This window comes from Odocoileus virginianus, chromosome 14 (assembly GCF_023699985.2).
Source record: "Odocoileus virginianus isolate 20LAN1187 ecotype Illinois chromosome 14, Ovbor_1.2, whole genome shotgun sequence".
NCBI lineage: Eukaryota > Metazoa > Chordata > Mammalia > Artiodactyla > Cervidae > Odocoileus > Odocoileus virginianus.
The window spans coordinates 62,973,002-63,099,380 of record NC_069687.1 but is presented as its reverse complement, the minus strand read 5'-3'; the positions used below and the strand labels follow the sequence as shown (position 1 = coordinate 63,099,380).

Genomic DNA, 126,379 nt, shown 5'->3' with positions numbered 1-126,379 from the left:
GGGTGTGGTTACAGGGCCTTGAACTTTCCCTTCCTCACTTACCCACACCCAAGCCTCTTCCCATCTCTGAGGTCTGGGACCCTTCTGCAACTGCTTCCCACCCCCCACCCCCCAGTTTTTTGCATCCTTGTTATCAGTCCTATTGCTAATGATAATAGCTAGCATCTATGTAGCAGTTGCATAAGCAAGATGTTCTAAGTGCTTCACATATGTTAATGAATTTAATACCCACAATAACCCAGCTAGATAAATACCCCGATTATCCCTATTTTACAGATGAAAACATTGAGGCACAAGGCCACAAACTACTACTTAGAGGTAATGGGATTTAATCCCAGAGGCGTCTGGTGGCAGGGTTCCGGCCTGCCACTGAGTGTCCGTGGCATTTTGTCCCAGGGTAAATTTCTTTATGTGACCTCCTTGAGGCCTTGCAGTCTTAGTTTCTTCACCATGGTTTGTTTCTACATCACCTGTGGTAAAAGAACAGCCCTCACCCACACCTGAGTGTCCAAGGGAGGGGGCACACAGCCTGCTCTTTGCTGACATTTCTGAAAAGCAGGGGCAGAAGTGGTGTTTTCAGGCATGACGTCTCGTGTGCACCAGAGTGCCGGTCTGGGCAAAGCATCGTCCCCTCTGACTTCCCTCTGCCTGGAACATCTAGCTCCCTTTAATCCCAGTGTGCTCACCCTGGAGTCAGCCCCTCTTGGAGTGCTCTCCTCCCTAAATTGTGGCCACTTGGTGTCCGCAGCAACTGTGGCTGACTCCTGTCATCACAGCTGTTATAATTTACGGGTGTCCCCCCAAGGCCCCCAGGCTGCAGAAGCTTTGCTGGGCAGGATCTCTAGCGTGTTCAAATGTTTGATCTCTATGAGCTTGCTCAGTAAGAATCCCATGGGCAGCCAACTTTCAAATGCATTTTTTGTAAGTTCCATTCTTGAGATACTGCATTTGCTTAAAGCAAAGGTACAGCTAGGGCTGTACCTCCAACCTAGGGCTCTGAGGTCTTGGTGAGCTAGCTGGGTGGCTGTGGGACTGCAGTCATGCCATGTTATGCGGAGAAGGGTCCTGCACTTGGCTCACTGCTGTGCTCTCGTCGTCATGAAATTCTTAATTTTTGATCAAGGGGTCGCTACATTCTCATTTTGCACTTGGACCTGCAAATTGAGCAACTGCTCTATTGGTTGGAGTAGTGTCCCTCTGACCTCAAGGGGTCCTAATCAGAGTATTACACAAATAGCTGCATATCCCCTGAAATCACCAGCAAAATTAGATTGTGTATACTTGGGTGAGTTTTTCTGGGGAGCAAGTCTGGCTTTCATCAGAGCCTCAGAAAAGTTCAGAGCCATTGTTACTAATAATAACAACAATAACTAACCTTCACTTAGGTTTGTAAGGACCTTACTGTGTTGCCTTACACCTCACCCGAGTGTGACTCGGTTGGGGCAAGGCAAAAAGCAGTATAGTACATTTCCTTCTTTTCTAATACTTACTCCCTACTTCTCTGTTCCCCAACCAGAAGAGAGAAGAAAACCACTGACCTGGTCCTCTCTTCTCCTGTGGAGTTGGCAGGAGCCTGAATCTTTTTATTACTTCCTTTGCTAGGAGGAAAGAGGAACTGCCCCAGACTTCGTCCTGATCCCCATTTGGCTTCATCTGCTGCTCCCAAGTTCCCCAAAGGCGACTTCTGCTTTTGTCAAACTGGGAAGAGGTGATGGGGCAACATGGGCAAGAGGCGTCCTTCTGTTGAGGTGACTGGTTGTCGGGGCACCAGGAGCAGTGGGAGCCAGCTCTCCAGGACTCCTGCAGTCAGAGCCCGGGCTGAGTCCTGGCCTGAGTGACGGCTGCACCACCGAGGTTGCGGGGAACCCCAGTGCTCTGAGGGTCTGTATGGACAGGCAGGCCGCCCTGCAGGCGCCTAGACGGGCACTGAGTTATGGGGGTAGATTAATGGCACTGCCCCCTGACACAGGACAGAGCCCACAGCTGGCATTCAGGTGTGTTAATGTGCTCTGTGCTCGGTGTGACTCGAGTGTGAATGCAGGTACACTGCACCCATTTATCTTGTGCACCCACTCTTGCCTGGACTTCGTGAAAATAGGCTGAAAACTAAACACTGATGGCACCATCCCTGATTTTGCTGTGTCATGAAGGACGTTGTGAATTTATGCCTGCGTGCGTGTTCAATCGTGTCCAACTCTTCGCAACCCCACAGACTGTAGCCTGCCAGGCTCCTCTGTCCATGGGATTCTCCAGGCAAGAATACTGGAGTGGGTTGCTATGCCCTCCTTCAGGGGATCTTCCCTACCCAGGGATCGAACTCAGGTCTCTTACACGGGTTCTTTACCACTAGTGCCACCTGGGAAGCCCTGTGAATTTGTAGGGGGAAAAAAAACTTGGATACACAGGACCCCCTAAATTCACCCTCAATTCTCTGAACTTTTTATTACTTTTTTTTAGCGACCTCTCTGGACTGTTTACTTCCTGTGTTTCAAATCCAGCTTCAGTTTTACGCCCAATTGGACCTTTTGGAATGCGATTCTATTTGTAGTTCAGCAAACTGCTATCTGGCTACAGGTCTTGGTTCCTGCTTCTTATCAGTCTGTTCCTCCGCTTTGTTTTTATCCTCCTACTTCTGGCCTCCCCAACAAGAAGGTCTTATTGTACCTGGCCTTTGGGAGTCTTTCCTACAACAAATGCTAGATTGTTCTCATTCCCTCGCTTCCTGGTTTGCTATCAGTAACAGTGGCTGATACTAACTGTATGTTCAGTACAAAAAAAAACAAAAAGCAAAAAAACAAGAACCCCACAGGAATTATTAAATGTCCTAGAAATTTTCAGTCTTAGTGAAACAGACAAAACAATTTTGACGGAAATGCTGCCACGGAAGATAATGGTGTCCCCAAACAGTCTGAGTTGCTTGCTGCCCTCTCTAGCCCTGCCACTTTCTTTCACTTCTCTGCTGCTGCTTCTCTGCCAAGAGACTTCCAGTCATATTTCTCCCTGGAAGGTGGAGGAGGAGGAAACCAATACTGTTGAGTACCTGTGAGACATCAGGCCCCGCATTTCATCCTCAAAATCAACCTGTAAGCCGATGATGACAGCAACCAAGGCATAGATAGATTAGGAACTTGCCCAAGTCATTTAACAAGCAAGTGGCCCTGAAACACTTATGTATCATGTTCTTAACAACCAGGTCAGGGCATCCCCTCTTATAAACTCTACTGAATTGTCAGCTTCCCAAGTCAAATCTTCACCACTTTCTGAGTTCCTCCAGGGTAGACACTGTGTCTTCCTGAACACCTCAGGCACTCAACAAATGTCAGGTTTTTTGTTTTTTTGTTTTTACTTTCTCTTCCTTTATCCATCACTAAGCAAGCTTGAATCTGCTAAGGATGTGCCTTGCATTCTCCATAATTCAAGGATGTATTAGTGTTTATGCCGTTGATTTAATAGAATAACATCAACAGATGTATTACAAATAATGCAAAGCAGTTGAGTATATTAAATTATCAGTTGGGTGGTAGAGGAAGGAGATTAATGAAGGCCAAAATAGATATGGTAGGGACTTCCCTGGCGGCCCAGTGGGTAGGCCTTCATCTTCCAGTGCAGCTCTCCCTGATCGGGGAGCTGCAATCGCACATGCCAGAAGCGGTATTTTAACAAATTCAAGAAAGACTTTTAAAATGGTTCACATTAAAAAAAAAACTCATTTTTTTTTAAAAATAGGGAGATATGATAGAAACAGACTTCATAAAAGATGTGGGATCTTAAGGCATGGAGGTTGAATAGAATTTGGAGATTAATTTGTGCCTTCTGACCACAAGCTCCTATCCTTTGGCAGATGTGTTCTGGGATTTGGAGAATGAGAAATCAGGGGAAACAAGTAAATGGTCAACTTATGGAAGTGCATTTGGGGCTGAACTTTTGTGCTTTCTCAGAGAAGTAAGAACTGTAAAGAAGCTCGGAACTGTAAAGAACACTGCATTCTATTAAGAGGCTGAGGCAATGGGAAGAACTGATCTTTCCTCTTTCCCCAAAGAATATTTTTTAGGAGGGATGAAAGAGGAATGGGTGTCAATTCCCAAGCATCAATTAGTATCTCTTTTAGATTCTCCCTCAGCAACACTCCAGCTTTCTCAGGAAGAAAATCAGTTTTCAAAAGTGTCTGAAGGACACAGCTTTTCCTGGAGATCTTCCAGTGTTGAGTTAATTAATCCCACTTCCGAAGGTGCGAAATCTTAACATATCACACAGGTCTGGAGGGGTCTGGAAAGAAAACACAGATTCAAAAGGATAACACTCATTTAGAAAATGTGTGCATGATCAGCAGGCCGGGCTCAGTTTGTGCTTAATGAAAAATTAGAGTGCAAACTTTAGATCAAAAGGAGAGTTAGGACCTATAGCAGTTATTTTAACTCTTTAGGAGGACTGAGAGAAGGACCATAAAGAACATCTGGTTCTAAGCCAGTTCCTCCTGGTGAAGAAATTAGAACCCAGAGAGATCGAGCCCCTCACTCTGGGTCTCATAGTTGGTGGTAGAGCTCCAACTGGGGTCTTGGCACCAAGAATAGTGGTTCAAATACATCAAGGTGTAAAGTGGATGAAACATCTGCATTCACAGTGTCTCTGGAAGGATATGGAGAGTGTGGGTTAACTGTGGTTGGTTCTGAGAAGGAGACTTGAGGGGCCAGGGAACAGGGGTGGGAGAGAGATTTAACATTCACTAAATACTTTTTGTACCTTTTGAATTTAGTATGATGTATATATGTTACCTAATCACAAAATAAAAATTATTTTTAAGAATTCAGTGGAGTCTTAAGTATTCCTTTTTTACCTCATTGTCTCATATTTGGGTAAAACCTATTTTTCTGATTCAGGCTATACCAGCATAAAACGGTTCTGCCAGTATCAAGGTCAAGCATGTTGGAGGTGGTGGCCTCTGGTTGCCACTTTGTGACTAGAACAAGAGGAGCCTTCTGAAACTCAGGGCAATGCCATTCCAGAGTCTTGCCTCCCTGCCAGCTTTGACTGTGGCACAATCTGGCAGGGTAAAACTCAGAGAAACAAATCAATTAGGAGTCAGTGATTTCATTCACTTCATAGCAGGATACAGTCATTAATAAACCTTGATGGAAAGGTCTCTGTTAGCCAAAAGTCTGTCCTTTCCAAGACAACAGAAGATGCAAAGGCGGGAATACAATGTAATTCACTAGTAAGAGCTTTCAAAGGGCAGAGCCTCCTGCTGTGAAAAGACTCTGGGTGCTCCTTGAGCCCAAGAAACTGCTGCCCAGGAGAGGAGGTGAAAATACCTATATTCAAAGGGCAGTAACAGTGGAAGAGCTAACCATCTGCTGCAGTTTTTCCAAACATGGTATTATGAGTGAGGATCGTCTGCAATGTATTCCATGGAGATTTAATGCATGAATCTCATGAATGAGTGAGAGGAACCTGGCTCATACTTCGCAAGCTAGTTTTTCTATTGGGGTTTTGTTTTTAAACTCCAGTTAATACGGAAAATTAGAAGGTGGTATCTTAGCCTTGGGGCTTCCCCAGGGACTTGGTAAAGAATCCATCTGCCAGTGCAAGAGACTTGGGTTTGATCCCTGGATCGGGAAGATCTCCTGGAGAAGGAAATGGCAACCCACTCCACTATTCTCGCCTGGGAAATCCCATAAACAGAGGAGCCTGATGGGGTCGCAAAGAGTTGGACATGATTCAGTGACTAAATAAGAACAAAGTGCTGGCCTCAAGAAAATAATTATTATCCTGCTACCAGTGGTGCTAGTGGTAAAGAATCTGCCTGCCAATGCAGGAGAATGAGACACCAGTTCAATCCCTGGGTGGGGAAGATCCCCTGGAGAAGGGCATGGCAACCCACTCCAGTATTCTTGCCTGGAGAATCCCCATGGACAGAGGAGCCTGATGGGCTACAGCCCATAGGGTTGCACAGAGTCAGACACAACTGAAGCGACTTAGCATGCATGCACACATTTCCTGTGCAGTAGGGAAAGTATTCATTCCCTCACTTCATTTCGAAGGATACAGAGGGACGATTTACTTTCACTTTCCTCTTTGGTACCTACATATCCTTACCTATTGTGTACAGAAGTATTTTAGTACTGCTAGACTACTAAAAGTAAGCCTAGAGCTATCTTTACTTGCTATTTAGTCTGCTATGGATCTTCTAAATGATGTACTTGAAACAATCTAATCATACTGTCATTCATTAAGTGCTCACTTTATGTGAAACACTATGGTAAGTGCTTTATATGAATTTTTTCACTCAGTTCTTATATCAACCCCGTGAGGTACTTACAGAGGAGCCACACAGAAGTTAAATAATTTGTCCTGGTTCACACACAGTAGAACAAGGTTTCAAACCCAGGTTGCTATTCAACCAGTACTTAATGACCATGTGCCAGGCATGAAAGGTAGAAGATGAACAATATAGGCTGGCCTTTGTCCTCTTGAAGCTTATGGTCTATGAAAGTCTGATTCAAAAGTGTGGTTTTGACACTGATGTTATTACTTCCCTACATGTGTGCAAAGAGAAGCCACCTTTTTTTCAAAGACAATTACTCCTAAGAGAAAAGTGGCATCCTAAAGGAATCTGGCCAAGGATTTCTGTTCCCACATCCTCCTTTCCTTTTGCTTACTAAAATCAGATTTCTGTACTGTGCTTAGAAGACGGATTCTGGGTTCTTAAGAAACATAAAGAGCAGCCTGGAAACACAGGCTGTGATGACAGGACTGGGTTCTAGTCTCAGCTGGGTCATTTACAAGCTGCCTGACCTTGTGCAAGTAACAACTTTTCTGAACCTTAATTTCCCCGTCTAGAAATTGGTATATTACCACTGAGTGTTATTATGAACAGATTTAGGGAACATACACACACATACATAAACACTCAGGTCAAAGTGTTATATAGGCTTGTTTGTCTAGGCGCTTCTAGTAGCATTCTGTATGTACGGTTGTGTACGTAACGCCGTTTTAAAGATGCACGAAATCCAGTGTCTGGAGCAAACGTGCGCAATAAGTTTAAAGAATGAACGAACAGCTGCAGGCAAGGTCAATTTCCCACTGAATTAAGTGGTTCAGCTGGGGTTGTTGTGGACATTCATAAAACAGTGGAGGCAATCAATCCCTCTCCTAAATTAATGCCGTTTTCGTAGCTTCCCTCAAGTTTCAGTGAACTTAAACTATAAAATGGGCATACGGGCACTTCAGGCCTCGCCGCGTAGTTGTAACATTAGATATAATGCCGGACGTGAAAGGATGAAAACGAACATCCCTGACAAACGCGAATGCACCTAGCTATTAGAGACGGCCCACGCCCACGCTGCAGCGACAGGCTTAGCCCCCGCTCCGCCCCCTCTTCCTGGTTTTTCCCGGCAACCCGCCCCTCCCGCGTCATGTGATAGGGGTACTCTGCCGGCCCGAGGTCCTGATTGGCCGAGCTGCAGGGCGCTTCGCGATTGGCCCGAGGCCGGCGGGCCCCCGCCTCTCTCCTCCTCCTCGCCGCGGCCCACGTGAGGGGGGCGAGTCACGCGATTTCCGGGAACCCGTCAGGAAGGACATAAACAAAACAAACCCGAGGCAGCATGGAGAGGGGCCGCGGCCCCTGCAGTGGAACCAGACCCAGCGCCTGAGCCGCCCCCACACCCGCAGGTGAGGCCCGCTGCCCTCCGCCTGGGGCCCGCAGGCGCCTGGGCTGGGGGACGAGCCGGGCGGGGGGCAGAGGAGGGCCGCTGGCCTAGGAGGCGGTGGCGCCGAGGCTCCAGGCCGGGTCGGCACGGGGCGGGGGCCGGGACCAGGACAGAGTCTGGGGGCGCGCGGGCTGCGGGCTGCCGCCTGCCGGTCACGGGGACTCCGGCTCCCCTCCCCCACCCCCGGCCCGGGACGGTTATATAAAAGCCCGGGGCAGCGGGAGAGGGACCTGCGGGCGGGCGGCAGGCTAGGCCAGGGGTGGGCAGTGCCGAGCGTCCACCCTGCCAGGCCGCCTGGCCCTTTACCGCTGCCTCGGAGCCCGGGGCCGTGGCTGCCGGCAACCGGCCTGTCAGAGAAGCGAGCGGGTGGGAGGGGCCGGGGAAGGGAGGGGAGGCGAGGCTGGCGGGGGAGGAGGAGAGAGAGGGGCGTGTGAGGAAGGGCCGGGGCCACGAAGGTTGGAACCGGGCTGGCAGGAGACGAGGAGGCGCGGGCTGCGGTTGGGGGGGGTCCAGGCAGGGGTGTCTCGGGGGTAGCCGCTCCCCCTTCCCGTCCCCGCCCCAGTGACTGCTGAGAGGGGCCTCCCTCCCGGGATTTGTTTATATGTCTTCTCAAAGCAGCTTGAAGCGGCTTGGAGGCGGAGCTTTCGGCGCAGAGTGGCAGACGCTGCCATCCAATGGAGCGGGCAGACGGAGGCTGACGCGCCAATGGGCTTGGGGGAGGCGGTGTGATGGGACCCCCCCCCCCATTTGTTAGGCTGTGTCGGGGGTGGGCCAGGTGGGGCGGCCATGTTAGATGGGAGGGGACCGGTGGCGGTGGGTCACTGAGAGGGGAGGAGACGGGGCAAAGGGCAAGGGAGCCGGGCCGGGGGCGTTTCGGGTGTCCGAAGGCGAGTCCGATGGGACGATGAAGTAGCTCAGGGGAGCCTGACCCCGACCCACCGCTCTCCCCACCCGAGCAGAGGAGGCAGGGAAGTACCGAGGGCAGTCTAGCCGCCCCTTGGGGATGGTTCCTGGGAGTAGATGAACTCAGTTTCTGGGTTCTCCCTCTTTCTCGGCTTTAAGCTTCCTGACAAACCCGGCCGCCAAACCCTGTAATTGCCCTCCGTTAACCCAAGATGGCAAACCTTTTTGCTGTTTCTGAGCGAGCTTGAGCCTTAAGACTGCCTTAAGAAGGTACTTGAATAACTAGCGGTCTGAATTTGTGCACCAGGCCCGGGATAGAAGGAGGCAGTGAGGAGGAAGTTCTGTTTTTTTTGGATTTTGCCCGGAGGATACCAGGACTAGAAAAGCCGAGAAAGTTAAGGGCTGGGCGGGGTCTCCATTTTTTTCATCAGGATACCTTCTAAAGATCAGGCCCTTCGTGCTTTCCCTGGTCCTGGTAGTAATTTGCCCCTTCTGCTTACATAAATTGATAGCCCTTAAGTATACTTTCATGAGAAAACTGAGTCTTGAGAGAATTATTTAGGTTTGAAGGTTCTTTAGGACTCTTGTCTTGCGAATACCCTGCAGGTGAGAAATAGGATCAAGATCTGACTGACTTCTTTTAAAAAAGCGAAAAATGAGACTTCTATGTAAATCTTGTGGTTTATGGTAAATTGATTGTCACTTGGTTGTACTTTTAAATATTTTTTTTCCCATTTTCTTGTGATCCAAAATAGCTAGGAGAAACACCAAAGATGAAAGAGTAAATGGTATGAGTAATTAGAAAATCACTTATTTTACTTTGTTTTATAGTTAATTTGGCATCACGTCGGCCGTATTAGATGCTTAATTTAGTTCCATGTTAACATCACCTTACAACCTGTGACTCTTGGTATTCTCAAGGGTACCAGGCTGTTGATGCATCTTTGGTTAAGCACTTAAACGGTCAGGAACATGCCTTAGGTATATCGTGAGGGGCTATTCAAGAGTTGACTGTATGTATTTAGGAATTTGCAGTTATCTCCTATTTTGTTAACTGGAGAAAAATGATTGGTAAATAAATGATTTATCAATTTCTGTATTTGATATGATTGACTCACGGTTCTGTTAAGGATGATATATAAAAATATAAATCCTGATTATTTGATAGACTTCGAGTTCTTAAATATAATTTTTATGGCAAATGAAAGTATTTGCTCACCTTTTTTGTCTTATTCTAAGAATGGCAATAGATTCAACAAGACTTATTTGGATGTAACTCTTTTATGTGATTAATAAAGCATCTTTGGAATTTTTAGACTAATAAGCATAGAAGAGGCTAAATATATCTAGAAGAAGAGACTACTTCCACTTACCATCCCATTCTCTGTCGTGACGGGGAAACAGACTTTTACAAAAACTATGTCTTGGTTTACTAGTTTAATGTGTGTAGTTTCTTGGATGCAAGTATAAGTAATAAAGGAATAATTAGTATGTCTCCTGGTGGTGGTGAGCTAAATACAAGTGACAATGAAAGTACAGTGAGTTTTCATGTTGATTCTATTATTGTAGCAAAGTTTTACAAGATTGTGAACTACATTCACTGTTTGCCTTTATTTTTTCACCGTTTGATTTTTTTTTTCACCGTTTGCTTTTAAAGTTTAATTTTTAGTATAGATTGACAACTACATGACTTTCAGTGATTCAGCAGAGGTTTTTTTCCGTGTGGGTTTGTACTTGGATGTTTTGGGGACAAATCCTCTTTTACTGTATTCAGTAGTTCAACTTTCAGGGTAGATGAACTCTTAGATTGGATATAAATTTGTCAGATCATTGATTCTAATGATTCTAAGATGGGGTAACCCATGCAGATTTTCTGTATAGGATGGAGTAGTAAATATTTATGCTTTGTAGGACATGTAGTGTCTGTCACACCTACTCAGGTCTGCAGATTGTAGCATGAAAACAGCAATAGACCGTATGTTTGGGGATATAATCCAATAAAACTTTATGTATAAGAGCAGGCTATATTTGAAGACTGTGGTTTATTTGTCAACCCATGTTCCAAGACATCAGTCTCTGGGTTTTAAGTACTTGGGTGTTAAGTTATTGCAACATATATAAACACGAACTTTGGGTAATTTTGAGCATTTGCAGAATGTATGTATCTCATGCCTTGAAGAATTTTTAGCGTAAGACCACATGTCTATGTTTTATTCTACATTTTTATTTGCAAGTAGATGTCTTCCTGAAAAACTGTTTAAAGCAAATGTTGGAACATCAAGTCTTATTTATTTTAGAGATGCATTCTAATTGAAAAAAATTTGACTTCAAAATGTATCTAAGAACCTTAGTGTGTTAACTGTTTGGAGAGAAGTTGGTCGAGTGAATAGATAACACACATAGATCTTATATATATCATACATGTAATTTGGGAGCCACATTGTTTATGTTTTTGCCTCAGCTCTTTGTAGAATTACCTAAATAGGATAGGGTGCCTTTTCAAACCAATTCCCAAAATGTTGGTTGCTGCCCCTCCCCTTCCTTGGAAAATATCAGGTAGTGTTAAGTGGCCACTGAAGTGGAGGTGCCATAACTAAAAATGCTACACAGGCAAGTACTTTTTTCATGTGTAGCTTTCCATTTTGTTTTTATGTAGTATTTCACCAGTCTTGTTGATTCAAACTGGATTTCAGGGTGAGCTTGAAAATTTAGGAAAGATAATATATTGACGTCTTAAAACCAAAAAGCATCCTGTGACCTGCAATCTTGTTTCTAGTTCTGGTTAACCTATGTTTGCCGGGGTGACTATGAGTGATTCAGTTTATTAATTTGTTTAATGGTAAGGATTAGTGATTTTTTCTGTTTCACAGAGGGCTATTGGGAAATCGTGAATTATTCTCAAACTCTTGTACTTTGAATATGCCAATACTTTGGGGTTGCTTGAAACTGCCTAGCAAATCTATTCAGTTTTCTTTCTCTTAGTGATTGCCTCTCCGTTTCTCTTTTATTAGGACTTTCTGTACAGTATTTCTCTACCTACTTAACAGCGAGCAGTTTGAGGTCAGAGTCTTCCTCTTCTGTATTGCCAGTGCCTAACACCTTTTAGTGTTTTTGAATTGCTTAAATAAATGAGTAGATAACTAAAAACTGCTTATCTAGAAGGCAGTGAAGTCAGTCTACTATTAGTAGAGACCTTGGGTTTTTCTTAGTTGGAAGGGACTAATTAGTCCCTACCTGCTCATCAAACAAAAAGTCTACATGTTAAAATTGACCCTTTTTTGTAAGAAAAGCTGTTTCAACGATTTCTTTAAAATCCCTTTTTTTTTGTTGTTGTTAGGTACATTCCATTAGTTAGACTCAAATATTCCTTCCAGATAAACAGCAACCAAAACCCTTGTTCTTTGTCTTGTGAATTTGTCATTAGCTCTTGGCATACTTGGTCTCTGGATGTTTGGCAAATGTGAGCAGAATTTCTTACTTCTTAGATGTTTGGGATAATGATCCATCTATATAGCAAGGGTCCTTTTAGGGAGAAATATGTAAAATCATTCTTGCTAATAAGTCTGTTTTATCCCAATGAGTTGGGTTAGATGTGGAGAGAGTTTGATGCAGGGGACTGCAGTGGGTTTCCCAGATGGCACAGTGGTAAGGAACCTGCCTGCCAATGCAGGAGACACAAGAGACAAGGGTTTGATCCCTGGTTGGGAAGATCCCTTGGAGGAGGGCATGGAAGTTCACTCCAGTAGTCTTGCTTAGAGAATCCCATAGACAAAGGAGCCTGGGGGACTATATAGTTCATAGGGTAACAGAGTCAGAGAGAACTGAAGTGACTTAGCACACACGCACTGGTACTTTGTGAATGCAATACCATCTCATTCCATTGCTAGCAAAGCCTTGTAAGCCTTTACAGCAGTTCATGACATTTCTTCCAAAATCCGTGTTGAAAGTCTTCACCCCCAGCAGCCTTCTGAACTACTTATCTCCTCACTAATTTCCAGCAACTCTGATCATCCTGTCATTCTGTCCTTTTGACATATTTACATGTTTTGTTACAAAGTCATTTTTTCACTTACTTATCTTTGGGTATTGTTGATGTTGACAAGTTTCTTGTGAGAGCATCATGAGCTTGCTGATTTTTTGTCCTCCTTCAGTTTCCTTCACATTCCTTGTGGAACACTTATCACTTTCTTCCAAATAATGTTTTGTTTTGGCAAATTGAAGCCCCCCTGTTTATTTTGTAGATAAATTTTCTACTTTGACTGCTATACGCCATTCCTGGTATAATTTTCCTTCTGTTTTATATTTGCCATTCACTGAGAAATGAAAACAAAACTTAAAAATGCCCTTTGACCATATAGGGAGACACTGGTGATAAGGTAAATACACTCTTGTTTGAAAGATACACTGTATTCCTTTTTTTTTTTTGGCTGTATTGTGTGGCTTGTAGGATCTTAGTTCCCTGACCACAGATTGTACCGGGGCCGTTGGCAGTGAAAGCACCAAGTCCTAACTCCTGGAACACCAGGGGATTCCCTCGCTGTACCCTTTAAACAGAAAAGCTTCAAGCATCCTGCTTTAAGACTTGTTGTGGAAGACTTAGTTTAACCACAAAGTTGTGTCCTACTCTTTGTGACCCTGTGGACTGTAGCCTGCCAGGCTCCTCTGTCCATGGAATTCTCCAGGCAAGACTACTGGAGTGGGTTGCCATTTTCTTCTCCAGGGGATCTTCCCGACCCAGGGATCATACCTGCATCTCCTGCTTGGCAGGCAGATTCTTTACCACTGAGCCACCTGGGAATCGTAGAAGACTAGATGGACTTTATAGTTTTTCAGACTGCTCTTTAGTAAAGGTTTTCATCCTCACTACTGAATCCTCTGCTGGAGTTGCCCATAGACTAGTAGAGGAGACAGATACTACAGTTCAACATAACGGTATTTAGAACAACGTGGATTCTGCCTGGAAAAGTTGGAAAAGCTTCCCAGACAAGATGGCATTTAAACTGGGATTTGAAGACTAGTGAAAGAAATCAGAGAAGTCTGAAGGGTGTACAAGATGTAAGGGGTGGTGTTGGGTGTGAGGAGACTTCAGCTGAGGCAGAGGCAGAGATAGAGGAGGAAGGGGCTACTTGGTGAGATTCAGGGAGAGAGAGCTTTTCTGCTTTCCCTTGTCCTCTAATTCTTCTGGGTCTGCTTTGCACTGTCGGGCCTCTGTTCTCTTTTTCTCTTCCGCTCTGACGTTGGTTGGTCTCCTTTCCCCTAGTTTTTAGTTTTCCTTTTAGCGCCTCATCAAGGTCTGACATGCCTGCCTTTTTCTGTTTTCTCCCCTGTGGGCCGCAGGCACCTTTGATTCTGACGCGGTATCCCCGTCCCTTCACTTCATCTTCTTGCCTCCCTCCCTTCCTTTACTCTCTTTAGGTTTCTTTTCCTTTGCTAGAGTCTTCCTTTTCTTTTCGCTTTGTTTGAAAAGAAAACAAAAGTTCTTTCAGCAATAAATATCTTGAGTTGATTCCCTCTTGGGAAATCTTGTGTGATCAACTTGCCTTTGATACTTACCTAGGTACTAATTATTCATTTCTGTGAATTTCCTTTTTTGAAGCATTTTTTCCTTTGTATTCAGAGATGCCTCTTATAGGCTACAGTGCAGAATATTACTACTTTTATTTTGTGTTTTTTACTTTTTATGTGCCTTAAGCTTGTTCTTTGACGAGATCTAATTTAAATTTCACCTTTCCTGAAATTTTCCCAAACTTTCCCGGGTAGAGATAGTAGTACTCTTCTCTCTAGTTTTATAGTATTTTTTGAATGCCTCTCTTTAGAACTAGCTTTATTGAGGTACAGGTTTTATAAAGTCACTCAGTTTTTGGTTTTGACAAATGTGTGCAGTTATTTATCCTCCTCTCCAGTCATGATGTGGAATATTTCTATCACCACAGGAAGTTCCCTCATGCCCCTCTTCAGTCCGGCCGCAATTACTATTTACTTGCTGTCACTACAGTTTTTTCTTTTTTGTAATTTCATATAAGTACAGTCATAGAGTCTGTTGTCTTATGAGTCTGACTGCTTTTACTTAATGCTTTTGAGATTTATTCATGTTGTTTCAAGTATCAGCTGAGTACTTGTTATCATATGGATGTAGCACAGTCTATCCACTTACCAGTTGATGGATATTTTGGCTGCTTTCAGATTTTAGGTTATTGTGAATAAAGATGCTTTTGACATTCCTATATAATTCTTTTAAATACCTGTTTTCACATTACCTTTCACCTGGACGTAGGGTTGTGAAATGATTAAGAATGAAAGTCCTGGAGTTAACTATACTCAGCAAACAAGCTTTTTGCCAGCTGTGGTTTAGAGGGGTTTCCCAGGTGGCACCTAGTGTTAAAGAACCTGCCTGTCAGTGCAGGAGACTTTAGAGATGTGGGTTCGATCCGTGGGCCAGGAAGATCCCCCGGAGGGGGACATGGCATCCCACTCTAGTATTCTTGGCTGGAGTATCCCCATGGACAGCAGAGTCTGGCAGGCTACAGTCCATGGGGTCCCTTATAGTTGGATATGACTGAAGCAGCATAGCATGCATGCATGTTGTTTTGAGAATCTTGAAGATTTGCCACCTGTAAAATAGGACTGGATGGTGACTGGAGCGAGCTAGGAAGCACAGGCCGTTGTCAGGTGATGGCTCTCGATGCCAGTTCCGGTGATCCTGCTGGGAGTATGTACCCAGTGTTGTCAGGTCTGTTTTCTCCCCCTCGAGAGAGTGGGATTTGATAACAGGATACAGAAATTTTATATGAAATTTCCAATTTAAGTTCTGACAGTTAAAATTTAAGTTTTTATAAACACTACTGTGTTGGCTGAACAAAATCCATAGGTAGGCACTGATTTATGGCTGCAATTCAGTTTGAGAACTTTGCTTTAAATTTTCAGCTTTTTGGGAATTCCCCAGTAGTCCAATGGTTAGGTCTCGGTACTTTCACTGTCAACATCCAGGTTCAGTCCCTGGTTGGGGAACTAAGAACCTACCAGCCACACAGCCAAACAAAAATGACCAAAGAAGGAAACAGCTTCAGTTTTTGTCTCTTGTTTTAAATTGTACATATTCTTAGTAGAGTGAACTTACTAGGCTCTTGTTACCTTGTTTTATACTTTAGCACAATAACTTGCTGGTTTCCCAAACTCCCAAGTTAAAAACTATTAAGTTACTGTAAATGAATTTTATTCTTTACTCTCCTTGGAGGAATGTAAGAATTATGAGTGTCTAATGGAAGAATGGGACCAGGTTCTGGTTACTCTTTGTATTTCTCTTCTGTTAGCTGCTGATTCTATTCGAAGCTATGTTTTCTCAGCAGTTGGGATAGTCTACCTCCTTTGTTTTGATTTATTGTGAGCCTTGTTGAGACAAGTATAGTGTAGATTAAACTGCGTGTGTATGTGTGTGTATTCTTCAGAAACTGTGTAGGTCTTTTAAGTACAAAGATAAGTTTTGTATAAATCTATTTCCTCGAGTTACTCAGACTTTTTGATGAAGCCAGTATAAGTGACTATAAAAAGAGGTAAATTGTATGTGATTTTTTGAAGAATAAGAGCAATAATCTCTCAGAAGAAGCCCTTTTCCTTGTAATTTTTTCTCCAGTTCTTTATTGTGTGCAGAGATGACTGCTTTGCAACTTTATGAACTACTTTGTGAATCCAAAGATTGTTTTGCTGATTAAACCAGCATAATGAACATTTCACCCTCATAAAGCTGGAGTGAGGGTGTTAAATGACCTGTGTTGCCTGCATATCCTCTCTTCACCCTAGTTTCAGGCAGTTGGGTTTGTGATAATTAAGTTTGGAATTCAGACAGTCTAGGATTCCATGTTGAATTTAGGTGTGTATATTCAGTAACAGCCACATCCGAGGAACATCTTATACTAAGGAAGGAATCAGAAAACAAAAACCAGCCACCATTTATTGAGTGTCTGTTTTGTGCCAGGGCTAGATTCTTTCCATATTATCATGAATCACAATGTCCCTGGGGGGTTCTTGTATTTACAGATAAGACAGGTGAGAATGTGGAACAAAATCCCAAATACTCAGTTTTAAAGCAGAATTTTGTATCTTGAATCTAGAGTTTGCTTCTCATTTTGTTGTGATTATTTAGTCACTCACTCGTGTTGGACTCTTTTGCAACTCCATGAACTGTAGCCCGCCAGGCTCCTGTGTCCAAGGGATTTCCCAGGCAAGAATACTGGAATGGGTTGCCATTTCCTTCTCCAGGGAATCTTCCCAGGGATTAAACCCGCATCTCTTGCTTGGCAAGTAGATTCTTCACTGCTGAGCTACCAGGGAAGCCCTTTTAGGAGTAGTGGAGCCAAAGAGGCAGCCACCGTTTCTCAATGTAGAGACAAAGACTGCAAAACTGTATTCACAACCTCTGTAGCCCTTGGGCCATAACCTCTGTACCTTTATAGTCGTGAGCCAGTGGCATATAATAGCCCATTTCACACTAGGAAGGAATTGGAAGGGAATTTAAAAATTGCCTCCAGTATATTTACATTCATGCTAATTTTGAAAAGCATGAATACTCTGAGAAAGGGTGAGGAGACAATCGATTTGAGGAAGAGGGCAGATCTCTGATGACGAGAGCACTGCGGCAGGGTCACCCTTAGTGGAGGTCTCCCTGAAACACCGCCGGGTGGCTCTGGTGTTCTCTTACCGGCACTGCTGTTTTTGTGCTGCTGCCTGTAATGGTATTGTTCCTTTTTATGTTTTGTAGATTTTTGCAGAACAGCTCAGAAAGTGAAAAGATTCTTTAAAACTCCAGTGTTGAACCTGAATAAAATATTTGTCTTAGTTAAAAGTGTGTGTGTGAGAGAGAGAGAAAGCAAAGGAGAGAGAATAGTGCAACATGTATTAGTCTAGTGTCTGGATTCAGTTGGTTTAAATAAGTTTTAATCTTACTCTTTCCTCTATCCTCTCCTCCCTAGACAAAAATTATTTAATATATTTAAAATTGACTGAAATTTGAACAGTACTCTTCCTGGAAATTAAAAAAAAATTCAGGAGTGGTTCAAGACTCAAATTAACAAGCTTGTAGAAGCTTGTACAAGATACTTTGGAGCGCATGAAAGATGCTTAATAAATATATATTGAATGACTTCTTTGTAACGTCCTCTTTCTGTATGAAGAATGACATACCTTTGACTCCTTATCTAGAATGACCTATCGTCTTAGGAGATTTCCTATTCATGGAGCTCTTGTCTGGATGCTTGTGGTGGGCAAAGCATTGCTCTTGACACTGCAGTAATATACATGAATTACAATAGTCATTCTTGAAGATTTTACAATCTCTGATAGAAAAGGCAAGCGTTTGGGAGGAGAAAGAGAAAAAACATTATAAGCAAAGGCGTGAAAAGCCAGAGATTCACTGCTGGAGATCCTTAGTGAAGTGGGATTGTAAGTGAAGACTTGGGGGAGATTTTAAGATTAACCTGATACTAATGTTATATTTATCAGAGAGGGATGGAAGTTGGGGTATTGAAATATAGTTTCCTTGTGTCTGAGTATTTTGAACATTATCAAGGAGATAATGTTAGTTGCTGAAAACTTACGAGCACAGTGCTAATATGATGTGGTAGTTTAGGGAGAATAATTTGATAATGGAGCATAAGAAGTGGAGAGAGGGAAAGGTTGGAAGCAAAGAGATCTGTAGGGCAATTATTGGGTCAATAAATAGAAAACGATAAGGTTCCAAGCAGGGGTTGAGAAAGTGGGAAAGGCAGAGTCAGACAGGTGCATGCATTCTCTGTAAAAGGTTAAATCGTTGGTGTATTTTTAATAAAGAGCCTGACGTCATTTAAAACACAGCAAGTGGGGAGGAGAAAGAAGAGAGTCAAGGCTGAGATCAGTGTTACACGCCTGAATGTCTGATAATGGTGGTACTATTGACAGAATAAACGTTTGAGTGGGGAGGTGGCGTGTTGTGTCTGAGGTCATGGGCTGTAAGTGATCCAGGAAAATACCTGGGATGGTATAGTAGGGATGGTTCACTGGTGTGTTTAGGATGAAGACATAGATTTGGGATTCCTCTGGAGATGACCTTTGAGGCATTGACAATAGAGACAGTCTGATAGATTTGCACAGAGGCATCCATTTACTGAATGACCTTGGACAACTCTCATCCTTGGTGAATTTTTCAAATTAAAGTCCAGTGGTTGGACAGAGGGTGAGGGTGCTAATAATGCTAATACTAACCCTAATTACTTCACCAAGTTGTATTAAGTGACAGGTATAATAGTGTGCTTTGTAATCTGTGAACAGTAACACCAAATAGAAACAGTGTTTGTCACGAATTGTCAAGGGTGGCTGTGGTTAGAAATGCATTCTTTGGTTCTGTCTAAAACCATCCCACGTTTTATTCTTGTGGTCCAAACAACTTAATTGGCAGGTATTAAGACTACGGAAAGACCCTAGTAAATTTTATAGTTGATGGTTTTCAGAAATAAAAACTGCCCATTCGACTCACACTGAAAGAAACCTGCCTTAATAGTCTTATTGGTTATGAAAGTGGTTTAAATAAGCTCTTGTGTGTTGTCTCTGGTTAATGTTGAACCAGGGTTTGGGGAGTGACAGGATGAGATGGTTGGATGGCATCACTGACTCAGTGGCCATGAGTCTGAGCAAACTCTGGGAGATAGGGAAGGACAGGGAAGCCTGGTGTGCTGCAGTTCATGGGATTGCAAAGAGTCAGACATGACTTAGCAACTGAACAACAAGAAAGGTTTTGGAAAGGAATAGAATTCTCTGAGAGGGCTTGTGTCTTTCTCTGAGACAGCATTCCAAGGAGAGATCACTTTTGAGATTTAGTATATTTTCTTAGCTCCTCAGGATTCTCAGGAAAACGTGGTTTTAACTGTTTTACAAAGTGTTGTGACCAACCCGATTTACCTCCTTATTTTTAGAATTCTGAGTGTGAGGATACAAGGAGACTATTGGGCTGACCCAGGGATGAGGAGTTCACAAGGTGTTATGACAGGAGGATCACATCCCGACTGGATTAACATCTATTTAGGATAATCATCTAGTTTGAAATTTACTTGCTTGTTTCCCAAATGCTGGACTCTAGAGAGCTGCTGTTGACAGGTAGAAAGGAGTGGTTCACAGGATTCACATGGCGTGATGAAGGGAGAACACAGCCCCCACGTTTTCTATGATGAATCCCGGCTCCCGGCATAGTCAGCCTCTGCGTCCTCAGTGGTTTGGTGACTGGTAAAGCAGCTTGGTTTAGTAAGCCTCTGCAGGTCTGTTTTGTTCAACTCTTGCTAAGTAGCTTTCAAAAGGAAAAGAATTGTTGAGTGGGGCATTTGAAGTAGAGCAGTTTGGATGAAATGTGTGGCGATCTTTCCTTCCTTCCTCTCCCCCTTCCCTTTCTTTCATCTTAGGGATTAAATCGCAGGGGAAATGGTTTATTTAAATTAGGGGTCAGGTTTGTTACCACCTACAAAGAGAGAACCCAAGAACTCTGCCACATGAAAGAAATGATGAACATAAACTAGCAGCATTTAGGAACCATCAAAATAAACCATGATATATAAATTATATAACAATATAAATGTGATGGCCTTTCTTACCACAAACGTTGTGTAAAAAATTTTCCCAGTGGGGAATTCCCTGGAAGTCCAGTCCTTAGGACTCTGCTTCCACTGCAGGAAGCACAGGTTCAATCCCTGGTCAGGGAACAAAGATCACGTAAGCTGTGTGTGGCAAGTCAGAATAATAATAATCATAAAATTTTGCCTTGTGGTAAAATACATTAATTTTACCATTTAAACCATATTGTGTATAATTCAGTGGCACTAAGTGCATTGACAATTTTGTGTAACCATCACCACTGTTCTGAAATATCTAGAATATTTTCATCACCCCAAACAAATTCTTTACCCAGTAAATAATAACTCTCCCAGCCTCTGGTAACCTCTCTTCTTTCTGTCTCCATGAATTTGCCTGTTCTGGTACTTCATATGAGTGGAATTGTACAATACTTGTCTTGTGTGTCTGATTTATCTCACTTAGCATACTGTTTGCAGAGTTCATCCATGTTGTAGCATGTATCAGAATTGCACTCCTTTTGTGACTGAATGATTTTCCAGTGTGTGCACATACCACATTTCGTTCATCCTTTTATCTGTTAATGACCACTGGGGCTTTTCTTCCCTTTGGCTCCTGTGAATAGTGCTGCTGTGACTATATGGGTGTACACGTATCTGTTTGAGTTCTTGCTTTCGATTTCTTTGGGTATGTATTCAGATGTGGAATTGCCAGATCAGATAGTAATTCTGTGTTTAACTTTTTGAGGAATTACTAAACTGTTTCTCAGCTGTACTGTTTTACATTCCCATCAGCAGTGCACAACATTTCTGATTTTTCCATATCCTCACCAACACTTGTTATTTTCCATTATTTGGCTGTTAACCATCCTGGAAGGGTGTGTCAAAATTTTTTAACATCTACTCTGATGATTCAGACATGCTGCTTACCATTGGGAGGAACTAGTTTCTTCAAGATAATAAAAAAAAGCCATGGCCTAAGATGGTGCCGTATAGAAGGGGCCCTCTAGGGACCCTAACCATCATATACAATATCAGCCTGTTCATAGGTATTTTCATTTAGAAAGCAATTTTTATTTCTCTTGCCTGGAGAAGGAAATGGCAACCCTCTCCATTATTCTTGCCTGGGAAATCCTGTGGACAGAGTAGCCTGGTGGGCTACTGTCCATGGGATTACAAAGAGCCGGATGTGACTTAGTGACTAAACAATATTTTTCTTGATGTCAACTTTTTTAAAATATACAGACTCTTAGGAATTAGCTGGAACCCTCAGGTTCGGAAGGGGCACAATTGAGGAGCTCTTGGATATGTGTGAGCTGCCTGGGTCACACTAGTCAGCTCTTACAGTTTGGTGTGAGCAGTCTGGAGGATGAATCTTTACACGAAGTCCTTTGACCTGTCCTATCGTCCTGCTTGACCTTTTACTTTGCCTAATGTGCATAGTAAGCCTCAACGTATATTCAAACGGAGAACCAGAAAAACTTAGGGTAGGATCTGGTGGGGAGGGCTATGAAAGTGATTGAAGCTGTGACTGTCTTCAAGAAATACTGTTGCTGCTTATAAATAAATCATTTGGCCCATCTCATTGCTTTAGAGAAGTCAGCTCACTTGCCCAGTCGTGTCAGACTCTTTGGGACCCCATGGACTGCAGCATGCCAGACTTCCCTGTCCATCACCAACTCCCAGAGCTTGCTCAAACTCATGTCCATTGAGTCGGTGATGCCATCCAACCATCTCATCCTCTGTCATCCCCTTCTCCTCCTGCCTTTGATCTTTCGCAGCATCAGAGTCTTTTCCAATGAGTCAGTTCTTTGTACCAGGTGGCTAAAATACTGGAGCTTCAGCTTCAGCATCAGTCCTTCCAATGAATTTTCAGGACTCATTTCTTTTAGGATTGACTGATTGTATCTCCTTGCAGTCCAAGAGACTCTGGAGAGTCTTCTCCAACACCACAGTTCAGAAGCATCAATTCTTTGGTGCTTAGCTTTCTTTTTGGTCCAACTCACATCCATACATGATTACTGGAAAAAACCATAGCTTTGACTAGATGAACCTCTGTTGGCAAAGTAATGTCTTTGCTTTTTAATATGCTGTCTATGTTGGTCATAGCTTTTCTTCCAGGGAGCAAGTGTCTTTTAATTTCATGGCTGCAGTCACAATCTGCAGTGATTTTGGAGCCAAAAAAATAGTCTGTTACTGTTTCCATTGTTTCCCCATCTGTTTGCCATGAAGTGATGGGACCAGATGCCATGATCTTAGTGTTTTGAATGTTGAGTTTTAAGCCAGTTTTTTCTCTCTTCCACTTTCATCACGAGATCTTCACTTCCTCTTCGCTTTCTGCCATAAGGGTGGTCATCTGCATGTCTGAGGTTATTGATATTCCTCCCGGCAGTCTTGATTCCAGCTTGTGCTTCATCCAGCCCGGTATTTCGCGTGATGCGCTCCGCACAGAAGTTCAGTAAGCAGGGTGGCAGTACAGCCTTGACGTGCTCCTTTCCCCATCTGGAACCCGTGTTGTTCCATGTCAGGTTCGCACTGTTGCTTCTTCACCTGCATGCACAGTTCTCAGGAGGCAGGTCAGGGGGTCTGGTATTCCCATCTCTTAGAGAATTTTCCACAGTTTGTTGTGATCCACACAGTCAAAGGCTTTGGTGTAGTCAATAAAACAGAAGTAGATGTTTCTCTGGAACTTTCTTGCTTTTTGGATGATCCAGTGGATGTTGGCAACTTGATCTCTGGTTCCTCTGCATTTTCTAAATCCAGCTTGAACATCTGGAAGTTCTTGATTCACGTACTGTTGAAAGCCTCGTTTGGAGAATTATGAGCATTACTTTGCTAGCATGTGAGATGAGTGGAATGGTGTGGTAATTGAACATTCTTTGGCATTGCTTTTCCTTGGGATTGGAATGAAAACTGACCTTTTCCAGTCCTGTGGCCATTGCTGAGTTTTCCAAATTTGCTGACATTGAGTGCAGCACTTTCACAGCATCATTTTTTAGGATGATGCTTTAGAGAAGTAGTTCTCTGTTACTGAAGTATCTTCCTGCACCTAGGAACTCGTTGAATAGTCTTGAATGAGCCCAAGTACAGAAAATCTGTTGGTAAATATTATTTCTGATGGACCACAGTCCTCTCTCTTGAAAGACTCATAAAACTCTATTGGGGACTAGTAAGCTAGAGCTGTGAATGAGGAAGTAATAACTAGAGGAATTAATTTAGCCTTTCCCCTAGCTGTCACTGTTGGGTTTTTGTTTCTTTCTGGCGTAACCACCAGTCCTTCAGGTCAGCTTGAGGGCAGGGTGGAGGATTTTATGATCAAATAAGTTTGAGAAATGAGATCTGCTCTTTTCACCTATTGGTGATTTATAATGCACATTAGAACCTAGCATCTTAAAGTTTCCAAGAGATTCTGCATAAAGGCAGTATAACAGCTTTAACATATTTTCCTAACCTCACAACACTTCAGTTGAGTAACTGTTTAAAATTCTTAAGAACAAATATTCCCCAGGTCAAACATTTGGAAATGACCATGATCTTTTTACATATCAAAAACTTTGAGTAAAATATGGGTATTCTTAAGCCCACAGAAGTGTGAAGGCTTCCCCCAGAAGCATGTTACTACACCTTCCTGCTCAGTGTTGCTTGGCCATCTGATGTGCCTTTTGTATATGACTCCCTGGGATAGGAGATAGTTTTGGAGCAGTGTGTCATTACGGAAGATTCTGTTTAATGGAAACTGCTGTAGAAGCCCTTATTCTTTTTTTTCTCTTGCAGTTTTGGGGGGCGGAATTTGTCTCTTCTTGGTTGTTTCATAATAAAAGTTTGGAACAGTACCAAGCATTTCTGTGAAATGAGTGCAAAATGTTGGAGATGAGAATGGTTGGTATTGTGAGCTTGAGCCGTCAGTTTCAGAGGTTGGGTGAGTTTATTGTCACTGTAAAGGTCCTACTGCTTGGGGTAGAAACACCCACGTCTCATCCTGTTTGCTGCTGCCTAAGAGACTAGGAGAAGCAACTAAAGACCTTTATCCCGGGAGAACGAGCTCCATTCTCTGCATAGTGGATACCCTGTCTTTGGGAACTGGTGTCTTTAAAATATACAGCCTTGTTGCTAACAGCTGTCACAGATACTGTTTCTGAGCTGGACTAGCTGTGGGAGAAAATAATGCATTGGCAAAATATACCTATTGATGATAATTACCTTTCAGATCTATTTCATTACTACATCTTAATATACCATTTAATTCTCATAACATCTCTATTACATAATTAAGAGAGAATAATTGTAATTCCTCAGTCTGGGAGATAAGAAATAGCAACTTTATTCCAATTCAAATATAGTTAATGTATAGTACTGTATTAGTTTCAAGTGTACAGCAAAGAGATTCAGTTATACACACATGTGTATGTATATACACACACATATATACATGTATTCCTTTTCAGGTTCTCTCCCCTTATAGGTTATGGTGAATGCTGAGCATGTTTCCCTGTGGTCTTCAGTAGGTCCTTGTTAGTTATCTACTTTACATATAATAGTGTATATGTTAATCACAGACTGCTAATTCATCTCCCCCACCTCCCTCTGGTGACCAAAAACTTATTTTCTGTGTCTGTGAGTTCGTTTCTGTTTTGTAAATAAGCTCATTTGTGTAATTTTTTTAGATTCCAGAAATAAGCTATATCATACAGTTTTTCTTTCTCTATCTGGCATACTTCACTTTATATGATGATCTCTAAGTCTGTTGATGTTGCTGCAGGTGTCATCATTTCTTTCTTTTTTATGGCTGAGTAATATTCCATTGTATACCACATCTTCTTTATCCATTCCTCTTGTCAGTGGACATTTAGGTTGCCTTCATGTCTTGACTACTGTAAATAGTCATGCAATGAATGTTGTGGTGCATGTATATTTCAAATTAGTTTTCTCCAGATATGTGCCCAAGAATGGGATTGTAGGATCATATGATTACTCTGTTTTTAGTTTTTTAAGGAACCTCCATGCCAGTCACCATAATGGTTACACCAGTTTACATTCCCACCAGCAATATATGAGAGTTCCTTTTTCTCCGTACCCTTGCTGGTATTTATTGTTTGTAGATTTCTTTAATGATGATCATTCTGACTGGCATGAAGTGATACTTAATTGTAGTTTTGATACGCATTTCTTTAATAATTAGCAACATTGAGCATCTTTCATGTGCATCTTGGCTAGCCATATGTTTTCTTTGGAGAAATGTCCATTTAGATCTTCTGCCTATTTTTTGATTGGGTTGTTTGTTTTTTGATAGTGAGCTGTATGAACTGTTTATGTATTTTGGAAATGAATCCTTTGTTGATAGCATTGTTTCCAAATGTTCTCTCCCAGCTCCTCTGTTGTCTTTTTTGTCTATGGTTTCCTTTGCTGGGCAGAAGCTTTTAAGCTTAGTTGTGTGTGTGCCCTCAGTTGTACAGTCGTGTTTGAGTCTTTGTGACCTCATGGACTGTAGCCCGCCAGGCTCCTCTCTGTCCATGGGATTTCCCAGGCAGGAATACTGGAGTGGGTTGCCATTTCCTTTTCCAGGGGGTCTTCCCAACCCAAGTATTGAACCAGAGGCTCTTCCACAGCTCCTTCATCGACAGGCAGATTCTGTTTTTATTTCCATTACTCTAGGAGATGAATCCCCCCCCAAAATCACTGTGATTTATGTCAGAGTGTTCTGCCTATGTTTTCCTCTAGGGAGTTTATAATATCTGGTCTTAACATTTAGGTCTTTAATCCATTTTGAGTTTTATTTTGTATGTGGTGTTAGAGAATGTTCTAATTTCATTCTTTTACATGAAGTGTACAGTTCTCACAGCATCGCTTGGAGACTGTCTTTTCTTCATTGTATGTCCTTTCCTCGTTTGTCATAGAGTAACTGACCATAAGTGTGTGGGTTTATTTCTGGGCCTTCTATCCTGTTCCATTGATCTGTGTGTCTGTTTTTGTGTCAGTGCCATCCTGTTCTGATTTCTGTGACTTTAAAGTAGAATAGTATGAAGAGTCTGAAGAGTATGATTCCTCCAGCTCCATTCATCTTTCTCAAGATTATTTTGGCTACTCAGGGTCTTTTGTGTTTCCATACTGATTAAAAAAAATTTTTTTGTTCCAGTTCTGTGAATTTGATAGGGATTTCTTTGAATTCTCTAGATTGCCTTTGGTAGTATGGTCATTTAAATAATACTGATTTTTCCAGTCCAAGAACATGGCATATATGTCTTTTTCATCTGTGTCATCTTCAGTTTCTTTCATTAACATTTTATAGTTTTTGGAGTACTGGTGTTTCGTCTCCTTATGTAAGCTTATTCCTAGGTATTTAATTCTTTTTGACATGGTTGTAAATGGGATTATTTCCTTGATTTCTCTTTCTGATATTTCTTTGTTAGTATTCAGAAATGGAACAGATTTCTGTATATTAATTTGGTGTCCAGCAACTTTACCAAATTCATGGGTGAGCTCTAGTAGTTTTCTACTATTAGATTGCCGGGAGAAATAGCAGCAACCTCAGATATGCAGATGATACCACCCTTATGGCAGAAAGTAAAGAGGAACTAAAGAACCTCTTGATGAAGGTGAAAGAGGAGAGTGAAAAAGCTGGCTTAAAACTCAACATTCAAAAAACTAAGATCCTGGCATCTGGTCCCATCACTTCATGTCGAATAGATGGGGAAACAATGGACAGATTTTATTTTCTTGGGCTCCAAAATCACTGCAGATGGTGACTGCAGCCATGAAATAAAAAGACACTTGCTCCTTGGAAGAAAAGCTATTACAAACCTATACAGCATATTAAAAATCTGAGACATTACTTTGCTGACAAAGGTCCGTCTAGTCAAAGCTATGGTTTTTCCAGAAGTCATGTATGGATGTGAAAGTTGGACCATAAAGAAAGCTGAGCACCAGTTCTTTGAATTGGTGTTTTTGAACTGTGGTGTTGAAGTTTTTGAACTGTGGTGTTGGAGTAGACTCTTGAGAAGTCCCTTGGACTGCAAGGAGGTCAAACCAGTCAATCCTAAAGGAAGTCAGTCCTAAATACTCGTTGGAAGGACTGATGCTGAAGTTCCAATACTTTGGCCACCTGATGCGAAGAACTGACTCATTGGAAAAGACCCTGATGCTGGGGAAGACGGAAGGCCAGAGGAGAAGAGGATGACAGAGGGTGAGATGGTTGAATGGCATCACTGACTCAATGGACATGAGTTTGAGCAAGCTCCAGGAGTTGGTGATGGACAGGGAAGCCTGGCATGCTACAGTCCATGGGGTGGCAAAGAGTTGGACGTGGCTGAGCGACTGAACAACAATAACAGCAATGCATCCTTTAAGAGTGAATTCTGTATTTCCCTGGGAAGCTTCTACAATTAAACTCTGCTGGCCTTCAAAGCTAAGTGCACTAGTCACTCCTCTACCTGGTGCCAGATCCCAAGGCTGGGGTCCCTGATGTGGGGCTTAGAACTCTCACTCCTGTGGGGGAGTCTCTGTAATGTAGCCATTCTCCAGTCTGTGGTTTGCCAACCTCAGGGATATGGAATTTGATTATATTGCAAGTCTGCTCCTTGTACTGATCTCATTGTGGCTTTCTGTCTTTATGTCTTTAGCTGCTGAGGATTTTTCTGGTAGATTTCAGTCTTTTTCAACAGTGTTTGTTTTGCAGATTGTTGTGATTTTGGTGTGCTTATGAGAGATGGTGGATTTAGGTTCCTTCTACTCCGCCATCTTGGTCACTCTCCTATTTAATTATGGAATCAAAACTGGAATCCAAGCCTCTTGTCTCCCAAACCAGTGCTCTTTTTGCTAACTGCATTGACAAATTTGTTCTGTTGCCATGTGTTTAAAATAACATTTTAAACGAATATTTGTATTCACATGGAAGTTTTATAGCTCCTCTGGTGGCTCAGATGGCAAAAGAGCCCAACAAATGGTGGCTCAGGTGGTTTAAAAAAAAAAAAAGGAATTTTTATGGCTTAGAAAATTTGGTAGCCAGGAATAATATTACTTACTTTCTAGAGGTGAGGAAAATGAAGTTTAGAAAGATTGATCTACCCAGTGTTATAGAGTTTTCAAGTGAGAGCTGTGACTGGAACTTAGCCTTTTTTTGTCCAGTGTTTCCACGCTCTTGGTACATGATGTCTGTAGTAAATGCCAAACCACACTGTTGGTACATAGTGTTTATCGTAGATGCCAGTAAATATATCTTGATGAGAACTGAACATCTTCGTGAGCCTTCAACCCTGTTGCTAGAAAGGGTAACTTTGAGGTTTTAGAGGAGTATCAAACTTTCCTCCCAGACCCAGCTTATAGACCAGGATTTGGTAAAGAATTTGCCTTCAGTGCAGGAGACCTAGGTTTGATCCCTGGATCAGGAAGATTCCCTGGAGAAGGGGATGGCAACCCACTCCAGTATTCTTGCGTGGAGAATTCCATGGACAGAGGAGACTGGCAGACTATAGTTCATGGGGTCACAAAAGAGTTGGACACGACTGAGCAGCTAACACACACACACACACACACACACACACACACACAAGTCCACCTTGTTGAATGCGTCACTTGAATGCTTTGTGTTTTTTGGGGGAGGGGGATCTGAGTAATAGATCTGGAAAAGACAGCTGACCTTGTTTCACACAGGAGTCAGGGGAAGAGTTAGAACTGAGACTGTGTATCAGCAGTAGGTTCAAGGCATGAAGCCACTTAAAGGGCATTTGGGCCAGAACTGGCCTTTGGTGCGAGCTGACATCGGTCCATTTAAACTGTAGCACTGGCTTGAGATGCATAGTTAATGCTGTTTCTAGGCCCAGATTGAGCACTTGAAGGTATTTCCTAGGCCAGAACAGTGCACTGGGAATGACAGCCAACTGGAGAGAAGAGCCCAACAAAGATCTCGGAAATGCAGATGATAGTCAATTTAAATACCAGTGCAACTGAGTAGAACAGTTATTGAGTCGTCGTTGACTCTCACTTATTTGTTCAGTAAGAGGTCTCTGAAGTTGATGTTTACCATTGTAAAGCTCTAGGCCAGAAAATGTATTAACTACAGAGGGCAGCATAGCTTAAATTGGCACTCTGCATCAAAGAAATGATACTGCATCTAGACTGAAGGAGAGCAAGGGATTCAGTTTAAAACAGAGGTTCTCACATTTTCGGGAGGAGCAGAATCATCCTGAGGGCTTGTTGAAACACTTTCCTGGGCTCTACCCTCACAGTTTCTGCCTTAGTGGATCTGGGCTAAAGCCCAAGAATTGCACTTCTAACAAATTTCCAGGTGAATGGATACTGATGCTACTGGTTCTGGGATCATACTTAGAGCACCACTTATCCAGGAAGAGATGATGAATTAGGTGTAGCTGTTTAGTTCTTGATTAAAGCCTTCACAGAGGAGGGAAGAGGGAACTAACCTGTCAGGTTCTACCACATTCAAGACCCTTTGCCAGGTGATTTGAAGTCATTTAGTTTAACCCTTGAAACCACTCTGCAAAGTAGTACTTATTCCTGTTTCCCCTCTCAACATACACATATTCAAAACTTGAATAATCTTCAAGGACAGCTTTCACTTATAACTCAAAGAATAATTTGCATATGCCTTTATGAATGTGATTTTATTTAATGTAGTGTGTGTGCATGTGTACTCTTTTATGTCCAACTCTGTGACTATAGCCCGCCATGCTCCCCCATCCATGGGATTTTCCAGGCAAGAATACTGGTGTGGTTGCCATTTCCTACTCCAGGGGATCTTCCCCACCCAGGGATTGAATCTGTGTCTCCTGTGGCAGGCGGATTCTTCACCAATGAGCCACATGGGAAACCCCTATTTAATGTAGAGGATATGTTAAATTCTGGATTATGTATCCATTGTTCTAGTAGATTTATGAGGGATATAAAATATAGATTCACTTAGTATTGATTATACAATAGATGGAGTTGTTGATACATTATGTTTTCTTATATAAAGCATAAAGTGAATGGGGGTTTTATTTTAACATTAAGTAAAATGCATTTCTAGATCACAGGAAAAATGGGCCTATGTTAATTTTGTTAATATTTGTTTTTTCTTATTTTAACGGTGCCAATTGGTTATTGACCAATCCTGTTACAAAAACAAAGGGGCGAATGTTGAATTTCAGTATAGTTGGTACTAAAAACAGCCACATTCTTAATATTAAAATTACAAAGCTGATTTCTTTAAAGTGTTCTTTGTTAATGTCTTTTTTGAAAGGTCAACTTGTTTTTTAGTGGCGTTTTCAGTGAAGATACTTTGTGGTGTTTGACAGATTCGCACAGAATTATTAAGAAAAAAAACAAGTGATCCAAGGAGTTGAATTGAAGGCATCCTGGGAAACCTGCTGTTTATTGTGAACATCATCTTTGGTCTTGAAATAAAAGTAAAGCTGGAAAGGAATTTACAAACGAGAAAAAAAAGAAGTTTGGGATCAGACTCACAGGATCTGGGCTTGGAAATGCCTCAGGTAAATCATACAGAGTAGGTGCAAAGTTTTATGTTTTCCCACTGCAGGCAGTTCTGTAAGTTCTCTGAATCTTAATACAACTCTGTACTATTTTTTAGACATTTTGCTTCTGCTTTCAGCTGGTTTTGAATATATATCCTTCCTCTGCCACAGCTTTGAAATTTAATGAGCTTGACACATGGAGCAATGTGAATGAAAAATTGGTTAAAGGGTGACAGAAGTGCTGACTTTTATGGGGGCTAAACCAACTCCCTAGAAAATTAATCTGCCACAGAAAGCCCATTTCATTCCCCTGTATCTTCTTATTTCCCATTGTTCCTGTCCCTTCATGCCCATTGGATTCAATTAGGAGGAAATGGTGAGGGACTGCAATGTCTCTTTAACACATACACACACCTACCCCTATATTATATATATATATATATCTCCCAGATACACACACACACACACACACACACACACACACACACACATACACACACACACACACACACACACACACACACACATACACACATATATACCTCCCACAAAACATGTCTAAGAATGACCATGTTATGGTAATTACTGGTTTGAGGCAATCACTGAAAGAATAAATGAAGTCCTCGTATTCCCTGCTCTGCATGTCCAAATGTCCTCCCTTCCCCCCTCCAGTGGTTAGCTCTTATCCTTTCCCTTTTTGTGCTGGTGAAAAACCTAGAGATAATGAGAGGGCAGGGACTGTAAGGTGACTTTATGTGAGGCCAGGCAGAACTGTGCCTTGAGCACAGGAAATCAACAACTTTCTGAGATGGTCCAGTAGGCAGTGAAGGAAGAAAGAGGATTTGTGGCCCAGTGGCCTATCTCCACCCCAAGCACTAGACCAAGTGGACTACAGATACCTGTTTGGAGTTCTTTCTCATTCACAGTTTCATTTGCTGTTTATTGAATACTTGAAGTTAGGTCCATAAAACACTTATTTTGAGCTTGCAGTCCAACAGGTTGCAGAAAATTAGAAACAAAAGAATGGGATGGGAAGTTGTTTAGTTGCTAAGTTGTGTCTGATTCTTTACGACACTGTAGATTGTAGCCCAGGAGGCTCTTCTGTCCATGGGATTTCCCATGCAAGGATACTGGAGTGGGTTACCATTTCCTTCTCCAGGGAATCTTCCTAACCCTAGGATCAAACCCACATCTCCTGCATTGGTAGGCGGATTCTCTACAGCTGAGCCGCCAGGGAAGCCCTTGGGATGAGACATACCCATAAAGAAAAACATGATGAAAAAGTGTGTAAAAATGGGTCAGTCAGTGTTAGGTAGAAAGTATATGTATATAAATAGAGAAATATCAGCAAGTAGACTATAAATTTATATATATATATATATAAATTTTATATATAAATTTAAAAGTTTTGACAGTAACTTGGAAAAGAACAAAAAGGTAAAGAGGGAATTTTTATTCTTTCCCATCTTCTTCCTTTATCCAAGTTAGATTTCAAAGTAAGGACTTTGACTTGTTTGGGCCACTTTTTAGGAGTGTTAGCCTGAACTTCACACTGGAGTGATTTGTATAGATACTGAAATGGGAAAGGTGGGATGGAGAGAAAAGAAGGAGTGTTAACTCTGGATGCTGAGTCCTTTTTTTCTCCCTTTCTTATTTGCCATAGAAATTGTACCCTTCTTAGGGATCAGGATTAAGGCTACGGAGTTCATGTCCCAGTTACTGGCCTGACTCAGCAGATGTTTTGATATTTGGCTCATCCTATCTCCATCACATTCCTGGAGGCATTTTTGGACTAGAGATGCCCAAATGGTCTTCTGCCTATTTGGGGAAATAAGATACTGAATTCATTGAGGAGTGTAGAGTGAGACTGTCTTGCTGCCTCTGCTGACTCCAGGAAATGGCAGGGGATCCTTCACTTTGTGGAGTTAGAACATCTAGTGTTGTTAGAGGTGGATTTGAAGAAATGTTATATAGCTAATAAATAAAAGTACTCATTAGGGTACTGTGTGCTGACTCTGGGGGTGGCTGTTGCTGCTGCTAAGTCGCTTCAGTTGTGTCCGACTCTGTGTGACCCCATAGACAGCAGCCCACCAGGCTACCCCGTTCCTGGGATTCTCCAGGCAGGAACACTGAAGTGGGTTGCCATTTCCTTCTCCAGTGCATGAAAATGAAAAGTGAAAGTGAAGTAGCTCAGTCGTTTCCAACTCGTAATGACCCCGTGGACCGCAGCCCACCAGGCTCCTCCATCCATGGGATTTTCCAGGCTAGAGTACTGGAGTGGGGTTTCCATTGCCTTCTCCGGACTCCAGGGGCTAAATAAACTTTAACTTTTAGAAATTAGGTACTATTAACAGTTGCCACTCTGTTCCTTTTCTTATGTTTAATGCATTTTAGTGTAATTTTAATGTTAAGCAGGAAAAAAATACAAAATTGTTCTGAAAATAATTACTTAGTAGGTATAGTGGTGGGTCTTGTATGTAATAAATTGGGCTTGAAGTAGTCATTAACTTTGCAAAATGAAAATCACTCTGTTGTAGCCTAGTGTAAGCGGAATGGATCCGCCTTTTGGGGATGCCTTTCGAAGCCACACCTTTTCAGAACAGACTCTGATGAGCACAGATCTCTTAGCAAACAGTTCAGATCCAGATTTCATGTATGAACTGGTAAGTAACATTTTCTTGGATTCTGCTTTAATCAATTTGGGGTAAAGGTATTGTATAGTTTTTTATTTATAAAGGCCTAAAAAGAAAAGAATGTGATTAGGCCAAACTTAATGCTTTTTAGTATCAGTCCTAGTATTTTAGCAGGATGTATGAACCCATTGAAAATAGTAGGAGGAAAGATTATCTAAACATCCTTAGATCTAGTTTTTGACAATGAGGATGAGAAGACATCTTTTAGCCTAACAGTTAAAAGACTTTTCAGCTGGGATATTTAGGAATGATAACATTGAGCAAGGCATGTACTACAGAGAATGTAAGGCAAAAATAGCAATTCCAAACAATATCTGAATATACTTATCATTTATTCTTGAGGTAAATAGACACTTTAAAATAATTTAAATTACATGCAACTTAAGCAGCATAGGTATATAAAAACTGGAAAGCCGACACAAATCTGTTAATTTACTAAAAACTATTGAGTTGTACAGTTTGTAGAGGTGAATTTTGTGGTATGTAAACTCTATGTCGGTAAAACTGGTAAAACACACAGAGACACACATGCAAGCAAAAGGAAAAAACAAAGCAGACAAATGGAAAAATTGATACAGAACAAAAACTTAGAGTGGAAAACTGAAAATTTCCTCATTTTCTTACTGAGCCTCCACCCACCAAACCTTCTCCCTAAAGGTAATTAAGACCACCAGAGTTTTTCTATGCATGTGTAATTAATAATAAATTAATATATGAATATTTTAAATTGTACATATCATTAATAGAGTGTTCTGAACTTAACTCTTTCTAACATAACATGTGATAAGTGGCCTTTCCTCTTAATACATTAGAGCTTACGTGCATTCTTGTTAATGGCTGCATAGTACATATTGTACTGTGTACATAGTATGTACATATGTACATAGTATATAAAATGTCATATTGACATTTTAAAAATCATATCTCTACTCATAAGAAGTACAGTAGTCATGAGAGTAGTATTTTATTCCCCAAGCCCAAGAGTTGTTACAAGTTCTTTCCAAAGATTTTATCTTTCTGTGGCTGAGTTTCAACTCTCTCTGGATTGCTCTTCACTCTGTGTATAAGTTCTGACTTAGGAGGACAGATTCTTCTATGATGAAGGAAAGGCCTTTATTGTTTGCTTTATAAACGAAGATTGTTTCTAAGAAGATCCCCAAATCCTTTCTGAGTTAAAGATCAGGAAGTGTACACTTTCTCAGAAGGAGTGTTTGTAGTGAAGTTCAAGAGCCCTTGACCAGTACATAAGTTTCTCAGGGGACATAGTTTCCCTCTGTGTTTTTTTTCCTTGCCCGAGGAAAAGATACCAAATGGATTGGTAGACTGACATGTAAGTAGTCTTTACCTTAAAACTGACCAAAGGTTGAGTACTGTTTACCTGATGTAGGAAAGTGAGGCTATAGTTTATTAATTTTTTCCTTAAATATGGTATGTGATTTTTTTTTTAAACCTTTCTCAGGATAGAGAGATGAACTACCAACAGAATCCTAGAGACAACTTCCTTTCTTTGGAGGACTGCAAAGACATTGAAAATCTGGAGTCTTTCACAGATGTCCTGGATAATGAGGGTGCTTTAACCTCAAACTGGGAACAGTGGGATACATACTGTGAAGACTTAACGAAGTACACCAAACTAACCAGCTGTGACATCTGGGGAACAAAAGAAGTGGATTACTTGGGTCTTGATGACTTTTCTAGCCCTTACCAAGATGAAGAGGTCATAAGTAAAACTCCAACTCTGGCCCAACTTAATAGTGAGGACTCGCAGTCTGTTTCTGATTCCCTTTATTACCCTGATTCACTTTTCAGTGTCAAACAAAATCCCTTGGCCTCTTCATTCCCTGGTAAAAAGATCACAAGCAGAGCAGCTGCCCCTGTGTGTTCTTCTAAGACTCTTCAGGCTGAGGTCCCTTTGTCAGACTGTGTCCAAAAAGCAAGTAAACCCACTTCAAGCACACAAATCATGATGAAGACCAACATGTATCATAATGAAAAAGTGAACTTTCATGTTGAATGTAAAGACTATGTAAAGAAGGCAAAGGTAAAGATCAGCCCAGTGCAGCAGAGCCGGCCTCTGTTGAGCCAGGTTCACGCAGACGCCGCAAAGGAGAACACCTGCTACTGTGGTGCGGTAGCCAAGAGACCAGAGAAGAAAGGGGCGGAGCCTCTGCAGGGCCATGCCACTCCAGCTTTGCCTTTTAAAGAGACCCAGGAGCTTTTACTCAGTCCCCTGCCTCAGGAGGGGCCTGGGGCACTTGCAGCAGGAGAGAGCAGCAGCCTTTCTGCCAGCACATCGGTCTCAGATTCATCCCAGAAAAAAGAAGAGCACAATTATTCCCTTTTTGTCTCTGACAACTTGGGTGAACAGCCAACCAAATGCAGTCCTGAAGAAGATGAGGAGGAGGAGGAGGATGTTGATGATGAGGACCATGATGAAGGATTTGGCAGCGAGCATGAACTTTCTGAAAACGAGGAAGAGGAAGAAGAGGAAGAGGATTATGAAGATGACAAGGATGATGACATTAGTGACACTTTCTCTGAACCAGGTATTATATTATTTGGAGGCTTACCAAACTGTTTCCTACTCTGTTGAAATACAAAGTTTTGCTGTGGGCTTTCTTTGTCTGAGTTTGGAGATTAAATGACTTAGTATCTTGGTTTGGATATATAATTATTTTTATCTATTCAAACAGTTTTAAAATAATCATACTTGCTCATGTGTGGTTCATATACTAGTCCCTTGAGGGCTCCTTCTTAATTAGTTTTCCTGCCAAAAGTCACTCTTTTAGCAGCTGTGCAAAGATGCCAAACTTGGTTGGTTTAAAAATATTCCTATTTCTGCCTTTGTCCCTCTGTTAGACTTAAGGTAAGTTTGAAATCCCAAGAATGGTGAATCAAGTGATGATGGTTTATATTACTCATGCCTAATAACCAACAAAGCCTGTCTAATGAATAATGTAAAAGACAGCTTTTTCTTTGTGTCTGCTGCATCTTTCATTTGCACAGTATTTTTCCATTGAAGAAAAATACATGCTTTAATTTAATGAGCATGAAGGAATCTCTGCTCTGTTTATATACAGCACATTATAAATAAAAGGGAAAAAGAAAATGAAACCTGTGGGGAACTGGTTCACTTCAGCATGTACATGGTTAGGCTCTTGTCACTGTTGGCTCATGCAGTTTTTATTTATGAAAATGGTATTGCCAAGTGGCACAGAGTTAAAAATTCACAAAGAGGTGAAGATCTTCACATTTAAATGAAAGTTATTCTTCAAAAATAATGTTGATACTATAACTTCTACATAAAAGACCAAGTTATTTAAAACTTTATGAATTGTCAAAGTGAGCCCCTTTGTTGTTGGAATTTTGGGTAATATAAGCATTGATGTTTAATCTTCAGAAAGGTTTTTTAGCCATAGAAGGTGCAGCAGTAGCTATATTGTGGCCAGTGAAGCATATTATTGCTGAGAGACTTTCCTTTTAGTGAAATTTTTCTGTTGCATAAATGCTTAGATTTATGCATTTGATACAACTAAATTGTTTGGCTTGGGTGTAGTTTAAAGTAAGGAAAAGGTACTTTGCTGTGGAGGAACCGGGTTTATGCGTTTCCTTTGGTTTACTTTAGAACCCCGTATAGTCTCGATAGAACCAGGTCCTTTCTACTTAGCAAGAAAACTTTTCTGTCAGCCAGTTATTGAATCTGCTTTGAGTTGTTTGAAGGAGAGTTGTCTTTGCAGTTAGTGGTAAGTTATGTAGCGCCCTCCCATGGGGAGACCAGAGTGCTGTTAGTGGTCCTTACAGCCTGACAGATCAGCCCTGTTGTTTTGAATCTCATATTTAGAATTAGGGTAGGAGGGAGGGGAAGGATAGAGACAAGGAGTAATAACTGAGAAATGGAAAGTGTAGAGAAGAAAAATTTCTTTACCAGTTGACACTATAAGGAATATATAAATATTCCTTATAAATATTTAAATATTCCTGAGGGAGTAAATTCTGCCATCACCAGTCAAGACGGGCAAGGACTATGCTGTTTATCCCACTTGTGGCTTTAGGTTTGCTTTTCTTTGACCTTTTTTTTTTTTTTTTTGGATGGGATCTTAGTTCCCTGACCAGGGATGGAACCTGGGCCCTTGACAGTGAGAGCATGGAGTCCTAACCACTGGACCACTAGGGAATTCCCATTTTTCTTTGACTTTTAACTCCAGTTTAAGTTCATCCTTGATCTTTTGACTTGTTTTCACCTGGATAAATGTGTTGAGAGATGAGTAGGTCCATGAAGAGAAACCACTTCATAACTTGACCTGCGTGTCCATTTTCTCAGTCTTTTGACTCTTGTAGGGAGGGGTAAACCTTGTTACAGCTGGTGTTTTTCTGTCCTGCCATATTCTCTTGCCCTGACCTGGTAGGAGAACCCTGATTTTGTGAGTTTGTTGGTGTTAAGCAGCCAACACTGCTTTAAAACAGAGATGCATTAGCTGGCACTTGGCAAGGTGAAGCCTTCCTCTTGGTGCTATTTAACAATGCTAAATGTTTGGATGGCATTTAATTCACTCACTTCCAGTTGACTTGAAGTAAAACCTCTTTGGTTAGGATTACTTGGACGTTTCTCACAAATGTAAACAAATGAAATGCTTTAACCTCAAATCAGTGATACTTTGTGGTATTTTGGGGATTTATTCACATTTGCTAATGAAAATTTCCCTTCTTGGAAAAAAGAGCTAAACAGGCAACTTTAAGAATACAAATGTGAATTGGTGAGAAGCAAGAAGAAATTCTTTGAAGCAGAAAAGTGGGATGGTTATAGTTTCTTCAGAGTGCTAGTTTTAGAGTGGGTTGATTGGTTTAATTTGCAGCAGACAGTGTACAAAGGCCCTTTTGTGATGACTGGCTCCCTTGATGCTGTGTCTTGGCAGTTGGCTACAACAGTGCCTGAGTCTGCAAAGCTCCAGGAAAGGTGTAAAATGGAGTTTCAGTCCCTACTCTGGACTTGCTCCTAAGTCTTAATAGAGCCTATCCTGAGGACAGGCAACAACTGTTTGGGGTCATGGAATTACATGGTTGTAAAGCTAGGATTTAGGCCCCCAGAATGAGAATTTTAATTTGTAATTCCTATTAAACATTTTCATGATTGGCTTTACCAGCTTAATGGCAGTAACCTGCACTAATCAAAGATGTGTGATCAGGATTTTAGGCATCTATGTATGTCACCTTTTTGACTGCCTTTTGGTAATTGTGTCAGGAAGGAATGAATTAGATCAATATGGTGATCCATCAAATGAAAAAAAAATAGAAAAATCTCCATGGGAAATGTACATTTGTACATTAAACAAATCACTGATTTGTTTAAAAAAAGGGGGGGGAATAATACCTATCTTGTGTTAGACACTGTGTATGCTAGATTATTGGCTGTGCAGAGGTAAACAGAATTGACATGATTCTTGTCTTTGTGTAACTTAGAGTTTAGTGGGTTTATTTACTGTTATGATTTCTTGGTCTTCTGATCTTATGTGTACTGTGACTTGGCAAGAGAGAGAAGCAAGATGAGTGTTTCTTAAAATTTATTTGACCACAGAACTCACTTGGGATTGAGGGCATATTTTATAGTAATAGTGTTCCTAAGAACACACTTTGAGAAATTAAATTTAATCATCTTAAATGCAAGACCAGTGATCTAGGAATATATTGAATAACTTTTCTGCATGCTACTTGATCACAGTAGTCTTTAAATTGAAAGACTTGAACAAATCCTTTGTGTGTATGTAATGTGTGTGCACACACATTATTGTGAATTTATGCTTTAGAAGATTTTAGATTAAAGAAAACGGATGCCCTTAAACACTTTTTTGGAAAAAGGCTGAACATGTGAATTAAGCAAAACTGATAACTAATTTGGGTAGGAGAGAAGAAGTCCAAATCCTAATGACTGGATTTAACATGGAATGTATATGGGAAAAAATTCTGTTCAGACCATTCAAGTGGATAGACACAGGAAAGTAGGAAGCCATATTGGAGCCGGAGTCATGGGGCCTGAGCCAGTCCCAGCTTTGCCAAATCACTTAAACCTCCATGAGCATGTTTGTGTAAATAGGGTTAATAACCTCTTCCTACGAGGTTCTTAGAAGCCCCAGATGAAATACCTGTGAGTACTCACAAAATATGTGAGTACATTAAGAGAGAGACAGTGTTTTGCCAGAAATCTAGGCCACCTGAGGAGTGTATCAAATAAAGTGCCAGGGAGATGGGTTGCCTGAGAAAGTTACATGTGAAAATGTTTCCTTTATACATTGGACTGGGGTGGACTTAAATATGGGACACCAGTTTTTGACACTGTTGGGAGTGTTTCAGTTGGTGCATCTATCTGCCTGTGTTGAGGTATAGTCAAAGCTATGGTTTTTCCAGTAGTCATGTATGGATGTGAGAACTGTACCATAAAGAAGGCTGAGTGCCAAAGAATTGATGTTTTCAAATTGTGGTGCTAGAGAAGACTTGAGAGTCCTTTGAACTGCAAGGAGATCAAACCAGTCAATCCTAAAGGAAACTAACCCTGAATATTCACTGGAAGGACTGTTGCTGCAGCTCTAATACTTTGGCCACGTGATGGTGAAGAGTGGACTTGTTGAAAAAGACCCTAATGCTGAGAAAGATTGAAGACAAAAGGAGACGGGGATAGCAGAGGATGAGATGGTTAGATAGCATCACCAACTCAGTGAACATGAATTTGAACTAACTCTGGGAGATGGTGGAGGTCAGAGGAGCTTGGTGTGCTGTATACAGTCCATGAGGTCGCAGAGTCGGACGTGACTTAGCAAACAACATATTCTGTGCACAGCCCTTTTGTACTTCTAAGATGGACGTGCTCTGAGGGTATTTTAGTTTTACAGATCATCCTGTATTGGGTCAAACCAGTAGTTCCAGTGCCCCAGAATTAATTATTTTCTGAACCTTCCTATTAGTAGGGAAAATAGCTTCTTAAAAAGTGAAGTAAATTCAAATTGCTTTTGATAAAATATTAGAATAGGCATATGTTTTGTGTGAGAACTGTCATTCTTGTACTTTTACAGAAAGGATAGGGTGGGAAGTAGGAAGAAAACCACTATTGCCTTACAGAATTCTGCCTGGTAGGTTACCATCCGAGAAATCCAACAGCTTTCTGTCTGGGAATATTTCAAATGCATAAATATTAGACAGAAGACATAAAAAAAAATTGTATGGTCTCTAAGTACCATCGTTAACCCATTAGTTATATATATATACCATTATACTTTGACATTCCTGTGACTGTATTTCCTTTTTTAAAAATTGAAGCATAGTTGATTTATGCAGTGTTGTGTTAGTTTCTGGTATGCAGCTAAATGATTAAGTTATGTATACATAAAATCTTTTTCATATTCTTTTCATTATAGGTTATTATGAGATATTGTATATAGTCCCCTACTGTGCAGTAGTATGTTGTTGTTTATATATATATAGTAGTTTCTGTCCACAAATTCCAAACTCTTAATTTATTCCTCCCCCCACTTTCCTCTTTTGGTAATCAGATTTATTTTCTGAGTCTGTTTTGTAAAATAAGTTCATTTGTATCATATTTTAGATTCCATATATAAGTGATATATGGTATTTATTTTTCTTTGTATGACTTCACTTAATATGATAATCTCTATTTCTGTCCATGTTGTTGCAAATGGCGTGATTTAATTCTTTTTTATGGCTGAGTAGTATTCTATCTTCTTTACCCATTCAACTGTCAGTGGACATTTAGGTTGCTTCCAAGTTTTGGCTATTATAAATAGTGCTGCTGTAAACATTGCGGTGCATGTATCTTCTTGAACTAGAGTTTTTCTTTGGATATATGCCTGGAAGTAGAATTGCTGAATCCTGTGGCAACTCTAGTTTTTGAAGGATCCTTCATACTATATTCCATAGTGACTCTACCAACTTACATTCCCATCAACATGCACGTCCTCTCCACCATTTATTGCTTTTGGACTTTTTAATGATGGCCATTCTAACTGGTGAGAGGTGTTACCCATTGTGGTTTTGATTTGTGTTTCTTTGACAATTAGCGATATTGAGCATCTTTTTCATGTGCCTGTTGGCCATCTGTATGTCAACTTTGGGGAAATGTCTATTTAGGTGTCTGCCCATTTTTAGATTGAGTTGTCTTCCTGCGGCTGGATTTCATTATTCTCTCAATCTTATGTGATGATACAAAAAAAGTGTCATATACTAACCAAAGAGAAACCTAAGGAAGATACACAGTGTAGTTATTTCTGTTTATTAATCTCTGAATATTTTACGAGTTAGAAGTATCTATATTAAATGTTATTTTTACAAATTTGGTTTATTATCTTTGACATGCTGATGATGTTTTCAGGTGAAATGTGTCAAGTAGTAAATAGAAGGAATCTTTTTGTTTTTCTTGATTGGTTTATTAAAATTTGTGGAACTTAAGAAATGTTGGGGGGTGGGCATTTTCTTTTTTTAAGGCTATGAAAATGATTCTGTGGAAGACTTGAAGGAGATGACTTCAATTACCTCTCGGAAAAGAGGTAAAAGAAGGTACTTCTGGGAGTACAGTGAACAACTCACACCATCACAGCAAGAGAGGATGCTGAGGCCATCTGAATGGAACCGAGAGACCTTGCCAAGTAACATGTATCAGAAAAATGGCTTACACCATGGTAAGAGATTTTGATCATACATGTTGTGCGTGTCCCTCCCTCCCGTCCCTCTTTCCTTCCTTTTTCTTTCTTTATTTCTTCTTATTTTTAACATATAGTTGACTTTCAACATTACATTATTGTAATTTCAGGTATATTATGTAGTGACGTTTGCATGTACCATGAACACCACAAGGGCTTCCCTTGTGACTCAGCTGGTTAAGAATCCGCCTGCCATGCGGGAGACTTGGGTTCCATCCCTGGGTTGGGAAGATCCCCTGGAGAATGGAAAGGCTACCCATTCCAGTATTCTGGCCTGGAGAATTCCATGGACTGTATAGTCCATGGGGTTGCAAAGAGTCAGACAGGACTGAGTGGCTTTCAGTTCATTTCATGATCACCATGATAATAAGTCTCAGTAACCATCTGTCCCTAATATTTTAAGTCGCTTTTAAATAGAGATAGTAAACCGCAATACTTAATCATTAAACATTATACATAGGTTCAACCCCTCCTAACAAATGGGAAAGTAGAGCAATAGAGTTGCTGTATTATATGCTATGATTGCTCTTCATTAGTGAATAGCTTTTTTCAGTTTTAACAGCCATCACCTAAACAAGGAGGAAAGCTTGTGTAAAAATGATTTCTAGTCACTTCTTAGTCTACCTGTCCTACCCAGGCAATGACCAGGAGCCTGCTGATTGCTGACATGTTGCAGCTGCTGTTAGCAAGAAAGGAGGATTAGGGAGGAAGAGAATGGGCTCTAGCCCCTCTGTCTTTCATTCTTATTTAGTCTCCAGGCCTAAATGTAAACAGGGAGATTGGAATCAAAATTGTGGTGGGAGAAGAGAGGATGGAAAGGAAAAGAAAGGAAGAATAATTGTGGAGAGAAGGAATGGAGTAGGAGAAACTAAACAGTAGGAATCAGGAGAAGCTTATGGTCTTAGGCCAGATTTCGACTATGAACCCAAGAGGGTGTAATTGAGTAGAATTTCTTCTGCACAAATTTTATTTTTGCCTTAATCCAAAGTCTGTACTGAGAAGGTGGGGGGCACCAGTAGGTCTAAAGCTCAATAAACAAGTTTAATAGTCGCTCATGCTACAGATTTAAGTTGCTAAGCATTTTTGACACAGATGTTGTATCAGAAGTATATTCCTACCTCATTTTCCCTTTCCATAGCACTCAGCTCTGTATTCTCCTATCTTTCAGTGAATGAAAGACTTAGTTTTTGACTTGGGATCAGTTTTCTGCCAGAAATGAAAAGACAGGTCCAACAAACAGGTCCAGGTAGCATGTAATGAGTTCTAGGAAAGTTGTTCAGGGTATTGCCATTGGAGGACAGAGCCATCCCTGTTGCCTGCAGTGGTAGCAAAGGTCTTTCTGACGCTTCTGTGCTGTTGTTTATCAAACTGACTGAAGACAGAGTTTCTGAAAAGGCAATCCTTATTTGCTGGACTTACAAGTTCAACACGAGAATATATATGTCTGACAAATTTTCAGTTATAGCGGTATAAATGTCTTGGTTTGGGTAAAATTTCCAGATTTGTTCCTGACCATATACTATATCCTAGCCCTGATTTTTATGTGCAGATGAGCTTGCATTATAGTCCTGAGGTTTGATTATTACTTCCATGCAGATAATTAAGAATCTGTCATAGTGGGGCTGCAAACCTTAAGATGGAGAAGGGTTGGGAAAAGGATAGAGTTGTGCCATATTACCTCCATTTCTTGCTGTCACAAGGTGGGAAGGAGAGGAGTCCAGCCCTCCTTCCGTAGATTGTTCATATGCTGAAAAAGAAAAGGGAAGAGAGAGATGGATTTTTAAATGTCTATAGAAAATGTATCTCTTGTTAAATAAAATGATCTCACTTAAACTTCTCTTAAATCATCTATAGGAAAATATGCAGTAAAGAAGTCTCGGAGAACAGATGTGGAAGACCTGACTCCAAATCCTAAAAAACTACTCCAGATAGGTAATGAACTGCGGAAACTGAATAAAGTGATCAGTGATCTGACACCAGTCAGTGAGCTTCCCTTAACAGCCCGGCCAAGGTCAAGGAAGGAGAAAAATAAGCTGGCTTCCAGGTAAATGCTAATCATGTTCACTCATGGAGGTGAGGTTAGACTTAAGTGAGCTTTCATATAGAGTAGATGGCCTTCAGCCATTTTTTCAGAAATATACTTTTTATAAATAGTACAATGAGAGTATTATAATTTTTACTTTGAAAATAAATGATGGTACTTATGCTTCATGGAATAAGTTTTTAAAGGGGAGAAGTGAATGAACTCAAGGGCCTTATAGTATAAAAATGAAAAATTTTATCATAGCTTTATTTTTTATTTGTTTTGCAACAACTCCAGGTTTTTTTAATTGAGGTATAATTTACTTGTCTTCCCTTTTAGTGTATTCTTCTGTGAGTTTTGGACAAACACATCCAATTATGTAACCACAACCATAATCAAGATACTGAACATTTTTATCACCTTAAAAGATTTCCTTTGCCTCTTTGTAGAACTGAACTCCTCCTCTTACCCTGACTCCTCCCAACCACCGATCTGTTTTATGTTCCTACAAGTTGTGCCTTTTCTCGAATACAGATGGAATCATTCTCTGCAGCCTTTGAGTCTGACTTTGATTTCACACAGGATGAAATTGAGATTCATCCATGATGTGTGGAGTAATAGTTTGATACTCTTTATTGATGGTAATAGTCCTTTGAAGTGATATATTAATACTCCAGTGTATCTGTTCCCCAGATGAAGGGTAGTTGAGTGGTTTCTAATTTTTGGCAGTTATGAATAAAGTCACCATAAACATTTACTTGAGTTTCTCAGGTGGCTTAGTGGTAAAGAATCTGCTTGCTAGTGCAGGAGATGCGGGTTCAATCCCTAGATTTGAAAGACGCCCAGGAGGAGGAAATGGCAGCCTACTCTGGTATTCTTGCCTGAAAAATCCCATGGACAGAGGATCCTGGTGGGCTGCAGTCCATGGGGTCTCAAAGAGTTGGACACAACAGAGCAACTGAGCACATAACACACATTTACTTAACAGGTGTTTATGTGAACATAAGTTTTCATTTCTCTTGGGTAAATACCTAGTGTGTTTATAAGAAAATGCCAAAGTAGCTGTTTCCAAAGTAATGAAGTAAATTAAAAAAATATTTACTATTTTCCAAAGTAGCTGTATGTACTGTTCCACATTCCCTCAAGCAACATATGAAGGTTCCACTTACTTCACATCTTCTACAACACTTGATTGTCACTTTTTGTTTATTTTGGTATATTAGCCATAGTTTTATTTTTTGAATGGTGAAATTTTAAGAAATAAGTTTGGATAAATGATTATATTGTATGTTTTGGGTAATTGAGGCCCTTGATATAAACATCAGTAGACAGTGATTTTTTTTGGTTGCTATTAGAAAATGACAGCAGCAAAAAGGATATTCTGAATGTTCACTTTAAAAAAACAAGTGAAGTAATTGCTCCTTCCTTTCCCAGGGCTTGTCGGTTAAAGAAAAAAGCACAGTATGAAGCTAATAAAGTGAAATTATGGGGCCTCAACACAGAATATGGTAAGCCTACACTTAGATGAATTTGATTAATTTCCATTTACCTTGCTGACTGCTCTCTGTTTATTATTTTTGGTTTTGTTATTTGCTTTCCCTGTATTCTGCCCAGCTTTCAGCCAGCCTGTTGGATTTAATGCTTTGTTTTTGGTAGCACTGGGTGTTGGTTGCTGCCGCGGGCTTTCTTTTGTTACGGAGCTTGGGCTCTAGGTGCACGGGCTTCTGTAGTTGCAGCCTGTGGGCTCTGTAGTTGAGACTCGCAGCCTCCGGAGCTTGGGCTCAGTAGTTGTGCACGGGCTTCAGTTGCCCTGCGGCATATGGAATCTCCCTGCACCAGAGATCAAACCCGTGTCCCCTGTACCAGCAGGTGGATTCGTGTCTACTGTGCCTCCAGGGAAGTCCAGGCCAGCCTATTTTTTCGTTCATTCATTCAGTAAGCTATACTGTTATTTATTCATGTTCTTCTCTTAGTGTCTATTGGTGGCTCACCAAGCCAGATCTCCTCTTGTGATCATGGTAATCTCTGACTTCAATTTTACAGTTGTGTGTGAAGTTAACCAGTTTTATTGACCAATGTATATTTTAACCTTTGAGTGGATAGTTTGGAAATGTGTTTTACAAATGTGATTGCTCATTAGCATCATCTGTGTGTACATATTAAGCTACAGATTTCTAGACTTCTCCCCAGATTCTCTGAACTACAACCTATGCAAGTAGAACCCAGAAATCCATATTTTTAATGTTACCCCAGATGACTCTTATGCAGCCATTCTAGTACTTATTTGGGATCTGTTGGTTTAGATCAGTGCTGATCGTTCACATCCTGGCACATGCAGAAAACTGTCATCTCTAAGGCATCCTGGAGTATAACGGAGTAGGCTGCTCATGGGAGGAGCCCCTGTGAGTTGACAATGAAAGTGAAAATCATTCAGTCGTGTCCAACTCTTTGCAACCCCGTGGACTGTATAGTCCATGGAATTCTCCAGGCCAGAATACTGGAGTGGGTAGCTATTCCCTTCTCCAGGGGATCTTCCTAACCTAGGGATCGAACCCAGGTCTCCTGCATTGCAGGCGGATTTTTTTTTTTTTCCCCATTTATTTTTATTAGTTGGAGGCTAATTGCTTTACATCATTGCAGTGGTTTTTGTCATACATTGAAATGAATTAGCCATGGATTTACATGTATTCCCCATCCCGGTCCCCCCTCCCACCTCCCTCTCCACCTGATCCCTCTGGGTCTTCCCAGTGCACCAGGCCCGAGCACTTGTCTCATGCACCCAACCTGGGCTGGTGATCTGTTTCACCCTAGATAATATACATGTTTCGATGCTGTTCTCTTGAAACATCCCACCCTCGTGCAGGCGGATTCTTTACCAGCTGAGCCACCAGGGAAAGCGAATCATCATCTCACACACTTGGAACCTTTTTATAGTGAACTAGAGGGTGGGGCGGAGAAGGCCGTGGCACCTTACTCCAGTACTCTTGCCTGGAAAATCCCATGGATGGAAGAGCCTGGTGGGCTGCAGCTCATGGGGTCGCTCAGAGTCGGACACGACTGAGCGACTTTACTTTCACTTTTCACTTTCATGCATTGGAGAAGGAAATGGCAACCCACTCCAGTGTTCTTGCCTGGAGAATCCCAGGGCTGGGGGAGCCTGGTGGGCTTGCGTCTATGGGGTCGCACAGAGTCGGATACGAGTGAAGTGAGTTAGCAGCAGCAGCAGCAGAGGGTGGGGAAGCTCTGCTTTTGATCTTCTATAATAAGGACCACCCCTCCCTCCCCCTTGCTTGGTTACTCTTCCTTATGCCTTGTGTCATAAGAGCTCATATGTTCCTTTGCCTCTAAAATTGTCCTCTTCACTGTCAGTTAGCTGTTGGGCTAAGCTGTATCTGAAAGTGGAACAGTGGCTAAATGATTGATTATTATTTGTTTCCAGAGATTTTCTTAACTCCAGCATGATGTCTGGCACATAATGCTCAATAAGTGTTGTGCACGCGCGTGTGCTCGGTCACTATGTTGTGTTCAGCTCTTTGCGACTCCGCAGACTGTAACTCCCCAGGCTCCTCTGTGCTTGTGATTCTGCAGGCAAGGATACTGGAGTGGGTTGCCATTTCCTTCTCTAGGAGACCTTTCTGATCGAGGGATTGAACCCGGGTCTCCTGCCTTGGCAAGTGGATTCTTTACCACTGAGCCACTTGGGAAATCCAAGTGTTGTGCAGTTTTTATTAATCCACTGCCTTGATTATCTTGTTTCCATTTGTGAGGATAGAAAGAGGATTCCCAACCATGATGTTTACAACTTGTGAAAAGAACTCATGGTTTTATTTATTAACGGCCACACAGGCGCTCTAATCAAGGTAAACAGATTAGGTAAAACAATAGTTAGTTGTTGGAATAAAGATCTATCCATTTTCCTATTTTTCTATTCTTGCTTTTTAAAGCATTTTGACTTTGGACCCTGTAAGTGTGTGTACACACACACTTAAGGCTCAACATTCAGAAAACAAAGATCATGGCATCCAGTCCCATCACTTCATGACAAATAGATGGAGAAACAGTGGAAACAGTGGCAGACTTTATTTTGGGGGTCTCCAAAATCACTGCAGATGGTGACTGCAGTCATGAAATTAAAAGACGCTTACTCCTTGGAAGAAAAGTTAGACCAACCCAGACAGCATTTTAAAAAGCAGAGACATTATTTTGCCAACAAGGTCCATCTAGTCAAGGCAATGGTTTTTCCAGCAGTCATGTGTGAATGTGAGAGTTGGACTATAAAGAAAGCTGAGCACCAAAGAATTGATGCTTTTGAACTGTGGTGTTGGAGAAGACTCTTGAGAGTCCCTTGGACCGCAAGGAGATCCAACCAGTCCATCCTAAAGGAAATCAGTCCTGAATATTCGTTGGAAGGACTGATACTGAAGCTGAGACTCCAGTACTTTGGCCACCTGATGTGAAGAGCTGACTCATTGGAAAAGACCCTGATGCTGGGAAAGATTGAAGGCAAGAGGAGAAGGGGACGACAAAGGATGAGATGGTTGGACGGTATCACTGACTCAATGGACATGAGTTTGAGTAAACTCCGAGAGTTGGTGATGGACAGGGATGCCTGGCATGCTGCAGTCCATGGGGTCACAGAGAGTTGGACACGACTGAGCGACTGAACTGAACTGAAGTATATTTATAATGATTGCAATGTCACGGGCATTCATATTTCATTTTATAATAGAACCTGGCTGACTCACAATGCAGGGAGATGTGGTAGGTCACTGGAACCCTTCTAGGTCTCTTTTTCTCTGGATGCATGTAGGCATATAACTGTGTCATTCAGTTAATAAATTTATCCATAATCATGTACATCTGTATGGCCATATATTTTTGTGCTTGTGTATATGTATGTGCAGGCCCACGGACACATATTTTCTGTGTTCTGGGGTGGGGAACAATTGGATAATTGGTTAAGGGCCAGGAATATGTGTATTTCTGAATGTGTTCCTCTATTTCAAATTGAGTTTTTGATGGCCTTTAATTTTTCTTATTTCCAAAGCTAACTTAAAGCCTGTAGATACATTCATGTAGGAAAAAAACTTATCTCTAGGTGCATTTTCTTCTCAATTAGCACAGGGGAAAAGGACATTCTCATTCATTTTTCTCTTCCACATCTGTCTTACATGCTTCTCTTTTCCAGTCTTGAGAAGAGCAGCCTTGAGTTGGTTTAGAAGACATGTCAGAAGCAATGTAGTAGTTGCTACTTCTGTGTAGTTTGCCACATGTATATATTTTTTATAATTAAATTTATTTTTAATTGAAGGATAATAGCTTTACAATATTGTGTTGGTTTTTGTCAGATTACATGTGATTTGCAAGTTCTTCCCATCGAACATACATATATCTCTCAAGGGAATGGTGCCCCCGAGTCCTCTAAATATTGGGAGTCACTGCTTTGTGGAACACTTTTATCCATTACCTATTGACCTGGTGGTTTCTAGAATTAGTGACATTGGAAACAAATTTTGGGACTTGGGAACCATAGGGCTGCCAACTTTATATTTTGCCACATGAGGACATTAAAATGAATATCATCTACAATTACTGTCATTTCATGCAGGGAGGAATATTTTAGTGTTAGAAAATTAAGACAGGCATAATCTCAGACTAAAGTTAGATTTATGAAAAATATACTATATTGTTCTTGTCCATTTTAATTTGTCATCAGCTAGCACTGTTGCAAGGACTAGCTTCAGGGCCCACTACTGTCGTCCTCATCCTGTCCTTTGCTACCAAACCTCTTCCTCCTCTTGATTCCTTCTGCCAAAGCTCACAGGAGCTCTGTGAGTCAAATGTAGATTTGTTGACTCAGAATGAGAGGAAAGCTACTAAGAGGACTGGACCTTCATCCTGATTAACATAGTTTATCCCCAAACAAGCTATGTAAGGTTAAAATTTTGGAAAATTCTTGGATGATCACGAAATCGGAACAGGAGGGATCTCTTAAGAGACTTCGGGTTTTTCCCTGGTGGCTCAGACGGTAAAGAATTTGCCTGCAATACAGGAGACCCAGGTTCTATCTCTGGGTTGGGAAGATCCTCTGGAGAAGGGAATACTGAAGAGATCCTTCAGTATTCTTGCCTGAAGAATTCCAAGGACAGAGCAGCCTGGCGGGCTACAGTTCATGGAGTCATGAGAGAGTCTGACACAACTGAGTGATCTGAATAACTTAGAAATTTAAGGTTGGTCCTCATTTTCTGAGCCAGATGCTTTTATCTCCTTACCTAGAAGTTTTTGATGGTAGAACCCTTCACCTCTGCCCTCCCTGCCCCAGTGTTCTGGCATGGACACTGCCCAGGTTGAGAAGAGCTGTTCTGCTGTTTCAGTTTTTAGTGCTCTTTTCACTTTTAAAGAAGTGAGCTGATTTACTTTACCTATTGAGGATGGGGAAACCTTTTTGCTTCTCATAAGTCCAGCCTGCATGTAAATGTCCTTATTTATATTTGAGTTAGTGGTTTTCTCTCTCGTGTATTTGAGAAACAAGCATAAATTTCTTGTTTCAGTTAGCCTCCAACTAATAAAAATAAATGGGAAAAAAATTTTCTTGTTTCATGTGGTTTCAGGAGTCAGCTGTGCTTTCCTTGTTTAGTGACACATTTTTTAATATATTGTCGCTGCATGTAGTTTTAAATTACTTCTCCTCCCCCTGCCAGTTATTTCTGATTTTCCTCTTCAGTATTAGTCTAGATTGGTTTCTTCTAAGTATTACAAGATAAGGAATAACAAATCATTGATTTCAAAGCAATGTCTGAAGTAGTAGAGATTTATTTCAGACTACAGGACTTCCATGTGTTGAAACTAGAGGTGTGTTCCCCCCACCACCACCCTGCAACTTTATTGAGGTAAAGAGTATTATATGGTTACTTTGGACATATGTACATACATGTGAAATCAGTCAGGATAGGGAACGTTTTGATCACTTCCAAAAGTTTCCTAGTGCCCCTGGTGCAAGCTGGTCCTCTCTTTTCCTGTCTCTGAGTAACCACAGTCTGCTTTCTGTCACTGTAAATTAGTGTACATTTTCTAAAATTTTATATTAATGGAATCCTACCATACATTCTTCTTTTTTGCCTGGCTACTTTCACTCTGCATATTTATTTAAACATTTATCTATATCAATAGTTAAATGGTTTTCAGTGTTGAGTAGTATTCCATTGTATTAGATATGCTTCAGTTTGTTTATCCATTCACGTGTTGGTGAATATTTAAGATTGTTTGCTATTGCCATAACTGCTATAGACATGTGTCTATAGAGCTGCTATGAATATTCCTGTGGAGGTGTTTGGGTGGAAATATGTTTTAATCTCTCTTGGTTAAATATCTGTGAGTAACTTTATAAACAACTGCCAAGCTGTTTTCCAAAGTGGCTATACCATTTTACATTCTCAAAAACAGTATAGGAGGGTTCTAGTTGGTCCATATTCTCGCTAACACTTGGTAAGGTCAGTCTTCTTACTTTTAACCAACCTAATGGATATGTGGCAAGATACCATTATGGTCTTAATTTGTATTTCATTAATTTATGATGTTGAACATCTTTGCTTATTGACTGTTTATATATTTTGTGTGTATGTGGGTGAAGTGTCTTAAAATGTTTTGCCATTTAAAATTTTTTTCTTCTAAAAGTTCTTTATTGTAATACAGGTTCTCAGATATATCTTATCTGATATATATGTTGAAAATATTTTATACTAATCTTTTGATTGCCTTTTTGTTCTCTCACTGGCATCTTCCAAAGAGCAAAAATTTTTCATTTTGATGAAGTCTGATGTGTTAGTCTTTCATTTTATATTTTTGTGTGTTCTAATTAGAAAGTTTGCCAACTTTCAAAACTGTATTTTTGTGTATATTTTCTCCTAGGATTTATATAGTTTTAGATTTTACAGTCAGTTTTTTTTTTCCCCCCACAAACAAATACCCAGTTGATCAAGCACCATTCTTTGAAAGGACTTCTTTTTCCATTGATTTTTTTTTTTTTTACCTTCATTAAATCAGTTGATCCTATATATATGGATCTACCTCTGGACTCTGTATTCTGTTCCATTGAGCTGTTTGTCTATCTTTATGTGAATATGCAGTATCTTACTTTAGTTTTATAGTAGATCATTAAAGTCTTGGTAGTGTTCGTCCTTGTTGGTCTTCCAATTTTGTTCTTCTCTTTCTAAGTTGTTTTGACTCTTCTAGGTCCTTTGCATGACCATTATCAATTTTGGAGTCACTTTATCACTTTTTATGAAAGAAGTCTTCTGAAATTTTGATTGGAATTGCTTTAATCTGTAGATCAATTTGGAGAGAATTATCATCTTAACAAAATGGAGGCTTCCAATCCATGAACTTTGGATCTCTTTCCATCTGGTTGTCTTCTTTAATTTCTCTCTGACTTGTTTTATAGTTTTCAATGTACAGTGCTTGAACATCTTTTCTTAGATTTGTTCCTGGATCTTTTATATTTCTGATGTTATTGTAAATGGACTCATTGAAATTTCAAATTCTTTGTTGCTGATATGTAAACTGAAATTTTGTTTCATGCCTGTTTTAGCACTTATTTTTTTGGCTGCTCTGGATCTTCATTGCTGTGCCAGGGCTTTTCTCTAGCTGTGGTGAGCGGGGGCTTCTCCCTGCAGCGGCTTCTCTCGTTGCAGACCACGGGTTCTAGGGCACTCAGGTTTCAGCAGCTGCAACGTGTGGGCTCAGTAGTTGTAGCCCTTGTGCTTAGTTGCCCTGAGGCCTATGGGATCACCCTGGACGAGGGATCAAACGCGTATACCCTGCATTGGCAGGCAAATTCTTAACCACTGGGCCACTGAAGAATTCCATATATTACTCCTGCCATATTTTCTTGCTTAATTTATTAGTTCCAATAGTAGGTAGGTGTGTAGATGCCCTGGAATTTTCTATGTAAGTAGTTGTCACCTGCAAATAGAAATGGCTTTATTTACTCCTTTTGATTTCTGTGTCTTTTAATTTCTGTTCTTTGCCTTGTTGCAATGTTTAGGACATTTGAATAGAAGTGGTGACTGCCTTGTTTGCAAGGGAAACTTTGACTTTTAATTTGATGTTGGCTGTAAGTTTTTTGGTAGTCGAGATGCCCTCAATTGTTTTAAGTTTCCTTCTTTTCCTAGTTTCATTTTTCATGAATAGATAGGGAATACAGTCATTTCTTTCATTTTAAAATTGCATTTATTGGAGCAATCATTGTTCTCCTTTATTCTGGTAACATATCACATATTCCCCTGTAAATATGGTGAATGATATTAACTAATTTTTTATTAAACCAACCTTACATTCTTAGAATAAACTGTATTTGGTTATGATGTATTTTCTTTTTTACTTAGAGTCTATTGCAAATATTTTGCAAGATTCTAGTCTGATGTTTTAAGTTGGAGTCTGTTGCTAATATTTTGTCAAGGATTCTTAGGTCTATATTCAAAAGGGATATTGGTCTGTTGATTTTCTTTTTTTGTAATGTTTTTGTCTGGCTTTGGTATTTGAGGGCACTACCTTATAGAATGAATTCAGTTGTTATCTTTTTTGCTCTTTTTTGGAAAAGCCTGATAAGATTGCTTTTATTTCTTCATTGTATATTTGATAGAATTTTACATTAAAACCCTCTGAGTTTTCTTTTGGGAGTATTTTTGGATAAATTCAATTCCTTTGTTAGAAATGGGCTCTTCAGATATTCCTTTTCTTCATGTTAAGTAACATTTTCAGTAAATTTGTCCATTTCATCCAAGTTTTTCCACTTGTTAGCATAGCATTTTCTTATTATCCTTTTAATGGCTCTGTTTTAAAGTGATAACCCCTTTTTCATTCTAGCTATAGATGTTGGAGCAGTCTAACTAGGGATGGGGATTAAGGTGGGAGTAAATACCAATTTTGTTGATATTTTTAAAGAACCAGCTTTAGACTTTGTTAACGTTCTCTATTGTGTGTTTGTGTTCTGTTTTATTGATTTCTCTTCTTATCTTTATTATTTTCCTCATTTATTTTTGGTTAACTTTGCTCTTTTATTTTAAAGCTTCTTAAAGGCAGAGAATTTTGTTTTTAAAGCTTTGTCTTTAAAGAGCTATGATTTATTTAGTAAACATTTACTAAAACTCAGTCAGTATCTGACACTGTCATAGGTCTTGAAGCTGTGAAGACAAGGAGGACACATTGCTTACAGAATAGTGAAGACTGATACATGTCTGCAGCCTGTTATCAAAAGCTGCTCATCATTTGAAATTAATCTCTTTGGATAAGAAAGCTTGCAACCATCACTGCCTAATGTTTTCTTATATGTTCTTCATTTTTAATTATCTGTTATTACATAATTAAAAGTAAATTTTTCCATGTTAGTGACATGTTCCAAGTGTCCTGTTCTGTCTTACAGATAATTTATTGTTTGTAATCAACTCCATCAAGCAAGAGATTGTAAACCGAGTACAGAATCCGAGAGAGGAGAGAGGACCCAACATGGGACAGAAGCTTGAAATCCTCATTAAAGATACTCTTGGTAAGAAGAATACTGGATAAATTAATAACAAATAATAACATGCAGTGTAAGGTATATGATTCAAGGGAATAGTAAAAATTCTTTTAAGGGAAAACTCAAGTGCTTTCATTGTAGTTACTTTCCTTTATGAGAAGATTTAGCATTCATAAACATGTCCTGCTGGTTACCACAACTTATTATTTAGACTTCATCACTGAACTATTTTAACACTTGGGAGGGATAAACTTCTAGCAACTTTAACCTTTTTTGGGGAAAATAAAGGTCCTTAACCTTGTCAGGCCTGCAGTATATACTTTAGTAGAGGTTCTTACCTACTTGTTTTATTCTTTCACAGGATTGTAACAAACTTGCTTATCTGGTTTTCCATCCCTGAACAGATTGTGCCACATAGGGAGGAACAGAGGTGGCTAAACAGAAGTCAGGCAGAGTGATCCCTGACAGGGAGGGTAGAGGTAGCCGAAGTAGACATAGCCATTTGAACCTTAGAGAACCAAGAGTTTAGCTGCCATAGGAGCAAATCAGATCAGCCTATGAGCAGTAGCATCCCAAGGGCATTACAGCATAACACAATCTGTGAAAACCCTGAAGCATCGTAAAATTGGTTCTTTGTTTAACAGTGTTTTTTCTAAGATTGTCTCTTAAAAACTAGTTCTTACATCGTCGTTCTGTAAATTTCACTTACCTGAAAATTTTCTTCTAGTTCATTTTCCCCCAGAATGCTGACTGTATACTGAATCAGTTTACTTGAAAGAATTAGAGCTTACTTTTCAATTATTTATTCATTACCTGAATTTTAGAGTGCCAAACATTGTTATTAAAAAAAATTTGATTGTAAATATCTTAGAATTTAAGACAGCTTTTCTGATACCCAGTATTATAAATTCACTCATTCCACAAAATTTTTTGAATGCCTTACTATGTGCCAGATGTTGGGGAACACAGAGATTAAGCAAAGACTTTGTTGCTACTCTTCTCAAGAAGCTTGCAGTCTAAAAGTGGAGCATAAAGAATAAACAGAAAACAAAAACAAAACAAAAAAAAAAAGAATGAACAGAAAACCAGAAATAATAGTAATATTGTGATAATTGCTATGAAGAAATTAAGATTCTTAGATGGAGTGGAGTAAGCAAGAATATTTTATTTCTGTTTATACAGAAATATTCCTATATACCAAATCTGCTGCTAAAATAATTGTATTTTCTTTCATTGAGAATAAATGCACATTGAATGCTTCCATGTACTTAGTAAGTTTCTCATGGTTTTTGAAATGACTTATTAGTTTCTCTTGTCAGCATTGTGTTCATATAATGTAAAATGTAAAATATACTAGTGTTTCTGAAGGGCAATTGGGAATCATTAGGAAAATTAGCACTGCATATAGATTTTAACCTAAAGATTTCATGAAATTTGCAACTTTCATGTTTGAAGGCCAATGGAGAAGATACGAAAGATTTAAGAGACAAGAAAAAGGAATTTGTTAGTCTAGAAAGGGGTAAACAGCTCGCATTTGTCTAGTACTTACTGTGATCCAGGATCTGACTATTAAGGTTGTTTAGTCATTTACTTCCACAGTTCTGTGAAGGAGGTATTATTATCCTGGTTTTACGAATCAGGAATTGGAAGCCCAACAAGGTAGTAAGTAACTTGCCACAAGTCCTATAGCCAACAAGTGAGGGGACTAGGAGTGGAAGTAAGTTCTGCTAGTTGCAAGGGCTTGCACTATACCCATGTGTCATCACTTGGCCTTGTCATCTGACACTCATCTCTAGATAGTTTCTGGCCTGTATAATTCACAAGTGGCCCGCTAAGTGCCTTGTCCAGTAGACTTACTTGAGGATTTATTTTTCTTCACATTCTTTTTTTTTTTTTTTAAGCACAATCTACTAAGGAAATCTTTTTTTTTTTTTTTTTTCAGTTTTTTCTTCACATTCTATGTAACATTTGATTACACTGAACATTTATCTTCATTCTTGAAACATTTTTATTATTTTAAGATACTTTAGGTTCTGCATGCCTTGTTCCCTGTCTTTTTACACACAAAAAAATGCTAGTGGTTTCTCTTTGGCTCTAGCAATATCCACTGGCCATATGCAGAAATTAAAATATGTTTTAAAAACACAAAAGCTCATTTAGCATAATGGTTAAGATGAGAGTATTTGAAATCAGTTCTAGATTCAAGTCCTGACCCTGCCACTTATTACCTGAGGACTATGGGGAAGTAACTTCACTTCCCTCAACCTAATTTTATTCATCTATAAAATGTGGACAGTTGTGTGGATTAAATGGAAAGAGTACGTGTAAAAGCAGTTAGCATACTGCTGAACACAAATTCTCAATGTTCAGTAAATATTAGTTGTTGATAATTACCATATTACATAGTAAACATTTGAGTTTTTTTCCATAAAAGATTTTTATTTCTACATAGTCTTCCTATGTTAGGTAGAGAGAGGAATTTAATGTTTTGTAAGAAAAAAATTCTTCCTGCCTTTTTATTTTCTAATTTAAAGGTTTATATGTTGGTAAGTTTGTGCTTTTCTCTTTATACCTGATTATCAATTTTACCAGATACAGTCCTTTACTCACATTTTCCTGCCTTGAATATTTTAAATATGTTTCTCCATTTTTATTCTGGCATAAAGTATTGCTTTTGAAAAGCTAATAATTGCCTGATTTTTTTCCCCTTATGTCATTTGCTGTTTTTGCCCAGATGTCAGCAGGATTTGTTTTTCTTGTTATTTAAATCTTAGTAACTTTACTAAACTGTGTCTTGGACTTGGTCATTTTAGGTCGGTAGTCTGATATACGCTGTGTGCTCTTTCAGTAAATAACTTCAGATCTTTCGGTATTTAGTTTGTTCCCTTGCTATGCTTTTCTTCTTTGGGGACACTTACTGTTTGTGGATTGGATCTTCTTTGCCTATCTTCAGTATTTTCTGAGGTATATTCACTTTCTCTCAAATTTAAGAAGATCTCTTCATTTCTAATTTTAAAATTCTTTCCTTTTTCACTGCTGTTCTCTTAAATTCGTATCTGTTATATTTATTTGCGACTCTTACATTCCTTTTAGTTTTTTGTTTTTTTTTTTTTTCCTTTTAGTTTTAACTTCAGGAATTAATTTTGTCATTTGCTTCTAATTTTTTGAGGTGTGATTGACATTTTATGTTTCAGGTGTATAATGTACTGGTTTGATATTGGTATATATTACAAAATGATCACCACAATAAGTCCAGTTAACATCCATCAGTATGCATAGTTAACAAAACATTTTTTTCTTGTGATGAGACCTTTTAAGATCCTTTCTCCTACCTACTTTCAAATATGCAGGACAGTATTATTAACTATGGTCACCATGCTGTACGTTACATCCACTTCATTATAGATGACTTTTTCATCAAGAACATACATGTTTTGGTTTTGTTTACAGCTTTTTTCCTGAATTCAATCTTGTCTGATATTACAGTCGTGAATACAACTTTGTTATTTTTATATTTTCTTGGTAACCCTTTGCCCACCCCCTTTTTTTTTTGGTAAGATTTTATTGAGGAGATCAACTTATAATTTGTTCTTGGATTAGGACAAGACAAAGGAAAAATAGAACTTCATATGGAACAATGACGTAAACATACCAAGATATCCAGAAATTTACCTGTGTAGAAGAGTTTTTAAACCTCCACATTAGTTGTTTTTAATTGGAAGAGAATTGATTTACAATGTTGTGTTGGTTTCTGCCATATATCAACATGAATCAACCATAGGTGTACATATGTCCACTACTTCTTGAACCTCCCTTGCATCCCCCACCCCACCCCATCATTCTAGGTTGTCACAGAGCTGGGTTAAGCTCCCTGCAGCTACAACACATTGGCACTGGCTGGCTGTTGTGCGTATGGTAACATATGTCTCCACGCTGCTTTCTCAGCTCATCCCACCCTCTCCTCCCCCTGCTGTGTCCACGGGTCTGTTCTCTATATCTGCATCTTTATTGCTGAGCTGCAAATAGGTTTATCAGTACTGTTTTTCTGGATTCCATATATTATTATATGCATTAATACATGATGTTGTCTTTCTCTTTTTGACTTCACTCTGTATAACAGGCTCTAGGTTCTTTCACCTTCCCAGAACTGACTCAAATTTTTTATGGCTGAGTAATATTCCATTGTATATATGTACCATTACTTCTTTATCCATTCATCTGTCAGTGGACATCTAGGAGTCTTTTAGAATTGTGGTTTTCTCAGGGTATATGCCCAGTATTGAGATTGCTGGGTCATATGGCAGTTTTATTCCTAGTTTTTCAAGAAATTGCCACACTGTTCTCCATAGTGGCTGTATCAGTTTACATTCCCACCAGCAGTGCAAGAAAATTCCTTTTTCTCCACATCCTTTCCAGCATTTATTGTTTGTAGATTTTTTGATGATGCCCATTCTGATTGGTGTGAGGTGATACCTCATTGTAGTTTTGATTTGCATTTCTCTAACAAACAGGTGAGGTTGAGCATTTTTTCATCTGTTTATTAGCTGTCTAGTCTTCTTTGGAGATATGTCTGTTTAGGTCTTCTGCCCATTTTTTGATTGGTTTGTTTTTCTGATCTTAAGCTACATCAGCTGCTTATATATTTTGGAGATTAATCCTTTGTCAGTTGCTTCATTTATAATTACTTTCTCTCATTTTGAGAATTGTCTTTTTTGCCTACCCTTTAATTGTCAGTCATTCTGTATTGCCTTATATGAGATCTCTTTTTATAAGGTCTTAACTAGATTAAAATGTGAACTTCATTTTGATTTTAATACCATAAATTCAGTCCTAGATTTTTATATATAACTTACAGTTTGGCTTTTCTTTGTTAATCAGTCTAGGAGTTTTTCCTTTCTGTTTTAAATATTTATTTATTTATTTTTGGCTGCATTGGGTCTGCATTGCAATGCATAAGCTCTTCATTGTTGTGCATGGGCTTTCTCTCTAGTTGCGGCAAGTGGGGGCTGCTTTCAGGTTGTGGTGTGTGGGCCTCTCACTGTGGTGACTTCTCTTGTTGCGGAGCGTGGTTTCCAGGCCTGGGCTTCAGTACGTGCAGTGCGCAGGCCCTGGAGCACAGCTCGGCAGCTGTGGGGCATGGGCACGCCCCGTGGTACGTGGGGTCCTAGTTTCTGGATGAGGGATCAGACCCATGTCCCCTGCGTCACAAGGCGGATTCTTAACACGTGACTGCCAAGGGAGTCCCCAGGAGCTTGTCTTTAATGGATGTGTTTCGCTCATTTTTATCTATTGATACATGTTTGGTTTTAACTTCTGTCATCAAAAGATCTGTTAGGATTGTTCATATGACTTTCTTGCTTCCTTTGTCATTCATACTATTCATATTCTGTTGTCATCCATATTATTATAGTTCCATTTTGTATGTCTTCTCTGATTATTTTCTACTTATGCATTTTTGTCTTGCAAGCTCACTTTTAAATTATAATGTGTACTTAATTTTTTTCCTCAACTTTTCATTTAAAATATCAGTCCTACAAGAAAAGTAGAAATAAATAGTCCAGTAAACATTTGCATGTCATTCAGCTAGATTAACCAATGTTAATATTTTTGCTGCATTTGCTTTAGTTCTGCCTCCATCTACATTTTTCCCTAAATATTTGAAGGTAACTTAAAAACATGATTATTCATCCAAAACTACTACTTCAACATGTGTTCTTCAAGAATAGAGACACTTTCTTACTTAGACACGATACTGTTGTCACTTTCTGGTTCAACATCACTATAACATCTATGTGGAGTTCGTATTTAAATTTCCCCAGTTGTCTCAATAATGTCCTTTATAACTTTTTTGTTGTTTTTGATCCGATTAAGGATCATGAGTTGCATTTAGTTTTTTGTTGTTGTTGTTCTCCTTTAATCTAAATCAGTCTCCTAGTCTTTTTTTCTTTCCATTAAAAAAAAAAAATCCAGGTAGTTAATCTTGTAAAATGTCCCAACACCTGAATTCATCTGTTTCCCCATGATCAGATACAGTTAAGTTTTCTTGGCAAGAATACATTATAGGTTATGTCCTTCTCATTTTGTCAATCAAGAAACATAGATGGTCCCATGGTTAAGACTTGGCCTTCCAATGCACTTGGTGTGGGTTCTATCCCTGGTCCAGTTCGGGAGCTAAAAATGGTCCACATCAAAAAAAAGAGTCTTGAAGCAACACACAGTATCAGTTTGTCCAGTTATTGGTCCCAATGAATTTGATCACATGGTTAAAATGGTGTCAATACTCTTTTACAGTATATTGAATTCTTATAAGCAGTTACTAAATAGATTTTTCTGCTTCCATCTCCTTTTAATTGCTTATTTTTTATTACATTTTAAAACACATATACTTCTGTTACTGAAAATCAATAAATCAGATATCTTCAACCTCAGTCATAGAGGATGAGGAAGATGAAAAAAATCAACAATACATGCAGTATTCTCCCACCTTTCTTTCCTCTTCCAAGTTTGTTTTTTTAATCCACTTACCTTTAAAATGAAGAAAAATGCACATTAAATTGATCGAATCCTTATAAAAAATGAAAACATCCTGTAGATACGTTTTTTCGGTCACATGGGTGAAGCCCTTCCATGAGATGTAGTGAAGTTGAAGTAGGTGAAAGAGACTGGCTGTGAGAGAACAGGAAAAAGACATGTTGGTAGGCTTTAGGAAACAGTGTCTGTTGGCAGGCTTGGGGTTTGGGTTTGGACTGTTCTTGGTTTGACCCTGCTAGTCTTGTGGGCACTAGTTACTGTGGGTAGAATTATTTTCTGGGCTGCAGTAGCAAGCAGCAAGCACTCATCTAGGACTCGTATCAAGCTGAGGGCCACCCCTGACCCTCAGATTTTCCTGTTCCTTATCTTCAGATATATCTAAGTGTGCCTTTTACTCTTTTCTTCAGGTCTCCCAGTTGCTGGGCAAACCTCAGAATTTGTTAACCAAGTGTTAGAGAAGACTGCAGAAGGCAATCCCACTGGAGGCCTTGTAGGACTAAGGATACCAACATCAAAAGTGTAATCAGCTTCATTGGACCACTGGTCAGAAATGTCTGTGTTTGTCACGTTATTCATTGTAAATTTTCATTCTGTTTTGCATGTCAGTTTAGCATTATGTAAACATTTACAATTAGGTTACATTGTTTTAAGAACTAAGTAGCATAAGTGAAGCATGATCCAAAATACTTGATTATTGCATTTTTCAGAGCATAAACCATGGTTAAAACTGCTACTGGCATCAGAGTTGAAAACCATACATTTAAATAGATGTTTAGGTACAGATTACAAAATCTGTTAAAGCAAGACACTTTGAAAGAGTGAAGATAATAGTAAATGCCAAATATTGTGGCAGGTTTATGCTCTGAACCACACACAAAAAAATTGAGGAAGCATTTTTTTAAACAGTCAGTTTTGATTGTTTTTAGAATTACTGCTTTTTGTTCTAACTTTCCACAACTGTTACTCTCACTTGTACATGGCACAACCCAGCACTCATGCCCATGTGCCATATTAGATGTTCATTTTCCGAGCTCTATATGGTATATATAAATATATATATAAATATATATATATAATGTCTGTGCAAGTAAGAAAAAAAAGCATATTCTTTGTGCCTTGTATTTTGGGGAAACTATAAAACTGGTAATATTTTGTATGATGAAAACCCTAATGAGGAAAAAAAAAACAAGATATATAGGTGGAAAAATTATGGGGTTTAAATGTTTTTTTGTTCCAACTCTTTTTCAAAATTTTTGAATGTATATAGGACTATGTTGAAATGTAGATATATGCCACAGAGTCTGTGTATTGTATAAAAAACAAAACAAAAAACAAAAAAAAAGATGGCTCTAGAAAACTCATATTTCGGTACTTGACCGGAAGAAGACAAATACTTGCACATTATTGCGATTGTTTTATTTTTTGTACCAAAGACAAATGCAACTGATATGGCAAACTGCCAGTCTAAGTAAAGTTTTGCACAGCTTACATGATACTGTATGAATGTATGAAAAAAAAGGAGAAAAAAAAAGAAAAATGAAAAGGTCAGGGTTAGGGATCTTACTGAACTGTGAATTTTATTTCTGTTTGGGTCCAATTATCTACAGAAGGAGCATCCACACACACAGATATTATTTTGCTGTTCCTCTAGTTCGCTTCCATAGTAGATAAGTTGGTGGCCATTTAGGTGTCTAAGTCTTTTTATTTCTGCACTTATTGTAGGAAATTTTAATATATTTCATTTTAGTAAGCTATTGGTAAAATAGTTTTTGACCTTGAAAATTAAAAAGTTTATTTAGCTTGTTGTAGTATACTTCCACCAAACAACCAAAATACAGATTATTTTTATTGTATTATGTATATATATGTAAAGAAAGAAAAAAGCTAAAAATATCTAATTCTTTAGTTGCCACTTTTCCAATTGATGTATTATTGTGCATGTAATATTTTCAAAGATCAACACAAGCTTAAAACAAAAACAAAAAAATTTATAGATTTTTATATTTTTGTACAGGTATTTTCAAACTAGCTTCTTCAAACTTAACATGTGACTTATTCTTCTTCTATAGTTTCTAGAACTGAGAAATATTAACACATTTAGTTTTTAGGTGCTCTTTTTGTTCACACAAAACAGCTTCATTAGTCAATGTTTTAACTATGTTAAAGCTTTACCTCTTGATGAGAAATTTCTTATGTCAAGGCAGCGTTATAAACCTTCCCTACAAATCTTTCCATCCCGTCTCTCTCACTGTTTTATTTTCAGATTTTGTGTTTTGAACTCTGAAAACTGGTAACTTAAAAATTCTATCTTTTAAAAAAAAATCCTATTTAACCAGAAAAAAATACCAAAAATTTCAGACCTAGCTGCTGGGAAAATATCTATTTCTCCAACTACTTCTCCATACCCCTTGGAGAATTTATTTTTAATTATATTTTGTCTATGCAGTGTGTTTCCTTTTACTTTCTTCCTGCCCACCACCCTCTCCTGTTTGTAAGTGATAGCACATGAAGCTGTAGCTTATAAAGGTTTGGTCCTAAAATGCACAGCGAGAACCGAGCAGTGTGCTTTCATGCTTCTTTGACATTGTGAAGAAGAACCTCCAGGAAGGACTGTCTTAACACCGTAGCTGAACTGTGATGCACAAAGTTACCCTGTGTGCTTGGTGGGAATGGACGTGGCAGTGCGTTCACACTAAACAGATAAGCTCAGATCTGATGGTTTAATAGAATGTAAGTTTATTGGTCAATGTTTTTCATTTTTAGGTGGGAGAAGGCAAAGCACAGGTTTGTATCTTGGAGGTATATGAAGTTTTGACAGAGTGTGTCTGGGAAATTGAAATATGTTCCAAAATATGGCAGTTTTGCAATCAGGTGAAAATCACTTCATGGTAGAGACTCAGCTGATGAGGTTTATAAAATTGCCCCTTTCTAGCTGCTCTGTTAGGAATTCTGGTTTTTTATACCTTTTTCTTGTCTGCGAACCAGAATTTGATTTTTTGGTCTTGCATTTCAAAAAAAAGACTTTGAATCTGTTTAGTAGATTCCATATCCTTGCATTTCAGTGTTTTATATGTACTACTTAAGTTAAATAGTTAAAAGCTTTTAAATAGTTGAGCTTTTTAATGTTGACACTTTATTTTGTACCTACCTATTTATATATGTATGTAAATCTTAGAAAAAGCACTTTGTTAAAAAAAAATGCATTTTATATGATTCCTGCCATTTGCTGCTAAATCTGGGCTGGTCAGAATGCTGCAGCGATACTTGATCTAAATAAAAACCTGGCAGTAAAATGTAGAGTGAAAGTTAAATCCTCTTGCTGTTTTAACTTTATCATAAAGATGACATAGGCAAGCTGTGCAGCTTTACATTTTAACCAGGGGACTCTGTGGCATTTAAAACCGTCTAGAAATGGTTGTACTTTAATGCCAGTAATAATCTGCTTCCTCTATTGTCATTAAAATATATACGTTTAGTGTATCACACAAACAAATCTTATAAGGGTAACGTAAAAACCCCAACAATTGTACATGTTCTGTTTTTGAAAATTGTGGCATGTATTTTTGGGTGAAGATCATTAGAGAAGAGCTCTCTAAAGGTTTTCTGTGTTCATTCATGGTATACAGATAGCTCATAATGAAGTCCAGAATCTTACGTTAAGTGAAGGCATTGTGAATTCACCTCAAATAAACCCATTGTTCCCAACGCAATTATAAACTTTGACTCTAGTACTACTATGATTTAAAAAAACAAAAAATGTTCTTCCTCGTTTCAGATACACTGGATTCTTTATAGAGTTTGTCTCCATATGAAAGCATGCTGTCCAGTTCTTGTTAAGATCTTGTCTGAGTTTTGAATTGGGTGCCACACTTTTTCAGTCAATATGATTGCTTGTTCTACTGTACCATGTACGATTCTTGTCCTTTCCTATATCCTTCATGACAGATTATGATGTGGCTTTATATTGTGCCTTACTTGTACATTTAAAACAAAACATCTTCATTCCCTTTCACTTCCTAAATCTTTCACTTTGAACTTTTTGGTAAGAGAATCAGAGCTATTATAAAAACATCATGAAGGATTTCAGATGAGTATGGTTTTAAATTCCCTCTCTTTATTGTTATTTTATATTTGTATGAAAGACCAGTTTTGAATGGTCTTTGAATATGAGGGGGAAAGATTAGCAGTAATTTCACTACATCCCTTTTTCCTAACTTTCATGAATTTGTCATACATCTTCTTTCTGATGCTTGACTTTATTTGCTTCTTAGCAATAGTCTGCATTTAAAGAAAGGTGTGTTCAGTTCATCAGCTTGAAATTGACCATTTCATTTTTCCAGAATTTTTTAGGAAAAGAGTACTCATTTTGTTTGTTTTATAAAACAGATGACAAGTCTCTTTAAAAGAAACAGAAGTACAGTACTTTTGAAATACAATGCTGTTAGTTTGGATTTCTTTTTTATATATAATATTCATACAATTATCTGATGTTTGCCTTCATTAATAAAGCTGTTAGTTTATTCACCAAAATGTCAAGAATGGATGTGCTTTTCTTTATTCCATACGTTTAAAAATATTTTAGCTGCTAAGATTTAGTTAACTTTCTAAGAAACGAATTCAAGTTGCCTTCAGCAGGAATTAACACAAACTTATGTTCCCTTTCTTTATATAGTCTTCCTAAAATTCTGTTCAAGTATTTTCTAGTTAATTATGTAACAGAATGTTAGCATCTCTCCAAATCTTAAAACTTGAATTTTGAGAATGCATTGAATTATGCTTTCAGTGTTAAAGGTTTCAATTATCCTTCTAGTGAAGTCTGTTGTGGAATACCATTTCCCATGGAACTGAGGCCATTTCCACAACTTTGCACAGAACTGCAGTCTTGTTCTTCCCTCAGATCATGACAAATAAGTCTCACACAGTGCCGTAATACTTGTGGATTCTTTTGTAATCTTTGTAATCTTAATAAGGGCATTATGAGAAGATGACTCCATGTTTTTTTAATATTTCAAACACATTGGGATGTAACCATGAATGTCAACTGTAGGAATGGTTGTTTCGTTTTAAGGAATAAGCATGTTGGGGAAGATGATGACAATGTACTACTGACAGTTTTACACTTCCGTAGGCAAGTGGGGTTATGTGTTGAAGCATAGTCCGCGTGCTGAGTAAGCTGACTGAGATCATAGAAACTACACCTAGGAACTGAATTATGCCAAATTGCCATTTTCCTTTAGAAAAGAGAGATTTGGGGGTAGTGGTGAGGGAGCAAAACCTTAAAACTACTTCTGAATAGTATTTTGGAATTGATGACCTGGTGGCTAGTGAGGAGCATCGGAGTTGGGTATTTCAATGTGCCAAGTTTGGGTGAACTAGGTTTGCCTCTTTCATAACAATGTAAACACAATTGTGTAGTTAATTAAATCCTGGGTGGATGTGAGCGGGACTGATTACTGTGTCTTGCCCTTCGCCCTTTGTTTTTTTCAGAACCAAATAACAGAAATGTGTATGTGTGTACTGTATCTGCCTTTTCACCCCATTTTTATGACACTGTATTCCACTGCCTGCTTTTTTTTTTTTTTAACATTCTTTCCCTAGGATTTGTCCTATAACTTAGCATTTGTGGTTAACAGTGATACTAGGGCTGACCGCACATAAGAAGTCACAAGAGAAGAGTGGAAGGGCAAGAATTCAAAGCATTTGTTCATACAATGTGGCGACCTCTTTGGCATAGCGCGTAGGATCCTGTTTGTAATGCTATCATGAATATTCTGTAGTTTTGTTTCCCTCCCCGCCAACTGGAGCTATGAAACTTTTTATTGGATTCAGTCTTGTCTGTTGTCTAGAAAGAATTTTATCTTGTTGACGCATGAGCTGTTTAAAAATTATTCTATTAAATGTTGGTTAATAGTGTGCAGTTTTTCTTTTCAGAAGAAAAGGCAATACAATCATTGCCTTTGTTTTCTGTCACCTTCCAGCCCCTCAGCACTTCTAGTCAGATACAGATTCATCAGTGTATGCAACATCCTTTGTAATTTAAAATAAAAAAAAGCTGAAAAGAAAAGGTTTTCAATTGTTTGCCTCGTGTTTTCGTCCTTCCTTTTCCCACTGCTTTTCTGTTGCTGTCTGAGGTGACCGTCTACCCTTCAAAGTAAGCCACTGCAGGAAAATTCTGAACTAGAGACAGCAGTGAACTCTTGGTAGCACTGCCCCTCTCTTGGTGTAGTGTACAAAGAGCTAACATTTTTTAACACTTAGAGCTGATTTTTCAACATGCTAGTTAAGTTTTGCTACTACGTACTATTATTTATTGACAGAAACATTTATAGTTTAGAACATACTTTACTTTATCCTTATTTCTTCTCCTTGATTCTTTGGCCAGGTGAGTTCTCTGAGGGAAATAAAGTCTTTTGAGTCCTGCCTGACTTAAGCTTTTGTATGCGTGTTTCATAATTCTCAGTAAATCTCTAAGCTTGGCGGGGCATGTACATAGAACCACTAAATCAGTGGACCTGAGTGAACCTCACTGCAGCAATGTTTCTTTGGCCAACAAATGTTCGTTTAGCAGTTACTCTGTGAAGACTTGTGCTAGGTACTGGCCGGGAGGAAATTAAAGAGACCTCCAGGAATATTCAGTTTGCCGAGGGAGGCCACATGGTCTGAACAGGACTGCAGAACAACACAGGAGCTTTACACACGCAGAGGGTTCTAGGCATCTCACTAGAGGCCATTGCTGCAAGGACACTGGTACCACATCCAGTGGGAGATGTTAAGAGAACTGACAGGCTGTGTTCATGGTATCCCTGGCCCCTTGAAGACTTTTTGCTTCATTTGAGTGATAGTGAGGCAGTCAGGAAGCAGAGTGGACATAGCCTCTCATGGACTGGTTCTGCTTGAGGACTTAACCTCACAGGAGCCTCTGCCGAGGTCTGGGCATTGGAAGGAGCTGGGTGAGGTGAGCCCTTCAATAGAGCTCTTAGGAAACTGAACCTTCTGTGGGTAGCGTGCAGTGAAATGGGTGATTCAGTTGTCCCTCCTTGCCGACACTGATTTCAGAACCAGGAGAACACCTTAGCCAGAGAAAAAACAGTAGTTCAGAATTACCTTTATGTTCCAGCTGAAAGGTTCAGAATAGGAAGAAAGCATTAGAAAGCCCTGGAAGGCTAGGGTGGCATTTGTTAAGCCCCTGCTAGGTGCTTTTACATCAGAGAAGTCACCTGCTGCTTTCTGTGACCCAGTTAGGTAGATGATCATGTCCATTTTACAGAAGAGTCAGTCTAGACCCAGACTAGACTGCTGTGGAGTCACCCCAGACCCAACTTCAGCGGTAAGAACACTAATTCAAATGGCAGTTTGCCTGCAGCACTCAAGAGGCCATGCATACTCTTCTGTAAGTGACCAGGCCAAGTCACAGGCAATATTTGGATGGTTTTCTATGTAGGAGGGAAACAGTGGGCTTAAGATTTGAAAACCAGAAAGAATTAAAGCCCAAACCTAGTAGATGTAGTAGCTAAAAGCTAGTGTCAGGATCAGTAGGTAACGGTGATGAGAGCAAAGCAGCATTGGCAGTAGTCAGTGACGGGGCGTGCAGGCCACAAAATTGTATACGTGTCCTTTAGAGATGGTCTCTAGCTAAAGGGCTTAAAATTGAGTCTTTTTTATTAGAAGGGAGTATGTTGGAGCATGGAGAAAAGAGCTATGTTTCCTTCTGTAACTGCCTCATGGAGATGCAGTTGGCCACCGTTGGTTGCAGAGGAATTTCCAGCAAGAAGCATGATGGGAAAGGGGCCCAAGATCACGTGGGCCCATCTACTATGTGCAGACTAGGTTTCTTCACTGTCTTGAATAGGGAGCTTCTACTTGAGAATCCAGAACATCTGAGTGACTTGAAAAACATCAACCTCAGTTTCTTTTAAGGGTTTTAATCTTAAGATGTTGCCAAGAATGAACCTAACAGAAAATGTTCAAGCTCTATGGAAAACATTAAAATACTACGAACAACACAGAAGAATTGAACAAATGGAAAGATAGACCAAGTTGTTGAACAGGAGCAGTTAGTGGCATAAAGCTGTCAGTCTTCCTAAGTTAAAGTAACAATTTAGTGCTATCCCAGTGAAACATACCAATACAATTAAAACTAAAGTTCACATGGAGAAAATGGGGTGTGTGATCCTTAAAGCACACTAAGCTGTAACATTAAAGCTGTAATTTGGGTGCATGAATGAATAGGTCAAGAGAATATAATGGAAAGTATAGAAGTAAATTCAGATGTAAGAATTTATATGGTAAATACAGCATCTGAAACCTGTGAGAAAAAGATGGATTGTTCAGAAAATAGTGATGGAACAACTGGGTAATTCTCTGGAGGAAGTAAACTTGGCTCTATATTTCACACCATAAGCCAACACATATTTCAAAATGGGTAAAGATCTAAATGCAAAAAGAAATTCAAATAAAACTTCTTTAAAGCCCAAAATACTGTAAGCCAAGTCAAAATTCTATTGACTAAAATAACGCTCATCTCTCAGAGCAAATCCTCCTAGTATATAAAGAGCTTTGGGAGCTAATATAAAAAAGACCAACAAAAACCTAAGAGAAAAATGAGCAGATAGTAAAACAAATGAAAATAGTTCTCAGTCATGATAAGAGAAATGAAAATTAAAAGATGGCACTTTTCACTTAATCATATTGGCAAAAATCCTAGTATTTATAAAGATACCATGTGTACAAGGCCTTGAGAAAGCAGGCATTAGTACCGCATTGCTCCTGGGAGTGTAAATTGATAAAACCTCTATGAAAAGCAGTTCGATAGCATGTATCCAAATTTTAAAATGCATCTATCCTTTGACCTAGCAATTCCATTTGGGCTGGGCAAGTCATTAGAGTCTCTGTGCCTGTCTCCTTATCTGTAAGACACGGAAGATTCTACCTCACAGGGTTGGTGTGAGAGTTAACATTAGAATGATACGCATACAGCGCTTAGTACTAGGTGGCTGGCACAAGGGAAGTGCTTCGGAAATGGCAGTACCACAGTAAGAGCGGTCACGTGCATTGCAGTCTCACCATGTACCACGTTACTACATGGTGTTGCTGCTTTTCATGTGTTACCTCGTTTAGGCCCCCAGTCGGTGCTGTGATCGCCGGCAGTCAGCCTCTGAGGAGACCAAAGCACAGAGATGTGAAGTGGGTGGTCACGCAGGATTCAAGCCAGGGCAGATGCCCAAGATGCAAGGCACAGCCAGTCTATTAGGTGCAGTGGTGTGAAGAACACTTCACGGGAGGGTGTTCTCTCCAGGGCTAGACATCCAAAAAGAGCTTGAAGAATCCAGGAAGGAGACAAGGCTGGTGGGGTGATTGATGCTCTTGAGGTCCAGCTAAGAAACTTGGACTAGTTAATAAAAAAATATATGTAATGAAAGAGCCTCCATCTGTTGAGGGTTTGCTCTTAATTATTTCCATTAAGTAATTTAAGGCTTCCCTGGTGGCTCAGAAGACGGTAAAGAATCTGCCTGCAACGCGGGAGACCCAGGCTCAATCCCTGGGTCGGGAAGATCCGCCTGGAAAAGGAAATGGCTACCACCCCAGTATTCTTTCCTGGAAAATTCCATGGGCAGAGGAGCCTGGCAGGTTACAGTCCATGGAGTCACAGGCCTAAGCGACTTTCATTTCCGTTAAAAACTACATTAATCCATCAAGACTACACCAGCAAAGTACATTTATTAAAACCAATTGCACACAAAAGGGAAACGCCAGGAGTCAGAGAAGGGTTGTAAGTTGGAATATGACTTGATCAGTTGGGCATTTTAGAAAGATCCCTCCAACCATGGGCTGAACTGACAGGAGTTGTTAACCCTAGCAAACTGCCTTGAATTTCATACATTTAAAAAAGTAGTGATAACATCTGTTATTTTTTTTCTTTCACCCCACAACTTATATCCATTGTAGAAAATATGAAAAATACAAGAAAGTCTAAAGGAGTATAAAAAATTGTTTAATTCCACCTTCCAGAGACATCCCAATGGATAATTTTCTTCCAATCTTCCCCCGCCCCCCCGCCCCCGCGCAAGAAACGTGCAGTCATTAGAATGGCTTATGGGCAGAACATGGGGAGAGGCCCCTGTTCAAGCGTTCCTGACAATTCCCTCCTTTCTTTCTTCTAGGTCCACACCAAGAGGCCGACTGATGCTTCCCACGTGTCAGGCAAAGGCCACGCGACTTGGCGCCACCACCCTCGCTCGCCTCAGGCCGGTCTCTAGGGGGCGCTGCCGCAAGACCCGGAGGTTAAGAAGGAAGCCGGTGCGAAAACGCGTTGGAACTTGGGCTCCGCGGCTTCCCGTAGCCGGCATTTCCAACATGGCGACTGTCCAAGATGTCCACGTCCGTATCTGTAACCAAGAGATTGTCAAATTCGACCTGGAGGTGAAGGCGCTTATCCAGGTACTAATGCCCGGGATCCCCGCCAGGGTCCAGCAGTCCTAAATCCAAGCTCAGCTGGGCTTCTTTGAGTTCAGCGGTCTCACTCCCGAGCTGTCTCCACTTGGTCAAGTCCCCGCGGCCACTGGCCCAGCACCCTGCCCACTACCCCTCAACTGTCCCGCCCCTTGGCCCCGTCCCCTCCGTCCCCTTGATCGTTGGCCTTGATATTCCGTCCGACTGCCGTTAGCTCGCCATCTCCCAGGACACCCCCTCCTCCACCTCCGCTCCTAACTGGGCTTCCTCTGTGTAGCACCTCCCCTACACACCCCTGGCTGTCACCTCGCCACCCCCAGCCAGCCTCAAAACGTACCTGTCATCCTGCCTGGCCCCGCCTTCTGACTCCGTCCTCCCCATCCTTTAGTAGCGTCCTGTAGGCCATCAGCCTCGCCCCCTGCTGGTCTGATGCCCCGTGGCACCAAAGGCCACCTGGCACAGGAGGTACTGGGTGAAATGAACGTGACCTAGACCGTAGTTGTGATTGTGTAAATGAGGAAGAGGAGTCTGCCTGAGCAGAAAGCAGATAATAGCAAAACTGGGACGCGGACAATGAAAGTCATCCTGGAGGAAATTCTTGGCGTCTACTTCGTTTAACAGATGGGGCGATTGAGATCCTTTGCCTAAGCCAATTAAGGGTAGAAGGTAATAGTGCAATAAACCAATTGGCAATTGGGAACGTGCAATAAACCAACTGGCAATTGGGAACGTAGAAATAGTTCCTTTAGTTTATCAAAAAGAAACTAAGAGTTTTAAACCTTCCTTTTGGGCGGATCGTTTTCATTTCCAGCAGTGTTACTCAACCTTAGATGCTGAGTAAGAGTCTGCATCTAGCTGTGGTAAAAGGTAAAGGAAAGTAAGCTCCCCACGGAAATCAGGTGCAAAATAAAGCAAATTTATAGCTTGTGAAATGTTGCATGGAACTGTTATTTAATGAGTAATCCAGAGAACAAGAACAACTTGATACAAACATTTAAACTTTTTGAACTTCACGTTTCCCATGTATAAACTACAAAACATCTGGGCCAATTCTAGAAAAATAAATTTAGGAGTCATAAAAATGAAATTGGCTTTTCAGGTGATCTAAATTGCTTCAGCCCCATTTTGCACTCTCTAAGATTCGCTTTCTTCTGAAGAGAACAATTGATTATAGCTAGATTTAGCACATCCTTAGAGTGTGGCAACTCCTGCTAAGCCCTTTATGTGGGTACCTGGTCATGAAGTGGGTCATGTGATGAGGAAACTGAGACACAGAAGCCTCGGTAACTTTTTCAGGATTATGCATCTGATAAATTTCTACAACCAGAATTTGAATCCACATGGTCTGACTCTAGGGCCTGCTTTTTACTTGGCCCTGGTAATTCTGAATGTCCAGAAACAAATTCTAAATCTACATTTGAACATGTCTGTAAACTGTGTGATTTATAGTATTAATAGATGATTTGTAAAGTTAGATCAAGCAATTAATCTTAAAGAGGTTCATCTTGTCATATGCCAAGTATTTAGCATCCTCCTTTTTAAGTTGGAAAGACCTAAAGTTACAGTACTCTCTCAGGTGTTCATTCTTGTCAGATATACAAGCTGCCTTAAGCCTTTTATAATGGCTGGGTGGTGTTCTGTTAAATGTCAAGACTTATTAGTTCCTTAGTTCATTTCTGTTTTTGAAAACTTATTTATTAATTAATTTTTGGTTGCACTGAGTCTTCGTTGCTGCTCATGGGCTTTCACTAATTGTAGCAAGTGGGGGCTACTCTTTGTTGCAGTGCATGGGCTTCTCATTGCCGTGGCTTCTCTTGTGACGGAGCACAGGCTCTAGGACCCGCAGGCCTTCAGTAGTTGCAGTAGGCAGGCTCAGCAGTTGTGGTGTGCGGGCTTAGTTGCTCCGCAACATCAGATTTCCTGTCTACTGTACCACCAGGGAAGTCGCACTGTTGTCTTTCTGTTTATGCTTCTATGTTACTCGCTCAGACTTATTCCAAAGAGGGATGAAAAAAATGTAAATTATAATGCTTCTGCTTGTGTTACAGAGGTAAACAGCAAAGATTAGGATGAATTAAAATCAATAGCTCCAACTTAGTTGTGGTCTAAGCCAACTCTCTCATTGTACAGTGGGTGTCATTTCCTCTCATTGCCTTGAGAAAGGCCCCTTCATCTCTTCAATGTCTCCTAGGATATTCGAGATTGTTCAGGACCATTAAGTGCACTTACTGAACTGAACACTAAAGTGAAAGAGAAGTTCCAGCAACTGCGGCACAGAATACAGGTGAGTGAGTGCGGAGCTGGGACCCTGCACCTGGGGAAAGAAAAGAATGTGCATTGGAGAGGTTTTGCAAATGTATTAAGTTAATGATTTGTTTAAAATCTAGGTTCTTTAATGGACTGTAAACTCTATGACAGCAGGACTGTTCCTGGTGTTCACTGCATGTCCCTTGTGATGGTACAGATTGGGCACCATCGCTGAGGGGAAGAATGGATGTGTGGGAAGAAGGGAGGGAGGGAGGCAAGGTGGGAGAAATGGAAATTCTGGTCACAGAGAACCAGAGAGTTCTAGACGAAAAGAAAGTGAGGTCTGCTGTCCCTCACTGTGGTGGATGGTTGTGTCCTTGTGTTTGTTCTGGGCTCTGAGTCTTTCTTTTCAGAAGGCCTTACCTATGGGGCTTTTGTGCGACCTGGGTTGAACATAAGTCTCTTCAGAGGTTTTTGCATTTGCTTTTACCAGGTCTCCTGGGATTACCACAAGTCTGGGAGCACTTTTTGTTCTTTTATCCTTGTGGAGGTTCTTGAACCACTCAGGGAGGGTAAACTTGGACCCTCGATCCTGTGAGGGGAGTTCCATGGTTATAATCAGGGGAGACATTTATATCCCTCTAGCTAGGCCCCACAAAAAAAAAAAAAAAAAAACTCCACAATTTCTCTGTGCAGGTTGACAGAGATTTTCCTCATTCACCTTTTCACTGAGGATATATGTATCCCTTTGTGGTCCTGGCTTTGCAATGGTCTCAGTTCCAATTCCCAGCCTCAGGTGGCCAAGGCTTCGTTTTCTGTCCCCACCTGGACTTGAAAACCGTGTTTGCCACTCAGTCTAAGATGAAATGTGTACCAGGATTGAGGACATGTAGAAACAGATAGCAGTGTGCTGTTTCCATCATATCCCAGAGGGGGGTCAGTAGGCTCCTATGTTATTGTAGTTTTTCCCCTTTTCTCTTCAGGTACGTCCTAGATTACAGGAACACATCTCCTGCTCCAGGGCAGCCTCACATCCCTCACGGGAAGACTGCTCTGACTCGTAGTTCCTTTCTCATTTTGAGGTCTTGAGGATGGTCCTTTCTTCCCTTTTACACAGCTATCTGTGTGGAAGGATGTTTGTTGTGTGTGAAGCAGCATTCCTGAGTCTTCTGTTCTAGGCGGGTGTTCAGGTGCTGTTGCATAACTGATAGAAGCGCTTTCCAGTTTTTCATTACCTTTCAAAACCATTTTAACATAGAGCTGATTTCCTCTCAAAGGAGCTTGAGCAGTCGGCTAAAGAGCAAGACAAAGAGTCAGAGAAGCAAGTTCTGCTCCAAGAAGTGGAGAATCACAAAAAGCAGATGCTCAGGTGGGTGGGGCCTGGCCTCCTGCCAGTGGCCTCCGCTGGGCTGCTTGCTCCCTGGGAGGCTTGGGCCTGAGTTTGCCTAGTAAACCTGCCAAAGCTGGGGGTCAGCAGGGGCTGTTGGGTAGGTGGGACTGTGCATAGTTTACAAAAGCATGTTTAACATTATGCGGTATTTTTTAAAAAGCAGAAAAATCATTGCTTCTGTAATATAAGGTCCTTTTTAATCTAAAGAGAATTGATAGCAGAAAAAGTCCACTGAAGGTGAACCTACTTAAGACAGACCAAAACTTAGAAAGTTCTGAATAGGACTTTATCTTAAAAAAAATGAGACAAAACAATGTAAATAAGCTTATGTTAAATAGAATTGAAGTTTTCATTGCATCTGTATGCTAATCCTTGATAATATAATTGAAGTATATGCTATCTCTTGGTATTGAATTAGGGGACTTTTCCAGCAAAGCCGTCTGACAGCATGACACAGTGCCTGCCCCTTCACATTTGATGTCCACATGACAATCATAAAGAGGATTATTACTACAGAGATGCTGGAGGTCCCCACCAGCTTTTCTAGATCCTTCTCTTTTGAAGTCCCTGTCCTGGGCCCATCCTCGTCGGTTTTCTCTTCGTGTTGTTAACTGGTCTAACTTTGTCACAGCTGTCTCTGTCCACAGCTGTGTTTCTGATCTGAGTGATGCCCCAGCATCGTCCGTGCTGACAGCAGCTCTGTGTATAATGCCCAGATGTCAGGAGGACAGAGACTGACAAAGACACGGGCACGGTGGAGGCTCTTGTGAGGAGGGAGGGGTGTGAGTGGCGACCAATGATCTTTGGCTTCTGATGGTTTTTCTTTCCCTCTCCACCATGGGGGCTCAATTATAAAGACTGAGTGACGAGGCCTCCTTGTGTAAAATCTATCAAGTTACAGCAGCAAAACCACCTCAGCATGGGTTAAAGTTGAGTGTGGCCGTTCAGGGTGTCTAGTTCCCGGGCAGAGGAGAGAAAGCGGGAAGTTAATGCTTTGGCATTTGCATCTTGAAACAGTGCTGGTGCTCACCTGGGTTATGGTGCTCATCACACGTACAGTAAATGTTTTTGTTTGTCTTTCTCCCCAGTAAATGTGAGTCCCTGAGGGCAGGTACTGTTGCTCAGTCATCTCTGCATTGTGGGGATCAGCAGAACGCCCTTGTAAACAGTTACAAATAGAATTAATTCACGTGTGAGCCAGCATCATAGATGCTGGTCAGGCATCAGAGAGCTCATTTGAACATTTTCAGCCTAGAGGTGCTATTCAAAATGCCAGCCTACCAGTTTGTGGACTCTCGTTTGCCTTTTTAAATATCCCGGAAGTTAGCACAGTTGATTTGAGCCAGCTGTGTAAGAGCTCTAGCGCATGAGTTTGCTTCTCTGAGGAGCCCAGTTAACTCTTTCATAGTCCATCAACAAGGGTCTCACTCCAGTGTAAGTTGGTGCAGCCACTATGGACAACAGTATGGAGGTTTCTCAAAAAGCTGAAAACAGAGTTACCATATGATCCAGCAGTCCCACTCTTGGGTATATATCCAGACAAAACTATAATTCAAGAAGATGCACGTACCTCTATGTTCAAGTGAATAACAGCACTATTCACAGTAGCCAAGGCATGTCTGCAACCTAAATGTCCATCAGTAGATGAATGGATAAAGAAGATGTGGTATATATGCATAACAGGATACTAGTCAGCCATAAAAAACATTGAAATAATGCCATTTGCAGCAACATGGATGGACCTAGAGATTATCATCCTAGCAAATAAGTGAGAAAGAAAAAGACTAATGCCATATGATAAGTGGGATCTAAAATATGACAGTGATCGTATCTGTGAAACAGACACAGACTTACTCACAGAACAGATCTCTGGTGGCCAAGGAGGAGGGTAAGTGGGGGAGAGAAGGACTGAAAGTTTGAGATTAGCAGATGCAAACTAGTATATATAAGATGGATAAGCAGCAAGGTCCTGCTGTACAGCGCAGGGAACTATATTCGCTATCCTGTGATAAACCACAATGGAAAAAGTGTGAAAAGGAAGACATGCGCAACCAAGACACTGCTTTTCAGCAGGAATCAGCCCAGCATTACGTATCAACTGCGTCAAAACGTTTTACACACGCACGAAAAACAAAGTTCAGCAGGAATCAACCCAGCATTACGTGTCAACTGCGTCAATAAAACGTTTTACACACGCACAAAAAACAAAGTTCAGCAGGAATCAACCCAGCATTACGTATCAACTGCATCAATAAAACGTTTTACACACGCACGAAAAACAAAGACCCCCCACTCTGACTTCAGGAAACCGTTCACTGATTTGAGTTGTCACAAAGATCAGGTACAAAATGTGAATAAATCGTGTCAGACTGGGCCCTGCTAGTACACTGTGTTTGTGTTGTCCACGATTGGTCTGTGGTTTGTAAAGCAGGCGTCTCCAACCCTTGGGCCACAGGCCAGTACCAGTCCATGACCTGTTAGGAATCAGGCCACACAGCGTGAGGTGAGTGGTGGGCAACCGAACAAAGTTTCATCTTTATTTACAGCTGTTCTTCAACTCTTGCATTACTATCTGAGCTCTGCTTCCTGTCCTGGAAGTGGCAGCATTCGATTCTCGTAAGACCTCGAACCCTAACCCTAAAGTCAAGGCGGAGTATCCTGAGATTGCCCCAAAATAGAAGCAGAGGGCACAGTAAATGTAATGCACTTGAATCATCCCATAACTACCCTCCACCCCCACTGATCCATGGAAAAATTGTCTTCCATGAAATCAGACCCTGGTGCCAAAAAGGTTGGGGACCACTGGTGAAAGAACAGCAAACCTTGAAGAAATATTGAAGAAAACTGTCTCATACCGATTTTTCTACTTCCTCCTGCCTATATTGATTGAGTAGCTAATGGGTCAATAACTGTTGTCCTGGGTACTGGTGATACAAAGATGAAAGAGGCATGGTTCTCCAGGAGCAGAACCAAGCCACGCTGTGGGCAGAACAGTAATGTGTAGGAGATGACTTTGAACAGGGCCGCATGCACCCAGCTGGGGAGTTTGGATGTTCCCCTGAAGTGGAGCCATCGCAGGCTGTAAATACAGGGATGCTATGACCAGGCTTCTCCCTCAGCCTGCCCTGGGGGAGAGGGACTGTTATGGGTGGTAGGAGAATGGAAAGAGCTTCCAGGGCAACCAAGAAGGGGAAGTGTTGGGACGGGTGATGGACTCTGGGCTACACACAGGTGGCCTCCACATCACTCCCTGGCTGGCTGGAAGACTGCTGTGACTTGAATTGATGGATAGCCTGTTGGCATCAAGAGAAACTCACACACGACCTTTGTAATTCCAGCAATCAGACCTCATGGAGGAAGGCTAACCTCACTTGCAAAATTGCTATCGACAACCTAGAGAAAGCAGAACTTCTCCAGGGAGGAGACCTATTCCGGCAGAGGTATGTATCTTCTTGTCTTTCTGGGTTTTGATGACAGAATAGACAGCAGTTAGCAACATGCAAAACCTACTGTGGGGAACCCTCTCTTGTTTTTAGCATAAAATTGATATTTTATAAGTAATTTTTTTAAGTATAAAAGAAATATATTCTTTTTTTTTAAACAAATTTATTTATTTAGCTGCACCAGGTCTTTGCTGCAGCATGTAGGATCTAGATCCCTGATCAGGGATTGAACCTTGGCCCCCTGCCTTGGGAGCGCAGAGTCTTAGCCACTGGACCACCAGGGAAGTCCAAAGAAATACGTTCTTATTTTTAGTAAATTGGTAAAATGTGAATCACAAAGTGAAAGTATGAATTGTGCTGTTCACAACTGTTTTGATATATTGCCTCCTTTCATTATTTTTTCTTCCATATTTTTTATTAAGTCAGTATGGTACCATACATTATCTGGTCCCATCACTTCATGGCAAATAGATGGGGAAACAATGGAAACTGTGACAGAATTTATTTTCTTGGGCTCCAGAATCACTGTAGATGGTGGCTGCAGCCATGAAGTTAAAAGATGCTTGGAAACATATTAAAAAGCAGAGACATTACTTTTCTGATAAAGGTGTGTATAGTCAAAGTAATGATTTTCCCAGTGGTCATGTATGGACGTGAGAGTTGTGCCATAAAGAAGGCTGAGCACTGAAGAATTGATGCTTTTGAACTGTGGTGTTGGAGAAGACTCCTGAGAGTCCCTTGGACTGCAAGGAGATCCAGCCAGTCCATCCTAAAGGAGATCAATCCTGGGTGTTCATTGGAAGGACTGACGCTGAAGCTGAAGCTCCAATACTTTGGCCACCTGATGCGAAGAACTGACTCATTTGAAAAGACCCTGATGCTGACAAAGGTTGAAGGCAGGAGGAGAAGGGGACAACAGAAGATGAGATGGTTGGATGGCATCACCAACTCAATGGAGATGAGTTTGAGCAGGCTCCGGGAGTTGGTGGTGGACAGGGAAGTCTGGTGTGCTGCAGTTCTTGCGGTCACAAAGAGTGGGACACAACTGAGCAACTGAACTGAACTGAATGTTAAATGTAGTCTCCTATTCTTCACTTAGTATTATTGCACAAAGACATCCTGTTTTTTTTAAAAAGCTCTTTAAACAAAATTTTAATAGTACATAGTATTCCCTTATATTAACTAATCCCCTGCTTGTGTGTTTGTATGTCTAGTTATGTCAGTATTATGAACAACACACCAGGGCACATGTCAGTACATAAAGCTTTGTCCATATTCTGTGTATTTCCTTGGAGAGATTCCCAGGGATGAGATTATTGGGTCAAAGGCATGAACACTGCTAAGACTCCTAATACATATTACCAGTTGGCTCTCAGAAGGTAGCACCAGTGGACGTTCCTACCAGCAGTCTTCAAGTACGTGCTCTCGGCATGCCCTTGCCACCATCGCATGTGTGCTGAGCCACTCAGTCATGTCAGGCTCTTTGTGAACCCATGGACTATAGCCTGCCAGACTCCTCTGTCCATGGAATTTCCCAAGCAAGAATACTGGAGTGGGTTGCCATTTCCTCCTTGAGGGGACCTTCTCAACCCAGGGATCGAACCCTCTTCTCCCGAGTCTCCTGCCTTGCAGGTGGATTCTTCACCACTGAGCCATTGGAGGAAGTCCTTTGCCACCATTAAGTATGACCATTTAAAAAATATGTACTGATTTCATAGATTAAAATGTGGGATCTTGTTTGAATCCGGTGCTTTCTTGAGCTGGGCTTTTGTTGACATTCCTCCTCCCACTCTGTACTTCTAGGAAAACTGCCAAAGAGAGCCTGGCCCAGACGTCCAGCGCCATCACAGAGAGCCTCATGGGGATCAGCAGGATGATGTCCCAGCAGGTCCAGCAGAGCGAGGAAGCCATGCAGACGCTGGGTAAAGTCAGGCCAGGCCTGCGGTGGCAGGCTGCTGCCGGGCTCCAGGCCTCTCACGCCTGGGCTCCTCGGCCTCTGCCCACACCTGCCCCGCCTTACTGATCTGTGTGGCTTCTCATTTCTGTGATGGCTTGGTCTTACCCACTTGGGATGCACTGCTCTCATTTCCCATTTTGGTTTTTATAGTTGTCCTGAGAGATCCACACACCCCATCAATATGTTCGGAAGGACTCTCCTGGAGAGTGGGTGCCAACAGGCGTAGGGGGGAGCTTGGGAGTCTGTCTTTCATCTCAGGCTCTGGGGACCCTTCTGGCCAAGCAGAGAGATGATTGGTTATTGGCTGCCAGCTGGTCTACTAGAACGTCAACTTACAATTGTACTCCCCAATGTTGCTTTTACTGTGAGCTCCTTTTATTTATATATTTACATATGTATTTTTTACTTCTTGGCTGCGCTGTGTAGCATGTGGGACCCTAGTTTCCCTACTGGGGATCAAACTCATGCCCCTTGCATTGGACACGTGGCGTCTTCCCCACTGGACAACCAGGGAAGTCCTGGGAGCTCCTTTTGAAAGACACAGTCAGAGGCTGAGCTTGAGATCATCTGGTTCTCCCCAGCAGCTTTCCCAGCATGGCTTATCTGCCCAGGATCCTCCCTATAGGAAAACAGAGGAAGAGCATTTACTCTGAGATAGCTTTGGAGGCTTCACACAGTACGAAAGTAGAGAGCCTTGTATGTGAGTCCCAGGAACCATCACGCAGCTTCAGCAGTGGTCAGCTCCTGGCCAGTCTTTCAACTCTGTCCTCACTCTGCCCCCATCTTTATTACTTTGAAGCAAATCTCAGACGTCATCCATATAAATACTTCCATATATCTTTCTAAAAGATAGACTTTTGAAACAAAAAACTATAATACTAGCATCACCCCTAAAAATTATCTGCAATTTTGAACCACTCTTTTTTTTGTTTGTTTCCAGTGCACTATCCTAACAGGCAGAAGCAAAAAGAAAATCAAGGAGCTTGTCCCCGAGGTCACTGCCTGTGTTTGAAACTTATCTGGGCATTTATAGGCTCAGAACCAGCCAGTCACCTCCTCTGAGTGTGTGCTGGGGCCATGGCCCGAGGAGAATGTGAGCAGGAGGAGCCGGCCTGGCCTTGGAGTCCAGGGCTTTTCTGCTCTGGTGTGAGTAACAGGCACCCACCCCAGCATGCAGGTCAGAAACTGACCGTATATTTACGTGCTCAGAAGGGGACACAGATCCTGGTGGTTTCTGGGGTGTTGAGGTTTGTTTTGGGGGCAAACGTTAGAGGCGAGATGGCCATTGAAGAAAGAAGAATGGTTATTAATCCTTGCCTTATGACTCATAAATTCAGCTTGATTTAAAAATCTATTAGGACTGCAGTTCTTTGTGTGTGTGTGTGTTTTTAAAGCCCGTTAAGGATATGATGTCTGGAATTTGCTGCAAAATTGTAGGGGGGCCAGAATCATATGGGGGTTATGAGGGGACAGGATTACCAGGGAGTTGATGGTTCTTGGGTATAGGCGATGGCACTTGGCATTTCATGATTCTGTTCTGTCTGCTTTTGTGGTGGTTAAAGTTCTCTGTAAAGAAAGCTTAAAAGGAAAAGCCAGTTAGATTTTTACTTCAGAGAGTCTTACTTAGGTTTTCAGCATGGCGGGAGGCGTGGAGAAAGAGGACTGAGACGGACTTTTGTTATCTGAGTGTGTGTTTGTACTCATCTGTGTTTTTCGGGCTACTGCTCTACTTCCTCTGGTAATTTATTCGCTTACTAACTTGTAATTTTGTAAAAAGGTAAAATAAATGACATAGTCAAGGGAAGAGCCCTCCAGGTCAGCACTGTCCTCTAGAAACATCATGGGAGCCACATGCTTAAAATTTTCATTAGGCACATTAAAAAAAGTAAAAACAAAGGTATGAAATTGATTGTGATAATATATTTAAATATTTCAATATGCAATTCATAGTGAAAATTACTATGAGAGATTTTACATCTCTCTTTTTCCATACTGAATCTCTGAAATCATGTGGGTATCTGCCTATAGGGACGTCGCGGTTTGGATGGGGCATGTTTGACTTCCTCATGGGCCGTGTGGCTTGTTGCGGTCAGCACTGGCTTCTCAGCCCTGGACGGCACAGGCGGGAACAGCTCTGCCTTCAGACCTCCCCCTGCCCCGACCTCCAGGCCTGCTCCCCAGAGGCGCCCACTGCTCCCACTTTCTCTCATAACCTTCTGAGACTCTCCAGCGTGCATAGTACAAACAGGTGTTAGTGATCCCCTCCTTTGTTACGTATATGGAAGCATCTCACATGCTGTTCTTCACACCCGGCCTTCTCACTTGACAGCTCTTCACTCTAGGGATATTCTGATGATGCCCTGTTAGGCTCTATAGAGGAATCTTGCCAGGTAAGCCTTCTTCCCTAAGCGTCAGGCCCAGTAACCGGTACTCCAGTTCGTTTGATGCGTGGGCACAATGAACCTTAAGGGACGCGTGCCTCTTCCCAGGGGGCTGAAGCACGGGCATCACGTGTTTAACACTATAGCCAGTGTCCCCGGACTGAAGGACTGGCTTGTATGAGAGTGTGTGGCAGGGCCCAGGGCACCCCAGCTCTTTCACAGGGAGTGGATCTGCAAAGAGCAGATCTGACCAGCAGGTGTCCTGGCAGGGTGCACCTCGCGGGTGCAGAGTCCTGTCCCCACAGAGACCTCACAGTGCCTGTCCACGGTCACCTGGGTTAGTTTTGTGACCACCGGTCCTTCTCAGCAGTGTCTGCCTCCTTCAGAAAGTGGAGGTTGGTGGTGAGGAAAGGAGCCGTTCTCTGCCCTTTTCCCTGTTGGTGTCCACGTTGGGAGGACTCCTAGTTACGGCCCTGTGACTGTATGTGTAAGCAAACCACACCCCGCTCTCAGCTGGGTGGAACCCAGGGAGCTGCCTCTCCTCGCCCTGTCCTTGTTCTTGCTCCTCCGTGTTGCCTGTCTTCACATCTTTTGTCCTGGCTCGGGGGACCTTGCTCCCAAGCGCAGTGTTATACCGGGAACCTGGCCAGCGAGGCCTCTGGGTGTGGTGCCATACAGTTTCTGAGTCATGCTCCCTCCCTCTTTTGTTTCAGTTAATTCTTCACGGACTATCCTGGATGCAAATGAAGAATTCAAATCCATGTCAGGGACCATCCAGTTGGGACGGAAGCTCATCACAAAATATAATCGCCGAGAGCTGACAGACAAGCTTCTCATTTTCCTTGCACTGGCCCTCTTTCTTGCTACAGTCCTCTATATTTTGAAAAAACGGCTCTTTCCATTTTTGTGAGGTCTGAGAGCTGCCAGCTTCTGCCCTCTGAACTCTGCTGTCAGGGTCTGGCCGCGCTCCTGAGCTCTGGCCCCAGCCTGCTTCAGGTGCAAAGCAGGCGAGATGGAGACAGCCCCGGGAGTTTCTGCAGGGGCTGGTGTGCTGGGCTGAGCAGAGGACCAGGAGGGAGCCTGTCATCGGGACACCTGCAGGGACGCTGAGAGCCCTCACTCACTGGGGTGGCAGTCGCTTGGGACACCCGGGCTGGCCTCCAGGATTTGATGTCCCTCCCATGTCCCCCTGCCCCTTGCAGCCTTAATGCCAGATCTGGAGGAGGGAAGAGAAGAGGGGGAGAAGGAGGGTGAAAACTCACATCCATTCCTTGAATAAAGTTGACTGTATTTAATAGCATGAAATGCATTTGGTTTTCTAAGGCATTCCTCTGGGGATTCGTGTGCCTGTGCTTGATGTCCAGCTATCTAGAACTTGAACTCGGATCATCGATTTGTTTGCTCAACAAAGAATTATTAAGCAACAGCCACACAGAAGCAGAGTGTTCTAGAGGCTGCCATGGTCTCCCAAGGAGCAAGACAGACAAGATCCCACAGGCCCTCAGGATGGAGTGTGCGCCTCCCGCTGGCGGCGGCTCGCAGCAGCGTCTGAAGAGGCCAGGGCGGACACCCTCTCTGCACACAGTGGCTGGGGGTTGTGCACTGTCTCAGGGGCTGGCCCACACCTTTCTCTTTGAGGTCCAGGGCTAAATATAACCCAGAGAGTGAAGCTAGTGATAAGCTGGGGCCTGTCTGGGCCTGAGTTCTATTGAGACCTGGCGGGGAGCAGGGCCCAAGCCAGGCTTGGTTGGGAGATGTTAGTGTCTCCTTGTGCTAAAGGCCTGGCTGACCTCGCCCACAAAATCCCAGCCTCCCCCACTATTTATAGCCCCAGAGGCCCTGGGAGGGTAATGTGGGGGCAGAGGAGAAAGTGGAAAGAATGTGGATTTGAACCTTAGTTAAAAGAGTTGGTTTTGAGTCTTGATTCTGCTGCTAAGAAACCACATGACCATGGCAAGTTACCTTATGTCACTAAGCCTCAACTTCCCTGCCTGTGCTGTGTGAGTGATGGTCTGTATAGAGATGCTTGTAGACTCCATTAGAGAATCCACAAGAATGTAAGGTAGCAAGTGCCACTTCTGTCTGACTGAGCCGTGGATTTCCCAAATCCAGCCACCGTCAGGCCTCTGGGCCCTGAGCTTTCAAGCAAACAGCTAGGTTCTCCAGGGGAGGCCGGCCTGGGCATCAAAAGTTCTGTTTGGATCTGTTTGAGCAGAGGCTGTCAATGTTAAGACCTCCATTATGAAGTGTCAGTCAGATCATCCTGGGACCAAGTTATGCGAGATTGGCTGCACACCTCAGACTGACTAGTGTACTGAGTGGGTTCTGAGTTACAGTGTGTGCACACAGTTTATATATATCATCCTTAAACAGCTCCTGGCCCAGAAGCCGCTCATTAAGTTTTGCACGCGTGTGTCTTATTTATAGTCAAATTAAAGCTGAGACTAAAGCACAGATGGGAAATTCCCACTCAGATTCCAGCTGTAAGTGCAGCAGATGGATGTGATCATTTTAGGGTTGTCTTGTCTTAACGTTTTTCTTTACTACTTCCCACTAATTGTCAACATCCTCTTCACGATATGTAAATGTGTGGGCTCTGCACTGCTGAAAATTCTGCCTTTGATACGTTAATCCTCTTCTTGCCTCCTTTTGAAAATAGGGTTGAATTTGATCCAGTTTGAAACGCCTTCGATAGCATGTCTTGCAACTCCCATCAGCCAGCCCAGTCCTAACTTGTCCCCAATGGGGCTGGCAGTGTGGAAAGCTGCGTCTCCATGTTCAACCAGGAGGGGGCAGTGCTCACATTTCATGCTTATGGTCTTGCTGTAGACATTTCCATTCATCCAAATGAAATGTATATATACATATGTATATTTTTAAACAAACATGCAAATGAACAAAGTTCACCTGTATAGTTTTTGGAAACATTTCATGAATTACCTTAATTCACTTTTTAGTTTTGTTTTAATTAAAAAACTTGTAACACCAAAAACACTTTGTGTTGGGGTCTAGCCGATTAGCAGTGTTGTGATGGTTTCAGGTGAACAGCGAAGGGACTCAGCCATGCATGTACATGTATCCGTTCTCCCCCAGACCCACCTCACATCCAGGCTGGCACAAAATACTGAGCAGTTCCGTGTGCTATACAATAGGTCTTTGTTGGTTATCCATTTTAAATATAGCAGTGTGTACATGACCTTCCCAACGTCCTTAACTATCTCTTCCCTCTGGCAACCATAAGCTAAACAGTAAGGCAAGCTTATATTTATTTTGCTGAGCCGACAGTAATGGTATTAACAGTATTAGAACAGTCTTCAAGGGACTGTTTATTCAGGTATTTACCGAACACCTACTTTGTCCCTGGCACTGTGTTAGGGGTATTCAGTGAACAAAACAGAGATTCCCTGCCATCTTGGAACTTGTAGCACGGGGTTGCCAAAGGGGAGAGGGAAGGGAAGGGGACAAATGAGGGGTGTAGGATTAACACACAAACTGCTGTGTATAAAATAGATAAACAAGGGTATATTGTATAGCACAGAGAATTATAGCCATTATAATAACTTAAAATGGAGTATAATCTGCAAAAATACTGAATCACTAAGCTGTATATCTGAAATTAATATTACTAATACCTGAATATACTTCAATAAAAAATAAACATACTGGATAAGTCATTCATTGTGTTAGAAAAGTGTTTTGGAAAATGTGGCACTAGCTAATGGAGATTTGGAAAGGGGGGAGGGAAGGAAGGTTTGCAATATTAAGGAAGGGGCTCACAGGTGGCCTCACTGGGGAGGCAGGGTTTGAACAGAGTGAACAGCTGGGGGAAGAAGGCACCACTCAGGGACCATCTAGAGCAAAGGACTACAGTAAGAGCATCTGTGACACTGTGATTTTGAATATCTTCATTTTGTTCCTGGCACGGAACTCCTAAAACCATAGGAATTTGTTCTGAAGGAGAATGATAAAATTGTCTTTTGTTATGTTCATAAGGTGACTTGGGAAAGCTCTAAGGATGGGGTTGGTTACCAAGGGAACACAATCACAAGATTAGAGGGTTGGAACTTTCAGCCCCACCCTGACCTTCAAGGATGGGAAAGGAGCCGGGGCTTGACTTCAGTCACCCGTTGCCAGTGATGTAACCAACCATGACTATGTGGTAATGAAGCCTCTGTAAAATCCGCAAGGATGGGGTTCACAGCGTGCCCCGGTTGGTGAGCATCTGGAGACTGCGGGGAGAGGTGCACTGTAGGGAAGCAGGGGCACTCCACCTCTTGGGGACACCTCGGCCTTTGCCTCTCTGCCATCTGGAAGTTCCTGAGTTACATCCTCTTATGATAAACTGGTGCTGCTCTTGTAAATTAAATGTTTCTCTGAGTTCTGTGAGTCACACTAAAAAAATAAACAGACCCAAGAAGGAGGGGTTCGTGGGAACCTCCCATTTATAGCCTGTTGGTTAGAAGCACAGGTGACAAACTGGACTTGCGGTTGGAGTTGAGTGGTTGGGGCTGGAAGGAGTCCCAGAGGACTTAATATGGGAGATCTGATGCTATCTCCAGGTTGGGGGGGGGGGGGGGGCTAGGAAGTGTGCTAGTTGCTCAGTTGTTAGTTGTTGGCTCTTTGCAACTCTGTAGCCCTCCAGGCTCCTCTGTCCATGAGATTCTCCAGGCAAGAATACTGGAGTGGGTAGCCATTCCCTTCTCCAGGGGATCTTCATGACCCAGGATCAAATCCAGGTCTCCCGCATTGCAGGTGAATTCTTTACCTTCTGATCCACCAGGGAAGCCCATCTCTAGGTAGATAGTGTTACAATTGAGTTTGATCATAGACACCCAGCTGATGTTGGAGAATTGGTTGATCTGGGGGAAAAAAAACAAAATTGGACCATGACTGGCAAATGTGGGGACTAGCAAGGAAGTCAGCATGGCTAGAACAGAGTGAGAGGGACAGGAGTAATAGGTGGTCAAAGAGGTGGTGGGAGACTAAATCGTGACTGCTTTGTAGGTCACTGGAAGGGTTGGCCTGTACTCTAAGGGACATGGGGAGCCATCATGGGGCTTGGAGCAGAGGAATGGCTTCATATGACATGTGTTGATAACAAAATGAAAGGGATACTGAGGACTCCCCTGGTGGGCCAGTGGCTCAGACTCTGAGATCCCCATGCAAGGGGGCCTTGGATAAGGATAAGGGAACTAGATCCCACATGCTGCAAGTAACAGTTCACATGCCACAACTAAAGATCTCACATGCTACAACAAAGAATGAAGATCCCATGCGCTGCAACTAGGACCTTGCAACCAATAAAGAAATAAAATTTTAAATGTTTGTTTAAAAAAAAAAAAGTGAGGGGGACACAGGCAGGGCAGGGAGACCAGTTGGGCGCCCACGGCGGCCAGCCTGGCAGCAGGTCATAGCGACCCGCACCTGGTGGATAGCAGTAGGGGGCAGGAGGCGGTCACATTCTGGATGTATTCTGAAGGGAGGACCAACCCAGCTGGACAGCGTTCCCAGAAGGAATGGGTATCTGTTTTGAAGGAAGGAGAGCAAAGAACTATGAGATCTTGGCCCTGAGTAACCAAAGGAAGAAGACAGTCAGGAGCTGGGCTTTGGACACCTTGAGACGTGTCCATGAAACTGTTTATCTCAGACTGGGACTTAAACACATGTTCTGGGACTCGAACCCAGCCAAAACCTACAGTACCTGGTTTCAGGGCCTAGTAAAGCTCTTGATGTCTCATCATGGAAAGAATTCAGTGAGGGACAAAGTGATAGGTGAGAAGTGTATTATTCAGATTCGGAGAGCATCGCAGTCCACAGCACCCTCCAACACAGAGGATAAGAGCGGCCGCACAATGTGGTGTGGTTAGTTTTTATAGGCTGGGTAATGTCATATGCTAATGAGCGGGAGGGTTATTCCAGCTATTTGGGGGAGGGGGCAGAGATTCCCAGGACTTGGGCCACGGCCCACTCCTTGGCCTTTTGACAGTGCCTTGGAACTGTCATGGCGCCTCTGGGTGTGTCACTTCAGCTGCTTCAGTTCAGATTGAGGATCAGTCTTGGTCCCATTTGATTCTAATTGGTTTATGTTGTGTCCTTGGACTAGGACACAAAAGTTGTGCCCTACACAAAGACACCCAAGTCAAGGTGACAGATGGCAGCTTTGGAAATCTTCCATTTGGAAATCTCTGGCACACAGAATTTAAAGCGATGAGGTTGGATGAGATCCACCCAGAGGCAGAGAAGAGTATAGGCAGAGAAGAAATAAGGATGAAGAGAAAAGAGGAATCAGCAGACAGGGACTGACAGAGATCACCAGAGACAGAGGAGGTGCTCTGACCAGCTAGATTTCTCGGAGTCTATTCCTTTAATCCTCCAAACAGGAGATTTTCCGACCTTCAAGAATCTGTATTTTCATCACTGTCTCCCTTGTTGTTGTCATTGTTGTGGTCAACATCATCCAAAGCATCAAATGTTTGCTGAGCTCCCTGTGTGTGTTAGGTGCCTGAGGACTGCAGAGGAATGGAGGCCCTGCCCTTCGGGACAATACAGAATGACAATGAAGGCGTCCTGGGTGCTGGCTGTGCAGGCTGTGCAGGCAGAGGCGTCCCTCTGGAAAAGACACGGAAGAGTTTGTTTCCCTCTTGAGCCATTGCTTTGTCTTTCTCTTTTCTGCCAGACTTCTGTGACACATCTCCTCAGCTCCCACTCGCCAGGCTCCTTCAATCTGTCTTCTATTACGAAGAATGGATGCTTTTGAACTGTGGTGTTGGAGAAGACTCTTGAGAGCCCCTTGGACTGCAAGGAGATCCAGCCAGTCCATCCTAAAGGACATCAGTCCTGAATATTCATTGGAAGGACTGATGCGGAAGCTGAAACTCCAATACTTTGGCCACTTGATGTGAATAACTGACTCACTTGAAAAGACCCTGATTCTGGGAAAGGTTGAAGGTGGGAAGAGAAGGGGATGACAGAGGATGAGATGGTTGGATGGCATCACCGACTCAATGGACATGAGTTTGAGAAAACTCAGGGAGTTAGTTGGTGATGGACAGGGATGCCTGGCATGCTTCAGTCCATGGGATCGCAAAGAGTTGGACTCAACTCAGCGACTGAGCTGAACTGAACTGATCACCATCATTCTCCCCAAAACAAGCTTTGCTGAGGTCATCAGTTATCTCCAGGCTGCTGGACTGAAGGCATCACCCCACCTACCTCCTTGCACCTTCCCGGAAGCCCCCAGCCTCTGGGACACACACACCACACCACCCCCCCACCGCCCCGTTTCCCTCTTGCCTCCTCAGCCACTCCTGCCTCCTCTTGCTTTATCTTCTATTCAGCCTAAAACGCTGGCTTAGGTCTTCCTCACTCTCCTGCACTACCTATTCTCAAAGCCAAGGCCATCCGCCTTGTCCTCGGAGCTGTCTCTGTCATCTGGAGGGTCATCATCAAGGACTCCAGAAAGAGACTATGAAAAAGAATGTGTATGTGTATACAGCAGAAACTAAAACAGCATTGCAAACCAACTTCAATAAAATAAAACTTTAAAAAATAGTATAGCACAGGGAACTATATTCAGCATCCTGTGATTAACCATAATGGAAAAAAGGAATATGAAAAAGAATATACGTATGTGTGTAACCAAGTCACTTGGCTGTAAGCAGAAATGAACACATTGTCAATCAACTACACTTCAATAAAATACATTTTTTAAAAACTTTTAATAAATAAGATTCAAAAGTGGAATAAAGTCTTCAAAGCTTTATCTCTGCTCAGGTGAGCTCTGGACCCCGTCACCTTCATTCAGACGCCTCCGAGACCCCTCCACCCTGGCCCGGCCCTGACCTCTCCCTCCCAGCACAGCCTGGCTTTCTCTAGGTTTCCCTGTGTCCCTGACACCCTCCCACTTCCTCTTCTGGTTCCTTTTCCCACCAGCAAGTGCCTCTCCAGAACACCTCTTCCCACTAGCCCAGTAGATGGGACTTTAATTCAACAGGCCCAAGTCCCCAGGACTCTGAAAGTCTGCCTCCATCGGCTGTGTGAGTGAGTCCCGGGGTCAAAAAGGCCCAGCCGGAGCCAGTCTGGCAGGCTGGCTCCATTTGGCTTCTAAGGAAAAAGACGTTTTGAAAAGGACAGTAACATGTAAAGTGAGCTCTCTTTTCTTCTTTGGCAATGGTGGTCTCCCGGGGAGCCTGGCCTGAGGGTTTGTCCAAACTTGTGTTTCTTCCCTCAGCAAGGGGCAGAATAAAAATAGCTGGGGGCTAATCTAAGAGATACCAGGCCGGAGTCTCAGCCACGCTGTCGGGAATGAAGGGCTGCAGGCTGGGGTGAGGGGAGGTGGGTGTTATCACCCCCTGCTCAGTACCCGGCAGCAAAGCCCCGGGGCCAGTGCACCACGGAGGGTGGCGGTCGGCAGGGCCGCCTTTGGGGGGCCACCCTCTGCCTGGCAGGGGCTGCCCCTCTGTGGTTCCCTGCTCTGGAACACAGGGACAGCCGACAGCGCTGACCTCTCTTAGGGACACTGGGAGGATTTAAAGACAAAGCTCAGGCCAAGAGCTCACAGCTAACCGCAGTGGCCACTGCACCCACTCCCTTTTCTCTTTGGGACTTTATTTTGGGGGAAATGGTGCTTAGGCCAAGAAGAGAATGCTGGGATTGGCAGGGACTCAGGACCAGGGATGGAGCGGATTTTCTAAAATGGCCAAGCGCTGAGAGTGGGACAGAGCAGACCAGGACAAATTCATCATCTTTCCTAATCCTTCTATAAAACAAAAGTCAATGGGTAGAATTAACTCAGTGAAAAATGTGCTCTTTTTTTTTTATTAAGTCTTCGCTCTTCCCCTCCTCCCCCAACAGGTTTTTTGTTTTGTTTTGTTTTTTGCCCTGGGTGAAATGAATCCATAGAATAGCCAATGAACATGGGCTGAAAATTGAGGAAATGGCCCATCAGTTTTAATCTGACAGCTTGACTGGTATGAAAAACAAGAGTGCTCCTGACGGAAGCGTTACCCCTTCTCAGAAGGGTGTTCCTGGTTAGCACTCCATGGTACTACCAGGGCATTCTCTGCCTCCTCCCCAACAGGTTTCGAAACCAGGGGATCGGAGAACTAAGGAGGTGTGACTCATTAGACTCTGCAGCTCTGACTGCCTTCCTGAATGACCTCATCCCCCCAGTCTGATTCCAGAATCTTCCTGCGTGTGAGCCCTGGCTCCACTCTTCTGGGTGCCGAGGACTGAAGGGTAGGATTCCACCTGCCTGGCAGAGTCTGCAGCCTGTCGGAGAGAGACCTAGAGCCAGACAGAATAGAGGGTGGTGAGTGTCCTAGAAGGGGCCCCCGAAACCTGGGGAGCCCAAAGTGACAGCTCTTGTAGACTGCTTAGAAACAGCAAATGGCAGTCAGAGGAAAATGAATGGTAAGCAATCATAATGAGATCCAAAACCACTATTTGGAGAGGTGTTTATGTTCTGCAGTGGTGATGATGTTAATAAACTTACTGACTGCTTACTTATTTTTCCACTTAATCCAGGAATTCTACAAGGTAGGTAATGTTATCATAGCTGAGGCGATTAAGACCCAGAAAGGACCAGAAACATACTCCAGATCACACAACTAGGAACTGATGGATCTAGGGTTCAAATCAAGCAGTTGGGCTCCAGGGTCTCTGGAATTCTCTCAACAGCAAGTATGAGGGAGGCCAAACAATAGAGGCAGAAGGTCTAGCCACTCTGTCTTGATGCAGACTCCACCCAGCAACCACTGGAGACAGAGAGGTGGGGGGTGAGGATGCCTGCTGACCTGGGGTTGGCGAGGGGTGTTTAGGGGCAGGGCAGTTACCTAAGCTTTTGCTTAGGTGGGAATTCACTGGCTCATAAAATGTGGAAAGTAGCTTTAATCACACCTGGACCACAATGTTAGGAACGCAACTCCCTTCATCTCCCTGTTTCTCTCCATGTTGGCTTTATTCTCAAGGGGACTTGCCTGAGGTGTCAAGTCTCCCTCTTCTTCCATAGGCAGCTGCAGACTTACATCCTCTTAGCTTGGAACCCCAGAAGAGAGGGCCCTTTCTCCAAGAGTTCCCGAAAATCCTTGCTTTGGTCCCTTCCCTCATTCTTGCAGCTGAGGGGGCCAGATGTCCCAACTGGTCAGGCCCTGCATGGGGGTGCAGACGACCCTGCTTTCATCAACCACAGAATGGAAGGCAGGAGGCGTTGGTTCCCACCAGGAAATCACGGGGTTGCTATCAGAAGCGGTAGCTAATGCAGGGAGGATTCCAAACCTTGGGATGTAGTGATGGGGTGCATCTGAGTGTCTGAACACCCAAGGGCCGGCCCTTTCCAGACTCCCTTAGCTTAGGACTTTCACCCCGATTAATGAAGGCTGTCTGTGGGACGTTTCTCGTTGGAGGAGGCATACTTTTGTCAGAGTGCAGTTTCATATTATGATGGCAATATAAGATATGCCACTTGCAGAACAACTAGTAAGTATATTTAATCAGGGGAGCCTCCCTGATGGCTGAGCAGATAAAGAAACTGCCTGCGATGCAGAAGACATGGGTTCAGTCCCTGGGTTGGGAAGATCCCCTCCAGGAGGAAATGGCAACCCAGTCCAGTATTCTTGCCTGGAAAATTCCATGGACAGAGAAGCCTGGTGGGGCTACGGTCCAGAGGGTTGCAAAGAGTTGGACAACAACTGAGTGACTGAGTACATATTTAATCAGAACAAAATTCTCCCCTCAAAGATAGGAAGAAGTCATAATCCCACCTAGAGAGAATTGCCATTAACATTTGGGAGTACATTATTGTGTATTTTTTCTTTTCTATTTTCTTAAAAATATATTAATTCAGATTGTATGAACTGTTGTGTTTTTTCTACTTTAAAAACGATTTTGCTGAGGTGAAATTGATAATTAATGAACTGCACATAATTAAACTGTACAATTGAGTTTTGACATATGTATACAATCACAGCCAAGGTGATAAGCATATCCATTACCCCCAGAAGTGTTCTGGCGACCCTTTGTGGTCAGTTTGCCCTCACTGTTCCTCCGCTCCTGCGTTTTCTCCAGGTGACCACTAACCTGCTTCCTATCACTATCACACTATTTTGGGAGTGTGGTGCCTTTCACTTGGTGTAACTATTGGCTTCCTTCACGCAGTATAAGTATTTTGAGATTCATTTGTGCTGTTGAATGTATTAATTGTCCATCCCTTTTTGTTGCTGAGTAGTGTTTCATCATATGAACATATCACAGTTTATTTGTCCAAACTGAACAATGAGCATTAGAGTTATTTCCAGTTTTTGCTATAACAAGTAAAGTTAATATAAACTTTTGTGTAGAAGTCTGTATAAACTTATACTTTCATTTGTATGTAGTGAAATACCTAGGAAAGTGTTGGTTGGATCATATAAGTGTGTGTTTACAGTTTTAAGGAACTGTCAAACTGTTTTCAAAGTGTTTGCCCCATTTTACATTCCAGCTGTGTGAGTGAATTCCAGTTATTCTATGTCATCACCCGCAATTTGTATGGTCAACCTTTTAAACGTGAGCCATTCTGGTAGGTGTGTGACGGTGTTTATTGTGGTTTTAATTTGTATTTCCCTAATGACTAATGATGTTATATGCTTATTTGCCATCTGAATATCTTCTTTGGTGAAGTGTTTATTCAGTCTGTTTTCTTATTATTGCGTTGTGAAAGTTGAGTATTTGCTGGGTATAAACTTACATTCAGTCAAAAGCTCCTTAGTTAATACACAATCACTGACATCAGCTTATATCTCCTTCCAGAAATGTTCTAATATAGCATTCACAATTTCGGGCTTAATATTCAGCGTGGATGCAGCAATATCTGCCAGCATCCATGCTAGCTGGATGGTACCCTCAGTTCAGCCGCTCAGTCATGTCCAACTCTTTGTAACTCCATGGACTGTGGCACACCAGGCTCCTCTGTCCTTCACTCTCTCCTGGAGTTTGCTGAAATTCACGTCCATTATGTAGGTGATCCGATCTAACCATCTCATCTTCTGCCACCCTCTTTTCCTTTTGCCTTTAATCTTTCCGAGCATCAGGGTCTTTTCCAATGAGTTGACTGCTCACATCAGGTGGTCAAAGTATTGGAACTTCAGCCTCAGCAACAGTCCTTCCAATGAATATTCAGGATTGATTTCCTTTAGGATTGACTGGTTTGAACTCCTTGCAGTCCAAGGGACTCTCAAGACTCTTCTCCAGCACCACAATTTTATCTGCTCTATCAATTGCTAAATATTTTAAATATTGCCCCTGTACTCAAGTATATGTGTGTGTCTACGTGTATGTGTATATGTACACGTGTGTATGTAAAGTTATACAAGTGGAAGAATCCTACGCACAGTTGTGCTTCTATATCAGTGTATCATCGTGTCCTTCCGTTTCAGTTCTCACAGAGCTGGCACAGTCTTTCCAGTGGCTCTGTGGCACACCACTGTGGGGACATACTCTAAACGATTTACTCTGTTCTCTGCTAATGGACTTTGAGGTTTTATCTGGTACATAATTTTTTGTTATTGCATCGTACTCCAGGATACATTTAATCCATCCCATAGTTCAAAGGGTATTTCAGTTATTAACTTTCCCCCTGCAATAGAGCTTGGTTACTATTTTTATTAACATACATCCTTTTTAAAAATCCTACATTTTTATTAGCACCCTTTCTTCCTGGCTAAGTTATGTAATCAGGCTGTTTGCTAGCACTGGTGCCTGGGAGCACTCACCATCCAGCAAATACCTCTGGGGTTCACAGTCAGGCACCTCATGCATTGTACTAATAATACGGACCTGCAGCTTGATGTGTGGAAAGAGATGAAGTTATACTCAAAAGCTCATATGGCAAGTCTTGGCTTTGACAGGTTTTTTTTTTTAACCACTTTATTTAGATATAATTCACATATTGTACAACTTATCACTTAAAGTGAATGATCCAACAGTTTTAGTACCAATATATTCACAGGTATGTGCAAACATCACCACAATTTTAGAACATTTCATCACCTCAGTGAGAAATTCCTCCATTCCCCAATCCCACCCCCAGCCCTAAACAGCCACTAATCTACTTCTATCTCTATAGATTTCCCTATTCTAGACTTTTATGTGGTTGGAATCATATAAAATGTGGTCTTTGGGGACTGGCTTCTTCCAGAGCATAATGTTTCTGGTCCATCTATGTTGTTATAGTATGTTTTATCAGAGCTTCATTCCCTCTGTGGCTGAATAATCTTCCATTGTATAGACTGACCACATTTTGTTGATGTTTCTTTTAAAAAATTTAAGTTTCTTGGCCATATTGCTTGGCATGTGGGATCTTAGTTCCCCAAGCAGAAAACAAACTCATGCCCCCTGCACTGGAAGCATGGAATCTTAACCACTGGACCACCACGGAAGTCTCATTTATCTTTTTGTCTGTTGATGGACACTAGGGTCGTTTCCACTTTTTGGCTATCATGAGTATGTTATGAACATTTATGGAAGAGTTTTTTTCCCCTTCTCATTTTAAAAATGTATTGAACAAACATTGGTTATCATGGGTCTTTATATATATATATGTGTGTGTGTATATATATATATATGTATATGTATATGTATATATATATATAAATGTAAAAAAAATTTGTAACAGTTTTTGTGCAGACACATGTTTTCATTTTTCTTGGAAACATACCTAAAAGTGGAATTGCTGAGTCCTGGGGTAACTCTAGATTTAACTCTTTGAAGAACTGCCAGACTGCTTTCCAGACAGTTTTTATATTCCCCAGCTCTGATGTTTCTGATGCTGAACAAGTTCCTAGACTTTTCTGAGGCTCCACTTCTTTCAGCCATAAGAGACTAAAAACTCAGGCTTTGAGGGCGGATAAATTGAAAAAAAAAATAAGAGAACACTTTGCAAATTAGAAGTAAATCTAGTTTTTGTGTTTTAAAATTTTTTGCTCAGTCGTTAGTGTCTGTGTGTGACTGGTTATGTGCTTTTGGGGACTTGCTATCTCGCCAAAACAATGAACGAGCAAGGCACACCGAGATGTCATTTTCTTCTCTAACCCACTCCTGATCAGGTCAGAAGGCCAACACTGTCTGAAACTCAGGGTCCCTTCCCTGAGCCCTCTGCTCAGGGCCAGCCCACAGGGAGCCCTGAGGGTACAGATGCAGCTGGGCAGGCCCTTCAGTGATGAAGGTCACTCTGAAGGTCGGGGAGCCTGTGGCTGCGTGGAGCCGCGTGGTCTTAGAGCACGCGGAGGACAGCCGGACCACCAGGCTGAAAGTGCCTCTCGGCTCCTTTTGGCATTTCCAAACGACAAGTGTGGAAAGCTCTCCCAAAAGCCCCAGCGAGTGGCACATACCCTTGGTTACGTGCCCCCACTGTGTCTACTCTCTGCGGCCATACCCGCTGGTGTTTAACTGGCGCTTCCCCAGGAGAGCCTAGAAGGCCCCCAAGCACCCCTGCTGGGAGGAAGGCGGAGGAACCCAGAGAGGAGCTAGGTGCCGGGGTCAGACTCCTCCCCAGAGGAGCTCACACAGCCCTGCCTTGGAACATGCTCGTCTGCCCTGTTCAGAAAGCTGCTTGTGGGAGAGCCTGTCAGAGACCCTGGGAACTTCTGAGGGTTAGACTGGAGGGCAGGGTGTGGCTGGGAGCTCATGGCACCAGCCAGAGACGGTCTCTCTGTGCCCAGGCAGTTAATGGGAGTCAAGAGATACAAACAACCAATAAAGGATGAAACAACGCTCTCCCTCAGCTGGAAATCCATGATCCACAACTGAAATCAGATACACTTGATAGCTTGCCCAGCAAAGTGGCAGCTGTGAAGACCTGTGATAACCGAGTATGGCCTGGGTGTGGGGAACTGGGGACAAGCACCGCTCATCACCCCAGTCCTGAACCCCTGACCCTGAGCTGTGGACTTCAGAAGGCAACAGGCTGTGCCATCCTTGATTTGCAGGAGACCCGTCCTGATCTCCAGTCCATCCAGAACTCCCAACTGATTTCCCCAGACATCACAGCAAATATGCACTCTTAGAGACCTGTCCTCACAATCCATCAGATATTTTGGGATCATTAGACATTTTAGCATAATACCCAGCATTTAAACAACTGTTTCACACACACAGTGAGTGTCTTTGTGTTCAACGCAAAAGAATGCCATAGAGTATCCGGTAAAATGACGTTTCCTGATTTGTTTTCCTTTGTCACTTACCACTTCTCTTCTAGGTTTCTTAGGTGATATTGTTTCTTCCACAGCTGTTCTGCTTTTTAAAGAAGTTGTTTCCACACAGTTGGATGGGGTGTTGGGTATGCTAATGAGTGTGAACTTTGACCCCGCAGCATTACAAAGCGACTGCCAGGCTCTCCATCCTCTCCCTGGGTCCCCGTGCAGCTTTGAAGTCCCTCTGGTACTGTGTGCAGGTTCATCACAGCCAGTTTCAGCTTAATTAGTCAGCTTGGGGTGACCATTTTCACACACCACCATAGGGAACCTGCAGACAGTGAGGGTCAGCGGCCACCCTCCTTGCCTAGGTGAGGATTAACTGATTCAGCCTCTGGGAAAGGCGCACTCAGCCCCAGGACCCTGCTCCTGCTGCCTCCTGACTGCTTCTCTGGAAAGGCTTCGTCTTTCAGCCTCTTCACAGCCGGATACTGCCCTGATTGCAATAACTTTCTGAATGGTTCCCTCCCCCAGGCTCTGAGGGACAGGCTTATTTAAGGTCAAGAAACAGAGCACATTCCAAGAATGTGAAGGAAAAGGAAGAGAGAGGATGGACCAGTAGTTTGGGTGAGGTCATGGAGGAGGTGAGGGGAGAGGGGGCACCTTGGAAAGGGGGTTCAGATTCAGCCCTAAGGTTACGTACGCGTGGGACGTCTGCTGTGCCTGGTTCCCCTTTCATGAGGGGACCAGGTCTTCTGCTGAGAGTAGAGGGTCTGAGGTAGGGGGCAGGGATGCCAGAAGACAGATAAGACAGGAACTCACAAGGTGGTGGGAAGGATGACTGCTAGTGTTGAAAGACTACAGAGGTGCTTGGGAGCTTTGATTTAGGAAAACACTGTGTAATCCCTCTTAAAGATATTTGCAAATTTCCTAACAACCCTCCCATCATAAGGTGGAGTCTAAGTCCTCTCGCCTTGATATAGGCTGACTTTCGTGACTTTTGCTTCTAAGACTGCAGTGGAAGTGTTACTGTGTGACATCTGAGACAAGGTCACCAGGCAATATCACATCCTTCTGGTTCTCTCTGGGGACACTCCCCCTTGGAACACAGCCACCATGCTGTAAAGAAGCCCAGGCCACAGGAGGAGCCCACTTGCTGCTGTTCCAGCCCAGCCGAGGTCCCAGCAACAGTCAGCCTTAAATGCTACTCATGTGAGTGGGGAAACTTTCAAAATGATTCCAGCACCAGCCACCATCTGATGTCACATGTACGTGAGAAACTGAGAAATGTCTAGCTGAGCCTGGACAACCCCCAGGACCACAACAGAAAATAACAAGGAATGAATGAGTGTTGTTAGTTTTTGCCACTATGTTTGGGGTGATTTGTTACACAGCAGTAGGTAACTGGTGCCTGCTGCCAAACTGGTCTCCAAGCATGAGTTCCTTTTGTTGATTTTGTGCTTATTGAATGAAATCATTGATTTTTTTTCTGATGATAAAAGTGATACAGGCTTATTTGAGAAAACTGAGAAAACACTGACAAATTCTACAGAAGGAAAAAAAAAATGATTGGGAAACTTCTTACCAAGAGAATCTCTGGCACATAAAAGGCACTCAATGAATATTTGCTGAGTAAGTGAATGAACCTGATGGTTTTACACATCTTCATTCTTCTGGGGGCATTTAGGGGTTTTCAGGTTTTTAGAGTGGTAGGGTCTTGACTTCTAAAGTTCTCTGTGCTGAACAAGGTGGAATCGGGGCAAGTCATTCTAAGGTTTGCTCCTCCACGTGTATATTTCCCAGGTAGGAGAGCGTTTCATGGGCTCCTCAGCCCCCTCCCACCTGGGGCGCCGACTTACCCCAGGTCAGAAAAGAGATCTCAGACATCTTCTTTCTGGAAAACGGATTTACGCAGGAAGGTGAGCTTTCAAGGCTAATATTTACATCCATCTTTCAGTCCTGCTGCTCATGTTACTCCACACCACGCTGACTTCAAACATTTCTATCCAGCAAGTTATAGGCATCACCCTCAGCTCTTCTCAGGAACAAAAGTGGTTGCGTAATCCCAAGGCCTGTGTGGAATGTGGCAGCAGCTGAAACCAAATTATTAACCATTTTCCAAACCAAAATCCTGGAAAGCAATAGCAGAGATACTTTTGAGTGGATAACGTTAGTGATCCAGAATTTTCTCAATCCTCTGACCCAAATACATCCAGTCCCTTCTGATTTGAAAGTCTTTGCTGACATGGTTAATGTTTTTCCTTATGTACTTTAACATACTGAAAATTGCTTCCTTCCCTAGTTTTTTTACTGTGATGTAAAACAGGTGGGAGCAGAGGTGGGGGAGGGGGGCTCCCTGGCTCTCCAGAGGTCCTCCCCCGCTTTCTTTAGGGGTAGGGGGAGTGGGTCTAGCTGAGCACAGAGGAGGTTATCTTGCTGCGTAGGAGATGGTCTGGGAGGATGCCCACGCTTCTTTCCCTTGGGCGGGGAGGAGATCCTCCTCTCTAATGACCTCAGGGTTGAAAGGCAAGTGCCCTGGGGTGGTGTCCTGTGTGTCTGCCTGCCCTGCGTCCTGTCCCCATCACCTGGGATTCTCCCTTGTGGAACCACTCCTGCCCACTCTCAGTCCTGGTCAGGGTGGCACTCACCTAACCCCCTACGCCAGAGTTGGACAACTGGGGTCATAGTGGTTGGCTCACATAACCAAAGCCAGGCCACCAAGCATCAGTCCTGGGATGTCTGCTGGAATTCTCTAGATAGAAGCATTCCCTTCATCTGGGATCAATAAACTTGTAGGAGAGGATTCTGAAGCTATGGGTGACTGTCTTCAGGGGCAGTCTACTCAAGAGAAGAGCTGAAAGACAGAGGGAGAGCATCGTATTGGTATCATTTGAGTCCCTGGATCCAGCCAGTCCTGAAACCAGGTGTATCTCTGGTTTCCCTAGGTAGGTCAGCCCAAAACTAGCTTCTTCTACTTTGGGTTTCTGTTACTTGCACTCCAAGTGTCCTTAATGATACAGCCCCTGGGTATTGGAAGTGGATGAGATTAAGAGGATGAGATTTGCAGGCCACCCTGGAGAAGGAAATGGTAGCTTGTCCTGGAAAGCTCCATGGACAGAGGCGCCTGGTGGGCCACAGTCGCTGGGGTCACAGAGAGCAAGACACAGCTGAGCACACACACACAGTCAGGCCAGCGCCCTCGCCAGCAGGGCTCTCAGAGAAGAGCAGGGTGGCCCTAAAGCGAAGACTCTCCCTGCAAACACCCCAGGTCCCATCACAGCCCCTCGGTTACTGTCCCTTTTATCACCAGCTGTTCCATTCACCATGAACTGGTCTCACCCAGAGCTGGGATTAGCATTACCTCAAAGCCTGTGATTTGGCTCTTCTTGCAATTCAGCCCAATCCTCGGCTTCATCACAGGGCTCTGGCCCAAGACCAGACCTCCCCTGGCAGAAGGCAGAAGGTAGGTGAGGGATGCCTGCTTAAATAGGACAGTGACTGAGGATACAGAAGCGGAACGTCAAAACCTTTACCAACCCCAGAGTTGCCAATTTTGGTTGCAACCTTATCCCCACCTGGAAGCCTCCCCTACCCTCCCTGGCCCCGAGTGCCAAGGCCAGAAACTCAGCCTGTTTCCTGTATCCTTTTTTTTCGGCCATGTAGCATGTGGAATCTTATCTCCCAGACCAGTGATCAAAGCCCATGAAATGGAAGCATGGAGTCTTAACCACTGGACCACCAGGGAAGTCCCTTTCTCATGTCTTCAGCTCTTCTCCCTGGTCAGCCACAGAGGCCCCCACTTCTGCATGCAGCCTCATTCCAGCTCAGGCTTCCCCATCTCCTGCCTGAATCACTCCAGCAGCTTCTGACTGATCCCAATCAGTCTTTCCTCATTAAATCAGTGCCAGACATCAGCCCCTCTTTCAGAAGCTCATGCCATCCCCTCCTTGAATCCCTCTGTGGTCCTACTGCCTGTGGCAGGGGTCATAACACAGACATCTTTAGGCCAAGCAGGGACTCCAGCCCAGGAACATCATGTGTTCAGGTTTTCCTAGAAAAGCCAGATAGTTGGATTGTTTGAAACTCTTGATTCTTAAATGCTAGCCATTAATTAAGAAAAAAACAAACAGTCAAAAACCCAAAAGATAAACAAAAACACCATGCATGGATCCTGGAAATTGATGCCATACTCTGGGTCACATGCCGCTCGCTAGGGGTATTACCTTAGTGATCCAGACGGGAGGCTTGTGAAAGGATCAACATGCATTTGGTTAGAGATTTACTGCATCCTTCCTTGGAAAAGGAAAAGAAAAACACATAAAAAGAAATGGCTGGTTCAAAGTCCCAATTCTTACCTTATGGATGTAAAATGTCCAGATTCCTGCAAGATTACCGTGGTTTTCAGCCACGCTCAGTATTTGTTATACATGCTGTGCTTGCCGACAGGAAGAAAGGCCAGGTTCACACTAGGGTGTTGGTTTAGAAGAAAGCAACACTGATGATCCACACAGCTTCCTGAACTTGTGTTCCATCACAGGAAGCCTTATCAGTTCAGTAATTCTAGCTAATCTACCAAGATAACATAATTATGTATTTAATTAATTTTGTAATTAATTTAGCTATATTTAAATTTTGAGGCATACAACCGCTCTCTCCTATTTTGATGTCAGATTTTCAAAAAAGTTTTGATTATGGGCAAAACAGGACCGTAACCCTGCTTAGGCCAAACAAAATACATCTCTGCACCAGACTTACACACAGTCCATCATTTTGCAACTTCCGTGCTCGCAGAATAGAGTCCAAATGTCCTGGGGCATCCTCCCTGGGAGGAGACATCTGAGCTGAGCTCTTAGAATAAATAGCATCACTCAGGCGGGCACAGTGTGCTCCAGGCAGAGAGAAGAGCTGTTACCATTCCAGGAGGTGCTTGATAACTTTTGTATCCTGAATTTCATCTGATTCCAAGATGCACATGGCTTTACTGTGAGTATCTCTGAACTCAAGATGTCTTACAGTCTCATGTGTTGTGGTTTAAATGGAAGCATATTTTCTTTCTTTGTGGTACATGAAACAGTGGCAGTCTTATAATCTAGGGCATCTTAGGTTTGATGAGATATGGTGAGTTATTTTCTTTTTTAAACAAAGCAAGGTCCTCCTATACATTCTGTTCTGTTGTTTCTGCAAATATGAATGAAATACAGCAAAAGCGATGGTTGCAAAAGACCATGGCTTTTGTCTTGTTGGTTCTTTTTCTCTGGCTGACATTCTTCCTGGGCCACAGGAGGCCCTGGTCTGTGAGTCAACATAGGGAGCCCAGATGAGTGTGTGGGCCTGATGGTGGTCCTGTGGTGCCACAAGGGCCCTGGTGGCCACTGGTGGCCAGGCCCCAGTTGGACATCCTGGTCTGAGCTGGATGCTGGATGCAGCCAAGGAGGTGCTGTCTCCTGGGATGCTGGACTGTAGTCAGCAGCGGAGTGGCTGCTGCATGAGATGAGAAGGGCCATGAGTCTGGCGGCGCTATGTTCTGGGTGCTCAGTACAGTGGGTGTGGCCACAGAGGGGCCCACAGAGGGGCCCACAGTGGTGGGCGGGAAGGGTGGAGGCAGGCGTCTGGACAGGCCCAGCCCAGGCCGCTGGTGTGGGTCTGCGTCTACACAGACACTGCTACCACTGTGGCGAATGTGTCCCCTTTTGGGGCAATGCTACCACTAAGCCCGTGGGTAGTCCATTAGGACAGTTCAAGCTTGGCAGGGTGAAAAACAAAACCACGTCAACCACTGGTTTCAATGTCACCATAAGTGGAATGGCGGTACAATGGCTGTCTCTTCTCTATGTTTTAAATTGGTATGAGACTCACACAATTATCTCTGACAAAAAGAGCATATTAGTATTCTTTCATATGCAGATTCTATATAGAAGGAGCCCCATCTACAAAATCAGTGTGAAAACAACGATTTCCCTTTAGAAAAATGACTACCTAGCTGGTGTTTTAAAACGCAAATTCTAAACTCTTTGCAGATCATGACATCTTAGCAGACTTGTTCCAGATAATAGAGAAGTTTAAAACTGAACATTTACTTGGGTATTTATCTCATAGGAAATGAAAACTTACACCCATAAAGAAACCTGTAGACGAATATTCAAATCATCTTTAGTAGCCCCAAACTGGAAACAACTCAAATGTCCTTCAACAGGTGAATGGCTAAACAAAATCATATTCATCCTTATAATAGAATACTACTCAGTGGTAAAGGAAATTAAACTGTTCATAATGCTGGAGAGGGTGTGGAGAAAAGGGAACCCTCTTACACTGGTGGTGGGAATGCAAACTAGTACAGCCACTATGGAGAACAGTGTGGAGATTCCTTAAAAAACTGGAAATAGAACTGTCATATGACCCAGCAATCCCACTCCTGGGCATACACACCGAGGAAACCAGATCTGAAAGAGACACGTGTACTCCCATGTTCATCACAGCACTGTTTATAATAGCCAGGACATGGAAGCAACCTAGATGCCCATCAGCAGACGAACGGATAAGGAAGCTGTGGTACATATATACAATGGAATATTACTCAGCCATTAAAAAGAATTCATTTAAATCAATTCTAATGAGAATTCATTTGAATCAATTCTAATGAGATGGATGAAACTGCAGCCCATTATACAGAGTGAAGTAAGCCAGAAAGATAAAGACCAATATAGTATACTAATGCATATATATGGAATTTAAAAAGATGGTAACGATAACCCTATACGCAAAGCAGAAAAAGAGATACAGATGTACAGAACAGACTTTGGGACTCTGCGGAAGAAGGTGAGGGTGGGATGTTCTGAGAGAATAGCATTGAAACAAGTACACCATCAAGGGTTAAACGGATCACCAGCCCAGGTTGGATGCATGAGACAAGTGCTCGGGGCTGGTGCACTGGAAAGACCCAGAGGGATGGGATGGGGAGGGAGGCAGGAGAGGGGATCGGGATGGGGAACACATGTAAATCCATGGCTGATTCATGTCAATGTATGGCAAAAACCACTACAATATTGTAAAGTAATTAGCCTCCAACTAATAAAAATAAATGAAAAAAAAAACAAAAACCTACATGACCCAGAAAAAACAAAAAACAAAAAACTGTTCATAGATGCAACCCCTGGATGGATCTCAGGAGAATGATGCTTAGTGAAGAAAGCCAGTCTCAAAGGTTGCCTACTCTGCGAGTCCATGTGCATAACACTCTCAAAATGACAAAACCAGTGAGATGGAGTACAGATTAGAGGTTGTCAGGGGACGAGGTGTGCTTGCCTGTGATTGTGAAGGGAAGCATGAGGAAGGTCCTATGTGGAGATGCATCTGGTCTGGGTCTTGATTTCAGAGGTGGTGACACCAGTCTATTCCTGGGGAAAAATTACATAGACGCACACACACAAATGAACACATGAGAAAAAAATTGGCAGGAACAGAATAATAGCTGACAGTATCACACGCAGGTCAGTCTCCTTTTGACAGCGGACTACTGCTGTACAGGCCGTGGTCACCACTAGGGGAGGCTGGGAGAAGGGTCCACAGAACCCCGAATCGTTTGTATTATTGCTGTGACTTCCTGTGAGTCTGTAATGATTTCCAAACAGAAAGTTCAAAAAGCCTCTAAACATTAGGAGTTATTGAAGATGAATATAAATAAAGAAAGAAGGCTTCACCCTGGCTGCTGGGGTTCATTTTACTCATGCTTGATCACACAGTGCCGTTCAAGGGCAGGAGTTCAAGTGCAGAGTGTGTTGAGCTTATACACTTGTGAATTTGATCTGTCTAATCCCCTTAGAGTTCATTCTTGTCCAGGAGCCCAAGGACCTTCACACAAAATGCCAGGGAATGCAGGCAGTTCAGGGTGGCAGGTAGCATGAGTGGATCCCCTTAGAATGTCTACATGGTATCAAAATTAAGTTTTGCGTCTTTCCTTTTCAGGGTCCCACTTAGAAATTCACTGCAAACCAAGACTCCATTCACAGCCGGGCAGTGGGGTTGGGGACACAGAACAATTGAAAAATGGCGAACATTTCCTGAGCTTCTGCTGTGTGCCCCTTTCCCAAGTAAGGTCACATTCTCAGGTTCTAGAGATTTGAGGTGGATGTATCTTTGAGGGGCCACCATTCAGGGAGACTCAGCTAGCAAGAAGCTGGACTAGGACATGAAGTTGTTCTGGTCTGATCATCTAGATGCTGGGGGCGGGGGAGTTGGCCTGGCCACCTGGCAACCTCTCGTGCTGAGCCCAGCAGGACCACGTAAGCAGTGGGCTGTCAATCACTCTGTGCTGAATGATGGAAAGAACAAATGAATGAAGGGAGTAAGGAAGGAAAGAACTCCCACTTCCAAAGAGCAAGGGCTTTTCCTTCTAGTTTCACTGTCCACCAGGAAAAGGTTGGGTCGAAGCTTGTCAACTGAAATGAGAAGTGGCTTTGTCCCTGGACTCTCAGTCCCCTTCAGTCCCACGGTCATCATTTTGTTGGAGACCAGAGGTCACTGGCAGGGAAGTGGATTCCTCCTGTTGCTCTTCTCGCCTCCTGGCAGTGGCCATGGGTCCTTTTCACAGAGTGGCCCTTCCAGGGGTGGCCCCATATCCTCCTCTCTGGGTGTGGTGCCCACTCGGGGGGCCACTCAGCTCTCCCTGCCAGCTTCAAAGGCAGGTCTTTCAAGAGTGCAGACAGAGTTCAGCTGTCTGTGCCTGCGAATCGTTGTGAGCCTGGGCGGGAATCCTAGAGAGTCGCAAGCAGCTCCGATTCCCATTTTAGGGCCAGTCAATCCCCCCGTCCCTGACGCCTTTGAAGCCCCAGCTGGGGATCTGTGCCGCCTCAAGCAGAGCTCAAGGAGGGAAGACAGGTGACTGAGTTGTTAGTGGGGAATGAGGGGCATCACCTCTAGGCTGAGGATCCAGAGCTCCAGGCGGGTTTCTGTGTCCCCTTGGGGACTCAGGGCTTCTGAAGGGATAATCCCAGGAGTTGTGGCCTCACTGACACCCTCCGTGGGTCACAGGTCCTCGGGCCCATGCTGGCCAGGGGGTGGTACCCTCGTGGGGGAGAGTTTGGCCAGTTCAGGGAGAGCCCAGAGGGCCAGAGGAGGCAAGTGGAACACAGTCTGGGACGGGCTATGGGCTGTGATTTTTATGCCAAGGGATTTGGACCTCATCCTGTGCTTGAGGGGAGGGCCAGAAGCTGTCAGTCAAATGAGGTGTCCCTTCATCTGAGGGGAGTCTGGTTTCCTACCTGTTGCTGTTGTTTAGTTGCTAAGTCATGTCCAGCTCTTAGCAACCCTATGGACTATAGCATGCCAGGCTTCCCTGTCCTTCATTGTCTCCTGGAGTTTGCTCTAATTCATGTCCATTGAGTCAGTGATGCCATCCAACCATCTCATCCTCTGTTACCCCCTTCTCCTCTTGCTCTCAATTTTTCCCAGCATCAGGGTCTTTTCCAGTGAGTCAACTCTTTACATCAGGTGGCCAGAGTATTGGAGCTTCAGCTTCAGCATCAGTCCTTTCAATGAATATTCAGGGTGGATTTCCTTTAGGATTTATTGGTTTGATCTCCTTGCTGTCCAAGGGACTCTCAAGAGTCTTCTCCAGGACCACAGTTCAAAAGCATCAATTCTTTGGTGCTCAGCCTTCTTTGTGGTCCCACTGTCACATCCATACATGATTATGAGAAAAACCATAGCTTGGACTAGATGTACCTTTGTCAGCAAAGTGATGTCTCTGCTCTTTAACATGCTGTCTAGGTTTGTCCTAGGTCTTCTTGTCATCGACTGTGTGGTTTTGAAACATAGTGGCAAATTGTCTGACACGTGTCTTCTGCAGGACGGGTCTGGGTCTATGTCCACGGGCTCCTTGTCCTTCCTCTTGAATCTCCAAGGGCTTGGGACTGCTTTGACTGATGGAATACAGTGGAGGTGATTCTATATGACTTCCAAGGTTAGGTGATAAAAGACCATGCCACTTTTGCCTTGTTCTCTGGATCCATTGCCCTTGAAGAAGCAGCTGCCAGGTGAGAAGTTCAACTACACTGAGGCTACCATACTGTGAGGACGCCCAGGCCACATGGAGAAGCTAACGTAGATGCTTGGATTGTCAGTTCCAAATGGGCCCAGGTTTGGAGTCATCCCAGCCCGGGCACCAGGCAGGTGAGTGTTGGAGGCTGCAGAGGGTTCCAGCCTCAGCCTTTCCGGTCTCCCAGCTGGGGCCCCAGACGTCACAGAGCAAAGATAAGTCACCCACCCTTTGCCTTGTCTGGATTCTTGACCCATCGACGTGTTAAATAGTGGTTGTTTGATGCCACTAAGCATAGGTTGGCTATGTTCCACAGCAATAGACACCTGGAATGTTATCAATAATCCGAGGAAGTCAGGGATCTTGGCCCCGGTTGCTCTTTCTTGGGCAAGGCATGTGGTCAACATGTGAGAACAGGTCTGGGGTGGGAGCGGCACAGAGGCAAACACATGGTGCCTTGCAAACAGAAGGGAGCCCTGTGTGACATGTGAGTTAAACTGGTAACTCCCTGGTAAATGTGAATGGAGAGTTCTGGGGATGCCCCCAAACTCCATCCAGTGTTGTCTGGGGCAATCTCAGGGAGGCCTCACTATTGGATGAGACTGAAGTTTTTGAAACAGAAGCCTCATCCGCTGTGTTGGGTCCATCAAGAGAAACAACCTGGTGATGACCACAGCCCAAGATGGGAGGGGCTGCCCCCCGCCCAGCTCTGTCCACCCGGGAGGATGGTTTCACCCCTCCTCTGCCTCTGGTTCTGGTCTCACCCACAGATGCCTTTCCCTGATGGTGCCCTGGACCATCTGCCCCAGGCCCTTCACCAGCTTACCCCTCACCTGGGCACCAGGCCCCAGCTGCGTCCTGAGTATCCAGCACACTGTCTGCACAGAGTAACTGCTCATGAGGACTTGGTGCATGAGTAGGTGGCTTAAAACAACAGAGAACTATATTCTCAGAGCTCTGGAGGCTGGAAGTCTGAAATCAAGGTGTCGCAGGACCATCTCCCTCTAACGGCTCTAGGGGAGAATTCTTCCTTGCCTCCCCCAGCCTCTGGTGGTCTTTGACGTTCCTTGCCTTGCAGATACCTCACTCCAGTCTTGTCTATGTCACCTCTTGGCTGTTCTCTGCCTGTTTCTTTCTATCATCTTCTCTGGTGCACATCTGTCTCTGTGTCCAATTTCCTCTTCTTATAAGGACACCAGTCATAGAGCCCACTCTAATGACCCCACATTAACTAATTATATCAGGAACGACCCTATTTCCAAATAAGGTCACATGCTGAGACACTAGGGGTTAGGACTTCAACATATCTTTATAGGGACACAATTCAGTCCATGATAGCTTGGGCAACCTTTGAATTAAGGATATGATCCCAGGACGTTGACAAGACTTCTGAGCCAGAATGGACATCATTAAGAAGTCTACAATTTGTAGAAGTCTACAAATGCTGGAGAGAGTATGGAGAAAAGGGACTCCTCCTACACTGTTGGTGGAAATGTCAGTTGGCACAACCACTGTGGAGAACAGTCTGGCGGTTCCTCAGAAAATTAAAGATAGAGTTGTTACATGATCCAGTAATCCTGCTCCTGGGCATGTATCTGGACAAAAATCTAATTCAAAAAGACACATGTGTTCTATGTTCATAGCAACACTATTCACAATAGCCAAGACATGGGAACAACCTAAATGTTCAACAGATAAATGGATAAAGAAGATGTGATGCGTATATACGATGAAAAACTGCTCAGCCATAAGAAAGAACAAAACGGTGCCATGCACAACAACATAGATGAAACCACACACTATCATACTAAACAAGACAGAAAGGCAAACACCATGTGATATCACTTATATGTGGAATCTAGAATATGGCACAGATGAACTTACCTATGAAACATAAAGACTCACAGACATAGAGAACAAACTCTTGGCTGCCAAGGGGAAGGCAGTGTGGGAGGGATGGACTGGGAATTTGGGGTATGTAGATGCAAACTATCATATATAGAATGGATAAACAGCAAGGTCCTACTATATTACACAGTGCATGACTCGGTTGTGTTCGACTCTTTGTGACCCTATATCTGTGGCCCACAAGGTTCCTCTGTCCATGGGATTCTCCAGGCAAGAATAATGGAGTGGGTTGCCATTTCCTCCTCCAAGGGATCTTTCCAATCCATCTTCGGATAAACCATAATGGGAAAGAATTTTGAAAAGAATGTATGTACGTGTTATCTGAGTCATTTTGTTGCACAACAGAAATTAACACAACATTGTAAGTCAACTATACTTCAATAAAGAAATAGTTTTTAAAAGTTCTGAACCAGCAGGATGTGGAGGTATGGGGGGAAATCAGGCCGGGGTGGAGCACCTATGATACTTCCCTGGGGGGGCCTCTTGGGGACCCAATGCAGCAGCATTGGGAGCTTACCACACCATCCAAAGGCAATATTTTTATTATCTTACTGCTGTCTCTTCAGAAGACAGCACTCATTACCGCATGATCATTTTATTCACTGTGAGCTCCAGGAAGAGTAGTGTCCTCATATGTATCTTTTGAGTGCTTATATCCCCAGCCCCCAGCACAAGGTGTCAATAAACATTGATTGAGTGCATGAATGAATGATGACTTGTCGGCAGGGTAAAAGGTTTCCAAAAGCTCCTTTGAACCACTGTCAAGAGGCAGAGACCAGTCAAGGGGACCAGGGAGGTGCCCGCAGCCACGGGTTGTCACACAGAAAGCATCTGAAATTGATTTGAGGAGTTTTCAACCTGAAAGCAAATTGCTGCCTGAGCCTTCAACGGAGATAAGGGGTCTGTGTCCCGTGATAACGAGCCCCTGGGAGCCGTGGAGGCGCTGGGATCAGCGCACACCCGGTCCCATGGATAGACCGGTGGGGGTAAATATAGAACAACAGGAAAGCAGCGGCTGCTGAGCCCTCCCTCCTGACTGCGGTGGCCAGACGTGACCAGGGGAGGGCTGCTAACACGCCCTCTCCGCGCCGATCGTGCCCACGCCGGGTGAGGCCACGGTGACCCAGGACAGTGACCGCGGGCTCAGCCTGTGCCCTTGTCAGTCTGTCTCGAGAGAAACATTCAGACCAGCTGGTTCCTGGCCAGTGAGCAGACCCAGCAAACACTGTAATGTTTCTCCTCAAACTGCATTATACAAACCCACTTCAGGGATTGCCAAATCCTTTCACAAACACCATTCAAAGAGTGCTCTCGCGTCCCAACACCCACTCACAGAGGCTCCAGGAGGCAGTACAGCATTACCCCCACAAAGCCTAAGAACCCAAGGTGTGGCGGGGTCACGTGTTTTAGCCAAGGTCATGCAGCTGGGAAGCAGCGCTCAGGGCTGTCTGGGGCTAAAGTTTGCACTCTAACCATGACACCCCTCCTCCAACCCCACCAGCCTGAGCTTATCTGTGGGGAATCTTGGCTTTAGGTTCTCAGATGGAAACTTCCTTAGGCCTAGCCTCCTGTCTGAACTGAGACTCGTGGAAAATGGGAAGGGGAAGTAACATTTGTTGAGTTACTATTAATGTACTAATAGTACACTATTAGCTCCATTTTACAGTCAAGAAAATCAAGGCTCAGTGAGGTGGAGTAACCCCCCAAGGTTTCATGGTGGCAGAGCTGGGATGATAATGTAAGTCGGTGGGTATTAAAACCAGTGCTTGCTCCGTTACCCCGTGGCCTCTTCCATGGGAGGCCTCCCTACCCTCCCTCCTCCAATGTCCAGTGCTTCTTCAGCCAAGTCCTTGTCTATCCCACAGGGACTCCTTTTTTAAGGACTGGTCAGCTACAGGCTCTGCTTGCCTGTGGTTGTAGGGTGTGGCTGGTCCTCCCACCCTGGTCAAGATCAGCTGGAGATGACCACAGCCCACAGGAACCTCTCCTATAGACTCAGGGTGAAGCTGCGCTGCAGATAACCAATGAAGATTGACAAGGTCCTGGGGTGAGGCCATCACCGCTATCATAACCACCACCACCAATATCACCACCACTATCACCACCACGACCATTATCACCACCACCACCATTATCACCACCACCACCACCACCACCACTACCACCACCATCACCACCCCTACCACCACCCCCACCACCACCATCACCACCCCCACCACCACCACCACCATCACCACCACCACCACCATCACCCCCCCACCCCCCCCACAACCACCACCATCACCACCCCCCCCCCACCACCACCACCATCACCACCACCACCATCACCCCCCCATCCCCCCCCCACCACCACCACCATCACCACCCCCACCACCCCTACCACCACCTCCACCACCACCACAATCATCACCACCCCCACCACCACCACCACCACCACCACCCCCATCACCACCCCCCCCCACCACCACCACCACCATCACCACCCCCACCACCATCACCACCCCTACCACCCCCCCCACCACCACCACCATCACCACCCCCATCACCACCACCATTATCACCACCACCACCACCATCACCACCCCCCCACCACCACCATCACCACCCCCCCCCCCCACCACCACCACCACCATCACCACCACCACCATCACCCCCCCATCCCCCCCCCACCACCACCACCATCACCACCCCCACCACCCCTACCACCACCCCCAACACCACCACCATCACCACCCCCACCACCACCACCACCACCACCACCACCATCACCACCCCCCCACCCCCACCACCACCATCACCACCACCACCATCACCCCCCCATCCCCCCCCCCACCACCACCACCACCACCACCCCCACCACCCCGACCACCACCTCCACCACCACCTACAACACCCCCACCACCACCACCACCACCACCACCACCACCACCCCCCCCCCCCCCACCCACACCCCCCCCAACACCACCACCACCATCACCACCATCACCACCCCCATCACCACCACCACCCCCCACCACCACTACCACCACCACCACCACCACCACCACCACCACCACCATCACCACCACCACTATCACCACCACCACCACCACCATCACCATCACCACCACTACTCCACTGGTTAACAAAACCACCATTCCTATAGGAACAAACAACCAGCAAAATTACCTAGAATATCGAAAGAATTCAGCACATCAAAAGAAAGGGTCTACCTAGAGGATTAAATCTAAAGTCACCTGGGACTTCTCTGTTTGTCCAATGGTTAGGACATGGCACTTTCACTGCTGTGGCCCATGTTTGATCCCTGGTCAGGACTGAACAAGATCATTCCACAAGCCACAGAATGCAGCCAAAAAAGAATACCCCAAAAGCAATCTGTTCTGTTCAGTTGCTCAGTCATGTCCGACTCTTTGCAACCCCATGTACTATAGCACGCCAGATCTCCCTGTCCATCACCACTCCTGGAGTTTACTCAAACTCATGTCCATCTGGTCAGTAATGCCATCCAACCATCTCATCCTCTGTCATCCCCTTCTCCTCCTGCCTTCAATCTTTCCCAGCATCAGGTCTTTTCTAGTGAGTCAGTTCTTTGCATCAGGTGGCCAAAGTAATGGAATTTCAGCTTCAGCATCAGTCCTTCCAATGAATATTCAAGACTGATTTCCTTTACGATAGACTGGCTGGATCTCCTTGCAGTCCAAGGGACACTGAAGAGTCTTCTCAATTCTTTGGTGCCCAGCTTTCTTTAATCTAAAAGCAATAATCTCCCTTAAAATGTAATTACTAAAAAGTCAGAAAGATGTATGTAACATCTTTACATACATACAAGGATGTATGGAACAAGTTCTCATTTATCTTCTCAGTAAGATCTGGGACACAGCCTTTGGAAAACAAGATTAAGCAGTAGTGAAAAGAAAATAGTCTGAGAATCAGAAAAATATTCTAGGGGGTGAAAATCATGATGATCAGAAATTTAAAATGTCATGGAGGAAGCAACAGGAATTTGAATACTATAAAATACCGAACTTGTGAATTAAAGAGAAATTCTCTTAAAACACAGAGAAAAAGACTGAAGGAAGGACACAAAGTGGAGGGTAGGAGCCACAGTGAAAAGCCCCACAGACCCACCATGCACACAGCTTATGTGCACTAGAAACAGAAACAAGCATAAAAGAAAAATTGGAACAGAAACAAGAATCAAAGAGATAACAGAAGGCCATTCCTTACCTGAAAAATGTTTCCCTTATCAAAGATAAAAAAAACTTTAAAAATTAGAGCAAATCAATCAGTATCTGGACATATTCTGCCGAAGTTTTTAAATTTAAAGAATCTTTCCCATTAGCCCCTGAAAAAATTGGTTTTCAGAAAGACGGAAAACTAAGGTTAATGTCAATCTGCTTCCTTAGAGTATAAGACAGTAGTGGTGGTGGTACTGTATCAGTTAGCTGTTGCTGCATAACAACCATCCTCCCAACCCCAAGAATGGATGCAAACAATAAACATGTATTACTGCTCTTGAGTTTACTGGTCAACTACCCAGCTTTCTGGTCTTGGCAGGGCCTACTCATGCCAACTAAATGTCATCATCTCTGTGATCATGCCTGGCCTCACTCATGTGTTTGGGGCCCCCTGGCTGTGGGATGGTTTGGGATGACCTGAGCTGGATAACTGGGCTCTCCTCATAGTCTCTTATCCTCCAGCTGGCTACCTCTGGCTCACTCTAATGACAGTGACAGGGTTCCGATAGGGCAAGCAGAAGCAGTCAAGATCTCCTGAGGACAAGGTCAAAACTGGCACACCCACTTCTATGAGATCCTACTGGGGTAAACAAGCTGCAAGGCCAACCCAGATTCTAGGGCTAAAGAAATAGACTCTACTTCTTGATGAGAGGAGCAGCAAAGACACATTGTAAAGGACATGGATTCAAGGAGAGACGGATCAGTTCAGTTCAGCCGCTCAGACCTGTCTGACTCCTTGCAACCCATGGACTACAGCACGCCAGGCCTCCCTGTCCATCACTAACTCCCGGAGTTTACTCTAACTCATGCCCATTGAGTCGGTGATGCCAACCAATCACCTTATCCTCAGTTGTCCCCTTCTCCTCTTGCCTTCAATCTTTCCCAACAACAGGGTCTTTTCCAATGAGTCAGTTCTTCACATCAGGTGGCCAAAGTATTGGAGTTTTAGCTTCAATATCAGTCCTTCCAATGAATATTCAGGACTGATCTCCTTTAGGGTGGACTGGTTGGATCTCCTTGCAGTCCAAGGGACTCTCAAGAGTCTTCTCCAATACCACAGTTCAAAAACATCAATTCTTCTGTGCTCAGCTTTCTTTATAGTCCAACTCTCACATTCATATATGACCACTGGAAAAACCATAGCCTTGACTAGACAGATCATTGTTGGCAAAGTAATGTCTCTGCTTTTTAATATGCTGTCTAGGTTAGTCATAACTTTTCTGGCTCTTAGCTCTTCTTCACTTTCTGCCATAAGGGTGGTGTCATCTGCATATCTGAGGTTATTGATATTTTCCTTGGAAACCTTGATTCCAGCTTGTGCTTCCTCCAGCCGAGGATTTCTCATGATGTACTCTGCATATAAGTTAAATAAGCACAGTGACAATATATAGCCTTGATGTACTCCTTTTCCTATTTGGAACCAATCTGTTGTTCCATGTCCACTTCTAACTGTTGCTTCCTGACCTGCATACAGATTTCTCAAGAGGCAGGTCAGGTGGTCTAGTATTCCCATCTCTTTCAGAATTTTCCACAGTTTATTGTGACCCACACAGTCAAAGGCATAGTCAATAAAGCAGAAATATATGTTTTCATGGAACTCTCTTGCTTTTTCGATGATCCAGCAGATGTTGGCAACTTGATCTCTGGTTCCTCTGCTTTTTCTAAAACCAGCTTGAAAATCTGGAAATTCTCGGTTCATGTGTTATTGAAGCCTGACTTGGAAAAGTTTGAGCATTACTTTGCTAGTGTGTGAGATGAGTGCATTTGAGTGGTTGTTTGAGCATTCTTTGGCATTGCCTTTCTTTGAGATTGGAATAAAAACTGACATTTTCCAGTCCCATGGCCACTGCTGAGTTTTCCAAATTTGCTGACATATTGAGTGCAGCACTTTCACAGCATCATCTTTAGGATTTGCAATAGCTCAACTGGAATTCCATCACCTCCACTAGCTTTGTTCATAGTGATGCTTCCTAAGGCCCATTTGACTTCACATTCCAGGATGTCTGGCTCTAGGTGAGTGATCACACCATCGTGATTATCTGGGTCGTGAAGATCTTTTTTGTACAGTTCTTCTGTGTATTCTTGCCACCTCTTCTTAATACCTTCTGCTTCTGTTAGGTCCATACCATTTCTGTCCTTTATCGTGCCCGTCTTTTCATGAAATGTTCCCTTGGTATCTCTAATTTTCTTGAAGAGATCTCTAGTCTTTCCCATTCTATTGTTTTCCTTTATTTCTTTGCACTGATCACTGAGGAAGGCTTTCTTATCTCTCCTCGCTTTTCTTTGGAGCTCTGCATTCAAATGGGTATATCTTTCCTTTTCTCCTTTGCTTTTTGCTTCTCTTCTTTTCACAGCTATTTGTAAGGCCTCCTCAGACAGCCATTTTGCTTTTTTGCATTTCTTTTTCTTAGGGATAGTCTTGATCCCTGTCTCCTGTACAATGTCACGAACCTCCGTCCATAGTTCATCAGGCACTCTGTCTATCAGATCTAGTCCCTTAAATCTATTTCTCACTTCCACTGTATAATCATAAGGAATTTGATTTAGATCATACCTGAATGGTCTAGTGATTTTTCCTACTTTCTTCAATTTAAGTCTGAATTTGGTAATAAGGAATTCATGATCTGAGCCACAGTCAGCTCCTGGTCTTGTTTTTGCTGACTGTATAGAGCTTCTCCATCTTTGGCTGCAAAGAATATAATCAATCTGATTTTGGTGTTGACCATCTGGTGATGTCCATGTGTCGAGTCTTCTCTTGTGTTGTTGGAAGAGGGTGTTTGCTATGACCAGTACGGTCTCTTGGCAAAACTCTATTAGCCTTTGCCCTGCTTCATTCCGTACTCCAAGGCCAAATTTGCCTGTTATTCCAGGTGTTTCTTGACTTCCTACTTTTGCATTCCAGTCCCCTATAATGAGGAGAAGGAAATGGCAACCCACTCCAGTGTTCTTGCTTGGAGAATCCCATGGACAGAGGACCCTAGTGGGCTACAGTCCATAGGGTTGCAAGAGTCAGACACGACTGAGTGACTAAACCACCACTCCTATAATGAAAGGACATCTTTTTTGTTAGTTCTAAAAGGTCTTGTATGTCTTCATAGAACCATTCAACTTCAGCTTCTTTGGCATTTCTGGTCAGGGCATAGACCTGGATTACCATGATATTGAATGGTTTGCCTTGGAAACAAACAGACATCATTCTGTCATTTTTGAAATTACATCCAAGTACTGCATTTCAGACTCTTTTGTTGACCATGATGGCTACTCCATTTCTTCTAAGGGATTCTTGCTCACAGTAGTAGATATAATGGTCATCTGAGTTAAATTCACCCATTCCAGTCCATTTTAGTTCACTGATTCCTAAAATGTTGACATTCACTCTTGCCATCTCCTGTTTGACCACTTCCAATTTGCCTTGATTCATGGATCTAACATTCCAGGTTCCTATGCAATGTTGTTCTTTACAGCATCGGACCTTGCTTCCATCACCAGTCACATCCACAACTGGGTGTTGTTTTTGCTTTGGCTCCATCTCTTCATTCTTTCTGGAGTTATTCTCCACTGATCTCCAGTAGCGTGTTGGGCACCTACTGATCTGGGGAGTTCATCTTTCAGTGTCCTATCTTTTTGCCTTTTCATACTGTTCATGGGGTTCTCAAGGCTAGAATACTGAAGTGGTTTGCTATTCCCTTCTCCAGTGGACCACATTTAGTCAGAACTCTCCACCATGACTTGTCCGTCTTGAGTGGCCCTACAAGGCATGGCTCATAGTTTCATTGAGTTAGACAAGGCTGTGGTCCATGTGATTAGATTGGTTAGTTTTCTGTGATTGTGGTTTTCAGTCTGTCTGCCCTCTGATGGAGAAGAATAAGAGGCTTATGGAGAGACGGATAACTGGTACTAACTTGCAATCAATCTGCTACAGATATTTAGAATGTAAATCCAGAGAACTCTGTAACCCGCTATGTGTTCACTGAAGGAGCTGAGGAGTGGGAGAAGGTCAAGGGTGATTCTGTGGTTCAGTTACCTGTCTAGCAATCTTTTCTGTTTCACTGTGGTAAGATACACCAGAAAACGTACTGTTTCAACCATTTTTTGGAAGTGTGTATTTCAGTGGCCCCAAGTACTTCCACATTGTTATGCTACCATCAGCACCACCTTTCTCCAGGAGTTTTTCATCTTCTCCAACTGAAACGCTATATCCATCAAAGTCTAACTCCCCACTGTGTACTGCCCCCAGTTGCTGGAAACCATCATTCTACTTTCTGTCTCCATTAATTTGGCTACTCTAGGGGGCTCATATGAATGGAATCGAACATTATTTGTCCTTTTGTGACTGGCTTATTTAAGCATAAAGTCTTCAAGGTTCATTCATCTTGTAGTATATGTCAAAATTTCCTCCCATTCTAAGGCCAAATAACATTTCATTGTGTATATATTCCACATTTCATTTACTCACTTATCTAACACTGGACACATAGGTTGTTCCTACCTTTTGGCCATCGTGAATAACACTGCTATGAACACTGGTGCACAAATATCTTTTTGATTCCTATTTCCTCTTCTCTCCAATGTGTATGCAGATGTGAAATTGCTGAATCATACGATTATTCTATGTTTCATTTTTTGAGAGGCTGCCATACTGTTTTCCACAAAGGCTGCATCATTTTACATCCCAACCAGCTGTGCACAAGTGTTTCAGTTTCTCTACATCCTCATCAACCTTCTTTTTTTTTTGATGGTAGCCATCCTAATGGATATGTGGTTTTGATTTGCATTTTGCTAATGATTAATGATGGCTCAATGGTAAAGAAGCTTACTGCCAAGGCAGGAGACGCAGGAAACGTAGGTTCGATCCCTTGGTTGGGAAGATCCCCCGGAGAAGGAAACGGCAGCCCTCTCTAGTATTCTCGCCTGAAAATTCATGTACAGAGCAGCCTGGAGGGCTGCAATCCATAGGGTCACAGAGAACTGTACACAACTGAGCCACTGAACACACACGCATACAACGATTAGTGATATTGACTATCTTTTCATGTGCTTATTGGCTTATTTGTATACCTTCATTGGAGAAATGTCTAAGTTCCTTTGCCCGTTTTTAAATCCAGCTTTTTTTTTAGTATATTTTTGAAAAGTTAGTTTATTTTTGGCTGTGCTAAGTCTCTGCTGTGCACAGGCCTTCTGCAGTTGTGGAGCAAGCGGTGGCTCCTCTTGTTGCGGAGCACAGGCTCTAGGCACACGTGTGTCAGTAGTTGTGGCCCACGGGCCCCAGACCAGGGATTGAACCCGCGTCCCCTGCGTTGGCAGGGGGATTCTTAGCCACTGGACTACCAGCAAAGTCTCTAGTTGTTTGCTTTTTGTTGTTGAGTTGTAGGAGTTTTCTGTATATCAATTCCTTATTAAATATATGATTTGCAAATACATACTCCCATTCTGTGGGTTGCCTTTTTACACTATTGATGGTGCCCTTTGACGCATAAATGTTTTTAATTGGGATAAAGTACAATTTACCTATTTTTTCTTTTGATACAAAATTCTCTCTTAACCTGTGGGCTAGGAGTGCTCCGTTAACACTGACGTAGCTTGGTGATGCTTCTGGAACTTCCTAATTCAGTGTGGGGGCCATTCTCCAAACGGACCTCAGTGTTGAAAACACCTGACTTCCCAATGCCCCCTGAAGAGGTTGATGCTCCCAGTAGAGCTTGGAACAAAATCCAGGGTATTTCTGGTAAAAAGATTAGGAACATGAAAAGGAGCAAATATCTGGGCATGGAAGCTAATTGCTGGTGAGGCCTCACCTGCCGCAGCCCGTGTGGTTCACCCCACTCTTGACTCTGGACTGCAGGTCCCAGAGGCTGCAGATGAAAGAGGAGACGGATTCCAGCATCTTCATGTCAGCCCCTAGCTTGGACAGCTGCGTGGAGCAGGCCCCTTATTCCACCAGGGGAAGGCGGCCTAGCCATCTGGTTGGCAGGAGTCAGGCCATGCTTAAACCAGGTTCTCTGGCTTTGAAGATGATTCCTGCAGGACCAAATAGTGCATTTCCTTGACAGGAGATGCTGTCAGGTTTTAAAGCCATCATTCTCCAGTGAAACCGGATGGTTCTCTTCTTGTCTGTAAACACTTTTAAGGTGGGGCTTGGTTTCAGTTCTAACAAGATGAAACTCTATGTGCTTTACACCAAAAAATAATTTTTAATTGAAATTTTTATTGATTCACAATGTGTTAATTTCTGCTATATAGCAAACTGATTCAGTATGGTCTGTACAGATATGGGCATATTTATATATGGACTTCCTGGGTGGCTCAGACAGTAAGGAATCTGTCTGCAATGCAGGAGACCCAGGTTCAATCCCTGGGTCAGGAAGATCCCCTGGAGACGAAATGGAAACCCACTCCAGCATTCTTGCCTGGAGAATCCCATAGACAGAGGAGCCTGGTGGTACAGTCCATGGGGTAGCAAAGAGTCGGACACAACTGAGCGACTAACACACTATATACATATATATTCTGTGCATGGGCTTCTCTGTTGGCTCAGAGAGTAAACAATCTGCCTGTAAGGCGCAAGACCTGGGTTTGATCCTTGTGTAGCGAAGATCCCGTGGAGGACAGCATGGCCACCCACTCAAGTATTCTTGTCTGGAGAATCCCTTGGACGGAAGAGCCTAGCAGACCAGGGTCCAGGGGGTCACAGAGTCAGACTCGATTGAGTAACTAACACTTTCCACTTTTATACATATACATATATCTTTTTTAAAATATAGTTTTTCATTATTATTTATCCCCAGATTACATCTTTTTAAAAAGTCAAAATACAGTTGAGATGCCAGATTATGGTAACTTTAGGTATACTACACAGTGATTTGATATTTGCAAGGTATACATTTAACAGGGACAGTTCAGTTCAGTTCAGTCACTCGGTCGTGTCCAACTCTTTGCAACTCCATGGACTGCAGCATGCCAGGCCTCCCTGTCCAGAGTTTACTCAAACTCATGTCCATTGAGTCACTGGTGCCATCCAACCATCTCATCCTCTGTCGTCCCCTTCTCCTCTTGCCTTCAATCTTTCCCAACAACAGGGTCTTTTCAAATGAGTCAGTTCTTCCATCAGGTGGCCAAAGTATTGGAGTTTTAGCTTCAACATCAGTCCTTCCAATGAACACCCAGGACTGATCTCCTCTAGGATGCACTGATTGGATCTCCTTGCAGTCCAAGGGACTCTCAAGAGTCTTCTCCAATACCACAGTTTAAAATCATCATTTCTTCAGAGCTCAGCTTTCTTTATAGTCCAACTCTCACATCCATACATGACCACTTGAAAAACCATAGCCTTAACTAGATGGACCATTGTTGGCAAAGTAATGTCTCTGCTTTTTAATATGCTGTCTAGCTAGGTTGGTCATAACTTTCCTTCCAAGGAGCAAGCGTCTTTTAATTTCTTGGCTGCAGTCACCATCTGCAGTGATTTTGGAGCCCCCAAAAATAAAGTCTGACACTGTTTCCGCTGTTTATCCATCTAAATGCCATGAAATGATGGGACTGGATGCCATGATCTTTGTTTTCTGAATGTTGAGCTTTAAGCCAACTTTTCACTCTGTTCTTTCACTTTCATTAAGAGGCTCTTAGTTTTTCTTCACTTTCTGCCATAAGGGTGGTGTCATCTGCATATCTGAGGTTATTGATATTTCTCCCGGCAATCTTGATTCCAGCTTGTGCTTCCTCTAGCCCAGCATTTCTCATGATGTACTCTGCATATAAGTTAAATAAGTAGGGTGACAATATACAGCCTTGACGTACTCCTTTTCCTGTTTGGAACCAGCCAGTTGTTCCATATCCAGTTCTAACTGTTGCTTCCTGACCTTCATACAGATTTCTCAAGAGGCAGGTCAGGTGGTCTGGTATTCCCATCTCTTTCAGAATTTTCCACAGTTTATTGTGATCCACACAGTCAAAGGCTTTGGCAGTCATTCAAGCAGAAATAGATGTTTTTCTGGAATTCTCATGCTTTTTCGATGATCCAGCAGATGTTGCCAATTTGATCTCTGGTTCCTCTGCTTTTTCTAAAACGAGCTTGAACATCTGGAAGTTCTCGGTTCACATATTGTTGAAGCCTGACTTGGAGAAGTTTGAGCGTTACTTTGCTAGTATGTGAGGATGAGTGCAACTAAGTGGTAGTTTGAGCATTCTTTGGCATTGCCTTTCTTTGAGATTGGAATGAAAACTGACATTTTCCAGTCCTGTGGCCACTGCTGAGTTTTCCAAATTTGCTGGCATATTGAGTGCAGCACTTTCACAGCATCGCCTTTAGGATTTGCAATAGTTCAACTGGAATTCCATCACCTCCACTAGCTTTGTTCATAGTGATGCTTCCTAAGGCCCCCTTGACTTCACATTCCAGGATGTCTGGCTCTAGGTGAGTGATCACACCATCGTGATTATCTGGGTCGTGAAGATCTTTTTTGTACAGTTCTTCTGTGTATTCTTGCCACCTCTTCTTAATATCTTCTGCTTCTGTTAGGTCCATACTATTTCTGTCCTTTATTGAGCCCATCTTTTCATGAAATGTTCCCTTGTTATCTCTAATTTTCTTGAAGAGATCTCTAGTCTTTCCCATTCTATTGTTTTCCTTTATTTCTTTGCACTGATCACTGAGGAAGGCTTTCTTATCTCTCCTCGCTTTTCTTTGGAACTCTGCATTCAAATGGGCATATCTTTCCTTTTCTCCTTTGCTTTTTGCTTCTCTTCTTTTCACAGCTATTTGTAAGGTCTCCTCAGACAGCCACTTTGCTTTTTTGCATTTCTTTTTCTTAGGGATAGTCTTGATCCCTGTCTCCTGTACAATGTCACGAACCTCCGTCCATAGTTCATCAGGCACTCTGTCTATCAGATCTAGTCCCTTAAATCTATTTCTCACTTCCACTGTATAATCATAAGGAATTTGATTTAGATCATACCTGAATGGTCTAGTGATTTTTCCTACTTTCTTCAATTTAAGTCTGAATTTGGTAATAAGGAATTCATGATCTGAGCCATAGTCAGCTCCTGGTTTTGTTTTTGCTGACTGTATAGAGCTTCTCCATCTTTGGCTGCAAAGAATATAATCAATCTGATTTTAGTGTTGACCATCTGGTGATGTCCATGTGTAGAGTGTTCTCTTGTGTTGTTGGAAGAGGGTATTTGCTATGACCAGTGCGTTCTCTTGGCAAAACTCTATTAGCCTTTGCCCTGCTTCATTCTGTACTCCAAGGCCAAATTTGCTTGTTACTCCAGGTGTTTCTTGACTTCCTACTTTTGCATTCCAGTCCCTTATAATGTGTGTGTTAGTTCTAAAAGGTCTTTCAGGTCTTCATAGAACCATTCAACTTCAACTTCTTTGGCATTTCTGGTCAGGGCATAGACTTGGATTACTGTGATATAGAATGGTTTGCCTTGGAAATGAGCAAAGATCATTCTGTCGTCTTTGAGATTGCATCCAAGTACTGCATTTCGGACTCTTGTTGATTATGATGGCTACTCCATTTCTTCTAATGGATTCTTGCCCACAGTAGTAGATATAATGGTCATCTGAGTTAAATTCACCCATTCCAGTCCATTTTATTTCGCTGATTCCTAAAACGTCGATGTTCACTCTTGTCATCTCCTGTTTGCCCACTTCCAATTTGCCTTGATTCATGGACCTAACATTCCAGGGACAGGGTACCATAGGAGACAGGGGGGGGCAGTTGAATCGTGGATGCCTCCAAATAGTTTGCTGTTGTCATCTTTTGCTTTCCATCTGTGTGTTTTGTGTTAACCGATGCAGCTCTGCTGTGTCCAGCGTTCCCACTCTTTTAAGGGCACACACATCCTCAGCCCTGTGATGTACCTCTAGATAACAGCCATTCATTTGTCACATATTTATTGAGCACCAACTGTGTGCCAGGTAGTGATGACTCAGAGAGAAGCAATAGAGTCCAATGAATTAGAGAATGGGCTCTGGACCAGCATGCCTGGGTTCTGAGTTCAGTCCTGGCTCTGCCCCTTACTCTTGGTGTGCTGTGCGCTGAGACTCTGGATGGACCTTACCTATGAAAAGAATAAGGATGATGTCCAGCTACAACATTATTGTGAGGACTAAATAGAATGCCGCAAGTGCAACCTGACACTTTGTGATCACTCAGTAGGTATTAGCTCTGATTGCCAAGTCCTTGCCCTCCTGGTGCTTATAGTCTGGAAGGGAAGACAATATATCAATGCACCTGCAAATGTGTAACCACAGACTCTAATAAGGTTGCTGAATAGAGGACACGGGAGCACCCAGTTTAGACTAGGGCTCAGAAAGTTCTTCTCTGGGAAAGCTGCATTCAAGCTGAGTCCTGAGGGAAGGAGAAGATACAGGCTACGAGTAAGACAAGGAAGATCATGGGCAGAAGGTAGAGATCTGCAGGAAGAGGCTGAGGAAAAGGCAACAAGGCGGGAACTGGTGATTAGGAGTGAGCCACAGGGCTAGAAAAGTGGGCAGGGCCAGCTGCCCAGGCAAGGAGTTCAGGATCCCTTACAAGCAAGGGGGACACCTGGAGGACCTTGTGCAGGTAAGTGATAGCATCCAATTTATAGTTTTTGATAGATCACTCTGATTATTGAGTGGAGAACAGACTGTAGGGAAGTAGATTCGTCTTCTGTTACCATGAACAGCAGCTTAAAATAGTAGAGGTTTATTGTCTTCCAGTAATGAAGTCCGAAGTCCTAGAATAGAGGTGTTGGCACAGATGTCTTCCTCTGGGGACTCCAAGGAGAGTCTGTCCCTTAGTTTTTCTAGTTTCATGAGGTTGCTTGCATTTGTTGGCCCCTGGCTGCATCGCTGCAACCTCTGCCTGCTATTGTCACATCCCCTCTGGCTCTATCTGGTCTCTTATAAGGACCCTCGTGGTGACATGGGGCCCACTCAGAGAATCCAGGACAATCTCGCCTTCTCAAAACCTTTAACTTAATCATCCGCATGGGCGTTTGCTTCTTGTTGTTGGTTTGTTTTTTTGTATTTGTTTTGGCACATTCACAGGTTCTGGGCGTGGGCGTCCATGGGGGTCATTAGTCCATTTAACATGGGAAGCAGTGTGAAAAGGTGGAGATCAGCTAGAGGCCACTGTGGTCACCCGGGCCAGAGATATGGTACCCTGGAGCAAGCTGGGAGCAGTGGACGCGGAGCAAAGTCTGTGGGCTGAGATGGGATTTACTGGTTGTCCTGATGGAGGAAGAATGACAGGTAGAACAGCGCTCTGGCTCCTAAAGCTTTTCATCTGGAAGTGGCATGTTAATACTGTTTCTGCTCACAAGTCACAAGGCCATGCTAACTTTAATGTGATAGGGAAAAATGAAGTCATGTTCTGTGCCCCACGAAAGGACAAATAGAGCATAACTCAACTGCTCCCATGACCACCCGCCAGCCACCGTCTAAGGGCCATGAAAGAAAGAATTCCCAGTTTGCTTCTGATTACCCTTTAACTACATATCCTCCTTCCTGCAATGACCATCTATTAGTTAACTGTATCCACAATAATGCTGTGAAACAAACCTCCTCACCAATCCAATGGCTTGAAACTATTAGCTTTTCTCGTTCACACATCTTTGGGTTGACTGGAGTTTGGTTAAGGAGGTTGGATGAAGTTTGGCAGCGGCTTGGTCCATAGGTCAGGTCCAGGTGTCTCTCTTCCTCCTTAGTCCTGTGGGCTGGCAGAGCCAGTCTTCCCATGGCAATGGCAGAAACACAGAAGAGTAAGCCCCTCCTGGAAAGCACATGTCAAGCTTCAGCTTGTGTCATATCTGTCACATCTGTTTATCAAAGCAAGTCCAAAGTCAAGAGTCAGAGAAATTTGAGTATAGGTAGAAATACTACACAGGGGAGTGGAGACTTGTAACCACCAAGTCAATCTGCCTTGTGCCTACGAGACTGACCTCTCCAACCCCACATATATTCCTTCACCCACCCACCTAACTACCTAACCTCTGACCACACCTGCTGCTTCTTGAACATGTCAGGGTCATTCCTACCCCAGGGCCTTTGCACAAGCTGC

General features: G+C 42.7%; 2 protein-coding genes and 1 long non-coding RNA gene across 6 annotated transcripts; 2 read left to right on the top strand and 1 right to left on the bottom strand.

Annotated features, from left to right (window-relative positions):
• Positions 1–7,535: 7,535 nt before the first annotated feature.
• On the top strand, positions 7,536–67,186 carry CREBRF (CREB3 regulatory factor). Of its 3 annotated transcripts, none has more exons than XM_020910154.2 (9): positions 7,536–7,668; positions 30,481–30,675; positions 33,195–33,320; positions 34,810–35,896; positions 41,837–42,031; positions 43,907–44,096; positions 45,510–45,583; positions 54,496–54,618; positions 61,530–67,186. In XM_020910154.2, the coding sequence occupies exons 2-9, from the start codon at positions 30,667–30,669 to the stop codon at positions 61,643–61,645; spliced, it is 1,920 nt and encodes a 639-aa protein (XP_020765813.2). In that variant the 5' UTR covers positions 7,536–7,668; positions 30,481–30,666; the 3' UTR covers positions 61,646–67,186. The 3 variants fall into 3 exon arrangements, with proteins under 3 accessions (XP_020765813.2, XP_070332930.1, XP_020765812.2); XM_070476829.1 differs by having other exon boundaries at positions 30,426–30,675; XM_020910153.2 differs by lacking the exon at positions 7,536–7,668 and adding an exon at positions 8,570–9,215.
• A 3,906-nt stretch (positions 67,187–71,092) lies between these two features.
• On the bottom strand, positions 71,093–72,156 carry LOC139038290 (uncharacterized). The gene is made up of 2 exons (XR_011491285.1): positions 71,909–72,156; positions 71,093–71,507 (listed from the first exon to the last, which is right to left on the bottom strand). It is a non-coding gene; the product is annotated as an uncharacterized lncRNA (long non-coding RNA).
• Positions 71,215–84,294, top strand: BNIP1 (BCL2 interacting protein 1). Of its 2 annotated transcripts, XR_011491284.1 has the most exons (7): positions 71,215–71,559; positions 73,763–73,855; positions 75,096–75,187; positions 78,547–78,648; positions 80,455–80,573; positions 81,549–81,754; positions 83,703–83,890. XR_011491284.1 is itself a non-coding variant. In XM_020910155.2 (6 exons), exons 1-6 carry the CDS (start codon positions 71,305–71,307, stop codon positions 83,897–83,899), a joined length of 858 nt encoding a protein of 285 aa, XP_020765814.2. In that variant the 3' UTR covers positions 83,900–84,294. The 2 variants fall into 2 exon arrangements, 1 of the variants encoding a protein (XP_020765814.2); XM_020910155.2 differs by lacking the exon at positions 81,549–81,754 and having other exon boundaries at positions 71,305–71,559; positions 83,703–84,294.
• Positions 84,295–126,379: the final 42,085 nt, after the last annotated feature.

Coding starts and splice junctions, on each gene's coding strand:
- CREBRF (XM_020910154.2), top strand. Junction 44,097..45,509: donor AAAAATAAGCTGGCTTCCAG/GTAAATGCTAAT, acceptor TTCCTTTCCCAG/GGCTTGTCGGTTAAAGAAAA. Junction 54,619..61,529: donor CCTCATTAAAGATACTCTTG/GTAAGAAGAATA, acceptor TCTTTTCTTCAG/GTCTCCCAGTTGCTGGGCAA.
- BNIP1 (XM_020910155.2), top strand. CDS start 71,305: ATGCTTCCCACGTGTCAGGCAAAGGCCACGCGACTTGGCGCCACCACC. Junction 73,856..75,095: donor AACTGCGGCACAGAATACAG/GTGAGTGAGTGC, acceptor TTCCTCTCAAAG/GAGCTTGAGCAGTCGGCTAA. Junction 80,574..83,702: donor GGAAGCCATGCAGACGCTGG/GTAAAGTCAGGC, acceptor CTTTTGTTTCAG/TTAATTCTTCACGGACTATC.